At 44.1% G+C, this 121,896-nt stretch overlaps 2 protein-coding genes across 3 annotated transcripts; one reads left to right on the top strand and one right to left on the bottom strand.

Moving 5' to 3' along the window:
* Positions 1–4,231: 4,231 nt before the first annotated feature.
* LOC118507141 lies at positions 4,232–59,892 on the bottom strand. Of its 2 annotated transcripts, none has more exons than XM_036045176.1 (10): positions 59,714–59,892; positions 47,720–48,053; positions 16,319–18,001; positions 15,227–15,453; positions 14,765–14,918; positions 14,384–14,653; positions 13,153–13,428; positions 12,866–13,066; positions 7,745–7,923; positions 4,232–7,521 (listed from the first exon to the last, which is right to left on the bottom strand). In XM_036045176.1, the coding sequence occupies exons 2-10, from the start codon at positions 47,778–47,780 to the stop codon at positions 7,024–7,026; spliced, it is 3,549 nt and encodes a 1,182-aa protein (XP_035901069.1). In that variant the 5' UTR covers positions 47,781–48,053; positions 59,714–59,892; the 3' UTR covers positions 4,232–7,023. The 2 variants fall into 2 exon arrangements, with proteins under 2 accessions (XP_035901069.1, XP_035901068.1); XM_036045175.1 differs by having other exon boundaries at positions 47,720–48,027.
* Positions 59,893–91,924: 32,032 nt separating this feature from the next.
* LOC118507918 (CCAAT/enhancer-binding protein-like) lies at positions 91,925–97,244 on the top strand. Its single transcript, XM_036047219.1, has one exon. It carries the CDS (start codon positions 93,308–93,310, stop codon positions 94,679–94,681), a length of 1,374 nt encoding a protein of 457 aa, XP_035903112.1. The 5' UTR covers positions 91,925–93,307; the 3' UTR covers positions 94,682–97,244.
* Positions 97,245–121,896: the final 24,652 nt, after the last annotated feature.

Raw genomic sequence — 121,896 nt, 5'->3', positions numbered from 1 at the left:
GGGACGTTGTAATTTTGCAATATCGCAAGGTCCTCCGCTTACAGATTTTCGTCGTACGTAAGGCGTGTCAGCCCACCGAAAAAACTACATGGTCCGTGGTCCTGTACCTATTCAGGCTACATTGTTGATGAGAAGAAGGAGCAGAAGATCCGGGAAACGGGCGCCTACTTTGTATGCGATGCATTGGCGCGACAAAATTAGGAAACATAGAATACGAAATTATGATATCCAGCAGCACTGGCAGCAGCCGCAGCAGCAGCAGCTCAGCAGCCAAACGATCACGCGTCGTGGCGTTGTTTTGCTTTTGGTCCTTCCGTTTTTGTGTTCCAAGAAAATGCTCCTACTGCTGGACGTTGACGTTACACTAACCGTCCGTTCTGGAGGAGCATGCCATGGCCTCGAGGCATGAAACAAATTGAGCTTGTTGTGTGTGTGTGTGTGTGTATGTGTATGGGTCTTTTTTCTCTTCTTCCTTGCCTTTGCTGACAAGGTTTAAAATACTGCTCTGCTACGAGCTGTAACTTAGCTTTATCTGTTGTAATTTTGAGGGTTTTTTTATTGTTGGGAAGAAGCGTTACAGCGATGGATTAGCTGGTGCTAGATAGAGTTTTCGCTTGAAGAGTGTACCGAAATTTTGATTGGATAATTTTAAGGATTAGGGATTGTATTGGAAAAAGGGCGTTGAGCTATTCAGTTGCCATCCAAATCTTTCCTAATTAAAGATAAGATATTCATAGAGAGCAATATTTTAACAATACGGTTTGCTATACGTCCCGCGTGGAATAAATAAATCGTCCCTTAATTCGGTTTTCCTGGTTTGGGCTTGGTTGGCAAGTTAAAGAACGCCTGTAGCCTACAACCGGCCAACCAACTTTCAACTGCAAGCGTAATAAAATAATTTTGCCAGAACCTTCTCCTTCCTGTGCGCTCTCGCTGGTCAAATCCGCCATCCGCCCAGCCGGTGTTACATTGAATGCGTAGCGCAAAGAAATTGACAGGCAGAACTTGGAAAAGTCGTCAAAGTTACACCACTCACTGGCTGGCTTCTTGCAAGTTTTTCACTCTCCCTCTCTCTCTCTCTCTCTCTCTCGCCCTCTCTGCCGTTCGCTCATATTTATATCAAACAAATCTGTCCGCCTTCCAGAGGACGAAGTGTGCCGACCGACCGGTTTTGTGGTCAGCCGTCGAGGAGGTTTGGTGTTTGTTTCCGGTGGGTGAAAGTTTTTCGCTTTTACGACCCACAAACACACAATGTGGTGTATTATATTACGCAAATGGTGGAGCGTTTCGGTTTGACATTCGGCACGCGTACAAATGCAAAAGTTGGGGTTTTGGTATAAAATTAAAAAAGAGAGATTTGTGTACAACAATACAGGATATTAAATTCTCATGCGAAACTGAATTTAAATTTGTCATTTTTATTAATTCTTGTAGCTGAGCAATCCAGAAAGAAAACAGATTGCTTCAGACGAGTTGAGAGATCGTCCATTTTTTTATCGCCATTGCGAATCCTCTTTCATCCCTCGACCTTCCAGTTACAAGTCTGATCAATTCAAGGCAGTCAGTATTGGCAGATCAAGATATCTGAAAGTTGACTTTGGAAACAAAAGAAATCACAGAGATAACATTTGAGGACCAGGACCTTTATACTTACTCCTCTGCCTTTTGGCTGTATGCTGTCAGAGCTGTCACTTTTTGCTCGATAGTGGGATGAAGTAATTTAGTATTTCATAACAGCCCGAGGCCTCAATTAAGAACTAGTATTTGTAAAAAGGAATTTCCACGCCAGTAGTTGTGAAAAGTGTCTACAGTTGCTGGCATAGAAATCCCAACGCTTGGCCAGCTGTCAAAATTTTGCTGAATATTGATCTTACTCACAGCAGATAGTATTGGCACGAATGATGCTGTCAGATTATATCAGTATTTGCTGCAGTTTTTGTGTAAATTTATTATTTAGCCAAGAAATCCATCTGGTTCAATATACTGAAGGATGGTTCAACTTCACGAGTCCACGAGATAAAATAAGATCTTAGGATAGCCGGAAGATTCAAGCGCTAGGCTTAGAATGACAGCTAACCAAATCTATTCTTGCATACCTTCAGGCGCATGCATACTAGGACAAAAGTCCATCTTTATACATAGCATGATCATTTAAAATAAGGTCTCAGGATAGTGTGAAGAATTTGACTGACGGTCGCTAACAATTGCAATTGCATACCTTTAGGCGCATGCAAACAACGATAAATATCTGTCCATTGACATAAATCAACTAAACGCGATATTATGCACCAGTTTTTTTGCATATTAAGCACGGAAAGTGTTTACATTCAATTAGGATTAGTAAAATTCAGCCTCAGCTTCACTATAATAATTATTCAATTTGCTATCTCTACCTCTTTTAAACCCCTTTTACCAATGCTTTCCAACCACAGATGCGCCTCTGCTCTGATGGGTGAAAACAATCGGGTGAGCCGCAATAAGTGTTTTCATAATTGATCATTTTCAATAGTTATCACGTAATTACACAATAAATCCATTACGCACAATGCACAGCATCTGTTTACCTTTCATTACCCGCGTGTGCGCGTGTTCCCAGTTGCGATTGATTGGTCATGGCGTTCAGCACCGGTAAGGAATGCTGTGCCGAGCAGACAACAGACCCGAGACGCCGAGTTTGTACAATTTCCCTGTCCTGGGCGACAGTCAAACACACACACACAAGCACACGCCCGGCACATTGCTCGAGTGACATCGGCAAAAAGGCGAGCGGACATTCCAGCGACTTGGACAAACAATATGCCGACCCCGGGACCTGGACCGGGGCAGGATAATTAATGCAACCGTCGGTCTTTGCATTTGCATAATTAAAGGTGTCCGTGTCCCGGGATTTCGTGTCTTATGATCAAAGAAAATGGCGCAAAGCTATTTGTGAATGTTGGCGCTGAAGCGGGGATGTTTGCATTCGTCGGTACGTGTCGGGTTGGAGAGCGAGCGGGAAAACGCGACGCAATTCCATCTCGAGGAAACTATTTCCACGTGGCGAAGTGTACAGGTGGAGCTGGAACACAAATACTGCAATCCGAGCGATAATACAACTATCGGTCGGTATGCTAGCGAGCAGAACTTCGGTTCGGTTGGACTGGGCTGTTCGATTCCACAACTAATGCAGTATAATTATGCGAGACTGTGAGCGTGTGTGTGTGTGGTTGGTTGGACTAGACAACGGACCCACTTTGATGAAGCACCTTTAGAGTTCTGTGAAAACGAAACGCTTCGTCTGCAGCCGGCCCGATTCACAAATCTTGATGTAATCTTCCGTTTGCCGGTAAATGGGATTACGCCATCGATACCCATTCATTCCAGAGTACGAGACCCGCCGGGCTCCCAGTTGGCACGGGTTGACAAGATGTCGTCGGAAAAATTGCGTCCAATTCCAAACCACTCACCGTAATCGCCGGGATGCTTCTTCCAAATCCTTTCGAAACAAATGGCACACGTTCTGGCTGTCGAGCTGTCGAGGATCTTGGAGAACAGTGGACCCCGGAGGGTACCCCACCATGCCATGGCACATGCCTCTATGATTCACGAGAAACTATGTAAGACGAGCGTAAGAAAGGTGTGCTTCCGGTTTTTTTTTCCCAAATCTCGTAGAAATCCCGTCCATTCGTTCGTGTCCTAGATCGAGGCCCCTAGCGCAGTACACCGGGACCGGGAAGGACGGCCGGGAGCCCGGCAAAGGGAATGTGTAAATTATGTGTTTTATGCCGTCGTTTATTCGTTTCCGGCAATAAAACCACATAAAATTATACTTTTTATCTGTTGGTTTGCTCTGGTCGCTCGGTCTGTCTGTCTACCTGACAACTCTCGCTCTCGGCCTTCGGATTCCTCATCATCGCAGCGGATGATGATGATGAGTTGGGCGAATGGGAGGATTGTTGGGAGTGGCCTCGGGGGGTTGTGCTAGAAAATTATTGTACGCCAACCGAAACCGGCCAGGCGCTGGGTTAAACCTTGATGCCAGATGGTGAGACGGATGAGATCCCAGGCCTTCCCACCCACCCAGGAAAATGGGCGAGTGTTCAGGTAAATGAAGTATCGTTATTTCAACTCGAACGTTTATTATCTCTGAAACGTGTTTGAGATTTAAATTTATTCGGTTAACTTATTTTGAATGTTTTTATTAAAGTTTTAAGATGTATTCACTTTTTTCAAAAAGAATTGAAAACACAAATTTTCAATAATAGTTTTCATTTTATTTTTCATGTTTTTTTGTACAAAATGACAATTATGTTGTTCGTGTTTTATTAAGTTTATTCTATTTTATTCTTTTGTTGCTGTTTTTTTATCGCTTCGCTTTGGCTGCCCCGTTGCTTTCTGTTGCTTGCCGAACTCATCATACGGAACATATTTCTGTTTTTATTTAGTTTAAATTGTAAAATAACTATTTCTTCTTTAAGTTGGGAAACGAATTTGGCTGATGTAAGGTTTACTTTAATTCTTCTTTAACTAATTAGTTGAGTTCACTTAGCAATACCGCTTTGCTGAAACCGGCATTTAATTGTTTTATGTTTGTTTCCCTATTCTTCTGCTTCTCTTTTTAACTGTTTTGTTTAGTTATTTCTTTCTTCCTCTCTTTCTGTTCTCTGTTTTGCATTGATTTTAATTTCTTTTATGTATCTTATTTGAAAACAAACTGTTGTAAGTTGGCTTTGGAACTTATGCAAGTGCAATCAACCATTCCAACGAAGCAACAACGCATTGATACGGTTCGTGATAGAACTTAAAGTTCTTAAGGACACTGCCCTTTGAGGACAGTGTTTCAAGAAACAAGCTACCGGCTGTTGGCAAACGTTTGCTTTCCCCACACTTCTGTTATCTACTTCGGTTCCCACCAGTTCGTTTCGGTTCGGTTTTTAGTATTTAGTTTGGCTTTCTTGTTTTCTTCTCTTCTTTTATCTTTTTTTTTCTCTTCTACCTCCTAAACTGCGTGTCGCTTGCGTTTTCCCCGTTTTTTTTTGGTTTTCAAATATTTACAAATTTTCTTTCGCTTTTTTTTTTGACTGCAGGGTTTTCGGTGTGAAATATTTTAACAATTGTTTCACTCCCCACCACCCGGAGCTCACGTGTGTTAACTTGTTCATGGACACTGGACTCTAAGGAGGGGGAGGGTTTTCAAAGTTGGAAAAGTGGAGTGTTTGGCTTCCGTTTTTCCCTCACTTTTTTTTAAGATTTCGATAGATAGGATAGGTAGGATGAGAAGATGATGGTGTGTACTTAGCAGTGTAAGAAAGCGTTTAATATACGATAGAACGGAAAAAAAACTCTCAACGACACAATGGCTTACCGCTAGATGGTTGAAATTGGACAGAGACCTTTACACTACGGCATGGAAACGATAGTAGGTTAAAAAAAACCAACAGTGACATGACATTAACGCCTGGCGGGTACATTGTACACAGTGTACTAGTGACTTACCTCATACGACTAGCAGTAGTTAGGTGGTGCCCGGGGCAGAGCACATTACGTTAGGATAGGAAAGATACCGTGTCGATCATTCGAGAAGGAATAGTTTACAGTTTGTAGTAAGCATTTAAAATTGGCCGGTATGTTGGCGGTACGGTGAGAGTGAGTTCGAGCGTTGACAACGGTGTGGTTGTGTGGTCGAAGCTTTGTTAGTAAAAGAGAGTCCATTGCACCATTCGTGTACATTTGTTCTAGCATGTTGTCTCCATTTTTTCCTTGTCCCTCACCGTGGGGAAACATGCAAATGCTTCGTTCGCGTTCAAGGGTGTCAAGGGTTATGGTGAAGGGTGTATCACTATGTTAACAAAACAGGTCTTTCTCCCTCATTTGCTCTCGTTTTATGTCCTCTCGTTCGCTTCTTCCATCAATCATCATTGTTATTATGGTATAGTATTTTCTTTTACCCTAGTACCTAATTCCCTAAATGGCTTTTGTTGGTTGTTTTGATGTTTTGATCTTACATGCGAAACTAGAGTGTTTGTTTTTTTACACAACAACGACGACACGTGAACAGAACAGACCACTTCTACTTCGTAAGAAGAAATAAAGAACCTTTGGAATAAAAACACGCACTTGCACATGGATTTAGCTGCGAGTGTTCTTTGCGTACTTGTTTGGCTAGTATGTACAATGGGGGGGCAATTAAGTTGTTTTCCTTTCCTTTTCGGGTGGATATTGGTATGTTGAAATAGCAACATATATCCAGCAAAAACGAAAAAAAAATCCTCAATCAACTTATTCAAAAAAATTAGACAAACAAGACAAGAATCCTTGTAATATCAGCACCATGATATCTTGCTCAATTTAGTTTGCATCTGCTTGTGCCACTCTCTTATCATCTTTTTCGCGATTTTTTTTTGTTGTTCTCTCGTAAAAGTTTCCCCAACTGTTTTCCGTTTCCCTTCGGGTAAATATATATTTTGCTCAAAAAATTGCTCCTTTAGGTCCATTTCCAGCTCGTCAGGTTTCGTGTACGTTAGTGTTGTGTGTGTTGCAAATATTGTTCCGTTACCTGTCCTTTTTTCCGCTACCCTGCCATACAACAACAACGTGCTTTTGGTTCGGATGTTTGGATTATTATAGCTCGATCGTTTCCGTTTGTTGCATTTGTTTTGATGTGTGTGTGCGTGTAATTTACACTTGTGAAGACAAGGCGCTTGAGAGATCGATGAAAGGTTTTGGATCGAAGCGAGAGTTTGGAAACTGTGAAAATTGGAGCAAGCGATCTGACAGACGAGAACCTATTCGAGGAGCATTGAAACTTTACAGTCGACAGTGAGAGCGATCAGGTTTAGATGAAGAGTTCTAGAACACCTCCGAATTTCAATCAGTTCCGTGAGAGAGATTGACAAACAGTCTTCACAGTGCTTGTCCCAGTTAAATGAAGAAGAGCCTCAAGAGTGAACAAAACCGAAATTTTAACTTCAGAAACTGAGGAAAGAAATTACAGGTTTTCTAAGAACGCGTTTCCCAAAACGTTTTCCCATTCTAATGGGCTTACTATAGACAATAATAAGGACCGGTGATGAGCACGCTCGCCATCCCAACGCACAATAGGCTGCTCACGACGGCGAGCAGTGCAACCGGAAGCGCTTGCCGACCGTGTGCCGCTCGCCCCGTTCCAAAGATCGGAAAGTGAATCTCTTCCGGTTCCATCAGCTCCTCGTCGTCGTCCAGCCCATTGCCGGGCACGGTGTTGATGGTGTTGGTGTTGATCTTGTACCCCGAGCTGCCCCCATTAACGGTGGTCCCCGAACCGGACGACGAGGAGGACGAGGACAGCGAGAACGGGCTACCGAACGACCCGGAACCGGCCCCGGAAGCGGATGCACCCGAGGAGGATCCCATTTGCTTGTGTTTCAGCGTGTAGTTGACTTTGAACACGGCTTCGGCGACACCGCCCGGCGAGGACACGATGAAGTAGAACGTCCGCGGTACCTTCTCGTGCATGTGCACGTAGGTCAGACGTGCCTCCTTGCAGAACGGCGTTGGCAGGTCCTGGCGAGGAAAGGGGGAAGTCTTTGTCAGAGAGTTGCATTCGGACAGTTCGTTGAGGTTCATTGCTGATGCGGTCACGTTCGTTCGTCAGTTTGTGATTTGGAAAGTTTTAAGATTGTTTAATCCAAAAAAAACAGAAGCACAGGATCGTGTGCTGCTGGACTGCTCCTTCCATTTGGGATGATTAAAATAAATATTTAGAGCTTAAGGGGTGTCTACTCACTATGAAACCATAGGCAAGAACATCAGTTCCATACTGATTTCCGGGCGTGTAGACCCGATCGCCGTGAAGCCATCGAGCTGCGTACGCCGGAGGGTTGGCACAGAATTCCACCGACAGGTGGAGCGGTGATCCGGGATAGGCCACGGGGGTCGTATTTCTGGCATTCACACTGGGAGCTCCTGCAATAAGAAAAGGCAACATAAATAAATTTAAAGTCTAGCGCAGTAAAATGCTTATCAGAAAATTGTCGTTAAATTAAAATATCCCAAGCTGCTCGTCCCAACGCAACCCAGCTATCTTCAAAACACAGCACGGTGCCATTCTAATACACCCAGCGAAAAATAATGACCTCCACCTCCGGGCGCGACGACTCTCCCGGGACATATTAAAAAGTGGTCAAACACCCTTCAAAAATGCTTGAAGGAAACAGTATTCAAAGCACTCAAAACTAACCTTCGTTATCTTGCAGAAAACAGAGAGAGATCAGGTCCGGCCAGCGAGATATTTAAATGCACAGCACAGGGACCTTCCATGAATCATTCGACACAAATGAAAATGTCAACCGTCAACTTCGTTAAGGGGTTTGACCGGACGGACGACTAAGTGCTGTGTTTTGCGAATTGCATACATTTAGGGGTCACGCTACTAAACGCAGAGCAAGATGCTAGATACCGAAACGGGGCGATTTATTATAGCATTGCGATTTATCTAACCTATCTTTTTTATGATAAATATTGATGAAAAAAAGCTACCTCTCGCACCAAAAACCACAAACTCGAATCATTAGTGAGGTTAATGGTTGGTTTTGTAAAATATCCTCCACTGCAATGTGCGATGAGTTTGGAGTGCGGATCGATTTTACATGTACGTCGGAGCGTATAGGGCGCAAACAAAAAAAAAAACCACTCGTCGGTCAACCAAAGCTGTCAAATTCATTTATTCAACAACGACTCATAAATATTCAATTCACGTTCGGTTTGACACGGTGGTAAACCGCGGTATTTGCTGGAATGTTGAACGGTACAAAAACGAGGTCCTTTTTTTTTGAAAGACAGACTCACGCAAAACAACCGGCACCGAACGAAAGGTTTTTCCGTGCTGCTGCATATGTGCTGTGCTGCAAATTTAATGATTGTATTGAGTAGTATTGTACACGGGCTAAAAGTCACCGGAAGGCACTCGGTGTGGCGAGCTCGAAAGGGCATGCAATTCTTATGTGACACGATTGTGGATCTCGGCGAGTTGTTTAGCGGGTTTGAAAGATTAATTCAAACTCATAAAGCTTCTAGAAACATTTTGTTATTGAAGTCACAAAAAAAATGTCGCCGTCTCACCTTGGAGAGTGAGAATTGATTGTAAATAGATCATGTGTCAATTGATAGACGAGTGACGACAGGTCCACTCAAGAATACTTCCCTCATCCAAAAAAAAAGCTGCGTTAAAGCAAATACTTCGCAACAACGATTCGATTTGTCAAATTTGCTCAAATAGTCTGTTTACTTTCCCAGAGCAGAATTGAATGAACGCTCACCCACACACTGAAGCACATGAATCGTGTTGGCGGATTCACCTCCTTTGCTTCGACATCTAAAACTGCGTTGACCGATGTTGGGTTCAACCATTAGGGTGGGAGAGAAGAAAAAAATAGAGCACGAAAACCATCGGGAAAAATGGTGAAAAACTCCCCCCACACACACACGGCCATTAGCTCAGTGAAATGAAATTGTCTGCTTTTAGCGGTACCACAATACGGTCAAACAATAGTTTCGGGCCGGTTTCGAGTGTCAAACAACATTTGGCCGTTGGTGCGTGTATATTTGCGCTCCCTGTGACCGTGCCGTTGATTTATGTCCGACAATCTTTCCGTTGTTGATGTGGGTTTTTTTATTAGCTATTTCATTTTATTTTTCCCAGCCGTTTTCATGATGTGTTGATTCAATTTGCTCGTCCACTGTTGATTTTACTGTGCCGGAATGGAAATTGAATTTGTGCAACAAAGGGACACTACGCACTATTCCGCGAAGCTAGCTCTAAAACAAAAGCCACATATTGAGGCGGCGTGTGCGTGTGTGAGATATTTATTTTAATCTTTATTTTATTTGTCAATGCTACGTACGTTAATGCGTTGAAAGGTATAATAGATTTGGCATTTATTTGGTTTCGAATCCATATTGTTTTGCTGTGCCCGTCTCTATTTCTGTGTTAACATTTTTGCCCCGACAAACACACAAACCGTGACAGGTTCGTTCCTTGTGTTTGAGCTGTATAGGTATGTGATGGTTCATTTGTGAATATTGTGGCTGTCTTAACACAGGCTTAAATATAATGTTAAACTGGGTAAGTAGAATAAAATAAATATAAAAAAAAACTGAAGCACGTGTTAATACTTAAACATAAAAAAATTAGACGTAGTTTGAAAGTAAAGACAATCTGATAAAGATAACTGAAGATAACTGACAAATCCTGCATTTATAGATGTTATAAACAATTTTATAGCAATACGGCCAGGCCGTTCTTTATGAATAAAAAAAAAAAAAAAAAAAAAAAATAAACAATTTTATAAAACAGAAGAGCATAAAACAGGAAATAAAAGTGTTCAAAATACGAGCAAAAGAATGTAGATAAATCATTATAAATTGAATAAGTACATATGGCAATAAGGCAAGCCGGTCGTTTATGAATAAAAAATAAAGTCTTTTTGTACAACTTCATAAATGTTTAAAGAGATAGATACAGGATTAATCAGTTGATAAGACAATAGCTTTCATCTTTACAGGGGTTTTCAGTTGATAAGGCAATATCATCCATTTTTATGGCAGGGTTCTTAAATGGAATGGCAAACAAAGCTAGTTGATATGGAAACAGCTTCAAGTGACAGGGAAACCAAATACCTTTTATTGTGATATCCTCAGCTGACATTATCATAGTAGCCGTTGATATTGCACGCACTTACCCGAGCACTGAAAGAATGTGTACAATATCAACGGCTACTATGACAATATCATCTGATGACATTTCATCTTGTGTTTCATTTCATCTTTCATGTTGTGTTTGCCATTTCATCTAAGAAACCTTCCATAAATATGGATGCTATTGCCTTATCAACTGAAAACCCCTGTAATTACAAAAATACAAATCAAAGGAAAATAAAAAAATACTGTCAAAGGAATAAAACATTTGGAAAGAAAAAATGAAAACAATTCAACGAAATTAAAAAGTAAAAAAGTAATAGTAACAAAGTATTTTAACATATAAAATGAAGGAAACAACGATACCGCCACGTGTCTCTTTATCCCTTTATCCCGCTAATCGCACACGCGGCCCAACCAACGCGCACGTATGTACGCTCCGAAAAGCAAACGGTTGACATAGTTGAATGCAGTTTGTGATTTGTAACCACAAAACTAATTTACCACGAAGCGTGTTGTTGCCCGTAAGGTTGCGCGCGTTTCTCGCGCACTGGGCAGTAAATAAATGCGAACCGTGGTTCTCGTTCTCGCGCGCTCCGTGTTTGTAAACGCACTCCATCGGAACCGACGGACGGAAAATCACGGACACTTTGCACTACGCCGCATGTGATGTGCAGCGAGCCGCACATCCTGTTGAACATTTGCCCGCAGCATTTGCCCCGTGTGGTTGGTGTGCATGTGTGCGTCACCCCGAAAAGGTGACGGCTGGTGAAACATTCACTCGGATGTCAGCACCAGGCGATGGAACCCGTTTTGCACCCGCAACTACCGCGCACCTACACCAGCGCATCGGATATCCGGGTGCGAAGGAATGCTGGACGCGCAGCGCATCCCGAACGCCATCGGTTGCAGCGGAAAAGGAATTGCCACAACGTAAACAACGCGGTTTTGGATAGCAAGATCTCGGTCGTCGCCGACAAAGCGCTCTCGAGCGCGAAATTCAGCAGCTTGGCAGTGGTGTGCAGCCGTTAACGGCTAACCGGAGCAGCCGTTCGTTATGCTGGAAGTTGTAAAGCAGAGTTTCAATTATCGTAATGGCGTGAGATTGAAAGCGATTGAAACGGGACAGTTTACCGCGACACATTTGGGCGACTGTTTTGTTTTGGGGCGGAGTTTGCTTTATTTTTGGAGCAGTTCCACCACGCCGTGGAAGTATGTTCGCAAACAGTCGTATCTTAATGGGATGAAGGCAAAAGTTTAAATGGCTCGCTAAGACTATGACTACGAGTTGCGGGTGGATTGTTTTATTGGGCTTTTATGGCAACGCAATTTGCTATAAATTTTCATTCGCCCCTGCTGTTCGCTAAAGTTTAAAAGATTTCAATTATCGATTGTGTGAAATATACTCCACAAAGGAATCAATAGTTTGAATTCAAATTGAAGCGCATGAGGAACTTTTTTTGCCATAGAACATCGTAGAACTTCCGCTTGGCGTTCGTAGAAGGAAGAATTCTTAAATCAAAGTCAATTATTCACCAGAACTCACCATGAAATGAGTTTGAAGAAGCAATAACGCCCGTCAGAAATATGTTCCATTGATTGCAAATTATTGTCGTTTTTCATAAATTATCATCCAACCATTCAGCATTTGACATTTTGCCGGAGGCACGTGCCCTGCGTGTTCGGCTCCCGGCGCAAAAGCTTGAGACGCTTTGTGTGTTTTTTTTTTTTACGATCCATCAAATTACGACCCGTCCAAGCGTTCGATGCCGATCCGCCGTTTATGGCAGCCGGATGGATGGATTGAAGTAATTTGGAGCTGAATAATTGAAGCATTAATTTTTGAACGAAGACGCTGCCACTGCCAAGTCAAGAAGCTAGCGACGTTTGCTGTGTGTGTGTACTGTAGACATATTGGCATAGGCAGGCTCATTGATTAGTAGGAAACTTCCCAATCAATTGCCTATAAACGCCCGTATTAATCAAGCAGATAGGACAAATTGTATTAATATTGCAGCAAATTGCTCGCGATTGATGGAATGCTGGTTCCGAGTCAGCCAACCAGCCAGACAAGAATGCTAGGAACTGTCGTGCATAAAACATTAGCCAGAAATCTGTACACGCCGGTTTGAAATTGCTTCTGACTCGTGGTTAAATAATCGGTCCCATTACAAACTGTACAGCGTACGCCTATTATCCCGAAAAACCCTACCTTTAACCGCGATCGAAACGGTCTGCAGCACTTCAAGCTTTTTGCGATTGTTGGCATTCTGGCCGACGCATTTGTACGTGCCCGCGTCCTGGTAGACGACATCCTTGAGCGAAAACTGTCCGGTAGGTGTGTAGATGCCGGCTCCCAGTCCTTTCAGTCGAGCTGTGAGTGGATCTAAGTGCGACCAGCAACCAAGTGAACCTGGAGGAAGGGAGAATGAATTAAGGTTAGTATGAAAGTCATTTAAGGGGACGACACTGTGGACGCTTGATTGGGTGAGTACAAACCTTGGGGACACTGCAGCGTAACTGAGCCACCGAGCTCAACTTCCATTTGACCTCCTTTGAAGGAGTTGGAAGCGGACTGGTCCGTTCCCGGGACGCCGGAAGAAGCGCCTCCGTTGGATCCAGAACTGCCCGGTAGAGTGCCACTGGCCGACGCCAATGACACGGAGGACGACGAGGAGGAGGAGGAGGAGGAGGAAGACGACGATGACGATGAGGAAGACGGTGACATGGGAAGATCCTGCTCGACCGGTTCCGATGTGACGTCGACAGGTTCATCTAGGAGGTGGAAGTGTAGAATATTCGAAATTTTAAGAAATTATAGCAATTTTTATGGTTATTTGTTTATGGCATGTACTATAAGTAATTGATAAGTCATAAGTAATATTATAGAGACACTAACGACAGCATGTCTCCATTTGTCAGACAAGTCCTTTTGCTTATGCAAAGGAGAGTTTATAGCACCAAGTATAATTTTGAAATAGTATTTATAGCAAAATATTAAATCTCCCGTAAAATACTACTCAGATGGTATCGTCTACATGAGTCAACCGTTACCTCAAGTAAGGAAGCTTCTTGTGCGACGAACCGGTGCTAAGTGTGTGGAGAATCTGGACGACAAATTGCTGCTTAATAGCAAGCGGTTTAATTTATTGGCGAGAGAATGATTTGTTGTGTTTGCAAATGCATTCACACTCCATTACACACACACACACACAGATCGATTTGTCCATGGCCGTTCGATTTGCACCCGGATGGAAAATCGAACGGAGAGGCTCCATTAGAGTTGGAAAGGCTATTAGTTTTAGCGTCGTGGGAAATAAGAATTAGTTTGAAGATTGATTTTTAATTGAGTTGTTTGATGGAAGGTGCAATGGACTTCGCAAGGAGCAGATATAGAGTCTCCAGAGCTATTTGAAGTTTTAATGACGTTAAAGGGGAAGAAATTGCGCTCTTTAAAGTTGAAAGGCTGCGTTGAAAGAGTGTTTTCTTCGAATGATACCGAACTGTGCTATAAAGTCTTTGGAGTGGGAAATTATAGAGCTACTCAGAAAGCGAATAAAACTACAGAAAATGGGTATTATTTTCAGCACACCAGTCTTTCCTGATCGAAACTCGCAACAGATCAGACAATTGTGCATGCAAATTGAAAATACGGAACCCATGAAAATGTGTCCCAAATGTGGAGAGACGATAGAAAATGGATCAGCTACCACTGCTTCCCGCTACTCACATCGCACGCTGAGATAATATCCGATGCTCGAGTACTGAAAATTGAGATGCCTCGAGGTACACTTGTACCAGCCCGAATGTTCGCGCCGGATCGAGCTGAAGTTAAGGAATCCATCGCCCGTCTGCGGTACCGGCGGATCCCCGTCGTCCTTCTGCCACAGCGGCGTGCTGGGCGGGTTCGAGTCGACATCACACTTGAGCGAAACTTCGATGCCCTCCCGAAGCGGATACCCGAAGCCGGGTGTTCGCGTGATGGCAAACGACGGAGTGTCTGCAGGAGAGAGGGAGAGAGCGAGGGAGAAAAGAAAAGTTAAAATTGCATGTTGCAGCTTCCAGCGTCGGGCCGGCATCAAACGGATGGCTAATGAAAAATTCCACTCACACTGCACATCGAGCAGAATCGATGCGTTTTGGCGCACTTTCAGCGTCGGATGCTCCATGATGCAGAGGATGCGAGCGTTGTGATGCACCCGGAAGACGGCCGGCAGCTTCACCTCCGATATCGCACCGGCATTGATCTTGTACGGTTCCTTATCCTGCGAAGCCGGAGCGCATGAAACACACACAAATACACAAAAACAGAATGAATGACACACACCCATACAGCACTATACACGCCTTGCTGGTCGTTTGTTTCTTCTAAGGCGGAGACACCGTTGTCGAACAAGTGAGATTGAAAATATTTTCCTCGATGCGAGCAGGTAGCGAATGCGGCTAATTTCCATTTCATCCATCATGCACGATACGACTTAATTCTCGACGACCACGACGAACGGCGTCTCGTTTTAAGCCTACGGTTCAGAGGCAACGAGACGCCCCACCCACCCATGTCCAGGACGCTTACCTTATCCTTCTTGATCTCCTGCAGCTCCAGCACTTCGCTGGATATTTTCTGTGCATGCCGGTCGATGCCGGGGCTGAGCAGCACCTCCCAGGTGAGCGTCGGTTTGGGGTTGCCACCCTCGCTGACGCAGGCAAGCGCCAGCTCGGAGTTTTCCTTCACCGGGATGAACATGTTGCCTGCATCGAGCCGCCGGGAATCGATCAGAAGGTACGGCTCCTTGGGTGGATCTGCAACAATGATAGTAGCAGCACAGGGTAGTAAGTACGTCAGCGTCTGTGATTGAAGTGTCCCCAGTGGGAAAGAGTGGAGAACTGGGCGAGTCGATGGATGGGACGCACCGAACGAGGAATGCTAAATTTATGTTTCCCACTCGGCGACTTTTCGAACATCGGGTGGGACACTGTGTCACGCGCCGGGGAAGGGATTGTGACAGGCAAAGTTTGCCTGTCTCTGATTGATAGCAAAGATAGATTGTTTGTACGGTATTTGCTCCTCGAGTTTGGGACCAATATCTGCTACATCAAATGGATAGTTGCGTCAGGGCAAACAGTTTTTCCAGCCTTTTCTTGCTACGATCGACCGGGCGACCGTGCTCTGACGGTTTTTGTAGCGAATAGGAATGGAAACATTTTTTCTTTCTTCTTCAAGGAAATTGAATACTTTTGTCACTGTACTAAAGGGAAATGTTAATAATGCGTCAGCAATTGGAAATCGTTGAAAGTGATAGTTATTCCTTGAAGATGAATTATTGAAGTTAAAGCAAACTGACATGCTATAGAGCATTAGGTTCGTAGGTAGGTATGTAAGAGTTTAACTTGGACGAACTGAATTTGATGAACTGAAATTCATAAATCCATCTTCACATGCTTATATGTTCGTTGGTTGAGATGCGAACTATGGACAGAATTCTGAATACTGAGTAAAATTTTTCAATCAGAACTAATGTTCCGTGACGTTCCTTGGTGCGCCGTACGATTTTTCCAAGTTCAACATTATTTAATTGGTTAGAGCCCGCTAAAGCCTCAAGCTTGTATTGAAAACTGTACCCAACCGAAAGGAACTCCTCATCAATTAACCTCGCCATAAACTTACCGAGCACAATCAACTTTATCGGCCGGCCGTTGAAGAAGAATCCGCGCGCATTCTCCGCCTCACACTGCCACACACCGTCGTCCTCGAGCATCACATTCGAGATCGTCAGCGCACCGAGCGGTTCCCGCACGAACCGGATGTCGGCGGTGCGTGACTTTTTGTCCATCACGTGCACTATCTGACCGTCCTTGAGCCAAACGCTCGAGGTGACATCGGCATCAACCTCACAGTTCAGCCGGACCGTCTCGTGCTGGTCGGCGTACACCACCACCACATTGTCCTCCACCACATGATCATCGGAAGGGCCGCGAATAATCGGCCTCAGTGGCAGTGCTTGAGGTTCATCTGCCACGAACCCGTCCACCAGCTCCAGCCCTCCAGCAGCTACCTCCCGTGCAACTTCACGAGCCACCTTCCCTGCCAGCTGTCTCCGTTCGGCATCATCTCCGGCAAAGTCTTGCTGCTGCTGCTGCTGCTGCTGCTGCTGTTCAGCACTTGTCTCCAGCAGATCCGGTCCATTGAGAAAGATAATTTGCTCGTCGAAGTTTTCGCGGCCGAAAATGTTCCCGTTCGCGTCAAGCGTCAGATCCGTCCCGAGCGAAGGCAACCGTTGCGATGCGCCACTGTCATTGCGATGACCGTGGGCAGGCGTGATGTACACGCTGTCGTCTAGCAAATTGAAACTGTCGATAGCGATGGCGGCCGGATGCCGCTGGTGGCCACCGGGTGGCGAAGCGGGTGGCGAAGATGGTGGCGGCGCAATTGCTCGCTCAGTCGTACCGGTTACGGTTGAAAGGTGTTCGACTTTCTTCGTCGCATCTTGGGCGATGGATCGTTCGCTCCCCGTAGGTGGCGTATCGGCCACCTCTCTAAAGCTATGGCTACTGTTACTATGGATGGGGTATCGGTCCAACGTCTCAACGTTGCTGGGTGAGTTGGCCGCAGTGGATCCGGTGTTTTGGGGCAGGCTCGAATGTACATGCGAATTAGCATCCGCGGCGTGGTTTGGCTGTGGTTTCGCGGGAACCGTTTCGGAGTTGGGGTTCGTGCTCGAACCATCTCCACCGGTGGATGTTGACTTTGGGTCGCCCTCCTTGTCGGATTCCTTCAGCCGGATCGATCGACGTCTTAGCAACGATCGGCGATGCCGTCGGTAGGCTGGAAAGTGATTCTCCGCGTAGCTATTCACCCGATGACGCTCCTCGTGCAGCTCTGCGTCACGCAAAACGCTCGCAAGTCCTTCACGCTCAAACATTGCCTTCTGCTCCTGCACATCATCGAACGCCACCGAACTGTCCGCCGAGCGATATGGATGCCCACGGTCCTGAACGGTGAGCTCATCGAAGCCACTCATTACATTATCTAAGCTAGCGGGAGCTCTATAAGGCTCCAGATTAATCTTACGATTATTGTTTATTCGCGTCTGCGTCGGCGTTGAGTCCTGCCATCGTGGTGGCTCACTCTCACGTCGCACGTAGGGTCCTGCCGGTTGCCGGTCGCGTGACTCGCTGTGCCGATTGAAGCGGACTTTTGCATGGGAGCTAAATTCGTTGTCATCTAGAATTCGGTGGTACAGATCTTCCATATTGCTTCCTGTGCTGGGTGGCTGTTGGGCGGTGTGTTCTGCGTCGGTTGGGCTCGCGAGCACCACCCCCGGGATGGGTAGGATGTGTGTTAACGAACCTGCAAGAAACAAGCGAGAAATTTGTATTTTAATTCTAGGAACGTTAACAGAAATATGCGTGTCTGATTGTCTTGTCTTTTTCATAAATCTCTCGTAGGAGAACGCTCATTTACTCCCTCGCTTGGGAGACTTACACACACATAGAACAGGGGGAAAAAACCCTGGAAACATGCTACTAAAATCCGAGAATAACATGTCGAGAAAATGTGTTCGCTTGTACAGCTACATCGAGCAAAGAAACGGAACTCCGATCAGCGCCAAGCAGGCGCTACGCCACACCACCTCGCTACGTAATCTATCAAAAAGAATCTACGAAATGAACAAAGAAAAGGCGTGGCCCAAGTCCAATAAATTCTGCTCCATCTCCGACCATGCCCGCACGGTACGGCAGAATTATATCCATATCCATCTAACTAAAACCCAACCATTTGATAAAACTTTTTCCACACTCGCTGGCAGCTAGAGCTAGAGCAGAGCTTCTTCTTCTTCGTCTGTTCTTCCTTTCGCTGGGATCCATCCTTCAGGACACGAGTCACCAGCAAAACCAGGATAGGCAAACTGTACGCTACGAAGGGGGAGAGTACGCAGCAGGAAAAAAAACGTAGAAATCCGCTCAAACTCCCCCTCAGAAGGCCCCCTGCTTCCGAACTTCACCACTATAAAAGCACTTATGGTTCTAAATGTTGTGCGTCTCCACCAAACAATGATGATGCTTGCTTAGGCGGGCAGGGACGAGCTCTCCGGGAACGGAATGTAATGGCGAACAACATTTATGCACGTGTTATGTTCTCATCGCAACACACACACACGGGCGCGAGAACGATGGCCGAGTTGCGAGTGATGGAGGTCTAGACGAACGATTCTTTATTATCGTAGAATGTGAAAACGTTACGTAAAATGTGCTGTTGATTGAGAACTCTCTTTTTTTTAACTTTCCCCACACACAGCCAAGCTTGAAGCTGTGCTTGGTGAGCTTTTTTGTGTCGGCGAAGAAGTTCCCTTAAATTCATATAAAACTCTAGGAAAGAGCATAGTAAACGCCGCCGCCTGGCCATTACGCCAGAGAACACGAGAAAAGTCACGTCAAAATCGTTTTCCGTCGTGCACGACGCCATTCGTCCACACGACAACACTAATTGTTTCGCCCATTTTGCAATAATTTGTATCCTGCTATTAGTCACATATCGTCCTTTTAGGGAAAAAGAGAGCCTTGGAAAAAGAAAACTGCCAACGACAGCAAGATCTTACCGAAGAAGCTGCCATCGGCTAGAAAATCCCCACCCAAACTCCACGGCTGCTAGAAGGATCTTTGGAAACGATCAACTTTGAAATACATGGACACATACAGGAGCCTTAAAAGTTTTGCGTCCGAGACGGAGCGCACACGGCAGCGAAACAAGCAGCAAACAGCGATACGAACCGAAATCGTTCCAAGCAGAACAATTTGCTTCCGGTGAACTTTCTGAGCTTCTTCCAAAAAGGGGAAAAAAGAGCGTCGACCAGGAAAATTGAAGTAGCCGTTACCCATTGCCAGAAGGACATATCGCCCCAATCCCGTTGACCCCCCCCCCCCCCCCCTCTCTTACGGGTGCCGGTTCCGGCCGAGGGGTAAGTTCAAGATTTGTTCTAAGAATGACTTTGCCGTTTTCCTTCAGCCGTTTGGGCAGAAGTTTCAATAGAATGGACGACCCGCAAGCATCCTGCGCGCTCCACTTTGTTCGAAAAATGTTACCCCACTCACCCTCCCACACCCCGGTTACAAACATGTCCATCGCCAGTTGGAATTGGACACCTCTTTTCTTTATCAGCATCTGCTAGGTTTTTGGTCGGAACGCCCGGGGTTGAGTCGGCTTGGGGTGTTTTTATAGCGACTCTCGAAGACAACGATATCATCACCCGAACGTATTCCGTACAGGGAAAACCTTTTTTCCACATCTGCGAGCCGTGCGTGCGTGTGTGTGTGTGTGTGTGTTGTCAGTTTTGCCTTTCTTATCTTTCGTGCTCCAAAGTTGGTCATCCTTGAAAAAGCATAAACCCCCCCTCGAGAAGGTGAAGAGAGCAGGCTAGCAGAAGTAAAAAGGGAATGTGTATGTGTATCGAAACCGAGCCCTCCGAACGGGGTCTTCTTGAATGGGGGGGGAGGTCGTAAAAATCGAATCATTTTATTAGAGAGCAGAAGTCAAAAACACTCGTTAATGGTCCTTTTTTTCCTCGCTTTCCTCGGTTGGTTTGGTCGGGCAGCATGAGTCAGCGTGAATTGCCGGGACTCACACACTGGCACTGCGAGAAGGAAGCGGAGAAGCGTGCAAGAAGGCCTCAAGAGTACTTGAAACCACGCGGTCCATGACTTCGGGTCTACCCTTCGGGAAAATGTTGGGAAACACACGACTGTGTGTGTGTGTGTGTTTGTGGGCCAACTGTGGCGGGTTTTCTTTTTTGTTCCGATAAGCACAAGATGTGAATTGAAGATGATGAAGGCAATGATGATGATGATGCTGATGGTAGCGGGTAGATTATTTTGGAAGTGGATGTCAAGTGGATGGGAGGGGGGACCGTATTGGGCGTGGGCTGGTATTAACCGATCTTAAAGTATTAGGAAAGGATTAGCCAATCCGCAAGAGACCGATTCAGTGACCCAATTATTTATTTGTGTTATTTACAAATTTGATGCAGCCCGGTGCGCTTCCCAGGACGGACACAGTCAATTGACTTTCGCCTGCTTCAAAGGTACGGCCATATGGTTGTACTTGTTGTGGTGGGAGTATTAAAGACGACTTCTTCAACCATGTCTGTTATCGATTTTATCGATGAAAAATATCCTCAGAATTGAATACTTTTCTAAAATGTTTAAGGATATCGATCAATCAATACTCAATGAAAACTTTTTTGAAATAAATTGCTTTAAACCTAGACAAGACCTCTACCCCATTTGATGAGCAGGAAAACTTCCAAAAATTTAAAAAAAATTCATTAAAGGCTTAATATAACTAAAGAAAAGAAAAGGACTAAACTAGGACTTTTCCCTGTGGCCATCTTATGAGCTTGATGATAAGATTTCCACAGCTTGATAACTTTCTCGTGCTTTCCACCGTCAGTAACAGAGAGAAGATCTTCTCTGAGAAGGCTTTCTGTGACTTGACTATACCCTTTACTCCATTTCTGCGTCCAGGCGAGGCGGTCTAAATGGGATTTGAACCTCGGTCCTGCCGTTTGAAGACCGGTGTCGCCATCGCCTCGGCCACCGAACCGCTCCGGACAGAGGACATTTGATCCTATAACACAAAGGACAAGCCATTACATAGAAAGAGATTGAAGAGTGTTCTCCTCTGTATTTGAAGTAATATCACATATCCAAGAAGAAGCCAAGAATCATTTCAAAGTAATGGAATTCTTGTACATATGGGAAAAAATAGTTAGATTGAAAGAAAAAAACTTTCATAAAATACATAGGGTTAAGAAAATAATAACTTTCTCTATTTGCACTGCATGCATAGAGGTCTTCTTCTGCTTTCTTGGCCTAACGACCTCTTAGGTCATGCCTGCCATTTCCGGCTTACTAGACTTAATGATACCGTATAGTTGGATAGTCTGTCCACACTCATGACCGGCGCCGCTGTCGCATCTACCACCGGACCGCCCCTCTAGATACCCCCTGCATAGAGGTATCAAGCCTAAATAGGCCTTAATCTAGCAGAAGTCTAGGTGATATCTAAGATAAGTCTTCTGAAGAGGTTTCGAGCTGCTATTTGAGAATTCCTTGACTTTATTTTACTTGTAGTTGAGTATTCCGTACGCGAAAACACGTTTAAGGCGCCTAAATGTATGCAATCTGTATGGCATCAGGTTTACTCAGCTTAGAAATGGTAGTTAAGTATTGGTACTTAGTAACCACTATTCGTGGAATTATTTTCTCTAAATCCTCAGGTTAAGACATATAATATGAGGTGTATAACCCCACGCAACGGACACTGAGTCAAACACCGCAAATCTCCCGCTTTACTGTTATTGAGCATATTTAACTGCCTGCAAGTGCCTATCCTATCTTTTCCCCCCCACCGGAAACCAGGGATACCATTCACCACATCCAGATAAACCACTAGCAACCAAACAAAACAAAAAAAAAAACGGCTTCAGCTTCCTCGCACAAATGGGTAGAAAAATCGCTCCATTTGCTCATTTGTGCGCATAAAACTCGACCGGCCCCGAAGAACAATGTAATCTCGGAGGGCTCCAAAACAGCGACTGCACATTTTGCACAATGCAAAATGACGTTCCGAATGAAAATCATCTACCACAGCAGCAGCAGCAGTCGAGCAGTCCGGAGTGGGGGAAAATAAAAAAAGGGAAATCTGCCCCACTGTGTGGTTGATCCACATCACAGATAAGCTCTCGGGCTCAGGCACCTCCAAACTGGTGAAGAGATAGTGAGCGTGTGCACGGCGTCGGCCGTTTTTTGTTTGTTTTTATTTTTGTTTTTTTTTTATTTTTTTAAAGGGAAGGATTTGGGAGGGGGGGCTTTTCGTTTTCGTTTTGTTTTGTGAGGTTTTCGGGAGATAGTTGTTGCAAGCGCACATCACATGCCAAACTGGTCGAAAAGCCCACAAAAGGATCAACGTTCGGGGAACAGTTTTACCTCCACCGTGCTGCTACTATGCAAAACTCGGTGCTCGGAGTTGGTGACCGTTGGTCCCTCGGACGACGGGAGCTTGACAATGATTTTTCCACGGAAATCTACCCCTCAAACTCTCTCTTTGGAGGCCCTGTGCCCTGTGTGAGTGTCTTTATTGTGCTTTATCTGCTCACTGCTGGAAAGCATTTGAATAGGTTGGTTCGCGTTTTTCGTTCACATGCTCGTTAGCTTCGTTGCTCGCGTTTAAAGCGAAGCATTAAATAAGAGTGTAAATGGCAAATGTGCATCCGGCACAGTGCACCAGCCAGTGCACCGTAATCTGGCCGGCTCTGATCGTTGTAAAAATGGTTCGTTTCGATGTAACGCTACTCCATGACGTTACCGAGCGCGGTCATGCGTTGTTTCATCTGGATCTAGTGGCCGGGGGAAAAAAGAAAGAATAAACAGCAAGTAACCCATTTCCCCGGTGGTAGATAATTGTAGCCACAGATACAGCACGGTACGATTACAGAAAACGATAACCTCGTGAATTGGTAGGAAATTGCACTGGATGGTTTTCGTTTTTTACCCGCTGTTGTTACTTTTAATGCTCGAATTCTTGCCGAAAATGATAATGAAATGAAAATGCAATAAACGTGGAGAGAGGCGAAGAGAAGGGTCGCCTTTTTTCCACTGGCAACCGATACAAAAGATGTTATTTCTGTTCCATTTGGTTCAGCCGGTAGAGATAAAATCGTCTTTCCAGTCAGACATTTGCTTGCTATCTTTCGCCGAACAATGGTAACTTATGTGACTGCTGCTTTGGGGACAGTTTCCCGTGGGTGGAACTATAATTGTGTGCATTTTCTCCACCTTAGCTCTGTTCAGGAAGGGCACATTAGGATGGGTTCTGTTTTTGTTATGTGATTTAAATAAATGCTTAAAATTTGTGAGTTAGTTTTTGGTGAAAATAAAAGTTTGAAAATAAAGACTCAAGACTCTTCTAAGCTAAGAAGAGAGTTCTGAGTTGTCAATAGAGAAGGTGCCCAATCTACAAGCGTAATAGAATACCATTGCCGGATGGCCCGGTGGTAGATGTGACAGCAGTGCTGGTCTTCTCATGGCAAGACCGGGATTCAAGACTCATCTGGGCCGTTCCCTCCATAGTGGTGAGGACTATTCAACTAAGCAGTAACATAAGTCTAGTAAGACAAAAACGGCAGACATGACCTAAGAGGTAGTGAGGCCAAGAAAGAAAAATTAATAGAACACCATAGCAGATCCTCGTCCAAGAAGCTTTCGTTCATAACACCTCGTCCAAGGATCCTTTGCTAAAGGACCTAGTTCAGAAAACCTTATTAAAAGGATCTCCAAGTAACCTGATCCGAGAGGATGTTTGTAGCAGTTCTCGCACAACGAATCTCGTTCGAATGACCTTCTTTTGAAAGGATAGTATTAGAGGTATCTGTTCTTGGGAAACGAGGCCAAGAAAGAAAACTAGACCCAAGAAACTTAATCCAAGAGGCTTCATTCATGGGTCTTCGTCCAAGAACCCTCATCCTTCTACAGATCTCATACAAGGAGTCTCGTTTAAGAAATCTGATCCAAGGGTCCTCGTACAAAGGGCCGTATTAAAGGAAGCTCGCCCAAAGCTCCTTCTGAGGGACCTTCTGGGGTGCCTAGGCGAAAGGGTCTCGCCCAAAATCCCAGGGTTCGTCTAAGAAAGGAATGGATACAAGGAGTCTCGTCTCAGGAGTCTCACCCAACGGAGCTCGTTCAAAGGACCGTATTAATCGTCGAACCTAAGCGAAACAGCCACTCCCAAGAAACTTCTTCCAAGAGGGTTCATTTAAGGGTCTTTGTCCAAGACACCTCATCTCAGAAGAGTCTCGTCCAAGGACCCGCTCAATGAACTCTGTTGAGGGAGCTCGTCATAGAAGTCTCGTCCAATAGACGTTGTTGTCTGCAGATCTACAGGGCTACAAAACACGTAGCTCTGCAACATGTAATATAGGGTTAAATTTTCCGTTTTTACGCCCAACTAAACCATCGAACCATATTGGTACATTCGCCGTCCGTTTGTCTTTTGCTTCGTATGCCTCTAGTAAAAATTGTTCGCACCAATCAAACTGGAAGTGATGAAGTAAAGTTCTTCGGTCTGAAGTTAATTATAAAAGTTCATTTCGGTACCCTTGTTCATTTGATTACCGGTGTTTCAATCTTATTAATCTTTTTTTTTTATCAAACGGTGTACGGCGGCTACGGTGTAATGGGCTCACGGGCACATGCGACCTCTCTGCGTGCATGCTGATCGACCAGCACCGGAAGATAAATGTTTGATAAGATCCTGTCGGAATCTAATTTACGCCCGCTATGGAAAGCTCCGGTTTTTTTTGCTGGGCTGGTGGGCCTTTTTTGCTGCGTCCCGGTAAAGTTCGGAGTGAAGCGAAGCAAACGAGCGAGGAAAACTCGGCGTCGGCCCAGTCACCCCTCGGGGAGCTAAACGGGGTACACACTCCCACGCAGCAAGAAAAAAGGGTCTGAAAGGAGTATCGTTTTTCCGGCAACTTTGCCCGGGTTGGGCTTCCAACGCAAGAAGCTCGCACGGCAAGTTTTCGCATGTACATGCGTGTAGTCAAAGGTAGGAGGATGCCGTTGTTCCCCCCTGTTTACCCCATCCACCAGGTCCTTTCAGTCGCCGGGTGGAAACTAATTCTACCCGCGAAACAAGTAAGAAGGAAGTAAGTTTGCTCGATTTCACGGCACGATAGAAGAAAGGTTCACGTTTGAATGGAGGCCGCACCGTGCGGGATGGCAATGATGAAGCAAACAATAAAAACTATTACATCAAGCGAACAAAAAACCGGTAAAACTAGTCGAAAAGACGTGCCGGAATGGGTGGAGCGAAAGTGAGAAACGCGCTTTCACCACAAATGTTTAGCAATTTCGGGTGTGTGGGCTTTGCTCGCTCATTGACACTGAATGGGGAATGTTCATTAGACGATAAAACAATAATAAATTACTCGATGGAGCAAGTAACGAGACCGGCTGGTGAATGGTCGTAGTAAGTAAGCGTTTGGTAGTTGCTTCATCGTGGTGGGTTAATGTGCTCGTCAGTAACTGTATGGCTCGGTGTTGGGTTTAGAAGCTCTCGAAAGTGAGCAGAAAATGCGTGCTTTTTGCAAGATTGTGAGCTGGTTCATGAGCTTCAGCTCTTATATTGTGAGGCAGCCTACGATTATATTGCATTTCAAGTCTACCTGCAACACAAGAAGACAAGAACTCGACCTAAACATTGCTTCAGGAGATAGAAATAAACTCAGCACTCTTCTAAAGCCTTGCCTAAGAATAATTGTCTAGATTGGAGATCAAGCTTAGGCCAATAATACCTGTTTCTTGGCTGGTTGATCACACGGGAGAGAATTTTTTTATTAAGTGAGTCTTGCTCATTCATTAGGAAATTTAACTGTCTTCACGCTTTTCAAGTATCAAGATTCAAATCCAAAAGACCAGTTGCAAGGATATTGACGACTTGAAAGTCCTAAATTGCTCAGTCAGTTGCATGTGCCGTAGAATTTCTTGTAGACAGCAATTAAGCCAATACCCCTTAAAAGTATCTGTCCAAATAATTCTCAGCATTCTATACTTTCTCATAAAGGTTCTTCTTTGTAGTAGAAGCTGTCCAAAGGACCCATGCACAAACACATGATCGCACCTCTGAAGTCGATTGAATCTTTACCACTAGGCTGAGAAAAAATTTCCAATTAAAACAGTTTTCAGGATGATTTAAACTGGGGATGGATAGTACAGTCATGGTACCTGGACTCTCATACGTCCCTGAGACAAGGACTCTGTACAAAACTGAGAACTTTCTCAAAGCCGCGTTCATCAAGAAGATGTTCTCTCTAGGATCTCTAGCTCTAGTGTGTGTGGAGGGACAAGCAAGGTGCCGCTCCATGAGCGATCTAAAGGTCGTGTCATGTCATGACGATGAGACCGGACGACGCATACTGTAAAGTCCTTTCAAGCCCACCACGGCCAGCAGTCATCAATATTTTTCTTTTAAGTAGAAGATCTATGGCTCTAATGATTTCAATGTAGCAAAACAATCGAGTATGTGCCCGAGATGACCTTCTAATAGACAGCCCCAGTATCCCGCCAGTCGTCGCCAGTGCCGTGACACATTACTTCCAGCACACTGCCCACGCATGTGACAAATGTAAATGTTTCTTACGGCGAGTCCCTCATTAAACAAGCCTCCACTAAATCAAACAATGGGCCTAGGTCGAGGAGTAGCCCGGCATCAGGTACCGGGGAAACCCACCCGCAGCTAGCAACAACCGTACCGTGCCCACTGTTGTTGATGATGATGTCGATGGTAATAATGTTATTGATTGCACTCGGGACTGTTCGGGACCATTGTTTGCACTTTCTGCCAACACGACAACTAACCAATGGCGGCATCTTACGCAACCACCACCACTAATGACCGGCAATGACAGACGTCAAGAAAAAGCGTCATCCGCGGGGAGCGGGAAACCGTGAGGACAGGTTGGGAAGGAGGGCGGAGCCGGCACTCTACACAGCTCGGTGAAGAAATAACAAAAGTGTGTGCGACTGACAGTTCCTTGGGCGAAAGTAATTGATGATCCAGCTCGGGACACCTTCGGCCGGGCAGGGCGAACGAAGAGCAGCAAATAATCATTCCGACCCGGTCGGAAGCGGTCGGAAAAGCAGTGCAGCGTGTGCCGCGTGCGCTAAGAAACGTCCACGGCTTCATAATGATGACGACTGTGGTGGTGGGCTGCTGGGCGTGGAACATTGACAGGGCGCATTACTATCCGAGGACATCCCGTGTGTATCTCCTTCCCGGGTTTGCTGTTGTGTCCTGGGTGGGTAAATCTTGGGTTCAGGGGACACCAACCCAGAGGAAGCAGGAAACCGGAGGCAACAGATATCATTCACAGTTGGACTACCGTTCATTGACAGCGATGGGTCGTCCTCGACGCTGTGCTGAAGCGACAATTTCAAACGGTCCCTTCGTTGACGTCAGTCGAAGGATAATTCAGTACGCGTTCCGTCACTCGCGGAAGGTCAAACTCGGATGAGGAGAACGTCACCAGGATCGCAAAAAAAATCCACACCCATTTTTCGTCTGCTTGCTATCGGGGGGAAAACATTAAGGAGATAGATAGCGACCGTGAGGGCAGCTGAGCCTGAATGGTTTGAATGGTGGGGAAGAGTGATTTATGGAAGCGGAAGCGAACCAAATCCGAAATCCAAACGTGAGCGCGACACTTTGCCGATATGAATCATTAAAATTAATGACTTTTCACCGATACATCGCGTGTGATTAGTGGTGGTGGGCTGCAGCGAATGGGGTGTTTGGGATTTCGCTGTGACTTAATTCGATTTTGTTTAAGCATTCGGCGGAAGAATACAGCTAAGGCTTTTAATATAACAAAATGAATATCTATCCGCCATTATTCCACATCTTCCCACACGTACGCAGCAACAAAGCGAAGGAAGCTGCAGAACATGGACATAAAGTAAACAACGGGTGTAGATGTGTGATGGCAATGCGAATGGCAACAAATGGCGCTGGCACAGCCTCCTTCCCACCGCACGGTCATGTATCGAACCGTATAAAAACCATAAAAAGCATGTTGTTGATGTACGTATTTATTGAAAGTTATGCACATAAAATAAACACACATTTTCCTTTCCTTGCGCCTGCTCGTTTGTTGTGTGTGTGTCTGGTTGGTAGACATTTACCCACCCACCGTACTCGCATGTATGTGTGTGTATTTCTGTGTTCTCGATCCCTCATTTTTATAAATATACATATTTGAGTGGCATATCGAGACAAGGAATGTGAGGGACTTTTTTTCTCTCCTAACGGGCGCATCATCGTATCGTCCAGACGCAGACGCACTATGGGGTTGCGTAGGACATATCGCAGACGAAAGTTTCTTGGTTTTGTTATTTTTTTGTTTTCTTTACCTTTGAGAAAAAATTGGTCAATAAACTGAATATTGACTATGAGAGAACATTAAAAATTTACCAACAAATAAAGGTCTCTCAACAGTAAATCGGCCAGGCGGTTCTTATCGAATTCGAAAAAGAAAGTTTCAATAAGAATAGCAATTTATTACGAAACAAGATTTTAAAACAAAGGTAAAAATCTAGCTTGATAAGGCAAGCCTCCAAACGAACAAAAATATACCAAATTTATATCAGTATAAAAAATCAGACCTTGTGTATTTGGAACTCGCTTCCGCCGAGAGGTCTGTCCTCAAAGTGTTTTTTGGATGGCTTGGGCAGGCAGATTAAAAATAAAAAAAGCATCAAAAAATATTTTGAATATTTTAATATATTAATTTCTTTTATACAAAACAAAAATGAAGACTAAAGTTAGATCACTTTGAATTTGAAACGAGAACTATACGAAATTTGAGAACATGAGTTGTTTTTCAATTAATTTTATCCTACAGAATTTAGCTGGGGTGGTCCAGTGGCCGAAGACGAAGAATTCAGCTATTTTCCTTATTGGTTTAAACAGTTTGTTTTCCTTATTAGTTTTGTAGAAGTCCCCTAAAAAAATATTTAAGCTGACTTCTTCGGTAATTTATGAGGAAGTAATTCGTGTTTGCTGCCTTAATTCGGAATAATTTTTATTCCAATCATCTTATCATCTAATCGAGCATGCCCGGGATAGTGCAAATAACTAGGAGGAAATGCCTAGTTAATTTTCTTTCATTGTTTGTTTTCGTGAATCTAATTCACAACAACTCTCGCCAAAGTTGAAGATGCTACCGCGTGTGGTGGTGACAATACGGCATCAGTCCGTAATAATTAATAAATAAATAAAAATAAAACATCTTATCATCTGATGATTGTTTTTTTTTTCATTATTCCACTGACCGGTGATTAAAATTATCAGTAGTTGATTTATTAAATTTCTGACCGCCTTCGTCCTTTAGTGCAACGTAGCGCCTAGCATGTATGCAACGTTTTTCCTCCACATCGCGAACGCGCATCACGGACGCGTTGATGATGCGCGCGTATGGCCATCCGTGTCGTTTGCCATAAGAAAACTCTCGCCAAAGTTGAAGATGCTACCATCGTTGTCGTTCCCTCCTCCACCTAGCCAGCTGGCACCCGTACCATTCGGCGGGAGACAAATTTTGACAGATGCTTCAAACGGTTTCTTCCACGAAAGCGGTAACGGGCGAAAAAGGGATATTCAAGATATATTACCCATTGGAAGACGGATCCGTTTAACTTCCACTTCGATCGGATCGGATGTGCCAAAAACGTCGAAACGGAACGCATTTGCAATAAGCGATAGCGACCCATGCCATCGCACCCATTTACCCTTGGGGGCATCCATTGACTCATCTAGCTGGCAACGTTGGCTTACGCTGTTTTACGCTGTAGCTTGCGTACGGGAATGAAACTTTCCTCACTCAGAACCCCGTCCGATGTGCGCAAAGATGATGGAAAAGGAAGAAAAATAGACTGCTTTGAAATGCAAATTGCAGCATTGCCCCGAAATAGATTGTATTTTGTGTGTTGCGGTGATGATGGTTGGTGATGGCGTTTTTCGTTGGGAGGGACACAGGCAGGACACATTTTCCGTCCGTGGATAACCAGCATCAAGTAATTGCTAACGTACATCGCCATCGCCACAGGAGCAACGCTGCTTCCTTTGGGCGGTACGGTGTATGTATGGGCACAAAACTTTGACGACATCCGATCCGTATGTCGACTGACAGGGCTTTAAATAATGCTCCACGCCCTAACCCTGATCAGCACCAGCTGTCGAAGCTGTTTGAAGTTCTGGAAAACTAATTTGCTTCCATCCTGCTCACACAAGCGGCGTTGCAAGCAGGAAAAAAGGCAACGTTCACGCGAATTGTTCGATGTCAGCAGAACAAAAAAATCTGAAGCAAGGACCCGACACGACTCGCTCGCTCCTTTGGCGACGGATGACTATTTACTTATCGTTCCAGATTTTCTTGCACGGCGATGACAATCGACGCACCACCGAACAACAAACGGACCGCCATTCGTGTTTATTCCTCCAATCAATTCACCGTTTGATTGCGAAAAGGAAATAAACAGAGCAAACATCGTTCGTCGGTAGCATCTGTGGCTGACGATGGATGTTTTCCTCCTCTGTTTTGGCCTCTGGTCTGGCTGGGTGTATGTGGCTGCTTGGTGCTCTTTGTTGGTGTCCGTTTGTTTGTTTGCTGGTGCGTCCTTTCTGCTGGCTGTCACTTTTATTCCACTTTGCGCTGCTCGGAGAAGTTGATTCCCAAGGGTACTACTACACCCGATACCCCCGAACCCCGCCACGATCCACGATGATTGCTGCTGACGAAACACTTTGATTCGAGAGCGGTACACGAACGCGGGGCCGCTCGTTAATGTCGCAACGGAACTAACGAACCGTCTTACTTACTAGCTTTGCCAATCCGCACTACGCCGGGGTAGACACTAACAATGAGCACAATGAGCGACCGGCACCACCACGTTTCGAGGTTTTTGTTTGTCTAGATGTATGTGGGGCGTCAGATGTTTAGAGCTGCGATAGAGTGTTCATTTTATTTTTTCTGCTCCAACATCGTGATGGTTGGAGATGAACGATGGTTGATGCGGTGGACAGGTATTGTAAGAAACAGCGTGTCCTGATCGACTTGATTGTCACCGGGTAAGTTTTACGCTGATGTCTTTTGTGTTCCAGAAAGGTGGTCGAGAAAGCATTCTTTTGGGCGAGAAGGTGCGAGAAGATCGTTAAATTGATTAGAATGGTTTGATTTTCCAATTCCGAGGTTATTAACTGTACTGGTAAGTTGTTTTGATTTAATAGAAATGGTTCATGGGAGTAGGGCAATCAGTGAAGCTAGAATTTATCTTAATCATTTTAATCATCACAATATTCGAATTTCCTTCTAACTGCTAATGAAGATTTCTAGGAGATTGAATGAACGTGAGTGGAGAGAAATCAACCGGGCGTTCTAAACGCCCACTTACAGCAGAGTTTAGTGAGACAGCACAGTATGCTGTCAGTGCTGTCAGTGGTATTGCGTCGAGAACAGATGGTAGCACAGCAGTCCTGGAGCTTACGAACTTAGGTGAGATCAGGTACTCTTATATTTGTCTTGCATTTATTTCAAAATAAGCCACTCCTGTTTAACGAAACGGGTCTATCAAACATGACTCAAAGTTTTAAGTAGGTAGAAAATCAACCAATAATCAATGCATAATTGTCTTTCGAATAATTTGAACTCATTGCAAGGATAATGAGAAAGGATAGAAATACTTCGTAGAAGTTAATTTAAGCTTCAATTAACAGGATTTGTTCTCGATCGTGTAGTATAAGAAATTAAATACGACTTGTCCTTTCAAAGCTCTAGTATTTGTCCTACAATAACACCAAGTTATTCTATTCTACGCCTTATTTTGCTGAACACAACATTCTTTGTTTTACAAAACATACGAACAGGTTGCCGAAGCTAATCTTACAATCCGATAAGATGCCCTATGGCAGTGACGGCAACCGACCGACGGGACAGCCTGTTTCCGATTAACTAATCCTCCATCGATTCGTCACGGCTGACGGACCCTTCCGTCAAATTGGTTCCGAATTAAATCATGCTACTTCAGAAAATCCTTCCCGATGATGGCCTGTGGCAAAAATGGGTCCCGTTTTCCATTTCGTTTCCACGCTCGCATCGGAAGATTCGTCGGATTGGGGTACCGAGAACCACTCGCCATCGTTGTCGGTTGGTTGAGATTGTGGAAGCCGGCCAACCATGCCACCGAAGCGAGAACTGTAACAACTGTCAAGTGGTAAACCAACAAAAACCGTCCCCTAGCGTGTACCGGCAATCGAACGACGACGACGACGACGGCGGGCCTGTGCCGAGAACAATCATTTGACACTCATTAACCCACCGAGATAGAATCCGGTGTACGGAAACGCTACCCAAGCCAGGACCCGGGGCCGCTTCTGAAGCACTCATATACATTCTAAATCAAACCACATGAGCTCATTTGCTGCCGACGCTACCACCGTCGCCGCCGGCACTGTGGATTGAAATTCAATCCATTTTCGAGTGCCGAGAGAGTCGAGGAATTAGGCAGCCGAAGCCTTCTGTAGCAGGCTGGAGAAGCTGAAATCGATTCCCGATGGAATTGAATGCCGACCGGACTCCATCGGGGCGATGGTATGAGCCCGATGGAGTTGAATGTCGCATTTAAGCTTCCGGGGGCTTTCCGGATTGTTGATCCGACATCAGGTGCAGCTCAGGTGGAGGTATGAAACAAGCGTGAGCGGATTGCTCGTAGGAAACAATCACAGGAACTTATAAATTAATTCTGATGTATGAACTCTCGATGGTGAAATTTCAGTGGAATTACGGAAACATTAGCATACTGTACAGGGTGTGTTGAGCGTGATGGGTATGTTTACCACTGATCTAAAGCGCCATTAAACATCCCCCTTACTTTTCCATCTTTAGTGTATTGCGACTTAACGGACAATTTAAGGCTTCCTACGCAAGAAATCCCTTTCCGTCTCGTGCACTAATCTCGCCCGTAAAATCAATCATCCAAATGTGCTAATCCACGTTTGCGTATAAGCTCAATAACGCTCCATCCCAGACGGCTCGAAAGAAAAACAGAAACTTTGCTCACCGATCCCTATCCCCGTACTGTCCCAACTGACCTGAATTCTAGCGTTCGAACCGTTCCCTGCGGAGCCCGAGTCTTCGGAGATTTCACCGTCGATGGGGGACGGACATCCGCCTGTCCCAGTGGGCGTGCCGAGGACGCGTGCTGGTGGGATTTCGATTTAGTCATCAAATATCCTCCAGGTATTTGTTTAAATCCTTTTTCCCTTCCCGGGCTAGGCAAGCATCCGGACCGGCCAGGACCTTGGGCAACTTGCGTTTAGACAATGGGATCCCAGACGCTGTGTGTGGGCCGTCCATTTGTATCGTCCTCGGTATCTGTGCCGCTTATCGGGGGAAGTCTTTAGCCGGAGGTTTTTGCGAAGATTGAATCCCCGTGCTCCGTACCGTATCGCATCTTTCCGTTGTGTGGAGATGTTTAAACACTTCGGAACATTGGATTGGATGTAGACAGAGAGAGGTGCTTAGTGCGGGGTCATATTTTTCATAAATACTAAATGCGAACGAACATCACGCTGCCTAGCTGCAGGTACGTTGCCCAAGCATTATCAGCCAATTCTAAACCGGACCGGACGCAATCGCTCGCCAAGCTCAATGATCACCGTGCGGTAGGGACTGTAATTATTCCATCTCAAAACATGGGCCCCAGGGCGGTGGATTCTTCTATCTATAGCGCTGTTCCGGCCATGGCGATGGAATGGGGAATGGGAAGAGATGGAGAGAGACCGACCGACCGACCGACACGTAATCAGAATCGAAGGCTTTGAAGACGGAAGCCGTCGGATTGCCCTCGGGGCAACCGAAGTTCATTCATCTGGGCGCACGGGAGGCGGAGGGATCTCGTCTCGTCTTCGGAAGCTTATTTGAGTGGGCTATATTTTGGAGCCGGAAGAGATAGGAGACTTCAGCGCGTTTTCAGGATAACAGTGGCTCATGATGATGATAATGATCTATCCGATTTCCTGGGAATAGAGATTTCAGTTGTTTCTAATTTATTCTTCAATATTCAGGAAAAAAAAGGTCGAGAAAGCATTGAAGGTGACAAAAATTGGTCCTTCCTTCTTGCTTGGTCTAAAACACATGTCCTCACAATGGTAACACTCCAGCATTCTTTCAACACGAATAAAACGTGTCGGATGCTGTAGCCGACACAAACGTGCTGTGGAAATGTTTCGCGGATTATGGGGGCCTGTTGATAAACGCTTTCCACGCATTGTTTATCTATAGCTTCCGCCCACTTTGATCTGGTGCTTTTTTTTCAAAATGGGGATCGCTTGTTTTGCCAGACGCTTTTGCCACGCCAGCTGATACAGAGCAGCGTGTTTTTGCCAGTTATGAGCGTGGAATCCTAGAATCATCGATTAGGCTTGCCTCGCTGTGGTTCCCCTAGCTGAAGATGTGGACTCTATCTGTGTTTGTTTCACAAGAAGATGCGAAAATATGACAAGCGATACATTAAACGCTGGTGGACTTAGTTGCCTGGCAAAAGTCTGAGGGTGTTTTTATCGCAGTGCCGTATACTTCGAGGCACATTTTGTTTGGTGGAGAAGGCATTAAGGACGATCGGAAAATGACTCACAGGTTTTTGTCTTCTGCTCTGCACTAAACACGAAAGAAACGGAACAAACGATAGCAGATACGATTCTCTCTGATGCAGTATCGTTACTGCTCTGGTCTGGTTTTATTTCTCCAAGCAGAAGAAAAGTAGCGAGTCCTTGCCTAACGATATCTGTTCCGTCCCGGGGCGCAATGAATTTCTTTTGCGCTTGTCTTTTGACAGACCCTCGCGTGGAAGCCCCGCACAGTTCGGAAATGTTTTAGGCCGCTTTTTCATTCTATTATCCTTGCCGACACTTTGCCTCGGTCGATGCCGCAGACTGCCTTGGGCTGGGCTTGCAACTCCAATAAACACGGAGCGTTGTTTAGTAGAATGTCACCAGCCCGTGGTGTCTTCTTCTTGTGCACGAGGCATTCATTCCCATTTGGAGTTGGCCCGCCCCAGCAAAGCACCCCGGCAATGTGGCCCCAAGCATAATAAAAGCAGACCAAGTGCGTACGACGAGGACGCTGTTTTTTGGATAAATGAAGCGATTTGAATTTATTCATTTTTAGATTATGCTTCCCCCACGCGCTTGATGTCGCTGGCTGGGGCGATGGGTCTCCACACACAGTGAGAGGGAGAGAGCGTCTTATCGATCGCCATCATGATACGGAACGGAAGGACGTACGGTGCCTGCAAGTGCCTGATGGAATGTTATTGCTTCCTTTGTTTCCATTCTTTGTCCCGGTGACTTTGTTTTCCATGGGGGTGGCGCGTCGGAGATGAAAATTTATTTCACTCCACGTAGACTTCGGCTTCCTCCACCGGAGCATACATGCTGCTGGATACTGCTTTCGGATAGATGATTGCAATCGATAGCGTAAGAAGGCCAAGGCATCGTTGGGTTTCCTTTTCGGCTCGATTTTGCCCTTTAAATCGGAAGGCACGCAGACACACACACACACACACTCAAAGTGCACAGCTTTCAACGCCTTAAATGGGTGCGGGTTGGGCGTTTTTTTTTTTTGTTTATTAGATTATTCCGGAATGAAATATGAAAATGCTTTCGAAAATGAAAACGTTCAATGCAAAAGGTTTTTTCTTACTCCATTTGGTGCAATAAATTGAGCTTACTGGTGGCTTATTTGATTTTCACCCTCGAAAAGGTATGGGAAAGTGTCATTACTTTGGAGCAGGGGTAGTCCTACAGTTAAGGATTGATAAGTCTTTGGAGCTATTTAGTTGAAAAAATATTAAAAAATTGTTCAGAGAGTTGCCCATACCACCATCACCTTATACCAATATGGCAGCACCGTCTCTTGCATTTTTCAGGAAGACCACCAAGAGGACCTGTGAAGAGATCCCGAGATATCAAGGACAAACGCGTATAAGTTGGTGTTGAATCACTATGAAATCTTGTAGATAAATTATTTCATCTAAAATGGCTGTATGGTCTGGATACTTCAAACCAACTGGAAATATGTCTCAAAAAGTCGTCTTGGTGATGATTTATGGCCGAAGCTTCTGCTGGGAATTGTTTGTAGCAAGAATTCCAAAGCAATTCAAACCATCCTCAAAGGAATTAAAATGAAGAAGACCATATTGAATCTTGACACATGGCTTATTAGAATGATGTCAAATGTCTTTTCGCTAATGAAATAAGAATTCTCCCTTAAAATTCTCAGGGAAGGCTCATGCTATTATTAAACTAAGCAAATGTCGGATCTGGTGAGTATCGGCAGAGACGAATCTTCCTGAAAGCGGACATAACAATCTTGGCTGGTTCGGGAATAGATCCTTCGATCAACACGACTTGAGCAGGCCTGTCTGTCATAATAATTCTGATAATTTCCAGTACAGGGCTTCGACGAATAGAATATTGAAATAAGAGAGACGTTATATGGACGTCTATCTGCCTCGCATCGGTGTAGAATCTACATTAAGCAATGATCTAATTTAATCACATGTAAACATATTGCCCAAGAACAAACATATCCGACAGTTCCTCAATTACTAATATCAAGAGAAGCATCAGTGAAAGGCATCAGTAGTGCTAATATTGTCTTACATTTGCGTATCAACTAGCTCGCGAAGCTTCCACGTTAGTCAGCGGTGCTTCCACGTCAATTACGTTCGTTACGTACCATAATCGTTCCTCAAACACGCTGATACGCCCCATCGTCAATCGGTTTCCAGTACCGGGTCTTCGTTACCCATTTGGCCTTGGCCGTCAAGAAGCTAGCGTGCAGGTTGCATCTAGTGCTACACGCCAACTAACGAGTCTACACGACCCAAACGGGAAACGATGGGCGCAATATCTTTGAGTCGAGTGATGAAGGAATTTTTAAATTTTCCCTCCACTGAAGGAACGCTGTGCAAGGACACCACTGGGTGGGTGGGGAACGGCCGACAAGTACGAACGATGGAACCACTTTCTTCGGCCATCTACAGGATGGTCGTAAAAGAAAGAAAAAAAAACGAAGCGGAAGAAATGGGTCGAAACGCGATAGCGCAAACATTAAGCCACTAGTGCGAGTGGCTCCCGAGCGAGTGTAGTACACCCTGTCAGGGCGCAAACGAGCACGCTCACATTCATACTAATGACGCCATAAATCAACCTGCGTCTGGTTGAGGATGTAATTTAGATAACTCCCGGGCTTGTCCTTTTTTTCGTGCTGCTCCCTTCCTTGCTGTGTGTCTGCGTGAGTTTGTCATACACTTACTCAAAGGTTTCTGGTCACGGGGGTACTACTGCTCCAGTTAGTAGGTTTTTGGAGGAGGGAAATAAGAAGGAAAAAGGGCCATGCTTAAGGTATTTTGTTTGTGCAAGTGTTTGTTTGTGTGGTTTTCGGTTGCAAATCAGGAGCAGTATTCGCACGGAAAAAACGTAAAGCCAAGTGGGAGGGAAAAACACGTGAAGCAAATATTCGTGAGCAGAAGGATCTGTCATAGAATGAAAAATTTGCCAGATAACCGCTTAGGTTCATTGTATGGGCGTCGTTTTTACTGCTCTTTCAAAGCATGCCAGAGTTTGAGAATTTTTAATGTGCGCCCAATTATTGGATGTTTGAGGTTGCTTGTTGTGTGAAGAAAATTCCCTAAGAAATATTAAACTAAGGGACATTGAAGGTGTCACTGAGTTGAATTGTGCTAAATTCATTCCACGATCATATTAGTAACAGAAGTTAAACATAGAAACTCATCCGTAGTTTATTACCTTGTCAATCTGATTTAAGTTTTAGATTGTGTCTGCTATAATCCTTTTTTTAATTTTTATATTTAATTTATGCTTTTCTGGAATTTCGTTAAAAGCTTCTATTATTTTTTGTTCTTATCTAATGTTAATACCTATAAAATATTAGTACCAAATTCGTCTCCTTCATCTCTTATCACACATGTTCATTTGATGAGTTCATTTTTAGTTCATTATCTTGCTCTTCAGCCATTAAGGTTCAGAAGATTATGCTCTTTTATAATAAATTGCCTTGCTTAGAATATTTAAAAACAAAATTCTTATTTAATTAGTGTAATAAATCCTTCGTGAGCATAAAATCGTGTTTATTGGAAACAATCATAAATCAAGTGTTAATATTTCGCTTTTACTTGTAATATATTAAGCGAACCCCTTTTCTATAAAACTCTCTCCATTTAGACCATTTTGCCTTGTACTTAATTATTTTATTGTTTGATTTTATGTTTCCTGAACAGCATAAATCATTTCCCTTCTTTATCATGAATAGATTAGAGCGCATTCAAATGAATCATGCTCAGAAAAAAGACGAATTATATTTACATCGTCACCAAACAATCGTAATCGATAACGAGATCGTTCGCGCTGCACCGTTAAAAGGGTGGCTAACCGGTTGCAGAATTTAAACTATGACATTATCAAATTATTGTACTCCAAGTACTCTTCACGTCCGATGCCATAAATAACGCAACCCCATGCTGAGCTCGCAAGAGAGCAGTAGCAAGGGTTTTGATGGGCGAACCGTAATCCCTGAGCACAAATCCTGTACCGCTTTAATTTGAAATTGAACGAACACGCATTAACAAATGCTTTTGCGTAAAGTGAGCCGAAAACGGGGATTTACATGATCCGGAAGACCCCTGTTCCCGTTCATCCCCTAGCGTTGATGCTTGTGTTCAGGGCCCGGCAGGACCAGGATTAGCGGAGGGTCTTTCGAGCAAGTTTCGAGCGTTAAATGGGTGTCAGGCTGAACTACATTTTGATCCTTCTTTTTAACGTTTGTTTAATACGAGTTCTGGGAAAGGTGGCATTTTTTTGTGTTTAATGCTTTCCAGTAGATTTAATTGATAGCGAGCACGATAAATGTGCCTAAGCAAACGGCAAGCTATAATCGTTCATCTTGCAGGCTTAGTGGTTTTTCTCCCCTTTCGAACCAATGACATCTAGATGGGACGACGACTTTCACAATCGTTTCCGTGAAGAACGCGTTTTTCTATTCTTTTCCTTTTGCGATGCATTTTGTGATGCACCACGGGGACACTTTCGGTGGAACAAAAAAAAAAACCCGAGAAAAGCGAAGGGTGACACGCACAATTGAACAGCCGGGTATTCGCTTGCAACCCCGGGTCGGTACAATGTCCTGCGGCTTAATTGTATTCACCCTACTTCACTGTGTCACAAGAAATTTCGACATTCGGCGAGTAGCATGGGCAGAGCCGGATGAGAACGAATCGGGGGAACGCAACGAAACGCATTATTATTGCCAAACGTCATCACCACCGTCATCATCATTGTCAGGCGCCCGAGCAACGGGCCCTGCATACCACTGCCGAATTGTAACATGTTTGACAACAATGGGTAAATATGTGTCAAAACATTAGGCACCATCAGCATACCTTTATGTATGCAGTCGGGCGTTTTCAGTCGGGGGTTTGAAGAAACGGTGTGCTGTGCCAGGGGTGGAAAAGTTCGGGAACGGAAGTCACGCGGTTTTAGACCATCGATTGACGCTACCTGCTGATTTGTGATGGCGATTCCAATTCGCATGAATGGTGTCTAAATTTGTGTGAAATATTAAGGGTAGAGATTTTGCTGATCAAAGCTTAATTTTGCGTTTAAAATAAATCAATTTAAATCATTTTCTCAAATATTTATTAAAGCTTATAGTTCGAGTAATATTTATTCTTATCGATATTCTACCAAAAAAAATTTAATTTGTATACCCCGAACCGTTCTCTTCTATCTATTTGTTCTGTTCCTTGACCTATCGTTCTCTTGATGTTGGATGAATTTTTAATTTATTTATCAGCTTTTATAGAATAGCTCTAAAGAATTTTATTTTTATTTCGTCTGATGTTTGAAATCTTATATTAAATTTGTTTATGTACTAGTTCTAGTAGTTTCTTTCAGTTGTAATTTTAATCTGAAAATAAATTGCTCCATAATTAATCTTTTTGAGCCACTTGCACCCTTTCACAATAATTGACAGTCACCGGAATCACAGTCCAATATAAATCCTCGTTATCGCCATCGCCATGGCAGATCATTTCATGCCGCCGTCACAGTCGCGTGCCATGTTTGTTTGCGTTAGGGATAATCATAAATCAGCGTATCATTAAACAACACCGACACGAAGATCGAGGATAAAGTGATCTCTGCTTACCTTCACACCACCAACACTTGTGCTACTTTTCTCACACGATTTGCTGATGCTGCCGCCGGGCCCTGTTGTACTTGACGGAAGTGAGACCACCAATGTCAATACTTTTTAGCCATCATCAAGCGCCGTTTGACGTTTTGCTCGACGAACGTCGAAGCCGTATGAAGGATTATCCCAGCGCCCGTAAAGGGTCGCCCACCACCATCGCCCGCTTCGGTGGTCTATTCAAATTATTCCGAGGCAAAACCGGGAAGATTTGGGCGCAAAAAAACCCTGCTGGCAGAAAGGACGACGACGCGAACGATGCTCCGAAGACGGACGGACGGCCCGAAGTAAAACATACCGTGACTAACCCTCGTCACATTTCATTAAGTACCGACACGTGTTGGTTGGTCGGTTTTGGTTGGAAGGTTGGCGTGGCGCCGGGAAAACTAATCGTGTCCTGAATATTTATTGCCCGTTTTTCTTCTCCCGAGGTTGAGCGAAGCGGGCGGAGTTCCACCCGTAAGGAACCTTCGCCAAACGCGCGTCCAAAAATTAAGCTCCCGTAGCGTCGCACGGCCCCGAGGGGTTTTTCGCCGTTCGCCGATTGTTATGATGCGTTTGAACGCTGTTGAAGTTTATTAAACAGAGACTGGAAGAGTGTGTGAGAGAGAGAGAGAGGGAGAGAAAAAGTTGGTGAATCCTTCGTGCACGGTCCTCACCGAAAACCGCACAAATTTATCCCGTTAACCGTTTGCCATCCCCATCACGAACGTTCGACGGATGGCGAAAGACACATTTTTCATCATGTGGGAAAAATGCCGGGAAAATGTCGGCTCGCACAAACCGAACGGATGGAAAACCAATTTCGGTCCGTGTGGCAAGAGATCAGTGTGTGCGTGTGTGTGTCCCGGGTGTTTCCCTTCGGTCGGGCGTAAGGCCAAATGTCGGTTGCACCAGTTGTGGTGGCTGACACCCGTGTGTGTAAGCCCGTATCGAATTGTAAGTAGTTTATTGGTGCTTTGGTGCTGGCCGTGTTTCGTGCAAGCATTAAACAACTGTCGACATTTTCAAGTGGGAATTTTTGACATCCGGACGAGTGTCGTGTGATTTTTTATTTAGCTGGAACGGGTGTCATTGCAACTTTATCTTTTTGAGAAGAGTTTTCCCTGTTTGCGCCGTTTGTTAGGCAATCCGCATTACATCTGCCTGAGGGTGAACGTTAGTACCATTGTAATGGTGAAACGAGACAATTTAACGAGACAAAACAATATCGTTATTGTTTAATCCCTAATTAGAAATTTCTAATAATAAAAGGAAGAAAAAATAGAAATAGAAAGTAAATGAATTTGAATGCTTCACTACTGAAACGTAATATTTAAAAAAACATGTACCGCGGATTGCCTAGCTTTCGGCGCAAATCTCATCCCTCACAACGGAAACGCCGCTACAAACACGTTTTCTTCTACCATCCACCGGAAGCTTGTGTTTTGTATCTAGCCCACACAAAAACAGAGCGAATTATTAAGCGTTCGCTTCCGGTGCCTTTAATGTGGTTCTAGATCGCGCTCGCGTTTGTGTGCCGGTGTATCTTGATACGGAATCCCATTCATGAAAGCGCACACGTGACCCACACGAAACAATACTTTCTTTACTGGCGGCAGGCACAACCCAGCGAAAAAAAACGGGCTGTAATTTATCGTGCATAACAAAAAGGAACACGTGGGCCAGAAAATGCAAGAGAAAAACAAAAACGAAACGCTGGACTAAAATGGGAAAAAATGAGCGCATAACGGAGATTTATGTTGGAGTCTTTGCGGACTGTTGGTTTGTAGCTCTTTGTTTTCTCTGATCTCTATCGTTCTCTCTCTCTCTCTCTCACTCTCGCTCTCGCTCCCCCCAGCACACACACACACATCCCTGTGAGCCCTTTTCTTCCCGGTGGTCCTCCTTCGGAAGGTTTTTATTGTTTGGCGCTTCTTTCTTCCCCCCCTCGGGCGGGTTTGATTTCCGGCAAAATAAACCGTGAAGCGCATTGCTGCTACCGCTCGCTCCGGTAGCGTTCCATCATCATCAGGGATAATCTATTCGCCGACTCGTCCCGTAATTCGTCATTTTCGTCGTTGGCCCCGGAGGCACGTTGGTTGGTTGGTTAGTTCGGGCCGAGAAGGGGGGAGAAATCTTTGCCGTCGCTTTTATCGACGCAATAAAACGGGACCGTCCGAGACCTGGCGGGCACGGAAAATGATACACCGTGGCTACGTTATGCAGTTGAGTACTTCAAACAGAGATTCGTTGTTTTTCGTGTGACTTTTTTGCCTGCTTCTTTTAGCCCTAAGTAGATATTATTCATGGTTAGTAATAGCATGCTCTCACGCTCGCATTAATAATAATAATTTTGATACAGATTTATGTAACTTTATATTGCATTCACACTTCCTTTAAGCACTTGTGCGCTTCCGGCTGAGACAAAACTTTCCCAAAATAGAATCAACAAATTTTTAATAAGCTCAGAAGTATCTTCTTTTCAAACACCAGGCCGCTAAAGTTAATGATGCTTGAGACTTGGGCCGGCTTTTTTTTTCTTCTTTTTCCCACCAATTGTCACCACATCCTCCAGCAGCATCATCACACCCACGGGTTAATTAATATGAATTTCTTCGCCTAACGCTACGTACTCGTCGTCGTCAGCTGGGTAATGGGTTTAAGAGCTTTTCCGAGCCCTGTTTCTGACCTCACGTGTTTTCCGAGCACTCGCCCCTCTACGTGGGCGAAAGAGGCCTCATTTTCTTGCCGAGCCACTTGTTACAAAGTACATTACAACATCGTAACGAGTGTGTGAGTGAATAAATCTAACGCCAAACCAGGCGTCACAGGACGAACGTCGTGTGTGTGAGTGAACGTGTCTACCGTCTGAATCCACCTGTGTACAATGTATCTGCTACGGTGAACTTTACTTCAAGTTGAGGTTTTCGGAATGAAAACCACAATCGTCAAACGGAGGGTGCTCAGAAGGTGCTTGAACCACAAAGCAGCGCGACGAAAAAAAAAAAATAGCCCGGGAATTGAAGTGTTAGACAAAGGGAGCTTAAACTGGGTAGGTGAATTTCTACTGATGTTAGAATACGATATTTTAGACTTATTTTGATGTATATTAAATATAAAAAGTGAAGGAAAAATGGCACTACAACCTCGAAAGGTCTCTGCCTACCACGAAAAGTCTGTGATCCGGATGGGACGTAACTCTCGGTACTGCCGTGCTGACAGACTGATGACTCTCAAAAACTTAGTGTAAAGAAATAAAGTCCTCAATCCATCCTTGAAATAAAAATACATGATCTCTTCAGTCAATGGAACTAAAGCATTGTCCAGAAGACCTCCAAAGTTCTCTTAGTTCAACCGATAAGACCTCGATGCCACGTGAAAATGTATCCTTCTACGAATAAAACCTGCACCAACCAATCTGAAGTTGATGTTGGTTATACTTATATCCTATCTTTAATTTAAATCAAGCTAACTACCATCAAATCGCACAGATAGCATTTCGAATTATTATAAGGAGAATAGAAATGCTTCTGGCTCTTCGAGGGATTCGTTTGATAATAAACTGAACTATCTTGATTTGGCGAATAATCTGGCGTACGAGGAGAATTATAAATTCCAACACATCAAAGTTATAACCGTTTCTCATGAGAAAAAAAGGTCTGGCAATTTTCGAACTTTACCAGAAAATACCTTTCACTCGGGATGGGATTACCCTACGTAACAGGATCTACAAATTGTATCACATAAACGACTTGGTTTACCAGGAATTTGTATGTTCCTTACTATTTTTAGTTAAATTGCCCCTTTAGCAGTCATTTAGGAGTTTCTCGTCTTATTAGCAGTTTCTGAATCACTTCTTTGCCTATTTGCTGTAGTTTAGTTATTGCTCTTTATGGTCGAAGATACTAATTAAATGGCCGACAGAAATTTCCACCGCTTGATACAACACTGTTTATTATTCTGTGCACTTAATCCCTCGTATTTATAACGAAGTTGTCAGAGTGAAATTTTGGTAAATTCGTGTATTGAAATCACTATATTCAGAATTCGCTAAATTGTGCCTGCAATGTGTTCAAAGAGGGACAGACATTGGATACCCACAAGAAACAAAAAGCGTCCTACTTACTGCTCCATTCTTCCAAATATAATCCTCCGAGCACAGAGGAACAAACTAATTTGTAATCTGTCTCGTGTTCGTTGGTAATCTCTAGCTAGCAGAATGCAAAACAAAAAATACAAACCCCAAACCCCTGCCACCCCTTGTTTCTCCAAATCCTAACCACAACATGACCGGAACATGCAACTAACATTATCAGTTCAATTAATCAGGCCTAATGAAAAGAGTTTCCCCGTTCCCCATGAGGTTTGTGGGCAAAAGCACGAGGAGGCCGGACTTCCATTGGAAAAAACGGAACCACTGTCTCTCTCAGCTGCTGTTTTTTTCTTTCGGTTTGCTGTTTCAAAATCCAATGATCTGTGTCGTGCAGTAGTTTGGCCGGGCACACCGGACCAGCTCTTTCCGGTGCATGTTCCCTGTTGCAAACATCAATTACGCGTGTAAAGCACGTGATCGACCAGTCTCCTGAAGCGCTCGAACCGTCTGGTGTGTCTGGTGCTGGTCGGCAATCGAAAAAAGAGATTGAACGGGGGCTGTTGTACGATTCTGCTGGAGGAACGCTTTAGTGACGCGTAACGAATGCAGCATACATACGCTGTGTTCGATGGGCACATTCCAACATGCCACCGCGCACACCTCGTGCTTCGGCCACACGGGTTTTGCGTCACAAGCAGGAGATACATGCGAACTACACACTATCAGGAATCGGTCGTTCGCTATTCCCCGCATGGTAAACATCAGAAGGATCTCTCGTGGGATGAATGTGGACTACTGGCGCAGGAGGATAAAATTATTTCCAATAACAGTCTCGCTTTCGAAATGGAGCTTCAATGTATCGTTTTAAAGGAATGAAACAGATAGGTGGTAGGAATTCGTTGAACACTTTTTCATGTTATTGTACTTCTTAATTGGATGGTCTTTAAAAACGAACTCCGAGAAATTGAAGGAAAATCATCCTACAACTCTTGCTGTCCCTGACCTTTCAACTTCAATTTCCTTTATGAATCACGAAGATATAGAAGGGTTTTTTCCCCTCTATATTTCAACCTTTAAATCTCAAAGCTCCCACCGGCAATTCGCCCGATAACAAATCGATAACACCTTACGATACTCGGAACGATCGTCCGTATGCCTACATTCCCCAGCAGTAACAACACCTCAAACACCGAGCCCAAGATGTGCGATAGGAATTCGAAACACCGAAACAATCTAGCACCCGGCCTCGGCCCGGTGGGAGTTCTGGTACACCGAGAATGTATGCACATCATCATTATTTTCATCGTACGCCCCATCCAACCCTTTCGTGGTACATTCCCCGGAAAGCATCCCTATCGCTTTCCCGAGTGCTTGCATCGAAAACCGGTCGGATCGTATAGTCAAATTGTTGGTGCTCTACTCTCCGTCTGTCTGTCTAGCAGGCTGGTGGAGCACACAGCTCGAGTGTCTGTGTAAACGGTAGCCGTTCGCTTTCGCTCGGTGTTTTTCCCAACGTCTCCCTGTCCCCGGAGACTAGGCTTGGGGGGGGGGGGGGGGGGGGGAGGAAAGTTGCTTGTTGCGCTCCGTGCACTTGCCGTGCAAGGTACAAAAAAAAGGGAGCGAAACGCATCATACACGCCTGAATGATCGAATCAATTTGTGTTGTGCAAATTGTACGGCAATCTGATGCGAAAGTGCATTTGGTGGTTGGGTGGGTGCGGGGGAAACTCGGAAAAATGGAACACATCATTTTCTAAAGAGACGTTACAAAGGGGTGGAAGCTTCGACGGGGTAGTGTAATGCCACTATAATTACAGTCGTGGAACTGATTTATGAACGTTTTGGTGGCTAAATTTAACCTACAGGCAGTTTCTTGTGGCTTCTTTAATAAATGGCGTGTAGGTTTAGCATTTGAACGTAATTGTATTAATCTACTCCCATTTTTAAGTATCCTTGATCTGCCTTCGATGCCAATTCTGATGAATTGTTCTCAAGAAGAATTCTGCCAATTCTTGGAGAAAATCGATCATCCAGGTCAATCCCGATATAACCGAAATGAGACTTGACTGTCGAAGACCAGATCGGCTTTTAATACTTCAGTAATGATCTGACTTACGCTCAGAACATGCAAGTCAAGAGTCTGAACAGAGGCTCTGATATACCCTGACCAGTATTTGGCAGTCTATAAGGTGAGTGTTGGTCCCCAACGCTATCCATGCTTTAAAGTCCCACATAATTAACTAGACTAGTTAGATGGAGATCCCTTAAAACTATGAAGAAAATAAGGTCCTGATGACAGATAAATATGCTGGCAACTGTTGTCTCGTAGTTCGGATATAAGAAGTCTCTCTTCTTCATCAGAGCGAGCTCCTGATATTGATCCCTTGACAGCTCTTTACATTGAAAGTAAATGTACTTCACGCATTAAATAATTATTCAATTGCTCAACTAGCAACTTTATAAAGTAGAACAAATTGAAGTGAATATTTGAAGCCCCGGAGCTTCCAGATACAACAGCTACTAAAACATTCAAACCGTTTCCTTAAAACTCGCCTGATTTCATGTGATTATGAGGCGGACAGTAGCGCATTTGTTGTGCAAACATTCCATCTACTGCCAGCGCTGAGATGACCTACTTTAGGGGCGATGTTTTCTCCGAGAAAAACCCTTACCATCACTAGGTTGTTTCCCATTTCCAACGAGCAAACATTAATGGAAGAAGAAACGAGCGCGAAATGGATCGTGCTGATGGAATTAATTCATTATCAAAAGTGTGCTTTGGCTGTAAGTAGCAACGGGGGCATAAAGGCAAATGTTTGACCAAAGCTAACCTTTCGACCCGGTCGATGGTGAGCTAGGGAATTTGCTGGTAGAGTTCGTTCGGTGTTCATTATTACAACGAAATCTTAAACACACAATGCTGATATACTGGAAGACAGTGGCTGGAAGGCTTGAAAATTTTTATATTTGTCAATAATGAAATAGTAATAGTGATTCACGAAACACTCTTCCGAAAGAAAAAGTTGTAAGAAACCTTCGCTATAATGTAAATCATTGTGAAAAATATTTAAAATATGTAAAATGCAGCTTTAATCAAAGTAGAATGCCCAGTACTTACATTTTAAAAGAAGATACCAAAGAAACATAATCCAAACGCGTCGGTCGATCGTTGCTATCATGACGTCATGCTCTGCTTTATCCCGTGTGCTGGTATTCCATCGGGCACGAGTGTTTTCTTTTGCTGGCGTTTTTTCTTTCACTTTAACATTTTACATCCTTTTACACTGTAGCAAATTTGTTTTATAACTAACAAACAAGTATTCCTTTTCTTTTATACACTTTTTCCGATGCTTTTTTCCGAGTACGAGCACTCACACTTTTACAGACAAATAAACCTTTCACGCTGCAATGATTCACTTGAGTGTACTACAGAAAGCGAATGAAAAATGAAACTAAAATTTATAGAAATAAGTTATCAACAGGATAAAATTACACACAACTTTGAAAAACCAGCTTGAAAAGTTCTTGAAGAGAAAATTCCTCAAATTTAAAACAAAGATTAAGAACGGAGGAACACCGTCTAATGGCCATCGACAGCAATATCATTCCGGATTCTGTGAAAGATACCATAAGAGAGAGGAAAGAGATGTTAGATTGAATTAATTATAATTTTGTAGAAGAATTTAAGTAAGAAAAAACAGCGAAAAAGGGTTCGTATTTAAACATTTGAAATGTATTCCTCCTGCGAGTAACATTTTCCAAATCCACCCTTGAAAGCTCTCTTCCCCCAATTTTTTTCCCCCTAATGCAAGGAACAACTCCTTCCATTCCAACGTCATGAAGTGACTGTGAGTCATCTTCCTGTTCTGGTGAATTTTCGCCCCAAACACCCCAAACCACATCCACAACTCATCAGAAATGCAAATTTTCTGTTTCATCCATCGTAAAAAAAAAACCCGGCAAAATCGCTATTATTCAACGAACACAGGGCAACAACACAACAACAAAACGAACGCTCGACACTTACTGTGAATCCGGAGGCCCGAGAGCGCGTTTGCCGAAATTTCGGGCGCCTCCATAATTTAATGTATTCGGTAATTATGCCTTAAAGAACGAGCGAAACATAAATACAAGCGCTCGGCGGAAAAGCCCCAAACTTCGGCCCGACACGGCATTCAATCCCCGTCCAACCGGGTCTCGGGAGATGCGACCGATTTCAGGAAGCCAGCCACCACCCAACGGGAGCTGTGTGTGTGTGTGTGTGTAAACCGAAACAAAACCCCCGCTCAAACCGCCACAGGGAAAAGAGGAAAGCACTCGACCCAAATCTTAAAGCCTCATTATAATTTTCCGTTTTCGGTGTGCCGACAACACTCCGGCCCCGGCACCCGGTGCACCCGGTGAAAACTAATGGAAATAATTTAATTTTCTACATCATAGCCGGCGCGTGAACCGTCAACGGTACGACGGAGGGGCCTTTTGCTTTCAGCGCCGCGCCGACCAGGTTTTTGCCGGCCGGGAATGTTAATGGAAAACAGAGCTTGGAACAGGGGAAAAATAAAAAAAAATAAACCGAGACGAATGGTTGAATGAGGACACGATGCATGAACATCGACTGCCTGATCGAAAGCCATCAATGCTTGGGGTAGCTTTCATGGGGGTTTGCTTTATGAATTTTCAACCTTAAGGATCTTTAATCGAGTCAGGTCGATACGGTGGTGTCGTTGGCTTGAATCAGAAGCTATAAATAAACCCTCTTTGAATCAGCATCGTTATGGAAAATAATAGTCAAATAATTAAAGTTTTCCCAAATTTTTCCTCCAAATAAGTAGATATCATCTCTCGCTCTCGACAATAACTCCATCGTCGTCAAACTCACGCTGATTAACCATAATCACCGAATTGCTAAACTTTCAGCGCTCAAGCTCCGTTTCAACACAATGGTGACAGGAAACGAAGCATCAGGATAACGAGCATCGGCATGCGGGGACTATTTTCCACGCTCGAACGCCCAGCATGACGCTTGTAATCTTCAGCCCCTTTTTCCTCCCAGCCCCATCCCCCCACAGGACCACCGTTTCTGCTCAACCGAACGCGGAAGTGAAGCGAAAAGTGTGCCACGGAATCCATCAATTAGTCATTCCCAGTTCATTTGCTTCCTCTTGGTGCTTCCGGTGTTGGTGCTGCTGCTGACTGTGGAAATGCGCATAGTTGCCAGTAAACTATCGGCAGCCCGTTGTAATAGTTTTTGCCCCATCGCTGAATGGAAGGTGCGCAAGCGAACGGAAAAAAATAACCCCGGGTGCGGAGGCAAAAGTCACACCCAACTAACGGAAACTCATTTTTCATCAAGCGGAATGCGTGAAAATGGGGAAACATAGACTGCTCATTAGGGCAGGTACTGAGGTGAGGAAACCGTTTAACGAGCGCAGGACTTTTCTCTTTGTAAACTTTAATAGCACGTTAGCATGAAAGTTGTCGTAATCTTGTAAATTACCTTATCATCAAATATTCCCAGCGCGTGGGAAGGTTCTTGAGGAAAATATCAAAAACCTTCTCCATTTTATTGCGATTAATTAATGTTTGCGATAAGTGATGACTTCGTCCACTTATTTACATTTGAGCTTGTCAAACAAGGGGTCCACGGTTTAGAGAAATAAAATGTGGGCAGTAATGGTCATCGACCGTTTTGAAAGGACCAAGGTTGAACAGTTTAGACGAACGTGGTTCGTCAAAGGGCATTTTCGTGTTCATTATTAATTGCTGTGTGTTAAGCATGAGTAAGCCAGAAAACAATTAATACCTGAGGATGAATGCTTTATTTAATTTTACTTATCTTTAAAGGAAAATAATGATTTTCTGTTTGTTTGTTATGTTGTTAATTCTACTTTTATCTCCACGTATATTTCTTTCTCAACTTCTATGATTTCTTTTACTTTTTCTCTTTTTACTTTTGCTTCAAATTATATCTCAACGTTTGTTACTGCTTCTGCTTCCATTGGTATGTTTTTTTTCCATTTCTACTTTTTATTTTATTTTCTCCGTTCTAATCAATTCTGCTTTTATACGAACTTTTACTTGAATGGCTTTTTCTGATTTTACTTGTACCTTTAGAACTACTTTCTTTTACTTCTGTGTTTGCCTTTCCTCCTTCTCTGTAATTTTTTTACTTCTTTTTGTTGTGGTTTTAGTTCTTTTGCTGAAGCTTCTGCTAAGTTGGCGTAAAGTTCTATTTTAATATCTCCTTGTTATTCTATATCTAATTCTGCTTCTACTCTTAATTATATTTATACTTCTACTCTTACTTCTACTTCTACTCCTACTTCTACTTCTACATCTACATCAACTTCTACTTCTACTTCTACTACTACTTCTACTTCTACTTCTACTTCTACTTCTACTTTTACTTTTACTTCTACTTCTACTTCTATTTCTACTTCAACTTCTACTTCTACTTCTACTTCTACTACTACTTGGTTTTCTACTTTTACTACTGCTTCTACTTCTACTTCTACTTTTACTTCTACTTCTACTTCTACTTCTACTTCTTCTTCTACTTCTACTTCTACTTCTACTTCTACTTCTACTCCTACTTCTACTTCTACTTCTACTTCTATTAATTCTTCTTCTAGTTCTAATTCTACTTCTACTTCTTATTTTTAATTATATTTCTACTTCGTTTTCTGCTTATTCCTTATTTATTCTCTTGTAAAATTTTATCAGTCCGGTGGCCGAGGCGATAACGGCGCCGGTTTTCACACGGCAGGACCGGGGTTCAAATCCCATCCAGACCGCCTCCCCGTACGCTGACTACTTTGCTACGGATAAAACCAAGTCACTGAATGCACGAAATGGTAGGCCGAGATCTTTCGAGGTTGTAGTGCCAAGGAAGAAGAAGAAGAAAATTTCCTCTCTTGCCCTCCTATCCACTTCCTTTTTTTACTTTTCAAAGCCGGTCAAGCATTAAAAAAATCTTTCCATGTTTGGGTTTCTTTGAGTGTTTTCTTTAACTTTAGCGACTTTTTATTGACTTTTTGATAGAGCTTGTTTTTGTAAATTGCCTTTTTCCTTTGTTTGATTTCAGTTTCCTTATATGAAATAAAGCGTCCTGAGGAAAACAGACCATCATTTGCTTCACAAAGCAACACTAAACGAAAGCCAACAGCGCAAGACTTCTAGAAGAAAAACATAAACATCTTTAGCATAATTACTCCCAAAAAAACACACACAAACGCACATTTCTATCTCATCGCATCCAGCAAGCAGCCTGCAATCCCATTTCGCTTCCGGGCGCTTTCGAGAAAATGTTTCCTAGACTTTGCCAGGCTCCCAGGCACGCCCGGCCCGTCATTTGACGGTCTATTTCCAGCGGACAATAGTTGGCACCATTCGCCATGGTGATATTTGTGTGTAGCAGCACGATGCTGCTGATGATGATGACTGGACCACTTTGACGCCGGAGCTTTGGTGTTTGTCGATGCGAAAGGCACCAGCCAGCGTTATGGAAGCGAAATGCTTCTTATCGATCGTTGAAAATTGGGTTAAATCCAACAGTCATCTTGGCACAGATGATTATTGATCGTTCGAGCCAGCCAGCTAGCCAGCCAGCCGGGATGGGAGATACAGAAAAAAACAACAAGATGGGAAAAAGACAACACACACAGACACTCATTGCGTCTGTGTGAGCTCGTTTTGGTGAGGCTTCCAACTGCCAAGAGTTCAAACACTCGGGCAACATTCGATCATAAATGTCAACCGGAGGTGCCGTGAGCAGTGGGCCCGTGCTGTGGATTGTTTCAATGGAATTGTTGTTCTTGGGTCAATATAGGAAGCTTTATTTGAGGAAAGCATGTCGTTACGGTGCAGCAAGGACAGCTTAAGCCCGCATAAGTCTCATCTGACTCAGGTAGCAATAAAAATGTGTTCAGGCTTATGGCTGCGAATCGTTTACAAATCATGGGCTATAATTCTGGTTAGTTTTATTACGCGTTTTCCCGAATACGCATTTCCAAATCCGAGCACACAAATCGATGCACAAACGTACGCCATCACGAACGATTCACCGAATCATATAAGCCTTTGATCGGTTATGAGCTTTGCAGGCGACTGCTTCAACGCGTTCCTCATCGTTCGTAACACTCGCCAAGCTGCAGCAACTAAACGCAATCCGGAGGCGCTCGGTGTCCTTGTGTGCTGGTATAATGTGTGAGTAATTTGATGGGAATCCAGGCATCCCGCAGCAAGTAGCAGCGAAGCGTGTATTTACACGCGGTTATAACGCATGAACCCAGCGGAGCTTGCATAATCCCCCGGCCATCATCAAAGAAGGTAGGCGCCCTCGTGGTGAATGAATCTCGTCCTCGCGCGCAAAGAAAAAAAAGGGAAAAACTGCCCGAAAAACCAAATGCGTAATCGGTGAAGGCACGACGACGACCTCCGCGCGACACGTGCCCGACAGACAGCGGCCAGGTGCGGGAATGGGAATTACCCGAGGGCACCCAACCCATCCCAAGCTACTTAGCGTGTTGATGTAACCACACACAGCTGGTCACACACAAACACACAAACGCGCCTACTGCCAAGCCGGAATCTCCACCGAGCGTGATGGCGTGACGAGCCGGAATCAAAATCCTCTTAGAAGCCTTTACTGCGCCCGGTGTGGCTCGGTGCGTATACGCGCGCGCGTGTGTGTGAATTTCCGCGTGCGTTCTAAAAACCGCACGCGAACATTTAATTACCATATCGAACCTCGATAGTACACAGTATCCAACAGCTCATTTTCACACCCCATGTTCTGTGTTTTACGAGTCTGTTGGGAGGGAGCATCCTTACTGCTGGGAAAATTCTGGCCATTTTTTCCCCCCCCCCCCACTTACCACGCCATGTAAAACTGGGCTCCAAACAATGGCATAGGGGGGCAATAGTCACGAAATTTTTATGAACCAAAATAGAGCATAATTTTGGACGAAAATGTGGAACAAATATGCTCCACTCCCAGCTCCGAAACGTCCCGAAACGTCCTGAATGAGGGAAGTGTTGAGTTTCCGCTTGCCGGGTGGGGGTTTTCGGTCCGCGACACGGCACACCGTTAACCGACACGAGGTAAAACTTTTTAAGCCTTCGTGGTTGTGAGTTTTTGCGGCCCCGAAGCTGGGTGTTGGACTTTGTTGTTTGGTGAAGGGAAGGAAAACAAAATGCAAAGCACGCCATTTAAATGGTGAGGAAAGCGAATAACTTTCCGGGGGACGGCTTTACTGACATTTCGATGGCGGGGGGCGAGCTTTGTTTGGAAGTGTCAAGGCGTTCAGGGTTGCGATATAAGATGTGGGTGTTCACGGGAATTAGACATTTGTCAGATAATTAATCTAAATTAAGTGTCGGTTTTAGTGTAGGTGCTGTGACTTGAAAAATATTGGGGAGGAAATTTTTGGTTTTTACCTGTGTGAAATATATTAAAAGCTTACAGAGAATGCTAGTGCTTTAGGAAGAATTTAGCTTTCGAGATGGAATGGGTGGAAGATGTCAGAGAAAGAGAGACTTTTAATTATGGTATTAGAGTAGGAATGAATAGTTTTGAGTTCAAGCAAGCAGTAAGGCTAAGATTCAAGCAGGCAATGTAGCCATCATAAAGTCCAGTAACACACAACGACAAAGCCTCACAAATTCGTAGCTCAAGTAGCTCATTCGTGGTCAAAATTGAGAGGAAATTACTAGCGCTTAGCTAAGTTCTAGACAAACCTCAAAGTCTGGAGTTCGATCTTATTAACTTTAAGGACTCCTGAAGGGGGAGCTCTTGGATTGCTTCAGAAGTCATTTAAGTCATTCTGTGTCAACCGTTATCGTGTACCAATTGCTTATCCTGAATTTTCTAACAGACGTAAAGGAATTTATGAGGTAGATATAGCTTTCGATAAAAATATTTTAAAAGTCTTCTGACCATATAGATAACCCCTTTAAGTTTGGGACACGGATCGTTCGGTGATACTCGCATGACATGACCATCCAACCGAAGCTTGGCTAGGCGTATTCACCGCGCAATACTTGGTACAACTCAGGGATCTAGCTCTAAAATGGTTGGAATGGTGAACGTTATGATACGCTTTGAGAGACTTTGAGGCAACACAAATGAAGTACATCAATTTTGCAATACAAGTACAACCTTAGAATAGAAGTGTCAATACAAAGTTCACAAGACTGATTACTTGCTGGGCCTTGAAGTTTGTAATCCAGATTAAGAGTCAGTTCGACCATTCGACCGTCTCTATGTGTAGTATGTGAATTGAGGTCCAAAAAATTAATAGTTTGCATGGAGTTTAAGTCTGATAAAATAAAGCTAGCATGTAAGGCAAAAATATAGGTGAGCATGTGTAAATGACAGTCATAGAACTGAAATACAGTCCTTGGGTTTAAAAAACAGCTCTCCGAATTACTTCTCAAAGAAATGAAAATAGAATTTTACCAAAAAATCCATCCTAGTCTCAGCCTACCCTAGAGTTTTGATCATATTAAAATACAACCTAAACACTCTCCATATTACATCAGCTGCCCCTAGTTGTTTGTGCACCGCTTTTAGCGAGACAGATGATTGCTAGTGTTTGTGTTCTCGGCTCGCAAATCCTCGAACCGGCGCTGCATCTACTCGCCGTTGCACGGTCCGGTGTAATATCGCACCAGCAATTAAGTCCATACGTGGCCATTGTTTGTGGTTTATGGTCACTACATTTTCCGTGCACAGACAACTACTACTCCCGCGTGAGGAAAATCACATCACAACACGCTGCAGATTGCTCGGTTTTGTGGCTGTACACTGCAACCGCTTGAGCCGAATTGTCCTTCTCCCAAAAATACCGGGGCTCGTGGGTTTTAGGCAAAATGTGTCAAATTCCATGCTCCATCTTCTATGGAACGTATTTAAAACGATCGGTGCCGGTACAAACCCGGCCGATGGCATTATATTGCTTCTGGCTCGCCACCCCCTTTTTGGATCGGTTAATCAGATTTCGGACAGGACACATGAATGTACCGAACAAATGGGGCCAAACGTCCGCTGGTACGGTACCGAGTGCATCACGTTGTTTTCGGACAGGTGTTTGATTGGTTTAGGATCGAGGTCGGACGAGAACTGCACCAGACAATGGACGGCATTTCGTCAACCATTTTATTGACAGCATTGTTGTACTTAAATCATCAGCTGCTACGTTCTGATTTCACACCATATAAAGCAAAAAATTTAACGTTAAAATAAAACAAAAGAGGTGCAAAAAATTAAAAATAAAATATGAATCCTCACCATTTACTTCGTAAGACTTTACATCATCCAAACGTATGGCGTACGATCATGGGATTCATCCCTAGCATGGTTGAGTCCCACCGGGGCAACAAATTCATAATGAGCACTATAAACGAGATTATACATTGTAAATCTCTCTAATGAAGCGCAGTGAATTGAATTCTCCTCATCAACCCCGTCTCTTGACGATGAAGGCCAAACCCTCTGTCAATATGGCGGTATTGTGGCTGCTTGGTACCATCATCAGAGACGGATAACAAGATAATCAAGCCATCCGTTCGTTAATGCTGCAGCTTTTGACAAATGTGTCGGGAGCGGGATCGTTCACAGTGGTGGAGCGATGTAGGTCATGGATGTTGGGGACACAAAACCAACCGGAGTACTGAGCACTGGGAGGATCATAAACCTTGGTGGAGTTCGAGTGTCAAATGATTCCTATTTTTTGTTGGACATTTTTGCATTCTGTTCCTTTTAAAGATAGAAGGAAACTAATTATTAATGAGGAAAAATCCTCATTCGCCTATTCTTATTAAAGTAACCCAAATTAAGCCTCACACACACTCACTCTAACACATCACAACTTCCACGGTGCAGAGATTGAAGGCTTAAATATTTCAAATATCATCCCAAAATTGTTGTGGTTTTCAACTGTTTCGCAGCGCATCGAATCCACACCGGCGTTCCACCAGGGGAACATCAGAAGTTTTTCCCCATTGGGGGCGTTTTTTTCTTTTTTTGGGTGTTGCGTTTCTTCTCCCCCTTTTCACAAATACCGCAGCAATAACATCAGACCATTGCGCCAAAGGACGAATTTTCTGCACCCACCACACCGGTCGGAGTTTCGACGAGCAAATTTCGCTTCAAATGGGAAAAAGGAGTAAAAGAAAAAAAAACTGGCAGTGTGGCTGTATCTGTGAGCACATGATGTTTCATCGCTGTGATATGTGCAGGTGTTTCTGTACCGGGTTTCCTCGGAACGGCCAGAAGAGTGTTGCTGCTGGCTCGCTTTTTTTTTGGTTGCTGTGTTCTTCCTTTATCGAGTCGTTTGTCTAACTTTTAACTCCACGGGGCCTGCAAACAAAACCCTGCCCAAAGTCTGCCATTGAATGGTTGATATTTTTCGCCCACCAAGCGGGAAAATCGCGAAGGGAAAGGGAAAATAGATAGACGGCATGCATGGTTCATTCGCTGCCAGTGTTTTGTTTTTTTTTCGGGGGGGGGGCTGGTGAATTAGGAGCGTGGAAAAAGTTTGCATTTTTCCCAACACACCCGTGAAAAAGCCAGGCGAGTATGGATGATTCCCGGAATTGTTCTCATAACACTGTTTCCCCCACGATGTTCGAGTTTATCGTGTCCCTTGTTTTTACCGTGCTGTGTGCCCGTGTTCTAATGGGATGATAGAACAGTTGATAAACCTTAGCCCTGGAAAAAAGCAACAGCGCAATAATCCCAAGTCTGATCCTCGGGGTTTTTTGTTGTTGGTTTGGGGGCTTCCCGAATCCTTCCAGACATGTTCATGCTCTCCCTGTTTCACGCTGCTTTGCTGTGTTTGCTGGTGTGATTGTGCAATGTAAAACAAGCAAATGATTGTTTATGAACAACTTTTCACCAACCCTCGTTCTGTGTGTGTTTGATCCTTCCACTGTGGTGGTTTGTTGTGCTACCAGGGTTTTTCCTTCAAAACCATTCAAGATCGATGAAAAACTATGCGTCGGGTTTTTAACCAGCCTGATGTGCTCAGAGATAATTCAACTTCATTTGGTTTTTGATGTTTGGATCAGCCGCCGAGGGTTCAAACTTTCCAGCAAAACCATCATCATCGGCAGCCAACTTTAGCCAGCTGGGCACCCCGAGATAAAAAAAAGCCCAATTCCTGGAAGCTGACCGAACAAGCCACCAGATTCCTCCTTCAGCTTTAGGGGCTCGATCACGGTGAGCCGGGTGTAAGGGAGCAAGAAGCCAAGTGGATAGGTGGGGAGAGAATTTAACCATTAATTCTGGGGCAGCTTTCCGCATTAATTAGGGAGTTTGTGAAATTGTTTTCCCAAGCTGTGATGTGTTTTTTGCTTCGAGTACAGAACTTTCCGGCGAACCGATTATGGGTAAGCTTATTAAATGGGTCCAAATTTTTGGTGAGGATTGAACCGGCAAAAGCGTTCGTTATTAGATCGAGCAGTATGAGGCCGTCCAGTAGGAGCAACATCAACAAAACACCTTAAAAAGCGGTGTGCTTAGCTTATTGCTTGATTGATGGGAAACGGCGATTGTAGGCGAGTTTTTATAGCAAAAGTGCTATAAAATCATGTTCCATTTATGGGTGTTATCCTTTTCGGAACGAGATTGGCCTGATTTTGGTCTTCCTTCTTCTTATACCAACCCAAACACACGCACACTCACAGCTGTTTGCCGTTTTTCCTGTCAAACCTCTTTTAATTTAATCTGTTTGCTCCATTTCCTGCAAACAGTAGTTTATTCCACTTTTTTACGGCACTAGTTTGTACCGGTTTTGGGGAGGGAAAAGATTCGACTTTCACCCGGTTCTTTTTTGAAAGAAAATTCGGTTGAAGCTGATTTCCTCTCCCGTTTCACACTCATCTCGCTTCTGTTCGCCTCATTCCAAACTTCCCACAGCCAGAGTTTCGTTCGTGTGGATCAGATGCTTCTGACTTTGCTGGCACTGCTTTGGCTACGTTAAACCTTCCGCCCCAGCATTGATTTCCCGGGAAGGGTGCCACTACCACCCAGCAGTCCTCCAGCCGGAGTCTTTTGTCCAGCCGAAAAGGAAGTCCCCCCCCCCCTCGCCGTATTTCCCTTTCCCTATCTCCCCGAGCTAAAGTCCGCGTGGAGAAAGTTCTTCATCGAAGGCGCACACCACGCGCTGCTGGCATTTTCATCGGTATGCGCGTAATGAGAAGAAAAGTTCGGCTCATGCTTCGGCCACGTTTTCCACTTTTGGACTGTCAGGAGCTGTAGAAGCAAAAGGAAAAAGGAGCAAGCCTTCACAACCCTGTGCGGCCGTTTGCTGATGGTATGCGGCAGGAAGTGAAAGAAAGAAAGCGAAACTTTCCTCGTGTTTTTTTTGCCTTCAGTTCCAATGGAAGGAAAATGCTTCCACTCATACTCTCACAAAATAGCGTTGTAGACACACGCATATAAGGGCAACCTAGCTGCCTCAACGAAGAAGAAAAAAACAGTAAAGCCCCTGGACCTAATGGGATAAGGATGAGTTGGGGAAAAATAGATTCAATATAAGCGTATGTATCGGTCGCGCCCGGCGACGACTACTTACGGGCAGTTAAATGGACGAAAAACGCACTTACGAAGAACGAGGATTGGCGGAAATCGTGCGAATCATCCTTACAATAGATTAGCCTTCGGTGTCCGTGGCCAACGCCAGGTTCGATTATGATTTTGCCTGCTGTCAGTGAGTTACACAATTCGATCCATTGCCGTTGTTTTCCGTTGAAGTTGAATCCGTTCCGCTTAACCTTCCCGAAAAAACAGCATTACGCACACATTATGTCACCGATGGATTGAGGCACTTTGGCAAAACAATCGAATGTTACGGCCACATTTCTGCACATGCTTTTGCTTTCGCTTCAACACCACATTACACAACAAACGGGGACAATCTTTCCTAACCCTAAACACAATGCTGCTGAGCTTGCTATCAATTCACATTTCTGCTGTTTCCCCTAACTTCACAGCACAGCCACAGCCACAGCACCCGAAACGTAACACACTGCACCGAACTGGCTTCCCGAGGTTTATTGCGAGACTGTTGCCCAATGGCGCATTTTTTTTTTACTAAATAACACTTACTTTCTTTTTCCCTTCCGTGCTCGGCGTGCAACCGTGTCCAGAAGAATGCTTTCAGTGAAAATGATGAGAATGATGTTGATGATAATAATGATGACAGTGCGAGATAGAGATAGAGAGGAAAGAACGCGCGCGCGTAAGGTCCATCCCCTGCGAAGGATACTCCGAAACTGAGGAGTATCCTTGCTGGCGGTCGGCACTGCTCGTACGGATGTTCCACACGTTCCGGAGCGAAAAGATTCTGCGTGATTTTTCGGCCGTATCTCACGAGAAGAAAGAAGATCCTGCCGCGAGAGAGAGGATAACGGTGAGCGCCGTCGTCCCTTTTGCTGAGTTACAGCTTCACGCCGAATGAGTGACTCGCGATTAACAAATAGGGGGCAAATGAACCCTCGTTCATGCCGGATGAAAGCGTGCCTGAGTTCATCTGTCGCAAATAAATAAAACGACCATCGGGGAAGGAATAGAATGCTCATTGTCTACGGATTTTTAGGGGGTTTGAAACTAGTGAAAAAGGCCGGAATGGATGGATGGATGGAAAAGCGTGAAGAATGATGTCGTTTCTTGAAAACGAGGTCAATGGATCCTAATGACCTTTTTATTTTTATTTGCACTGCTTTCCTATGGCGGAGGCAGAACTAGGGAAAAGAGCACAATAGATGTATTGGCCGGAAGAGCTGACGGTGGGAAACAAAAAAGGGGACTAAGCGCGTGTAATTGTTTGGTAAATGTTTCGATCGTCTTCTGATAATAGAATCGTTTCATCTAGCTGCATACAGGCTTTGCAGACCACAGTGAGATTAGTCGTAAAGTTTTAATTTAACCTGTAATCTGTTTCAAGTAGGGGTTTTCTTTTTTTGGTGGGTATTCTTTATCATAAATTACGTACTAAGTTTCTTTTAACTTCGGAAACATCCTCCCGGGCTTCGATTTCTAGGCTTATCTCATTGCCGGCATTCATTTCACTGCCAATAAATCTTAAAGCTGCCGGAAAGCTCGGACGAAGATGAGTGATTTATGCATTGCGTGTCCGAAAATCGTACCAAAGCCTCACACTGGATTCTCAGGTTTCCGGCCAGCCGTTCGTTTCGCACCGCAATCGAAAGCGGATGTATCGTGGAGCAACTTAGGACGATGAAGATGCGTTGGGCTCAGCAACGAGTATCGCCGCTGATGAGCATTGGGTGAGCATTTGATGGGACGTGGTTTGATACACCAATAATTCGGTCAGGAAAATTTGGACACCTTGAGCGATTGATGGGAATCGAATAGAGAACGAACTGAGAAGGAGAGAGTATGCTGAGCGAATGAACGATGCGCAAGCGCACCACAGACGCTCACATGCGGATGAAAAGTCAAAACAAAAACACGTTCTTGCGAGGAACGGCTGCCTACTGTTTTCCCTCGCGTAGCGACAGACACGGCAACTCTCAATGGACTGTGTCGGTTGCCAAGGAAACCGGCAGTGAGGAATTTTCCCTAGCTGGTCGTTATTACCCGGTAAAGCTTCTGTAGTGAGCGGGAAGTAGATGAGTGAAGTGAATCGTTCTCACTATGAGAAGAGTTCATCAGCAAAATGAATCAAGTTAATGAGGATGAATGCGCTTCCAGTGAACGGGAATGATTTACGGGTTGTTTTTTAATGCCTTCAAACAATAAAATTTGAATAAAATTTTTTTTTTCAAACATTTAACTCTTAAAATGTTTTATTAATTCTCAAGTTCTATCTACTGACCTCAAAAACCTTGGGACGAGAGAGTCTTTTCTTGACCGATTTCTTCCCATCGAATCGCGCCTCTCGTAATCAGCGCACCCTCTGCCTGGCGGCTGCCAAATTCGAAGTCATCCTTTGCATCAACCTCAACAATGTGGAAATCATTAGTGACGTATTGTCCGCGAAAGAAATGAAGCACGATCGGATCCCTCGGATCTCGGGCAAGCAAATTGTCAATGGAATATGGAATGTCTTTCATTTTTATTATTATTAACATTTCCGTTCGACTTGACTCCCCCGCCCCCCCCCCCCCCCCTTTCTGCTTCACGAATTGACGGTCCAAAGTACACCCTCTTCCCTGCGAATCGTGCCGGTACAGGATGAACCCTCGAACGAGCGCAGAGAAATCGGATAAAGCACGATAAGAAACAAGAACCGGAAAATCTGAGGTTCTTTCGGGGTAGCTTCTTATTTTTTTGTCAATGCAAATTATTCCATCGGTGACAAGGGTGAGTCTGTCTTCGAGTTCCTTCGCGCCTTGAAGAGGTTATTCCCTCGAGTGCTCTGGGTGGGCGAGCCACCCGCATATTGGTTGACGCTTATTTGAATATGTTTTCGGGTTGACGCTCAATCGGATGGAAGTAATTGTGGTGGGATTTTGTGTGAACGGAAATTTAATGAAAATGGTCAACATTTCGGAATCGGGAGTGCGGTGCGAAAAAGGCATATCCGGTTTGTGGTTAGCTGAAGAAGAAGAAGAAGAAGAAAATATCAACCGGAAGGATTCGCCCGTGCTGGGGGAGATTCTTCGGGAAAACGTTACTAGAATTTCCAATCGTCTATTGATTCTTCGAGCCCAGCGGTACTCGGAAGCTAGATTTGATTTGGTGATTCGGAGGAGATGCTTTCCTTTTTTCGGTGGCAAAAAAAGAAGTTGTTGATTTGCTGGATGGCAGGACACATACTAATGACTTTCACTTTTGTTGAGAAGGTTTTTTTAGCATTTTTAATTTTTTTGCTGAAATAAAATATAAGTATTTTTATAGCTTTTCCTATCAAATCAATCAAATCTAAGAAAACCAAACACAATCAAAGTATTAAAAACCACTAGGAAAAAAAACTTTTCCACCCTCAAAACTATTATGGCACATAAGTTTTTCCTCGGACTTGACGGACGAACCACCACAGCCGCTTGACACAAGCGCAAAAGCGATAAAAGAACAATCAACCAAATGAAAGCATCGGTGGAACATTTGATTCCGAACTCGATCGAAGAGATACACAGTTTTCCATCCCAGAAGTTTTCTTTCCAGCCCCCCTCAGCAAAATCAAATTAAAAATAAGTTCGCAAACGCGGAAAAATAGTTATCGATAAGAGTTGTTCTTTCGTTTCGAACCGACCTGACTGATTGATCGGGGACTTGGCTGGAAAATGGCAATTTTGCTATGGAAATGATTCGAAAGTAAATAATTCAATTTAAACACGGACAAATCGGGGACGCTAGCCATCCATTCACCTGCCATAAAGACGGCGGGTGGAAGGCAGAAAAAATACTTAAAAAGTTCGTTCGACATTTGAATTTCATCATTTTGTGTCGGCTTCTTTTTTGGTAGGAGTTTTCCCCTTTTCTTTTCGATCTTTGTGATCTGGTCAATTTCCACCAATTTCTATTCGGACGAACACCAGCTCGAGTGGAGGAGTTTTCCGCGAGTAGCACTCCCGTTCATTTCCGACTTTATCCTTTCCCTGTTCCCCCCGGGTTAGGAGATCCAGCCGTGGCTGAGCTGAAAAGCTAATTTCACGGGCAATTAGGTGAAGAAGTAATTAGACAACATCTATAATAACAATTATTGTGCAGGAGAGCGCGAGTCGCGTAACGTAACGTTTTGATGTATCTTTGCCTTTTTTTTGCCTGGCCAGCTCCCTTTCCTAGCCGTCCGATAGCGTCGGAAAGGATGGAAAGGTGTTCACTCTTCTCACAGTACAATGCAGGATAAATGCTTGGCCCCGTTCCACCGGGCACTGATAATCGGTACAACTTTTTCGACGAATCAAACCGATGATGATGTTGTGGAGAAGTTAGCAGACGTAATTGTTAAACTTTGGTTGGAGCACAACTTCCCCAGCTCAAGAGAAAGCGACCGAGGTGCGGATGGAGCTCTCTGTTTAGGATAATTAGGAAATGATTTAAGCGCGTGGAAAAATTGGAAAAATGCTTATTGAAATATTTCTACCGATAATTGAAAACATCCCGAAAAGGGAAGCAGGGAACTCCTTCGCGCCGTTCGCTAGCAATTATCGCGTCCACGGGGTGTTTTTCTGTTTCGGCAAAGTTTGATTGGATGAAACTTTAAACGCATTCTTTTCGCGACGCTAGCTGGTGTGTGTTGAAGCAGAAAACTTTAATTGAAAAATGTAAAATGATTGTGAAAGTATTTCTTAATCGCTTTCGGTGGATAGATTCAGTGCTCACTATCTTGTACCGCGTGCTGAAGGCTCGCTTGCGCGGAATTTCTTGAGCGTTTCGCAAGCTACGATGACTTCAAGGCGACTTACAGCGAGTGGTTTTTAAATTAGATTTTTATCAATTCTTCCAACACAGCGACAGCCGATTGGTATCCGCTGATAATAAAATATCCCCCGGGCGCAGGCCAACCAACCGGGTTGGCTATTTTGTATGGAAATTCGGCTGCTCTACCAAGGAAACCCTCTCGGGGTAGGTTACCTAGGGTCTCTTGGGTGGCGGTGAATGTTCCCCGCTTGTGAAAAGATATAAAATTTCCTCTATTTAAGATATCATCACAGCCACTTCGACTCGTTTCGCATTAAACTTTTTCCCTCTCGTATGTGTCGTCACAGCTATTCGTTATCTTATGGCGTTATGGGTTCGTATGGACGCTCCGGAGGAAAATCTGCTCCGGCACAAATGTTTTTTTGAACGCGAGCCAATACTGCCTCTACTAGCTGTAAGGGCTGGCTAGTTAACCAACAAGGCACAAAACCGTCCTTTAGGGACCAGTCCGTTCCAACCGTTTTTCCAAATACGCCTCATATCATTCTCACGAGCCATTTCGGCATGGGAAATGGTCGCCGGTGGAGATTGGGCTTTTTGGGGACAGTATTTTAAATAAAAAAGAACCCAATCACTTCCGTCAGGAAATGAAGAAGGGCGTAAAGTACCGAGATGCTCGTTTAGTGGATAATTATTGAAATGTTTCAATGAAATATTTCAAACTCTTAGTAGAGATTGAAATATTAAAAAAATCGTTCGCTGTTATTCGAAGAAGCTAGTTTAAATAAAATTTTAATATTCTAATTTTATTTCAAAAGTCCACCTTACAAACAATGACCCACATTCTGAACATTGCAGCCCACTAACAAGAGAACCCCACCGGATTGTTTGAAAAGTTCGGCCAACATGAACAAATATTTTGCTGCTAATACTCTCGCTCACTCTCTCTGGTGATTCGAAACAAAACAAAAAATTAGCCCCCATAAGCTAACAATATGGCGGACTGGCACTAGTATCCCGGGTCATGATAGTAATAAAAATAAATGTTATAATAAAAGTTTGTAATCCGTGCCTTTAACAACAAAAAACCGTAAGCCTGTACTAGTACACCCCAAAAAACTGACAGCATTTGGGAGTTGGCCCAGGGAAACCTGACGGCGAAGAAGCAGTGTGCTTATTGTCTCAGTGCCAAAGTTCATGCATTTATCCAAACAGCTCACTTTTTGGTGGGGGGGGAGGGCGCACAGAAGGATAATGTTGATAGTTTTCACACCTCTCAATATCCCCGGGTTTGGCTGAGCTGGTTTCGAGGATATTCGAACGTAACAAAAAGAAGGAACAAACTGTACGCTCAAGAAACACATTCCACCTCGAACAAAACTTTTGCCTGCACATGTATCTTGTTGGAGAAAGGGATTTGTGAAATACTTCTGCTACGAGCGCTCTCAGCCCCCTGCCCAGCAAGACCCCAAGTGCTGATGAGGATCAAACCCATCGCACGTACCTTCCAGCGCGCACACTTTCGGGAAGGACTCTCGTTAGAAAAGCGCATAAAAATTAACTCTAACCACCAGTTCGTAAACTTAAAGCTGCTGGTCGGTTGAATTCCTTTTGCTTTTTTTTTGCGTTTGCATTCTTCAGCTTGGAGATGCGCTGTGCTTCCTTGGGTTGGGATGGGCGAGAAGAACCTCGGGCGCAGTTCGATGCAACCGATTCAACGAGAAGGATTTGGTGTTCTAATCTTTGCTCTCAGGAGGTGAAGTTCTGCCGGTGACAAAGTTTTGTGCTGTTTGTGGAGGATGCATGTGAAAGGACACACACAACTCACGTATGCTGGTGGCATTAAGAGGGGAAAAGCAATGGCGGGATTAGTGTTGGAGGACAGCCAGGTACGATACCGGGTGTGGATTGCGTCTTAATGAGGTGACCTCGTTGCCTGGGGGGTTTGAGATTTCAACTTTCGAGTACCTAACAACGACGCCAGACGACTAAAGTGTCTGGGCAAGTGTGCGGTTTGATCAAAGCTTCCGTCAAAAGGGGGGAAAATCTTTATCAGTTCTCTCACTCTATCTTACTCTCCAGCGTCAAGAAATGCGTGAAGGTTTCTTATTCGAAATTAATTGTCATGTTCTTGCGGTTTGTCCCAGAACTCGCAGGCTCCTTTCATCGCTGAACGATGACAAAACTGGAACAGTGCTGAAATCAATTTCAACGCCCATGTATGTTTAATGAGACCTTCTCGCTCTCGCTCTCTCTCTCTCTCTCTCTCTCTCTCTCTCTCTCCCTCGCTCTCTCTCTCTCTCTCTCAGTCTACTCGCATGTAAAGGCCGAGTTGTGTTAATATTAAATTTCAATCAAACCAACCAACGCAACTCCACACCCTACTCCTCCAACATCGTCGATTAAACCGGGACGAGATTTAATTGATTGTGCTGGCACATGTTGTGCGATGGGAGGCGCTTGACATCGTGCACTACTTCCCCGGCCTTTGAGTAGCGACAAAGCGTCACAAAACTAATTTCAAACAAGTCGCCTTCTTGAAGGATAAAAGAAAATCTATCAATTGAGTGAATTCTGGAGGACTGTGACGCTTTAAGTATTTGCTCGCAAGACAACACCAACCCGTGCCGTGCTTCGGGGTCGGAGTGCTGAACAATCGGTATTTACATACCGAATCTTCGAAAGTCATCAAGAATTGTGCTTCGTTGCTTCGGGTTCGGGCATTCCCCCTTCTTGCACGATCGATTGGTAAAGGATTGAATTTTCCGAATGACGATACGGGTTGCTGGAAACCTTAATCGATTTTCCTAGTGTTCCACACCACCACCACTGGGGAAAGATTGACCGAAAAATCAATCAATTTGGTCAACTACACACTTGGACTCATCAATCTATTTGTGGGCCCAGCGTTCGGTACGCAAATTTTTCTGCCCAAATGTAGTTTTACGCATCGAGGCGTGTGGATTGAAAATTGGACGACCGGTCAATATTTTTATCTGACTTTAATTAAATTACTTTAAGAATTACATGAGATTTGCCTGCGGCTGTCATCGATACCGCTCGGTATGCCCAGAATTTAAGGTTGCAAAACTAACGGCCCCAAGTTTCGGTTCAATTTACGGCGATCGGAATCGGAATGCATGATGAAGAAGACGAAAAAAAAGACGTCAGATTGTCAGAACCAGAACCGTGCTTCGTTTGATGAAAGTTCTGACAGATTCTCCACGAAACACGGGGTTCTCTGCAATCGATACGGGTCTCGATAGAGCACATCTCAAGTGAGAGAGACGGAGTCGACCAAATAACCTTAGACACGGTTGGGAAGGTGAGATTCTAGCTATCTGGATCTGGCCGAGGGGGTTGTCAAGCGTGTGTCCAGTCCAGAAGCCATGTTACCATGTTCGGGTTGTCTTCTGGATATTGTCTTCTTCGATTTGTGCTTGAGCTATACGAGTGGTTGGAGGTGGAAAATTTCGAGAGAGGTGTCCACTTGAAAAATTCTGTCATCATCAAGCAGTATGTTAAACTTTCTGACCCAATTCCGTACCGGTTCGTTCGGTTGAAAAGACACCATGGACAACTTGTCGGTAAATAATCAAAGTTTCGATCAGCTTAAGTAGTTCCAACAGCTGCTTGTGGATGAGAACGCCTTTCCACCTTAGCTCTATCTGTTTCTGATTATTTTGTGCTCCTTTAACTTCAATCGCTAGAATTTTATTCGCTTGTAACGAGCTTCAAATTTTACACTTTATTGCTCTGCCTTGTTTTAACACTTTCCTGATTGGATTGCTTTAAAAACAAAATGAACTTCCTTACTTCAATGCTCAGCGCATTCCGAAAGAAATGCTGCGAAAGTGATAACAATGCAAGCCTGATTTGAATTCTGATTTGCTTAAGCAAAACAGGAGCCGGGTTTTCCTGCAAGTGTTGCCCGGGTGGCAACACTTTGCCCAATCCTTCCCATGAATAGCTGATGCTGTGTTAAAAACAAACAGTGTTCGAAATCGAACTTGCAAAACAAACGAAACGAACAGCACCGAACGGTTGGCGGAAGAGGAAAGGAAAAGGGGCGGCATTGGGCGGACTACACAAAACTCTCTTCAAGACACTTTGGCTTCGGCGAGCGTTTTTGAAATGCAATTTCTTCGTTTGTAAATGCAGCTGCTGCAAATACAATGCTACAAAAACAAAAGATCTGCATCCTGAAGCGAGACGCGTTCCTGACCTTTTTTCCAAGCTAGTAGTAAGGCTCTGCTGACGATGATGCTGATGATGGTGATGAGATTGAAGAAGAAAACAAAACACACCCGCTCTGCAAAACAATGATTTTCCGTTCGTTCCCCCTGAGAAGTACTTCCACAGTCGCCCGGAAAAATGGCTAACAGATGTAAAATAAATAAGGCAAAAGGAGGACAAGAAAGAATGAGCAACACACAGCGCAGTGCTCTCGGGAAGACGTTCGTTCTGGCCAGTAGGAGTCAGATTGAAATACATGTTTGGGACCGTTTGTCTGCAAGTTAACTAACATTTATTTCGTGTCTGCTGTTTTGGCTCTGCCACTGCCCACCCCGACCTGGCGCCTTTTCTTGGCAAACCATGGTAGGGCCGAGGACCAGGGCAAGACCAGCACCGAGAACCGATTATGATGTACTAAGAACGTTGGCAACGAAGGTAACATTTGTTGGCCAGAAGAATGGGACGACCGGGTCCTTTCTCTCAGAATCAATCGGAGAAGTTGTCTAGCACCCTATCTTGTTGCAGCAGCAGCAACACACTCAAAACTAGTTTATGGTCCAGATGTGGCCAAGACTCACACAAAAAAAAGGCCACCAAGGCTGCGGCGCTTGGTAGAAAGTACAGTTTTGAGCGATTGCAGCTTGATAAATACAATATTCATGAACTGCAATCAGGACCGGAGCGGTTTGTTTTGTGTCGGTTGTAGCAAAATGGCTTCAAACACAGCCGCTGCACAGCTTGGATAACTTGCGGATGTGTGTTTGGTCCAAAAAGGAGACGGAAAGCAAATCTCGCTTTTATGTTTAATAAAGTAGAACAGTTCCAGGGGAAAACGGAGAAAAACTGTAAATAACATAAATTATTGCTGTTGCTCAGGTGCTCTTATTGGGATATTTGATTTTTTTCTTTGAAGATCAATCGAGACGCCTGAAGGTATGCAATTTTATAATCTTCAACACAACATAGGTCAATACTATCGACGGTGCTGGTGGTTTGACAACAAGTTGACCTTTTAGACGCATTCAAGCTTGATTGCACTGATTCCATGATGAAGATGACTTACAGACAAAGGACATTAAGAGCTTGCTGTCCTGCCCGTATCAGGAACATTAGCAATTGTTGATACTTAGAATGATGGTGTGATTAATAAGAAGCACATTCTGCCTTTTCTTGCACGAGCTTCCATGTACCAAAGATATGATCTAAAATCCTGTCTTTTAGCATCTAACTGATTCTCATAATTGCTCAAAGCTTTTTAATATCTTCAAATTGCATTAGAACACGTCATTTGACTCAATTTGTTTAGGATCGGATTAAAATTAATCTCATCGCTTTATCATCTTCAATTACCAGGAGGGAAAAAGCATCGCAAGGGATGTATCTTAAATTCTGCTTATACTGGTAGGATTGTTCTGGGCTACTTATTTTATCATCTTCCCGAACTTCAGTTCGCATAGTAAAAACATACAGTTGCTTCTTAGTAATCAATTATTATTTTGATTGCCCCCGATATGTTTCAAAGATCCGATACGAATTTTTATAACTTTAAGAAGTATCCGTGGTAATTCTCTTAAGTTCTCTAATTTACAAACGAATTTTAAACAACTTTAATTCCCAAAATTTGTTTAATTTTCAAGACTGATTGATGTAAGACAGTTAATTTTTTTAAGGACGATTTCTTAATCAAACACATAATTATTTTATATTTTGTCAGGAGTCCTGGACAGTCCTGTTCTGCCCTTAAAACAACAGACATAAATTCCAAAAGAATTGTACCATAAATTAGCAAAATAAAAATGAGTCATATTGTATACATTCAGGCTCAATAAAATATAGCATACTTTCAGGTTCAACCTACTAGACAGGCGGTTCGAGTAGAATAATCATTCAGATTCATTTTTAAATCGATAATAATGGTTTAAACGTGCCATTTAGAAACTCAAACTAATCTTAAACATCTTATTAAGATAAATAAGACATAAAAATATAAAAATTGAAGTAAAGTTATCCCTTTTCGGCCATTTGCCAATGTATCACCGCATCGATCATAATTACGATGAGTACGTGTAAACCCGGCAAGAAAAGTAATCCTAATTACTTTGACAATTTATCAAATTCCGCAAAACCAATATAAAAACTCACTCCTACGACAAACCACTCAACGAGCGAGTCAAACTCCGCCATCACTCATTAGCGAAGGGGGTGGGTTGTTATTTTACCCAGTCATCAGTTGCATCATGCTTCTTACGATCGAATTGCTGCACCCGCCACAATAACTATTCATTTTGCTCCCACACACTAAAATCCACACAATAAACACAGTTGCACAGCACTTCATTCTCCCTGGTACAGCGGTCTCCCGGTGCACCCGGGGAGGGTGAAGCCCGGACGAGATTTATTGAAAAGTGCATCGATGCTGACGTCGCTCGCGTCTGAAAAATGACTTTCCAGATCCTGTTCCGCTCCAGTTTCGGCCCTAGCCCCACGAAACGATGCACGTTGTTTCGCGAGCGCTTGTGAGCTTAATTTAATTTCAAGCTAATTATGTTTTGTGTTTCATAATGCTGTTCCCCGTCGTCCGTGTGCGCCCGCCAGCCGGATGTCAGCATCGAACTGTCAGCCAACGTCATCCTCGTCACGAAAGCCGTTTTTGTTTTTGGTCGGGAAGATGGAAAAGGGTTCTCCACGCTCGTTGTGAAAGTTTGTGGGTATTTTGTGGCACTTGCTTCACGTATCGTGTGAGAAGCCTGAGAATGGAAAAAGGGATACGGTCGCCCGGTTTAATCCCACCGACTTGACGGATTTGCTGCCCGATGCGATAGATCGTTGGTAAGAATTGTTTTCGGCCAGGGCTTGAGTGTCTTGATCACACTTCTTATATCATCGAGGAGGGTGCTTATGGGCTTAGACAGGGAGTTTCCGTGCCGAACGTCCAACGATCTCTCGAGAATACTTTTATAATAGAATCACACACAGCCGCTAGCCCTCTTTGCTAGGGTTGGACGCTCGGCTGCTACCTACCGGAAAGGACCGGAAAGCAAGTAAATGGGAAAATGGTAAGATAATTCATTTTGCTCTCGGTCTTTCTCTCCACAGCAGACAAGCAACCCGGATGGAAACGGATGCAGAAAAGGTAAATAAAATCGGATGTTACGGTGGAGAAAGGCGCCCATCGCGAACGACAACGCGAATAAGCAAACTACTATCTCAAAAGACAACCCATCCCATTCGTTGCCGAAGCGCGTGAGGAAGGCTCTAGCTAGTGCTTTATAATTCAAAAACTGTATCGTGAAATGGTTTTTCTTTTTTTTTCATTCGCAAGAGAAAGTAAACACGCCAAAGCGTGCTGCGAAAAAGTTTTAAACTAAATGGAAGCACACACAAATGGGCAAACGAAAAATCGTTAGTTTGTTTTGACGAAGCAGTAAGAGCGGAGATAAAGGAATCGCGATAGGGAAAACAAAACAAACACCCAACAACTCGCCACTCGGTTCACGCTTTTCGTGAGATAAAAAGGAATACAGCAACGAAATTTCCTGTTCAAGAGCCCAAGCGTCATCCAGGCCAACGGCAGCCAACTACTGCAACCACTATTTGCAGCAAAATGGACCAGAATACAACGCGGTGCAAACTTAATTAAATTGAAATTTAATTTCACTATTGTAGCCATTTTTCACTCCGACGCTGGACTTGGGCTTCGGGCACGCACATTGGACCCCCGGGCGGTGGGTGAGCTGATGGCTACCATTTAATTTGCTCCCTGGCGAAAGAAACAAATGCATTACACAAAAACGGGTTCCGGATCCATCTTGCCGTTCGGGCAGACACTTTAAGCGAATGAGGGCTGAAGGAGCGAATAGTCGTAAATAAAATGTTGCACTAACATAATGGAAGGATGAGGAGATAAAACAAGAAAAACACAACAACAAAACAATAACTAAATCATGGAAAAAGGACACAAATACAAGGAGCAGGTCTATTTTTTTTAAATCGAGAAGATACTTTTGCTATGAATTTTTGAGCTTGTAGTGAAATGTTGTACCCACTAAACAATTGATACCGCAATAATAAATATTATACTTATTTGTCTTCACTGTCCCTTTGTGCCATTTTTTATGCTTGGTTTATTTCACTTGTGTTAGTTCAGACTGCATATTCTATAAAAGTCTAGTTATATACTCGATCCAATCACTAATTTTAAATCGTGTTCCGCTGATTGCCTACCGTTAGGCGCAAACAACCTTTTTCTGTGTTGGTTCACCTGCGTTTCACTTCAATTACTTCATTTTTCAATTTTATGGCTTATTATTTCTTTCATGCATTATGCAAATTATGCTTCATGCAATGTTGTCTCTGGAGTATTGTTTTCCTTTGATGCTTATTATGTCTTGTTGTTTAATATTCTTGTTACCACCTATCTGGGGTCTGAAGTCAGCACCGACAACAACATTGATGTTGAGCTACGCGCAAGGGTGCTGGCTGCCAACCGGTCATACTACAGCCTGAGGAAACTTCTCCACTCCAAATACCTGTACTCACATACGCCTCTGAGACATGGACTCTGTCAAAAACTGACGAAGCCCTTTTAGCCGCGTTCGAGAGGAAGATGCTCAGAAGGATTTATGGCCCCGTATATGTGTGGAAAGACAATGGAGGAGCCGCTACAATGGCAAGCTCTACGAGCTTTACGATGATCTTACCATCGTGCAGCGAATTAGACTCGCCAAGCTCCGATGGGCTGGTCACGTCATGAGAATGACACCGGACGACCCAGCCCGTAAAGTCCTTTTAGGTCGTCCACACGAACAGAGGAGGCGTGGTAGGCCCAAATTGAGATGGAGTGATGATGGCGTTGATGCGTCCGCCAGAACGGCCGGGATAACGGTTTGGCAGACGACGGCGCTAAACCGTGAGCGGTATCGAGGATTGTTGCAGCAGGCCAAGACCGCAAAGCGGTTTTAGCGCCTGATAAGAAAAAAGTATATTCTTGTTACATTATTTTATTATTTTATTCTTTTAATTTTGTTTAATGTCTGTTTTTAATACCTATTGTATTGTATGTTTTCATTTGATTTTATACATTAGTTCTCGTTTTTCATAATCAACTTCTGCTTCGACTATTTTGAATTGTTTATATTTATATTTTATCTTTATATTACTTAGCTTAGTGTTTGTATTTTTTTCAATACCACTATTAATTTTGTATTGTATTCCTTTACATTGCTTTTTGCATTTTATATACGAATGATTCGAAAATGCATTTATTTATTTTTCATTTATTTGCAAGTTCCTCCATTTAATTCCCCCTGCTTTATTTGCTCAATTGCAATTGTTTTCTTTATCCCACGCAATCAGCTGTTCATAACGAGCAATTTATCCCCGCGTACGCTGACGCTGACGCTGAGCGGGGGAGGGGGGAGGGAGTGTTTCCACCTCAGTTCCACTGTTATTTTCCACATAAGTTATTTATAAAAAGTAATTAAAAGCGGTTCCGCTTATTGTATGACGTTTGGCACGTAAATGTGTCACACAATCGAGCAAATGCACAGAGAGAGAGAGAGAGAGAGAGAGAGAGAGAGAGCAGAACGTAAATGGATGCTGACCATTCATGAAATGTTTCGCGCTAGTTATCCTTTCGTTCTGTTTTTTTTTTGGTTGTCTCCTGCCATTTCCATTTGCTTTTCCCTGTATTTTTTTCTCAACTGGGAGTTTTTTCCTCCTCCCGTTCGTATTGTAACAATGGTACGATGGTGAAATTTCCACAATCCTGTTTTTCATATTTAAATTGTCAAACATGAAATATTGCCATTAAAATTGTTTCCAACCGACGCTTCGATTTCGATTGTCTCTGGTGCGCGACCGAATGGGCAACGACGTGTCATCTCACGGCAGTGGTTAAGTAAGAATGAGCGCACGCAGTCACGAACCAGGAACGAAATTATTTCCGGATTGATCATCACTCGCGGTGCATCGCGCGGTGTGCAAACAGGCAAAATGGTGCTTAATTTGCATCGGGGAAAACCAGAAAGCAATTACTGGTCCGCCGGTGACAATCCCGAGAAGCGCACATTTCTTTCAATTATTCAACTCGGCCACCGCTTAATGGTGGCCGATTTAATGGTTAAACGGTCAACAAACATACCATGGACGGATTTTAATTAACAAACAAGTGAATCATTGTGGGCCGGCGCCAACCAGTGGAAACACTGCCGACGCGACTAAGAATGTGTGCAAATCAAATCAAACACAGTGGGCGGATTATGAACAATATCGAGCGAGAAAACGAAACATGGAAAGCTTTCCGGATTTTCTTCGTGCTGTCTCGTACGAACTGTCACAATATACGACAAGCAATATTAGCATGCCACAGTGTCTGCTATTATCGGGCGATTTTTTTTCTTATCTTCCTGTCCTCAAAATGGCTTCCACCTTCTTCGATTCCGCCAAAGCCAGCTGAACCGTAAACGGAAGAAAGACACCATCCACCAAAGCACCATTTAAGATGTCGTCAGTCGGTGGCGCCTGGTACGCGCGGTCTGCGGATTTAGTCGTTCGATGGTAACTGGAAGCGTTCTATTCCTAATCGTCGGTGACAAACGATTCGCAAACAATCGTTCATCTGGAAGCTGCTATTCGTTTGGGCAGATCGGCCTGATTTTGGCCGTAGGCGCGAGGAAGGCAGGAATAACGTAGATATTGTGCCTCAGTGTAAGGAAAATATTAAAGTATCATTCGGTAAAGATATGTGCGTCTTGGGCTGGAAACGATAAACATCACGAACAGGGATTCCGATCGGTGGAGTGGATGTGTGTGCATTGAATTATTTGTTTATTTCACTGCTACGGCGCCCAAATGTGGCGTGAGAATATGGGTGGTAAAGTTTTCCAAGAATCATGGAGCCTTGCTTGTTTGCTTTTTTACGCCAATTGAATCGATTTGGTAGGGGAGGAAATAAAGTGTATTGAAGAATACATTTACTAATGGTAAATCAAATATTAGGTTTATAACTACAAATCTGACTTTCAAGATAGATATTGCAGATGTAACAAGTACCAACTATCAACAGAAAAGAATAAGTTAGAAAAGATACAAAGAAAGGGATGAAGATTTCGTGAGTGGGTAGTTTTATGAAGAGCCACTAAACAACAAGACTTCTTACACAATGAGGTCGTCCATAAGCCAAATTCCTTCCGACGACATCTCCAGGTAGACAATCCGCATAAGGTAGCGTAGCCTCTTGGTAGATAAGGCCTTTTTGACTAATATGTCTCGTGTACTGTTGTTGTCCTAGGAGGAGATCTTCATAAAGACTCATGGTACACTCCAGGATTTTAGCCTCCTTAAACCTTCGCCAACAATTCTCAGATTATCTATGGCACTTCAACCTCGAAAGGTCTTGGCTTTCTGTGACTGGTTTTACCCGTAGCAAAGTAGTCAGCCCTACGTACGGGGAGGCGGTTGGAATGGGATTTGAACCCTGGTCCTGCCGTATGAAGACTGGCGCCGCTGTCGCCTCTTTTATGTCGTTTGAAGTGATTGGGATAGACAAATTTTGCCCTATACAATATGTCAAGGCGTTGCGATGAGACTTGTTAAGGGTTTTGATCACCGAAGAGCTAATGTGACTCTTCTCGCGACAGCTTGTTCTTTCGGAGAAAACATAATCATCAGTACAATATATAGCCAAGATCTCCGTTAATGGCATGGTTCTCCTGGCTGACCATCTTATGGCCTTTAGATGATAATGTCTTTTTAGGTGACAGAGGCTCGTGGTGAACGGGATCACTTGGACGAGGATCGAAGATCACGCCGAGGATCCATGCTAAAGGAGGGCTGTTCGACTACGAGCTCTCTTAGTAGTACTGGTTCTTGGTACAGCTAGACCGGTTAGACCATGAGATCTCTTGGTAGGCGAGGTCCAATAGCTTCTTCAACTAGGAGACTTGTTGCTAGTGGAGGCTCTTCAATCCCTTGATAGACAAAGTCCCTGAGACTGCAAGTTCCCATATGCCGATAGAAGATTTTTTTTTTACGGAAAGGCCTTCATTAGCTGCGAGACCTCACACAACAAGGGCAGCCTCCTAACCAATTTTTGGATCTGGATTTTCGAATGATTTTTTTTCTTTAAATTTTGTTTAAGCCTCAAATAATACCACGTAGTTGGATAGTCAGACTACGGAGAAAACGGTCCGGATGGGATCTGAACCACGCCCGAATGAACACCGGCGCCATGGTCGCCTCCATCGCCCCAAGTTCGTAAAAAATCATTCTTTATTAATTTTGACTTTGAGAAGAGAACTCCTTTGATAGGAAAATACCATAAAAAAGTTCATTTATTCATGAAGAAAACAATGCAGCTGTATTTGTACAATTGAAAAAGCCAACTAATAATTCAATTGCTAATGAAAACAATCATTAAAAAACACAGAGACACAGAATAACGATCACCCGGTCAGCGGCATGTAATGAGCGTGATTACGATGTCTGAATATTTAATGGCGTCAATCACTGCGCTTGCTGTGATTGTCCACCATTATACTGGATGTGTGTGTGTGTGTGTGTGTGTGTGTGTGTGTGTGTGTGTGTGAGCACTATTTGTACAATGTATTATTAATGCAGCATTAACAGGCACAGGAAGTCGAGGCGCATTGTCCACACCGTCATTAATTGCATAATGTTCAATTGCATACTTTTAGGCGTTTGATTGCAGTGTAGTTAAATAAACACTTTAAAGTGGAGTTCTTTTGCTAGCAGGTGTTGCTGAACCCGTGTGGCGGTGCTGTACGAATGCCATCTTGACGATGCAACTGTAATGCAAACCACACTCACACTTTACTTCTTCGCATTCAGCATCCACCAACACACCAACGAGCAACCGAAACGATGGAGACAGCACAGCGCTCGGCCCAAAAGCACCGAGCGGAATCGGAAAAGGAATCTCGGCTGGCTCGTCGTCTTCGAGCACATTTTCAACTCATCATGGCAAATATTTGCCAAAATAACCATAGAATTTCAAATGGACTTGGGATTTTGCGCCCCGGCCCGGGTGCTTCGTGAATGGGCTACAGGCAAGATGGAAAGATCGCTTCCCGTTCTCATTTGGCAAAGTGGGTGGTGGATGGGAAATCGCATCCCGCATGCCATCCGTTTTTCCCGCCACGCCGGGGGAGTTGTTGAGGTTGTTCCGGCATTACTCTTTTTTGTGGTTTTCACGCTTCGGCTTACGGCCGGGTAAACTTCTCAACAAGCACACACACACACACACAGAGGGAAAGGAACACACATCAATAGAACCAGCCGAGACAGTCAAGAGTCAAGCGAACAGCGGACAGATTCGGCAGATTGGGACCGACCGAATTTTGGTCGAGCAAATCTGACTGTGAAGGTGTTTGGAGGTGGCGACAGTGAACGATAGCTTGCGGCACTGGAGTTTTTGGGAGGTTGCCTCACAGAAATGGAGAAGAAAAACATAAACACACACAAACACAAACAAACTCACGCGAAAAAACTTAGCCAAGACAGTGCGGAAAAGCGACGACGATGCAAAAATTGGCGGCCAAATAAAGAAAAAAAAAACAACTCCACTCGCACCACGCCGAAATCTTCGCCGATGAACAAATAAATAATTCACTTTTATGCTAAAAATTGGAAAACATTTCTATTTACTTATGGTGAAAACCAATTCCACGTGCCTTAAGATTTTTTTCCAAATTGAGCGTGTGCTAGCGAAAGTAAATTGTGTAAAGGAAAAAGAATTACATGCTGGAGGGTTTTGCTTGAGCTGCTGTACGGTTCCAGCAAATGGTGTGAAGGATGATGTGAGGCATATTCTTTGATGGGCTTATAGAGTAGAGTTATCGCGGGAAAGAGATACAACTTCTTATCTTACTGAGCGCGGTACGGGACGGATATTTGCTTGGAGGGTAGTATTTTGTGGTTCGAATATATCGTGCAAATATTGGTCACGCATGGCACAGCTTGGAGAGCTTTCGAGAGGGATCGTAATAATTGCTGTAATGCACCATAGAGTATAAACTAATATGTAAATGTAAATGCAATTATTTCCAATGTAATTTACAGATTTATCATGGATTTTCTTTTCTAGAATCACTTCGCAGTCTTGGGCTGCCTTAACAGTCCTCGATACCGCTCACGATCGATCGAAGGGCCGTCGTTTGCTAATCCTCTATCCAAGCCATACTGATGGACGCTTCAACACCATGTTCATGTTGGCAGCCTCAAAGGACTTTCCCACATCGTCCAGTGCCTTTCCCTTCACATGACTAGCCCATTGTACAGGTTGTTAGGTGTCGTCTAGAACAATATACTAGTTTTTAACAGAGTCCTCAGATGGAACTACAACTGTTCTATACAGTCCTAGCTTTGTCACGATAGGTTCATTTGAGTGGAGAAGTTTCCTCAGGCTAAAGGTTGGCTGCCATCATCCTTGAGCGTACCTCAACATCTATGTTGCTGTCAGTGCTGACTTTTGACCCAACATAGGAGTAGATTTTGGACGGTTTCAAATTTTAGCTCTCCAATGGGTATATCCTCCCTGTAGCAGTTAATTATAACGTATTTCTTCCTCTCTCTTCTTTCTAAATGGCAGGCAGGGACCTCTCGAGGCTTTTGTGCCAAGGAAGAAGAAGAAGAAGAAAGGCAATAAAGTGACTTACGAAGCATACTTATTTGGATCCGGATTTATCAGCAAAATATCAGTCAAAGCTACGGTGGAATGGAACAGTTGGGTGTTGGTACCGATCCTGTCGTGCCAAAGATTATCCTGACTATTGACTGATTGACTGATTAATTCTGATTCTCTGACTGATTGATGCTCAATATATTCAAATTGATGTTCAACAACGCATCTCAAACTTTGAAGGACTATAAGGAGATGGTTCAGAAATTGAATAAGAGTTTCTGACGTCCACAAGTAATAAGTCCACTACAGTCAAAAGATATTAATTTGAGATTACTGTAGTCAGTGACGGGATTACATCTTAAGTTTCGGTTATAGCACACTAAATATCCTCCTCAATTCGAGTCCTAAAGCACCTCAAACTCGTTTCGCTTAATATTTGACGCTCACCATTATTTCCACCACACAATATTTCGTTATTGCAAATGCTCAAATCCCTATTCAATCAAACTTCTAACGACTCGTTCGACAACTTCGTGCCACTAGAAAGGGTCACAAGTACGAGGCATCCCAACTTTCCGCAGAAGGAAAGAAGTTGACGCGCCTCCCAGAACAACTGTGAAGTGCAACTGAATCGCATTCATTACCACGCGACTTTTGGTGCATTTTACCCGCCAGACACACACACCGAGATCCGGTGCTGGCACCAGATTTTGCACGGATTGTGTCGCAATTGGTAAACGGGGCGGAAAACTTGCGGTACCATCACCGGCCACCCTGGCGTGACAAACCGCACCCGCAACCCCGATACCGTGTGGTTGTGTTCCGCTCGGTGCGGTCGATTGCACCGTTTCTTGTCACTTTCGAATCGAAACTGCAAACTGCAGGGGAGCAACGACTGATACTTTCTGCTGCCGCTTCTGCTAGTCTGCTTCTCTCGCCACAACATTTGAATGAGCAGCTTATCGAACGCTTCTCCCAGTCCTTGCGAGCGCTGCTGGCAGCTGGTGGAGCTGAAAAGCGCCTTCAGCTCGAGATGTTTTTTCCCACCAGGCAACGCGTTGTCGTCGAATGGGGGGTAACAGGAGACTGGGCCCCAAAAAAAAAACCTCCCTTCCCGTTTGGGAAACTGTGCCGGTGGTGGCAAAAAGGATTCATCATGGGAAGCAGAGACACATCCAGAAAGTGGAATGGGGCAGCGCCAAAAAAAAATGGGATGGGGATAGAAAGAAATGGGATGGCTTCTCGGTTAACCGATAGCAAAACAAGCTGATGCTGCTTTCGCTGCTGCTGCCTCGCTTCAAAGCAAACACACTTGAAGTGAGCAGCAAGCTTTTTCCGGTGAAAAACATGTTCATGAAAAGTTATTTATTCAACCATAAAATTGGAATAATTTCACGCTCGTTTCGCTGGTCGGTGGGTAGTGGAACCGGGCGTGGAACTGGGAGTGGGGTGGGGGGGGGGGGTAGGTTGAGACCGCCACCCCCGCTGGGAGTGGTGGAAAGGGAACACGAGCTTGGCAAATGTATGCGCATTAATGCAAATTGCTTCGGTTCGGATTTTCGCAACGACGCACTACTGTCCTCCGCACTACTACGCCCTGGCTAGAACTACTAGTAGCGGGGGAAGTAGCAGCTACTTGGGGACGCCCGCTACATGTATTTACCGAGTTCGTCGTCCGCCCGCGAGGAAATGCGGGGATAAAATAATGATTCTGAAGCGTAAAGCAACTAACTCACTGTTACTGACAAATGTCCCCGTCGGATGTTCCGATCGTGGAGCAATATGATACAGTCTTGTTTTGGGGTTTGTTTGGGACAGTTTTTCTTCCTCGATGGGATAGAAAACATTACTTTGGTGGTTGTTGTTAATTACTGAAAAACATACCTTTTCATTAACTACAAGGTTTTTTGCGCTGAAGAATTGAAACTGTTAGTTAAAAAATAAAATGTTTGATTTATTTACTTACAATTTTTTTTCTGCTTCACTTTACAACTCCTAGCACAACTAACGGCCGCAATCAAGTATGCAAATGAATCGTCGCCACTGAGCGTTCATTATTTTATTCTGTAGATTTTGATTTCCCTTCGGATGTGCGTGATTGATATGCAATGCAGAGTGCAAACTAACCAATTGATCATCCATAAAATCAAGAGAGAGAGAGAGAGATAAATACGAGAATAATTTGCTCTAGGTTTTAAACCTTTACGTTATAGATTTATCAAAAAGAGGGTTCATGGAAAATGTAATGATAAAATTATGTGTAATACTTTTTGTAATAGTTAGTGAAACAACATTAACCAGCATGGATAAATACGTTATTTTAAAATTCATACACCAGCAGCGCTTGTAGCAGGTATAGCGGATTGCATACATTGTGGCGTACAACAGCTCATGCGGATAACACTATTAGTTTTGTCTTTTCATATATAGATGGCGCTATTTATCACAGTTTTACAGTGCAATGCGTAATTTCACAGAGGATAAATATATTTTATTAAAAGCTGAAAAATAAAAAGCAAAACTTAAAAAATGTAACAGGAATGATCTGTAAATTAGTATGATAAATTCTTCTTTTAATTTCTATATGTGTCCTTTCTTATGTATAATAAGAATAATTTAAAAGCAAGGAAAACTCTTATAGTTTGCTCCATATGACAAACATTTTTTTACATATTGATCATTTTTATGTAATTTTCTACACATGCAATGCATCGCTTCTACCCAAAAAATTTTGACATACAATCAAAAGAAATTATATCTCTAGTGACAAAAATTCCTTTTTTTACACCTTCACAAAATGAAAACAGGTCAACATTGCAGCTTTTTCTCCCCTTTTTTGTCAACCATCGTTTCGAGCAAAACTGCACTGCTATTAAACATTGTTGATTAATCCTGTCCGCACGGTATCAGAGTTTGCCATTTGTAGCACCTTCCTGTGGCTGGCATCCATGGAACGGAACAAATGACATTCATTGCTGGGAGTGACTGCGGGTCGCGCATCTCGTCACCCTTGCTTGAGACGAAACATACTGAAGATTGAGACTTTCGACCTGTACTTCGGTTTCGGTTGGCAAATGCAGTTTTGCTGCACATAGGAAAGGAAACCGTTCGGTTAAGCCAATATGCTGACGTACCGTGAACGAAGTGAAATTTATTGCCTGTTTTCTTTCGACTCAGAACGGTGACTGATGGGCGGTGAGTTGGCGCAAGAGTGGGGGTTTTGGATGGAGGAGGTGCAAATGTGATGATGATTTAATGTGTACACATCGTAAAAACGGTTCACCACGATTGCTTTCGAGGTGTATCGTTATGGCTTTTCACTCATGGTAATAGTCCACTGGGCCTGGGAATGCCGTAGTGGACAGGTATTTTCTTAGCTACAGATCAGCAACAAACCTCGAGGTCGTTGATAGAGGTCTGATGACGGATTTTCTTTTACTGTCCCTGAACCACATTCCGAAAAATGCATCTCTACGGAAGAATTTGAGGAAAACATTATTTTTATTGCAATGATACACTTCTCTTGAGACACAACAATTGAACAGGAGAATTTTCAGGGTTTTAGGTTGAGTGATTAAACTTAAAATAAATTCTCATTACAACAAAGCCCAACTTCTTCTCAACACCACCGACCCTTGACCACCTGAGCCGGAACGGACCTCAGTCACCTCAGCCCGCACCACGCGTTAAGTCTGCCTAAAAATGCAGCCGGATTTTTTTTCCGCTCCATACAATTGACAGATCATGCCGACGCCAACGCGTGCTCGAACCCCTTCATTATGTTTTGACCGCTGACGAAGTCCGGCTACGTTGAATCGCGGCACCGCGTGTCGGTGTTCGATGCTATCACTCTCACTTTTCAACCCGCGCCAGACACGGCGGCATTCCAGGACTGTCAACTGCAACAGCAAAACCTGCCTCTAACAATAATGCGATTCGATTGAAGACAACGAAACACAAACAGATGCGATCGAACAGAAAAATTGTGTCACGCACAATCGATCGTGGGTTGCACGAAATGAAGGTACAAAATCGACAGAGGATAATGTGATTAATCGGATTAGGGAGATTAAATAATTAAATAATGTAGAAGCAAAAAGAAGGGATCAAAAAAAAAATATTTAATAAGGCGAATAAAACTAAATCTAAAGGAAGAGGAAAAACCAAAACAATTAATATAAATAAATAAGCCAAAATAAAAAAAAGTCCCCTCCTAAACTCGGTCAATCAAGTCCACAGCACACAACGGACACGTGTGAAATGGAAATTAAAAATACAACAAAAAAGCCAAACAAAACATCACGACATTCAAATTCCACCACCACGCACACCACCAGTTTGTGCCACCTTTTTCGATTGTTAGTAAAAGTGAAATTGAATTTAACGGTACGGCAATGGTTCGGGTCGGCTTTGTAGCCGGCTTTGTGTCATCGGCGGCAACTTGTTCAACGATTATGCTGCCGTGTTTTGATCGCTTCCGTTACCATGGGAAACCACATTGGCTACATCGAAGCGCACACAGTGTCGCACTGAACTTCCGTTACGAACAAGAATTACTTTACATAAGGTGAACAGAGGGACGATTATGTAAAGAATAGAAGAAAATTTTATTTTTTAAGGGACTTTCAATCTGCGTGCATTTTCATATACTTGAGCTTTGTAAAACATTTTATACAATTTATTTTCTAAAATATGGATTTAATATTTTATAAATAATATTATCATCTTTCATTTTTTATTTAATGAGGTTTTATTAATTTTCTTTAGTCTTACTTACTCTAGTCTTACTCTAGACTTACTTTTTGCGTTTCATGTGAAATTTGTCTTATGTCTTATGTTTTTTGCCTCATTTACTATTAAGATTGATAAAAATTTACTTCTTTCAATTTAACGTATTTACTTCTAACAAACTTTTAACTTATTGTTAAAGTTTTTGTATCGTTTTGATTCTGTTTTCGTAAGAGCTATGGAAAGTTATTGTTTGGAAATTATAAATTTAAATTATTTGGCTCTTGCCTATTTTTTCCTTTCCACCACTTCATGTGATATTTCCTTCCATTTTTCTTAAAGTTAATTTTTTCCTTTATTTGTTTTAGTCTAAGCTACTCTTGATTTCCATTTTATTAAAATGTTTGTTTTTATCTATTTTCTCTTTGTTTGCTTTTACTTTTCTTTATTAAATTGCTTTGCTTAGACCTACGAAGATGTTTAACAAATTATATATTATATTTTTTACAAATTTCTCTAATTTTTTTTTTGTTTTGATACGTTGTTCAGACTATTTTTTACGTCCTTTTAAATTTTACTTCATTTTATCTTTTTTTAAATTTCATTTACAAACAAAACATATGAGTCTGTATTTATTTATTAATTGATGATTACGTTCAGACGTCGTATTGTCATCACCGCGTGTGATGACTACGAATCATGAATTCACAAAAAAAAACAATTAAAGAAAATTAACAAGGAATTTCTTCCTTGTTATTAGCCATATCCCGGGCATGCTCGGTTGTGCAGGGAAGATGGGTAGTTGTTGTCCATTTCTATTGTTTGTGTGTGTGTTGTAGGTTTTTTAGTCCGGTTCTTTTGTTGTGGCTATGGCTTCAATGGGGTTTGTTTTATTCCGGTCTATTGTGGATCTGGACTGAAACAAACAAGCACAGTTATTCTGACAGTACAAACATGACATTTCTGCGTGCAATGATCTCCAAGAAGAACAGCAAAGACACAGCCCGTGATCGACCAAGTCAGCATCGAATCCAAAAGCGACCGGCGGAGGTGGGCCTCGCAACAATAGAAGCGACTCCACTGTTAGAGGTACCGTCTGTAACGAATGTTATTTTGGCTGTTACGTGTTTTGATACCTTTAAACAGCTCAACCATTTGTGGGAACCAAATCCTTTTAACATAGCAAAGGGACACATAACTTTCATTTTCTATCCTTAAAACTGTGGACAAATCAATAAACACACACACACGTTTCTCTAAACTCTTTTCCGTACTCTTTCCGTAACCTGTACGATGAAAGTAACCATTAACGACCCTTCAAACCACATCCTTCGCTTACGACACGCACCCAGACACAGTGTATGTTCCTTTCCGCAAACATCGTAAATTCCCTTTTTATCCAAACTTTTACCTGCGCTCGCTTATTTTTGTTTTTGTTTTTCATTTCACGCACCCGACAGAAATGCAGGAAAAACAATCGATGTGCGATAAAATTGAAGATAGTCCATCAAACCATCGATACCGGTTGCGACCATTTGGCAGCACTGGCCATTTAATGAGCAATTTTCCCATGCTTTCTAAAGCCCCGAAATCGAATTGCTTTGCTTGCCGAATTACATCAGGCTCCAACCCGACCGTGTGCCACATGTGTTAAAGGCCTTACCGTGTTGAAGTTAAGTTCATCCCCCTCGGATGGCTCCAACGTTTGGCGGGAAAAGCGTTCGTTATCATGTGTCTCGTGTCTCCCGTGGTGGCGTTTGGATTGGATGGCGCCTGGACTGGACATGGCATTGACTCGAATGCGGCGTTCGGAGGTTTATTTGATAAGCAAAATCATTTCCGCCGATGAACGTGCCGGTGACACGGCGCACCTTATCGCGCCCGCAGGCTGGAGAAGATATCGGCCCCTCTCGATTGGGTGCAGTGTTTAAGTCGTGCTAATCTTTTCACCTTCTTTTGAGCTGGATGCCGCTCGAGAGGGATAGAGTTGATAGAAAAAGGAAGGAATATGCAAATATCTTCAAACATGTTAAAGTGGAGCAAGAAATCCTTAACTCGAAGGTGTTCAAACCATGAACAAGGGCTCGTTCTAATTCGAAAATCACAACTCCGATCTTCAAATTACGTAATCCACGCTATCACGCGATCATCCCCGTACCGACTGGCAGTAAATTCAAGTGATTCGTGAGACTGTGGGAAACAGCCCTGTACACCACGTTCCCTTCGTTCGTGAAGCTAAAAATACGTGGTCATCCCACTTGCACGCCGGCAATGTTTGGGCCCAATCGATATCACACATCTTGGATCACAACAAACCAAATGGTCACCGTCTTACGACCTCTGAAATCGTGATCAACGAAAGTTTGGCCCGTTGAAGCTGCCGGCATGTCCGACACCGAGAGTGGATGTCCGACCGACGAGCTGGGTCGATTGGAAGAAGGGTTTTGGTCGTGATACCGCTAGCATTCCTGGCCCGGCCAATTAAGAGTGAAAGGTGGCTGAGAATTAGATAGACGCAGGTATCACGCGATACGGGTTTGGTGGATGGTGATTTAAATCGAATCGCTTTTTCTGGGAAGAAACTATTGTACAAATCTCGTAGAACCTGTGCTTACAGTACTTGTTTTTGAATAATTAGAGGCGAGCCTCTGGACGCGGGACACATAATCACTTAATTTACTGTGTTAAGCAATACACTAGACAATGGACGGAGAAAAATCATCACTAACTCATTCCTAATATTCAATCAAACCTCATTAAAAAGCGATTTGTGAGCGATACTTCAACTTGCTCCAAGGCTAGAATATGGGACAAAACTGGGCAATCAATGCTCAAGAACTATGCCGAGCAAAGAAAAAAAGGTGCTTTCAACCAGATCGCTGCTAAGAAGAGGTGTTGAATAATTTACTCCTTCTCAACGGCTCCTCGAAAGGCGACAAATTGATACTATCCCCCTTAACCAGCTCGTGTCAGAAATAATTTGCCTAATGTACTCGACACTTCACTTCATCGGCACCCCCACCCCCACGAACCACGGAATTTTTTTCCTCTTTCCCTCACTTTCCAGTTTGATAGCGACATCGAGGGACACCGAGGATTGGAAATTACTTTGAGCCGACACGCGTTACTACTTACCCCGATAGCTAAGAGGCCCTCTCGTGGGTAATCATTATTAAATTGAAATACGTCTTCCACCTTTCGATCGGATTTTCTTGATGGCTGCCCACTTCCCCCCTCTAGTCTACATTGGTTTTTATTTTATTTCTTGTCTACGTTACCCTCACGATGAGAACTACGATGAGAACTACGATGAGAAACTTCGGCGAGGCCCAATCTTGATAGGGGAAGTACTTGAGAATAATTGCTGTTGCTCTCTGTGTATGTGTGTCTTCTGATCATTTATTGTCCATGTAAAAAAAGAAGAAGAATTAGTGCTTTTGCAAGCAAAAAAATATTATAAAACGAGTGACCAATAATTAAGTATGTTTAACACAAGTATTTTCCACTTAAGCAGCTTTTTCTTAAAGGATTTTCGAGTAAATATTTACGGCAAACTAGGCGAAGGGTAGCTTGTACTAATGTTGCGAATAAAAAGGGTTTGGAACATGTTATTGATTCTTCTTATAACGACCTCTTAAAGTAATGCCTGTCATTTCAGGCTTATTAGACTTAAAGATTCCACGTAGTTGGATAGTCAGTCCTGCCTACGGGGGAACGTTCCGGATGGGATTTGAGCTCCGGTCGTGCCGTGTGACCGACACCGTTGCCGCCTTTATCTCCGAGCCGCCGAAGAAATAAATTTTAATCAGTATAAAGTTTAGATACAAAAATACCGAGAACATACCTAGCCCACAGGATCAGGTTTTACAAATGTTTGGGTATTCCCCTGGCTGGCGTCATCCAACTATCTCTGACATTCAAAACTCATCGTATGGTTAAAAGGATGGAAAGGTGTCTTTAGTAAGAGAGAGAGAGAGAGAGAGAGAGAGAGAAAGCCAAGACGAAATATCCCGTTTTTCCCGCCTTCACGATCACATCCGTGACCTGACATACTGACCATGATAGTTTATTTGCCTTCAATCTCTCTTTCTCTCTCTCTGTCTTTCGGATACCTTCTCCTGTAGCTCTTCATTAAACAAAGCAAGAAAGACTCAAAAATAAACAGGACATGAATCACGTAATGTGGCTCACAACTAAAACTTCCAACAACCGCACTCTCGCACACATGCGTCAAAACGATTCGCACTCATGCGATAAAGCGCCATCGCGGGTTGATCGCTTCCCATCTCTCGCTGGCTGGCTGGCTGGCTGGCTGGCCCGACACGGCTTAACTTGGAGGGCAGGCGCGAATCAACAGGTTATAACAATTATATAAAGATTGACCCGGATCTGGCGTGAAAATATGTTGAGGCTCATTTTCATCCCTCCCCGTTTCACCGCATCCTCCGACGCAGTGTCGAGGCGTATCGAACAGGTAAGCCGATGATGCTCATCTCTATGCGTGAGATGCGCTTTACGGTATCGTGTAAGGTCCGCGCTCTCGGGCAGATAATATCTCGTATCACCTTTCTCACCACTCACCGCAAGTGATCGCTATGAAGACGAAAAAAGAAATATAGAGAGAAGAGGGCAGAAAAATGGATGAAAGTGAAAACAAAAATAATACATGAGTAAGCCAGCAAGGTGTGCCACTCGAAGGCGCCACAGCCACAGCAGCATCACTCGTTCGCGGCTCAACCTTGAAAAAGAAATGGCCCCATTTCACTAACCGATTTTCTCGCCTCTCTCTCTCGCCCCCTTTCTCCATTTTGCTTCGTCTGCTTTTCGTTTTCTTTTTCGCACCACTTTCGTTTTCTTTCCCCTGAAAGCTGTAGTAGGTAACGGTAGCCAAACCTGTTTCGCTTGCAAATGCACGTCTCGTCTGATCGTAGCTGGTTGGCTGGATGTGGATCGACAAAAGACGCATACAAACAGGCTTTGGTTGAGCGTGTGTTAATGTGTGTGAAATAGGGGGTGAATTATGCATTAAAATCTGGTAAACTTTAAACAACTCAGAAGTATAAATGAAGAAGCACAGGGATAAATGTTTTTTTTCTTCTTTGAACTCATCTATGAGGCTTTTTTCAGCTTAGTTTTTTTTTAATTAAAAAAATATCCAGGGCTTAAAGTTATCTCCTAAGAATCCTCAACAGCCAACCAAAAGTTTATCTTATTCATATCATATTACAGTGTCATCATTAGAATTCAGAAGAATAATCCCTGACAGAAGAAGTTAGAAACGGTGCGGCACATCCTGATCCCTATTAACAGTTGCGATCTCTCAGTTTAATGGTTAACATCGACTATCTTTGGTGGTGTGTGCGAGCAGGGCGTTTGGAGAAGGAGAATGAACCACGCGCTAGCTGAGCTGTTTGGCGATGCACAAATCCTGACGGTTGCCAAAGCCGGAAGGATACACCGGTTCGGACACGTGATGAGGATGCCGGGCTCATGGAAGCTACCAAAAAGGTGCTCGTCAGAAGGAACACAGTGAGCTCGTTGGCTGGATCAAGTGGAGTCAGAGTTGGGGGTGGAGGAGTCTGTCTTTTAGACGTTCTCCATAAGAAACCCCCTTCATTCAGAAGCTTTCTACGAAAACAAACATAGCTTTTCTTCTTCTGCTGATCAAGACACTGATTAATAGATAAGACCACTCAGCACTCGAAAGAGTGTGAAAACAAAGAGTCAACTCATTATCAGACCGACAGATCCACGTGCTTCCGCGTTATCGTTTTACCCCTTAAAAAACAGCAAACATATGAGTGGTTTAGGTTACGGCGAATTTCACATGAATCTTCACACGTGACGTCAACATTGCCCGTGACGTCCCCGGTCCCCTAGTCCACTTCCTACCCGAGCGCAGCCCTCATTTCCGCTGACCGGATGCACCGGAACACACCGGTAACCCACCGCAGGACCGGAATCGATAAAGAAAGAAAACCCGGCGAACGACTTAAATGATAGAGGACAACATCCGAAGCATCATCACATCGTACCCCCGGCACGATCAATGACGTGTGACCCGGTTCCGGTGATAAGAAAATCGGCATCAGCGAGTCATACGATAACGAGAGCGATAAAGGATTATTACGTATTGTTTTTGGCCGTGAGTCATTTGTTTTTGCACCGGTGAGGTATCGATGACGTGACGCTGCCGAGTGTGGTGCAGGCTGTCGTTTCGGCTAATCAATGAATGATTGAGGTGTGACAAGCCAGAACGGTGTTGTTGCTGTTGGTTTCCCACCTGCTTATGGGGCGAGTTAAATTATCTTGCCACCCGACCACCCAAGCACCAGCTCCGTTGCGCCCCGTATGTTTACATCCCACATTTTACATGCTTCTACTTTATATTTGCACTTTTCGTTCGCAAAATAAACCGATTATCGAGCGAGCTGATAAGAATTTCGTGTACTTTTTCTGTTTTTTGTTTTGTTGACGATAACTGGATCTGGAATTCCATCGACCATGGGCGACCTGTTTCTTGACGTACCTGTCCGCCAATATTTACAAAGCTTCAGGACAGCTTCATTCGCGCAATAGAGAGAGAGAGCGAGAAAGTGAGTAGAACACCGAACAAACGAACCCATTCTTGAAGAAGGGCGAAGGCCTGGTCAGTAGATTTGAACGACGAAGAGATAAGCAATCATAGTGCAAATTTAGGTGCAGCATAAGGGACTCGATGGGAGATATGCTCGGGTAAATAAAAAGTGTGTGTTCTGCTCTCGATTTCAACGCCCTACACCGCCATGACTAAGCGAAGAAGTAGTTAAATTAAGCGAGAACTGGCTTGTGCTTATCTCGGTTGACCACTGTCCACTGGTCGGTGGGAATGTCTGTGAAAATGTAAATATTTTCCCATTTTGTTCGTAATCATTTTTTTTACTGAATCGTGAATAATGTAGGTTAAATAAAGTATTACCTTACGGGGATAAATGTTTGTTTAAGTTCGACCTGAATTCCGAATAACCATGCTCCAATTCATCGAACTCAGTACAAGTAAATAAGTTCAATTGACTCACTCATGAATTGTAATTTTTAGATGTGAAAAATTAAAAAAATGCTAACAGTTAAATGAAAATTCTAAGCTCCACGAGAATCGAAAATGGCGCCAAAACACCTCAAACCACAAATCCAACCGAAGGTAGCAATGCAATAGAAAACCATTGAATTGTTTCGCCCAGTGCTTTGATTATATCATCGTGCTGCGAACGAGGGTTGGAGGTCCTCAGCGCGATCGGTGAGGAGTGTGGCGAGGACTGCTTCCCCCCGTTGATGACGTAGTGAAACTACAGGTGAGTCCGACTTTTGGAACCGAGCGTTAATTTCTAAGTCACAGCGAAAAAAAGAAAACAAAAAAGCGGGGTGGAGGAAACGACCCAAGTGGACGGGGAGCGGGTAAGCCGCGAGAGTTCCGTTGAATGAAACAGAGGAAAGCACGTGAATGAGCATATGAGTAACGTAGACGTGTTGCGGTTGCACCGTTATCTCAGCGACCGGCAAGAGTGAGAGTGACCAGGCGTCCGCTTGTTGCGACGTTTGGACTATGAGCTGTGGGTCGAAAGATGGTCCAAATTATCATTGTTTTATCGTTTTCTGTACCCTGTGTATAAAGTTTAGACAAAGATAATGAAACCAAGCCCAAACCAACCAGTCGAGGAAATTGAGTGTCGTACAAGCTATATCTCTAAGCGTAGAAGGACGAGATAGCAAGATTTAGTAGTGGTAGTGGTGGCTAAGACTTTCACCATCTTTCCACTTCTAGAGAGAGGAGAAATGATTCGATAGAGGACAGATTCTGGTTGCAGCAGAAAATCAAACCCTTTATCAACTGGTAGCTTCAAAAATCCAGGGGTTAGAGACTTCCTGTTGAATTCTTCTTCTTCCTCAGCACTACAACCTCCAAAGGTCTCGGCCTTTTCTAGCTTTCTGTGGGTTGCTTTAAAACGTAGTAAGATAGTCAACCCCTTCGTACGGGGAGGCGGTCTTGATGGGATTTGAACCTCCGATCCTGCTGTGTAAAGACCGGCGCCATTATCGCCTCCAACACTGATCCCGTTAACCTGTTATATGTAAAAAAGTATTCTATGAGAGTTTTTAATTCAAATATTAATATCAATCTTTGATTTTGTCCATCTTTCTCCATCAACTGTGCGGAGGACGCTGGACCGTAGTTCACTTTCCCACCAGTACGCTACGGCTCACGATGAGATTAGCCCGTCCGCCCTTTATAAAAAGGGTGAGCGAGAGAGAGAGAGAGCGCACGAGAGCTCCCAGCTTGTGAGCGATGGTATGCGTCGTCCACCAGTGCTCCGTTTTGGGGGAGTGTTTTTTGGGGGAGGTCGGAGTGCGTGCGGATCGCCATCGCGGATCGGTGGTGGTAGTGGCGTATGCGTCCAACCCGGAGCGGCAGTGATAGTCGTGTTGCTACACCGCTGTTGGCTCACTCTCGTTCAAACAGCGCAACCGATCGCACACGTCTGCTGCTGCTGCTGCTGCGCGCGCACACACAGGCTCCCCAATCTGGGAAGTTAGGTACGGCAAACCGATCGGTCGGGTCGCAATCGTTGACGACTGATCCCCCCGGTATTCATTTGTTCAATCGGTGCGAGCGTGAGAAGCCCACGCGCGCCAACAACAAAAATAAGTGAGCCCCGAAGTGAGAGTGAGAGCTGAGTCGGTGCAAACAAAAAAAAAAAAGCCGAAAGTAGGGACGGTGAGACAGTGGAAAAGTCGGTGGAATCGGGCCATTTGGAATCACCCCCAGCGAAGTGACCCCCTACCCTACTACTACCACTACTAGCACCATTACTACTACCACCACCTTCGTGGCTACTAAGCGGGAAAGTCACACACAGAGAGTGAGAGTGAGAGAAAGAGCGCCGGAGTGAGCGAGTGAGCGTCCACCGGGTGAGTGAGTGTGCGAGAAAGCGAGCGCACACGCAAGCGAAAGAAGCAGTTTGTTAATATATAACAAGTTGCATCATAGTCTTAAGACTTCAGTCTTAAGAAAGTGTACCGTCCACCAACATCTTTCGCAAAAAAAGCACCACGTACGCGGAAAACAAAACAAGCCGCGCGACGCGTTCTACAGCTGTTTACTACGCGCTAGAATTGTTCGCGCTTTTTCGAGTGTTTTTAATTTGCGTGTGTTTTTTGCTTTCGAAAATTTTCGAACATCGAAGTGTAAACAATTCGGGCTAAATGCTTCCTTGATGTTCGCTGTCAGGAGCGGTGTAATTGGTGTCGGCTGTGGACTGTACCGCAAGATGGAGAACGTTACAACCGGTTGAATCATGGATTATTTCTACTTCTGGATCTACAACAAATGAGGACCGTTGTGATGACAAAGTTGTGGTGCTAGTGAATGCTTTTTGAAATTGATTCCGGCAGTGCTGTGTAAGCGTTGAGCAAACTTGACACAGTTGTTCTTGTGGTGTCTGAATATCTCAGAAAACGGACTGCGTGTGCTGGACCAGTGCAATACGGGAAGAAATTTGTTTGCGCTGTGATAGGTGTGCAATCGTAGTGTGAGATTTTTTTCCCCACCGAGAAGAATAGTATCAGTGCAATATTTCGTGGCTGCCCTGCGGGAAGAAACAAACGCCTTTATCGTCCTTATCCTAGCCCACGACAAGCTTCCCTAGTGAGTGTATGTGAGCGATAGTGAGTGTGCGCTTTCCCTTCATGTGTTAACCCTCTGGCAGCCAAGCAAGTGTCGCAAAAATATGGAATCGCCTCAAATGTACGATACGAATCAAATCCAAGTGCGCAGTGATATCAAGAAGCTAACGATGGCCGCGAACAATAATGTGAACGGTACGAACGGCACGGCCAACGGGGCCTCGCCGACCAACAACAACTCCCCGACGGCGATTAATCAGAACACGCTGGCGCTGAAGCAGCAGCAACAGCAGCAGCAACATCAGCAGTCCCAGCAACAGGTTCAGCAGCAGGTTCAGCAGCAAGTCCAGCAGCAGCAGGTTCAGCAGCAGACCCAACAGCAGCAACAGGTCCAGCTTGGGCAGCTTCCAAGCAATGGAGCGTCTGGCCTGCTTTCCAACGGGAACCTGCTGTCGAAGCAGATGCTGCAGCAGATCCAGTACTCCCAGTCCGAGCTGGACGAGCTAACGTCACAAGAGATCTCGCTCGACCTGCAGCACCTGATCGACGATCAGTTCCGTGACCCGGAAGCGTTAGGCATCTTCACCGAGATGGTCACGGTCGGCAGTACGAACGGGACGATGGCGAACCCGTTGGTGCAGACGGCCGCCGCCAAGGCTCTCCAGCTTCAGCAGGCTCGGCTCTCCCAACACACGAACGGTGGCAATAGCTACCAGCGATCGTTGGCGTACATGCCTCAGCCTGTACATACCGGAGCGGCCTACGGAAGCACCTCCAGTGATGAGAACAGTTCCGTTGGATCCTCGGCCGACTCGGCGAACATCAAAGAAGAGCCCGTAGATCCTAACGAGTACCGTCGGCAACTGCTCGCCAATGGAGGCTCCGGTGGAGCTCAGTTCATGGGCACCATCAACGGTTACCAGGGACTACCAGGGTCGGGCGGAGGCACAGCTGGCGGCGGCGGTGGTGGTGGTGGTGCGACACCAAACGGAGTGTCCGGCCCCTTGGGATCGGCCGGCGGTACCACCCCCAACTACGTCACCAACGGGAACGGGAACAGCTTCTCCAGCCTAACACCAGCCACCGTCCTACACCATCAGGCCCTGCCCCACCTATCCGGAGCCGCCCACCTGGCGAACCTTACCAAACACAGCAAAATGCTACCGCACGTCGGTCGCAAAACGCAGCAGAAAATCGTCGACAAGGGCACGGACGAGTATCGGAGGCGACGGGAACGCAACAACATTGCCGTCCGGAAGTCGCGCGAGAAGGCGAAGGTGCGGTCGCGCGAGGTGGAGGAAAAGGTGAAAACGCTGCTCAAGGAGAAGGACGTGCTGATCCGCAAGATCGAGGAGAAGAACAACGAGATCGCACTGTACAAGCAGCTGTACATGCACCTGATGAACCACAGCAATCCGGAGATCAACCAGATCTGTCGCAGTGCGCTGAACCTGTCCAACATGGGCGACCACATGTGATCGGTAGACTCCCGTGCCGCGATCCCTCCGCTGTAAATATGTGCGTGCGTGTGTGTGTGTGACCAAGAAAACTCTACACCACCGTCGTCCGATCGGGCTCGATCGTCTGCCGCCAGGTTTTATCTCACTTTTTCCCAAATAGCCTTACGCAGTCGATCGGCGATCGGGTCGTCGGGATTGGGATCGTTTTTGCCTTCCCCCGATATAGCGAGTTCCGTCTCCCGAAGATTCCGCGTGGCGTTTTGTACCACGAACCAAAGACAACAGAGACTCTGCATTCTTCCTGAGGAAATTTTACTGGAAAGAATCGAGCCAACCTAGACACGCAGACAACGCGAAACGCGGAAGTACGGGGAGAAACTGAGGAATGCTTTAGGGGAGTGAAAACGAGTTTCGGTCGAACCTGGGCAGCTCGGAGTTACCACCGCCACACACGGACGCTGTGTGTGACAAGCAAATTTGTGCGTGTTGGAAGGAACTTAAATACCTGTACATAGTGTTTAAGAGATATTCGTGTTTATTTTCTATGTTATTAATGTTATTGTAATTGTATGCGCAGTGTGCAAAAGGCATTGCCGACAGTGAGGACAAGGACAAGGGCAACACAACCAGGGGGGGGGGGGGCTGGGGAGACGCTGTAGAATAATACGTAGAAGACGAAGAAGTAAGCACGTTCGACTCTTACCTACTTAAGAACTGCACAAAGATTTATATACACCGTGGGACAGCTGTTGATAAGACTTGATTAGTTTTGTTTGGTTTACTTCTTTTTTGTTTCTATTTTGTTCCTTTTTATTATTTACTTTTGTATTCTGGTGCATTTGTTACTTTTCTTTTCCTTTTTTCTCTAACCATTTCCTAAATGTGAAAAGATTTATATAAAAGGACCTCTCTTCAGTACTTTATTTTCCTCTTCTTTTTCTATTTGGCTATGGAGCTATTCACACTATAGTTAATCCTTGTAAGACTGACGTTCCTATGGCTCATCTTTCAAACTTCATTCTCTTCTGTTTCTTCTGCTCTTTTTTTTCCTTTTGTTCCTTGTTTTTCTTTATTCTCTTTTTTCTTTTCTCTTGTATCACCTTCACCATCTCGTTTTTCTTTTATTTTTGGTTCTTTCACTTTCCTGTTTTTTTTTCTATTTTTCTCATCTATTATTTTATTTGGCTCCTAAAACCTTCATTTAATCCTTTTCTTTATTTTTAATTTTCATACTTCTTATTCTATGATTTTACACGATGCCCACTTTTCGGTTTCCTAGTTCTGATTTTTCTTTTCAATGAAAATGCTCTCTTTCATCACTTTTATGCATTATTGTTCTTGTTTTCTTCAGAGTTTTTTCTTCTTTTTCCTTCATATTAATCCATTAATTTCCATTCTTTTATACTTTTGTTTTCTCTTCTACCTGTTTCCTTCCATCCATCTGTCACTTCTACGTTCTCTTATTTAACAAAAGACATCATTTGCAATCTTTTTTTCTTCTTTTGTTCCCCTCCCTTGTTTAACTAACTCTAATCAGGGCAGTAGAAAAGTTTAGTACCAGTAATGTAAATACAAGCAAACAGCACCGTACTCCAAAAACGTAACCTGCTTATTGGAAGGAGAAAAAAAAGCGTATAATATCGTTACCAGCGTGTGTACGCACTCCGCAACACTCTGCAGCAGCAGCAGTATCGGTCTCTGACATCATTCTGTAAGTCGATTAGAATATTAGGTGAAACGCACATCATCCACCACGGCGGCTCTAGCCAACGAACCGGGTAACCGGGTTCGAGAAACATGAAACATGAAGCAATGGAACCGAGCGATAAGTAAGCCGTTGGGGGTTGAATATTTAACAAAAAAAACTGGAGTGCGAGTTTGCTCCTGATGTGAAATGAAAGTGAAAGAGGAAGTCGCTGGTCATTGCGAAGGTTTGCACAGTGACAACGAGCGAACGCAGCGAAACGCAATCGAGGGATCGAGATACCGAAATGAAACCGAAGATAAATTATGAAAATGGATGAAACCGTGTTGCTAGTGATGATTGATGCGTCCTACGAATCGAAACTTTAAGTTACCAGAATGTAGAAAATAATATGCGAACATTGGAAGCTCCTGCACCGAAATATGTTAGACAAAATCACGTTCACTAGATTCCCTCGTCACTTTCCTATGATCGTTCTGTTTATTTTTTGTGTCTAATGCGTTCATTTTCCTTTATTTTCTCGTGTTTGTGAAACATTATTGGACAGTTATTCCATCACAGTGACCAATTTTGTGTAAAGAAAATAAAAATGTTCAACCAGTAAAACTTTGCATAAAGAAAATCGCATACATAGGAGTACAGTGTAAGTAAAACAGGAAAGGCAGCAGTGCAAAATGCGTCAAACGGTCTCTGATAATAAATGATAGTTAAATTGTATACACCCTGTACACCCTGTAAAACACCACCACCTTTCTTCTCAGCTTGTGATGGCATACAAACTCCCCTTTGTAGTTAGCTGACTAGTAATCGATCGAAAATCTACATACACACGGGCTGAATAAGTGTAATAAACTCATTTAAAATATGAAAAAAAAATCTCGATGTGTTTTATCTCGTCCTCTTTTCATTGCAGAATGGCAGCTTTATATCACATTTGCTTGAAGTTTTTTTATTTTATAGCTTAACTTAAGGTGATTTATCTTGTCCGCATCAAACACTTCCTTAATTTTTTCTACTTTTTTCAAAAACAAAACACACTCACCTTCAACCCTTCATTCTCAGAAAAAACGTACAGCAAAATAGCAGTACCGCATGACCGTTTTATGTCTAACCGGTTGAACAAATGATCCGACACATGGCGGCGGAGAGCAAGTGCGCCACAGTTAATCGCGCCAAGTGGAAAGAAACACAATACCTGCCGGACACTTAGAATGACAATGGACCAAACGGGGATGAGCATTTTGGACCGGTGCCAGCCGAATGCCGGGTGCCAGATATAGAAAATTGGTTGGGTCAAAAATGATTGTTTTCCCCCACGTTCTCTGGTGTGAAATTTATCTTTATTTTCATAGTTTAATGTAAATTAAAGCGGGCCAGACGGAAGAGTGATTGAGGCAAGCGGGGAACCGAAACACGTCACCAACATATCAGAGCTTCCCTTTACCCAGTGAGCCATCGTTCTGGCACGCTCTCGTGTTGCATTTGTTGGCGTTGTCCTGTTTTTCCTTCGGAAGGGAAATTAATTTGGTCCGCGACCGTTTAGAAGGCTGGGCTGCCTTCTAGTTGGCACTGGTACACCAACCCGTAGCACAGTGATATGCGCGCTTGACAGTGGATTGTAAATTGCCCGTACCCGGGGGTCGAGAGACTCTCCCGGACCACCCGGACCACATTTTCACCACATCAAAGCAGAACAAGATCGCTGAGCGATGGAGGTCGCACCTGCAAAAAAACTGGTGGGTTCATAGTTGATGTGCGAGTGCTAACTATTGCCGGTTGCGAAATCCACTATAAAAACGAGTCAGGCGAAGAAATGTTACCCTCCGCAAGTTGGTCCCCTCCCGAATCACGCCTCGGACTGGGTGAAAGTAGTGGGCCTGAACTTGAGCTACTTACTTCGGCGACGGGAGAAAAGACATTGGGAAGGCAGCTCTGTGAACGAGCTTTGGGTAGGGAAGGTGTTCGGATGGGGTGTAAATCTGCTTTCTGTTGGATTGTTATGCGATGATGGTTTTAGTTATTGTTTGAAAATATTGGAAAGTAATGAAATTTTTATTCAATAATTTATTTTTCGTTCCTCTACTATTTTCTCCTTCCTCATCTTCTTGGTCATCTCGTTGCTCTTCTAATTCATCATCTTGTTAGGCACCTAAATCTACACCTGTGTTGGCTGAAGAGATGATTGGCTTCCTTGATTAATTTTTTCCTGTAATCAGCCAAATCGAGACTCAGTTAGTATTGGATTTGATACCGTGGCCTCCGTGTTAGCGGCTGACATTCTTCACACTGTAGAACCGGAGCTCAAATCTCATCTAGATCGCCTCCACATACGCAGCACAGACTATGCAGCTAAGGGTAGAATCAAGTCATCAAATCTCAGAATTGGCATTTACATTACTTTTGTTTTACTTCAATATCAATTTTAAAAATACGGATTTTGATTTTTTCCACTGTTTTAATTTCTAAATTAAATTAAAGTAAATACAATTCAATGACAAAAACATATGTCTACAGTACAAATAGTAAAATTTTAACAGAGACTTTTGAAAAGCATTTTGTAGAAAAATATTAGTATTTTGATCATTATTTTACCTTCTTAATCGTTAGTTTGATTTTAAATCGATTAAATATTTCTTTGAAAATTTTTCAATGAATTTCAAATAGCTTTAATGTCGCATAATGTCGCATGCCTTTTAACAATTTTTCTTAAACACAACTAATGCCAGAAGTTTAAAAATTCTTTAACAAGCTGTTTCCGTTCCTTACTTTAATGTGAAGAATTTATTTAGCAAGCTTATCATAAAACGAAACTTTAAAACCAAATTATTATTCGCAATATTATAATACAGATAAATTAGAACCATAAAAGTACAATAAAATTCCTCGTTGTAATGTAAGTAAATTTATTCGATCAGCTTCTTTTGATACTTATGTGAGTATCAATCATTCGTTTCTAACACATGTTTGTATTTATTTTTTATTATTTATTTAGTTTGATAATAAAACTCAAAAACTAAAACTATCTCGGAATGATTTAAAATAAATGAAGAAATTAAACGTTAAACTTATGATAAGTCAAAGGTTTATACCCAAACCACTGGAAAGATGCCATCAATGATCAACTCCGATTTGAAAAAAAAGTACAAATAACTGCTAAAGAACATAAAACCAAACACCGCAACGCGAAAACACCTATAAACACAGGAAGAAAAGATCGTTAAAACCGAACCTCGCAAGCTCACATTAAACATGTCGTTCACACGATCGTAACCAAACAAAAACGTAGTAACTCGATCGGGTTGTCAACGTGACAGTTAACCCGTCTGCCCGTCAAAACCGTACCAAACACACACACACACACACGCACATCGCAGCAACACTTCATGTATGTTTGAATTTACCTCTTTCTGTGCGGTTTTTTGGTTAAGCATCCAGATTGCCCCGCCTGGTGCCAGAAAACTTTCACTCTCGACGCCTGACCGTGGCGGGAAGTTTGACAATGGCAGGGCCACACAATAGGTTTTTGGAAGGTTTTGGAGTATAGGGAGAAAAAAATAAAAACCCACCCCGAGAAAACAAATAAAGGCGAAATAGTTAGTGCCGCCTGTACGGCAGGCGTAACTTCCGCCTTATTGATAGTTTTGACTCTAGTTTTCTCTCCTTCTCTCTTGTTCTCTCTCCCTCTCTCGCTTTGAATGAAGAAGAGTTTTGCATTAAATGTACCGGTCAATCAAAAACCTCACACACCACAGCTGCATGATGCGTTCGAAATACGCACACGAGCGTGCTGCACATCGGACGGACGGAATTATTTATAAAATGACCTTCCGCAGCCCTTCAGGAACCTTTTTTTCGGGTTTCCGCACCCGACCACTGCAAGGTGTGTGTGTGTGTGTGTCATGCGTCTTGGGAAGTACCGCACGACCAGGTCCACTTCCTGTTCATAGAGCAATGATAAATAGAAAGTGTAATATCTTTGCCAGGAACACACACAACTCCAAAACTCCGGCCCAACTCCGTTTTCTTTTCACGCTCCTAATCATATCTTCACGGTAGCACACACTACTGACCTACTGCCGGATGCAGCCGGATGCATTTTTTATGTTTCGTTCTGGCCAACCTTCCCCTCCCGGCACTGGCGGTCCGGCCGGTCGGGACCGGATTCGGGACCTAAATTCTATTCTTAGCCCACCCGGTTCGGTTCTGCCCGGTTCGGGTGTGCTAGGTGGAGCATGGCCAACCGAACGCTACCAGGGGACACCGTACATTACCGCGATCCAACGTTCCGTTTCCTTTCAAACCGATTTTTTTTCTTTTGCCGTACGATTTTGGGGTGCTGCGCGTACTAAATTCAACACCTTATGATCTCGTTCTCCAGCGTTTAGTAGGGCACATATGATTTTCCTGGGGTGGGAGGCTTGTTTGTTGTACCAGGAACCACCGATCTGTGGTACTTCCTGTTGTAGTTTCAAACCCCGTACAGCTGTACCGAAACTTTGAATCGAATTGTTTCCGGTCCGGGGAGACAAAAATTTGTCCCAATAATTAATAATTTTTCTTTGCAAGCGTGGTACGCGAGCAAATGCTGTGGGTTGAAAGGAGGGGAACTATGGACAGAAAGGAAAGGTGTAAAAATATGATGTGTGGAAAATTGGAGACGGAAGCGTGTCGTAGCTGTGGGAATGGTTCATTTGTTAGAATTTTCCCCAGCATTGGATTGGAGGTTGGGAAAATTTATTATGGAAATCTGTTTGGGAGATGAATTTTATTTAAAAAAAAATGGATGATCAATCTTTCTACCTACCTATGGAGAACGAAAGGTATAAAAAGTTTAGAATTTCTCAAGCTCTTGCGATGTTTTACATCAGTTGATACAAATGGACACTTAAAAACCTCATTTATCCTCTTATTACTAATGCTATCAAACATTTTCAATATAAAAAGTGCGTTGAGTTACTCATTGTGTATCTCTATCGTATCAGAAGAATGCAATATTAAACTCACACTGGTAGCACTCAGTGGCAGTCCAGTGGCCGAGGCGACAGCGGCGCCGGTCTTCACACGGCAGGGCCGGGGTTCAAATCCCATCCAGACCGCCTCCCCGTACGAAAGGCTGACTACTTTTCTACGGGTAAAATTAAGTCACAGAAAGCCAGAAATGGCAGGCCGAGACCTCTCGAGGTTGTAGTGCCACAGAAGAAGAAGAAGAAGGTAGCACTCAGATTCTGTTCCCATATGATCTGTTCACGCATCTTGACGAAAGTTTGCTCACAGGCACAAGGCTCTATATGAGGTATTGAAGCAGCACAGATAATCAGCATACAGGTAGAGCTGCCAAAGTCCATGAACAGGTTGTGAGGCAAAAGAAAAAGAAAGTACTCCCGTCATAACCTCACCAGTCAAATATCACTTTTATTTTACTCTGTTTTTGTACAATATTTGAATTAAAAACCATGACCCAGGGGATACCAGTTTCTGTTATTCTATCATTTCTTTAGCTTTCCACCAGTCAGAAAAAAATAATCCCGTCCATTTCCAACCACACGTTTCTTTTTTTCCCGTTTTTCTACCACGTCGCATGATGATACGGTGCATAAATGCATAACAATAATCGCCTACTCCGAGACTCATCGCCCCGAGTTGTTTATTGCGTTCAGTTTAAATGTAAATACTTCGCTTTATCACTTCATTTCATTCTTTCTCGTTTTTCCTCACACGTCTTGTTGATACTTCGGGTACATTTAAAAGTGATGCTTTCACGTTGTTTGATGATCCGGTCCGAACCGATGGGCTGAAACCAATTAGCAAAACTGCAGTGATGCAGTTTGCAGTGCCCTAATCTTGCCCATGGTAACATACTCCGCTGCTCCGTTCTCACCTTTGCTCCGTTCCGCGGCGTTCGAATGCGGATGTCCGACCGCTGATAGCGGTAACCTTGAACTGCTAAACATTTTGGGCGAAGGTGCCAACGACCGGACGGTTTTGCTAATAATTTATGTTCTCTTGGACAGGCCCGCGCAAGTGTGATGCGAAGCATGGAGATCTGTTTTGTTAATCATTTTAATATAAATAGAATTTTCTAACTATTTTCGAAGATGCTGTATATTGTATGCGATCATTTTTCATTATTCGAGTCTTTCTGCCCCAATGCAATATTTCTTCATTTTGATAAGCTCTTCGTAGTACCTTCCTTTAAATTTATACTAAACAAGTCAAATTTTGCCTTAATCTCTCCAATATTCTTCAACCTAAATTCTTTACTCTACACCCCGAAAAGCGAAGAAAAAATGCACCACCGCACAATAACTAACCGCTGCATTCTTCTCCGCTTCACAAACATCTGCAGCATGCGTTGATGGCGACCACCGAAAAAAAAAAAGACGCTGGTTCGGCACCAACCATAAGCATAACAAAACCACGCATCTGAAGAAAACAAAAATAGGTCAAAACTATTTAAAACGAACCTACTTCAAAACCATGCCCTATGGAGGTGTAATGAAGACGACCGGAGAGAAAGAGAGAGCGAGGAATAGAGACAAGGATAGGCAAATCGTGTTGGTGTTTGTGTTGGGTTGGGGAGGTGGAACTCCAACCAGAGGGGGAAAAAATCCCACCCGAGATAAGAGTGATCGTCTCACGGATAGGAAGGAAGAGGAAGGAGGAAAAAGAAATAGAGAAGGCAGCCCTTCGACCATGGCGACCCTCCGTCAACGTGGCCAAAACCCCAAACGTTTGCCTTCCCTTGGCGGATGCGCCGACCGAAAAGATTCGATCCGAACCTAAATGGCAACAAATCGGTCGCCATGGGCGGAACAGAGAGGATGCGATATCAAATCAAAGACAAAGCAGTGGCCTACGCAAAGGGCTTCCAACCTCCCCGGCACCCGACAGCACCGAAAAAAAAACGAGGGGTGGTGATGCGCCGAATGGCCTAATATTGCTCCTAGACGCAACACAACGAAAGCGAAAGTGATCGAGCCCTTCACCCATACACGCACACCCGAGTAAAATGTGAAGACGCACAGCACAGCGGGTTCTGGCAGCTTCTTGGGGCTGGTTTTTGGAAGGTTTTTCGGGGATGAAGTGAAGCAGTGAAAAAAAAAACACAACTACGAAACTAGAACACGTTCCTCGATCATAGTATTGGAATTACTACTCTTTTCTATCTCCCTCTCTCTCTCTCTGTCTCACTCTCATCTCCTCGAAACAGGCCACAGTGACTGCTTCTTCTGGGGGTCGGGTGTGGCACGGGAGGAATTTATGTTTGCGCTCGTCGATTTGTCTTCGTGTTTGTAAGTGTCAGTCTCCGCTGGTGGAGCAAAAATTTTAAGGGACGGAACATCAACGAGGAGAAAAAAACCGCCCGAAATGAATTATGCACTTGACCAGTGCGTTATGCTTTGAGTGTTCGGGGTTGCTTGTTTTTTTTTTTGGGCTGGTGCTGCTTCTATTCCGATGGCCGGGGTGCACAGTGGGCTTTCAGATCTGGAGAAGAGTTAAAAAAAATAAGCTACTCAACTACAAATTCCTTTGAAAATTTGCTGTGTATTCAAGGTTCTCAAGCTATTTTGGAGTTAAGAATTTCAACAAATATTGATCCCGGTCATGGCATCAACATGATCGTGATCGGCAAACAAAGCTTACTAGATATTGAAGTTGAATATTGAAGAAGAATAGAACAGATATTATGATAATTTACTGTAAAGATCGACCAAAAAATCATTCCACAAGCAAATTATACCATCAACCATTAGACGATAGATCCATCCCAACATTTCTTCAGAAATGCCCACTGTGCTGTCTCAAGAATTCGTAGGGTCTGGACAACTACTCTTCATGTCTTGCGGCATGATAAGACGTAGAACGTACCGAAAGGGAAAGGGTGCCAGAGACAGAGGCCTCGTTTGCTGGTAGTAGATAGTGCGCGTGAGAGGAGGCGATCTCGTTGTTAACCTCTTAAAATGCGAAAGGTTCTGGTTTCGGGGCAGGGCCTCAGCCAACGTTCTGAAGTGGAAGCCCTCCCCAAAAAAACACCCAGTGCACCCAGCGTAGAACGGAAAGTAGGTCACGCTTACTTCCCAACTGCATACAACTCTTTGCGCTGGTTCCGCTTGGATATCGATGTTGGCGATGTGATGATGTTGGGGTGAAGAAAAATATAGGCCACTCTATTGCAGTAAAGTGCGTGTGTTTTTTTTGAGTGTGCATAAAATCGATCCCACTCCTGAATTTGGAAGATCGTACTGTAAATCGGTGACTTATGTAAGAAGATCTGGCAACTACGCGAGCCTAACTATCGTCCAACAGGATGGAAATTTCCCATGACTTAACCAAACTCTCAACGGAATCTATTTACTTTAACCCATCCCGCGATATCTCCGGGCCATTTTCGTTATCTCGTACCCCCAACTGAAACCGCTTTTTAGCATCTTTTCTTTGTCGTTCCTCTTAACTCCAACTCCGTATCGACGATCATCGGAAGCGGCGCAAAACGAGACATACAGTCCGAGGCTGACCATTACAGGAACTCGCTAAAAATATTACTTCCACACCGTTTGACAATGGCTGGAAAGGGAAAGTGATTTTCTATTTCTACCCCATTACATGTGACGCTACCGCTGAGATGTGTGTAGTACCGAGACTCCCAAGGTCGGTTGGTGGCTTCGGTTTGTTTTTGTCACGTTTGTCACCCTTATGCAAATCGCTACACTTCACCGCATCGCATCCGATCGGTTGGAGCCTTCTCGCTGGGTAGGCTCTCCGGTAATGGGACCTGCGAGATCTGCTGAAGAAGACCTGCGAAACCCCCGCCCGTCGGTTGGACAGGCCTGCCGAGGAGTTCCCGCCACGGTACCATCTTTTATGTCATGTTTTATTCAATCACACGCAAAATCAACCAGTCTAGCTCCGGGTGCGTAGTGTCTGCGTATTACTACGCACCACCACTGCTACGGCTCTACGGTAGACGAGCGCGGACGTGCGTTGATTTTTAATGGCCGCTACCCTTTCCCGCCGACCATACGGACCATCCGAGCCGGTGGAAAACGTATTGTGGGTTATATTTTAAAATGCACAAGTTTATCGGGCTGGCTGAGCCCGAACGTTGGAGAATAGTTTGGACCGTGGCCGATTGTCTGGCCGCCAGCGGTAGTATCGACGAGAGTGGGCCATAAAGGCAAACCCGAGGAAGAAGATTCGCTTGCGTTCGTTGTCGCTTCTTCAACGTTGTCGAGAAAACGAACTCCGAAAAACTGCATCGAATGCGTCAGTAGGGGTGGCCACCCTGGCCATAGTTAAGTTGGACACCGAAAAGCGACTTCACACATTAAGTGAGGGAAGAAGAGAGAGAGAGACAAACTTTCGAAATTGCATTACATAATGCAACCGGGGGTTGCCAGTTTGTTTGCTTTGGGTGGTACCGATCGCCACCATCCGCAAGACAGACACCACCTCGCACAATGGATGAATCTTCAGCGCACGACTCCCCGGGGCCGAGAGTCCCGCAGAAGGATCTGGGTAATGTTTGACACCTCGATGATGAGCTTGTGTACATTTGTCTTCTCCTGTTACGCACGCACGCAATCATCCGAGCCGGGTTGAGAGCCGACAAGAAGATGTAATGCGAATCCTCAGCTAATGGATCATGGACCAGCGCCGTAAGAGATACTTTATCTTGTCGAAGGAAAACGGTACCTTATTAGGGACTGGACCGAAATTTGTCAAGTGATCTTTTTTGCGTTCCATTCTTCAAGCTGCTTCCGTAGTTCCGAAACGGGTTGGCTGGGTTGAATACGGAATTATTGAAAGTGGTCCGCCGGTGGTACTCGTACACGCATATACGCACTGCGTCCCACAATCACTGGGCAGTAGTAGCTCAGGGTTACTGAGCGGGGGATGGGAAGATCGAGACAGGCCAGGGGGGGGATTAAAATTTAAATCGATTCAACCAGTCGGGGCATCGGGGCTCGACCCGAGCGGAATCACTTAAAAAGCCATATCTCGGATGTTCTGGTGGGTCCCGCTGGTTAAACTAGGCCATCCGCGACATCACACGAACACGGTAGGATGCCTGTAGCTGTCACCATTTTTCCACTGTCTCCTCTGCTACCCGTTAAGCTGCAGCTGTTTACGTTTTTACGCGCTGCCCCGATGAAGCTTCTCTGTGGGAAGATATGAGTGGGTGGGTCGGGCCCTCTCATGTCCCGGTGCGAGTGGAGATGATCGCGAATGAATGAACGGATGTGCATATCCCGGCGAAACGAGTAGAAGAGCCTTTTATGGGAATGGTGCATTGTGCAGATTGTGTCTTCATGGCTAGCTGCAAAGCGATGGTGGGCTGCAACTATTTCCGGACCGAAGGTATTTGATTTATTAAAAACGGAATCCATAGAAATTATTCACCGAATGTTCATTTCCCACTTGAAGGCTTCAATAAACATATCATCTTCATTTTGAAAGCGGCCTTTTACGACCTCAATAAACATTGCATAAGCGGCCAATAGGATCCTATCCTATCAATCACTTAACGCTTGATAGCCTATTTCGGTACGCATTTCGGTGAGTCCTAAATCTTCCTCGCTGTCGTCCAGCTGTAGCTTTGTTAAAGGTCAAGACGCATCGTTGCGGCTCGATCATCACGATCTTTTCTTTTAATTTTGAAATCGATAGCGATGAGATCGGATAGATCGATAGGTTGATTTGATATAAAGCTGACGTTGAGTTTAGATGTTGTGATAAATCAGCCGATTTGATGAACATCAAGTACTGTTATGCTGACGGGATGAGTAGATGGGCTAGTGGTTGTTAAGGGTGTCAGTCATTCACTAGGAGACCTGGGACGTCTGATCGCAATCCGTCCCTAGCTGGGATATAAATGATTTTTAAAGAGCTGATGTAGTGAATTCGAAGGACTTCTTCAATGAGTGCACCTTGCAAGCATCTGATCCCATGTAAACCTCATCGCAGTTGTCCCTAATCGTTCTAACTCAATCGACCATTCCACCAACAATTTGGTTCTATAATTAATTTATGGACTGTGGTTCAAGTCCCATCTGAACCCAGTCCCCGAGAGTGGGATATAGTGGGGCTTTAAATGATTTGGCTCTCTAATACTTTTCGTAATTTAAAGTCGGTGTCGTTTTTTTTTAGAAAATGAATTAATCAATAATATGGAATAATAACCTCATCTCAGGTTGTGCTTAGGTCTATAAGAATATCATCTGCTTATCTCTTTGTGTATCGATTAACCGGCATCTGGAGCTCTGGCACGAATCCACCCTTCTGCATCCGATGCAAATGATTCGCACACAGAGAGCAGCCTGCTGCTGCAGCATTCCTGGGGGCTCTGCTAATGTCTATATTTGAATTGACACTGTCAATGGGTTTAATTTGCATAGCCAAACAACACATGCCGTATGTTCTATCGGTGCGGACGATGTTTGTATTGATCAACTTTTCCGAGCAACAAAGTATACCTCACATTTTCAAGTTCATGGGCCCTTTGGGTATATTCTAGGAACACAATATATATCGACCCTAATTATTTGTCATTCTGATTTCTCGAACATACGGACTCTTCTTGACTGTATCTTCATATTTCTCGAGAACTCTCCATTCAATCCTAGACTCTAAATCTACAAGTTCTCCATTAAATCTTCAAGAATCAAAGCCTTTGTCCCTTTCCCTCAGAAAAATGGTGCCCATCAACCAGTTCCCAACAAAAAAAAAAAATCGATCAATTTGTTACTCAGGTGGCTAGTGAGGTAAGCTGCAGGCCTTTCCGGTGCTGTTTGAACTATTCTACCAGCACCGAACAAACAAGCGTCGCGCACCGTTTGCGCAGCAGCAGCACGATGGTAGAGTTAAGTATCACGCACGCGTACTGTTTGCGCTCTTCCTCTATCAAAACCCTCATGTGTCTGCGGCCGTGTGATGGTACTGTGATGATAGGGACGTGCTGGGATACAACTCACTTGACTTCCCGCCCAGGTACCGCCGAGGCACCCTTATCGCGCGATATGCTGCTTCGGTGAATTTGATTACGACCTGGACGACGGAGCGCCCAACCACGACAAGGAACACCCTTTTTGTAAACCGGAGCAGCCCTAACCGTCAACCTCGGGTACTGCAAGTGTGCAGCATAAAAGCCCCGGGTAAGCTGGTGGCCGGTTGCATGTGCAGACAATGCAAACATATTGTCCCCGTCTTCGGGGAGCAGCATGCAAACAGGCTGACTATTGGCTGAAGTAGGCCAATTGATCCACTTGACTCGAACGCTCCCAGTTCCGCTGGAGCTCGAGTCCCTCGGGTTCGCGCACCAAATCAAGAGGCCCTACACCGGCCGGGACTCAAAGTCTCCGCCGCACACATTGTAAGTAGGCCAATGTTAGTTTCGCTGATAATTTTTTGTTCCTCCCAACCGTTTCATGCCCAAAAGGGAGCGACAGGGCTTTTAGTGTGATAAGAAGACCGGAGACTCGAGGCAACGTCTAGGGCTGCTCTGGACTGGCTTAGAAAACTATCGTAGAGTCGATTACGATAAGGAAGCGTCTCTTGGGTGTGAAAGCAACAACAAAAAAGGGATTATATAATGTTTGATGATCGGCACAGCACAGGGAATCTGTGGCCAGTCGGTTGGTCAGCGGGCCGAAGTGTGTTTGCAACCTTGGCACAGCTCAAGAGGGACTTTGAGCCTTTGATGCTTTGCTTTGTGATTGCCGATTGCAGCTGGGTTGTTTAAGCCCGATCTTTAGGCCTAATGGCTTCGATGCGACTAATTTAACTTCGAACGCGTTTATAGCGATGACTCATAAGAGGTAGACATTGAGCCAGCCATAAATAATAGCATCTTCGCAGTAGTAAATCAGCTTCGTGTGGTTCCAGACATTGCATTTGCCAAGCTACAGCAGGAGACTTGTTAATTATGAACGATCCACGCATAGTTTCATTTGCAATTATACAACTGTGTCCGTGTAGCCATCCGTCATCCGGGTTCCAGTTTCGCGCTGTGTCTACAAATCTTCCCTCCCAAATCCTTTCTGCCGTTGTTCTGGTGGCCATTCGAGCGGTGGGCGAAAAATGACACTTTCGCCTTCGATGGCACCAAGGTGTGCCTTTGCATCCGAGTGCATTCTAGCGCTGTCAGTCTCCTGCCGTGCATCTCCGGGAACCACGGCAGAACATCTATCGGGGTATTACAATCTGGTGGAAACACCTACGTCATGGAGCGATGCAGTTTAGATGCTGGTTTTTGGTTTTGGGAGCCTGCATTAGAAGCGCTTCCACTCGATTGGTCCACGCACGATTGGTGCACGGGTCTGCGGGCTCATATATGGGCCGATGCAGCTTCATCGGCCCACAACAGCCGTACGCGTCCACGCGTTGCCCACAATCCATGTAGGCCCGATGCATCATAATTGGAGAGGCTTGTACGAACAGACGTGCCCTTCCTAAATGACGCATTTTAGCAGCTATCATAGACGAGCTGTCGCGCGGAGTTTGCCGTCCCGGGCGAAACATGTGGGTGTCACTCAATATCTAGCATCTAATTGTCACCTCGTGCACTGCGAGCGGTGGAAGTTCGGAACTGCGATCGGATGAATCATAGAAAGTGAAACGTGTCGGGAGTCTTCCGTGGGTCTCATGGAGTACGGGCGTGCGTGCGTGGTAGTGGAATATATTTATGAATGAGCTGGTTATGGAAAGCTGAAGCCCTTTTTGATGTTATTATAGGATTTATAGGACAATTATAAATGTGATGTAATGAAGATTAATTTATTAGAGCGTGGATCTTTTCGTCCAAAGAACTTAGAGCCATAATCATCGTTGAAATTTTGAATTTGAACTATTTTAGCTGCCGTTTATTAGGTATTCTTTATTAAATTCAATTATTCAATTTTTTCTTTAAACTTTCGCACGATTAATATATTTTATGGAAACTGTTTTCAAGGACAAAAATCAAGCAATTGCATGGTTAAAACAAAACACAGTTAGAAGTAAGAGTAAATCAACAATCTAAGCAACCGACGACTAGTTCTTGTAGTCAAGCATCTCGCTCAATGCTTTTAACAAGTGTAAAGGGTTGTTTATCATTTTTGAACTCGTTTTGATTTTCCTTTTCTATATTTTATTTCGAATTTTCTCTTTATTATTTCTTTTTTATTATTTATCCTATTTTATTACATTTTCTTTATTTTTTCTGTTCTCTTCTTCATGCACGAATACATCAATTTGTTTGCTCGACCTTTTTTTATAAAATTGTCGGAGAATTTCTTTAAGAATCAGCCTTTCGCAAAGTAAAACTCTCAAAAACTAGCTCAAAAAACTCATATCCCACCGAAACACCGAAAAGCCCATAAGCTGCCCAATAAATTAGTCTTAACATTTCCCCGCGCAGATCCAACCCAATGCCAGCTGTGAGCACAGGCACAGCACGAACGCTTCTCACGAAACGTAACGATCAATTTGAAAATGTCCTATCTATCATCGGGCCCCCCCAGTCACCAGGAAGTTCTGTCCCGTAACCTTGCATAGCCTGCCGGGCATCGGGAGAAGAATCAATGATCAATGCTGTTGTAAAAGCTGGCTCCCACCCAACAACCACCCACCGACCCACTAATGCAGAAATCACGAACTACGTCAATCTTCACCGTGCGCCCAGAACGTTTTCACTTTTTTTTCCTGCCGTCCGCAAATCACGTTGGCGTTCGGAGATGTAACGCCTGTGATGCTGTATGCTCCCCCCCCTGTGTCGGTCTGCACCCGCCAAACGGAGGGAATCTTAGAAAAGAAGGAAGAAAATAGAAGAAAACAAGTTTCACCCCCATCCTGTTCGCATCCCCTTCCTGAGCCACCCGCCCAAGAGCTGCATAGCGCGGCATTTGGTTGGAGTGTGTGGTGCGATGTAAAAATCGTTACCCCGAAAACCAATTCCCCCTTTACCCCGATACACTCGCTTCAGGAGTCCTCCCTCCCATTACAACGTCCACACAGCGACAGCAACAACACCAACACGCGCGATCGTGCTGCCCGTGGTAGTGGTAGTGTCGCGATGTAATGGAAATGAATTGACCCACTTTTTTTCGTTCCGAACCGACCTATCTCGTTTCTCGTTCACTCCCAGTGGCTAGTGTTGCCTGTGTGTGTGTGTGTGCTGTTGTGTCGCCTTTTTTTAGGTAGGTTTGTTTGCCAGTGGTCTTTGGGGTTTCTCACCCCCCCCTTTTCACCGCCGACCAACACCAACGAGAAGGAAATGCAAGATCGGGGAAGTGTCAATGGGGATGCTCATGGGGGAAGGTGTAACAAATGGATGGGGATTGTGTTTTTTATGAGTGTGCTTTTGTTGTGGTGGATGTTGTAGCTGCTGCTGTTGCTGCTGTTGCTTCTCGCGGCTTTACATCCCGTACCACACGAACAGCAGCATCACGTACGCATTATAACACTTTTAGTTTCATTTTTAACTCGGTTTTGGGTTCGTGTATTGTTCTTGCATTTCTTGGATTGGATTAAAACCAATCGTTGAATTCGATAGTGAACGCATTTCCTGATGATCTTCAACGTTCAGGATCGGTTTTTGATCAGAAGATAGAGAGATGAGATGAGTTAAAATGAGAATGGCTACCAGTTCAGCTTTTATAGCACTTTTATAGCAAAGTTAAAGTTCAAGTTTCTTATCCAACCATGCACTAATCTGTGGCGACCAAACAATGATCTATGTTCTCGAAGCTAGGAAGATACATATTATTTTTAGTATAAATAACACTCTAAGTATCTACAACACTCTCTAAACTAACTATGCAGCTTATTATTTAATAATCGTTTTTAAATCAGTATCCACAATTCTTCAAGTTTTCAAGCCAGCTTTACTGTACTGGGCCGTTCCGAAAAAACACACCATAGCCCCAACATTCAGCCCAACAGGTTACAAAACTTGATCTCCGAAAACCCCCTTTCAACTCGTTTATCACGCATCCGTTAACTGACCTGGTACACTACATCTGATCGATGCAATCACTTCCTCTTTGTCTTGTGATTGCAGCAACCGGCCACAGACGACTTCATTCACCTTTCGCCCTATTCTTGACCACCATCGTCAGCCTTCTCTCCTGCCAGAACCACCAGAAGCTTCCCGGCCGACGCTGGATGGATGACGCCGAGTGACGGTGAAGCCCGAAAGGGAAAACCTCCCATTGCAAGCGATTTCCTTCACAGCATTCCTTCCTCCTTCGCTGACCTCAATTTCGGACGGGCTTTACGATGCTGCACGCTCTGGCTATGTGTGTGCCTGGCTGGTGCGCTTTTCCCTTTCCATCATTCTTGGCACCGCTCATCTACGCCTCCGCACGATTCTCTGCGTGTTGTTTTCCTCCCGCCCGTGTTTCAGTGGGGGGTGATCGAGCAAGAAAAAACAGGCGCTACAAACCTGTCTATCATATGATCGTTATGTTGGTGTTGGTACTGGTGGTAGCAACTGTACGATCGATGCGAGTACGGTTCCAGCAGGTCGTATGAAGGACTGTCAACGATCATAAACAACAGCATAAAAACGAGTAGAGCGCGTAGCAGAGTAGCAAATTGCTGATAGATTTGTTGTGATCGTGAAAAGTAAGTCTATCTACTAAGGAAAGGGAAAGTAGATGGAGAGTAATTTTTAATTACCGTTCTAAATGTTTTTCATAATACTAAAACCGCAAGAATAAGTGGGAAAGTACTCAGAAGAGGGAAAATATGAGCAGAAGCTATTTTTCTACCATTGTAAATATTCCGGACAAGAATTGTTCACATAAATAGAGGATTTTGTAAAAGTTTTAATTATAAAATAAATAAATATTCATTACCGTACAAATCTCATACATATTTTCTACTTCTTCTTCTTCTTCTTCTTCTTTGGCCTAACGACCTCATAGGTCATTCCCGCCCTTTTCTGGCTTACTAGACATAATGATACCACGTAGTTGGATAGTCAGTTCTCACTACGGAGGAACGGTCCCGATAGGATTTGAACCCCGGTCCTGCCGTGTGAGGACTTCAGAGAGAGAGAGAGAGAGAGAGAGAGAGAGAGGGAGAGAGAGAGAGAGAGAGAGAGAGAGAGCCCACATGTATGTTACTATATAAGTATATAGGGCGGTCCGGTGGCCGAAGCGATAACGGCGCTGGTCTACACACGGCAGGAACGGGGTTCAAATCTCATCCGGATCGGCTCCCCGTACGCAGACCGGACTACTTTGCTACAGGTAAAATCAGATCATACAAAGCTAGAAATGGCAGACCGAGACCTCTCGAGGTTGTAGTGCCAAGGAAGAAGATATAAGTATAAAATGTTTACCAAACTTTAGTGAGGCTAAGCTATGTTAAACAATACCACTTCGATCGGGTGCTTTGGTAGCTGGCTGTAGTTTTATGAAAATGTATGCCATGTTGTCAAAACTAAGCATGGCCTTTCTGTGTCAATTGTACTTAAAAGCTGTTATAAACACGTCAAAAATTTGAAGAATAGGTATCACACTGTCAGCGCAAGCAACATTTGTTTTTTTTTTTTTTCTACATTTGATCAGCAAGGTGGTATCCCAAGTATAGGAGGGATATCGATCAGGCCGAACAAGATCGAATCGATTTGATGAATATGTTTTTTGAAGTTTTTTGCGAAGCTGTCTGGCCGAGTACTTCCATATAACTCTATGGGGTTGTGCGTGCTCGATGTCTTGCTCGATTCTTGATGGAGCATAGTCTGACGAAGAACGAAGCTAAAAGTTTTATATTTATTTATAATTTCTGTCGCAAAAAAAAATCTAAATCGCTCCCGCTTGGTGTTCAGCGCCCAAATACCAACATTATTTGATAGACTTCATTTCATTCTGTCAAGCGATAATCCCACCGGTTAACATTGTAGCACCAAAATCCCCGAATGAAGCAACAGATCTTACGCAAAAATCTTGGCCGCACACAGGACCGCAGTCCATTTGACGCAATGGAGGGAACCAAAATGTTAGAGCATCTGCTTGCAAATGCTCTGATTATCTGCACCGCACCGCATCAGCCAGTAGCATAAAAGCTCCCGACTTGTTACGCAACCGAGCCAAACCGTCTTCATCTCCAGACATCGCTTCAGATTTCCATCCATTGTCCAACACCCAACCACCCACACGTTCCACGGGTTTCCCTTTCGCATGGCTCGCTCGCAGCAGAAGTCGGCTGCTAGGCATCTCAGGCCGCCGCATACAATGCCCGCTTACGATGCCCGATAGAATTGGAACGAAATCCGAAACTGGGCTACATCGGGGGTTTGGAAGATTGTGGTTTTCCCTTTTTTTTAACCTGCCTCATTCCCATCGTCTACCCAAAACAAAATTATCTAGTAGAAAAAGCGAGCGAGCGAGTGAGCGAAAAAAAAAGCCTCAAAACAATTCTCCCCGGTCCGCGGATCGTCTATCGAATCGCAAAACATATCCCAAACCGGCGGCGGCACGATTCGCGAAGAAACAATGGCCCAGTCAGTCAGACATCCAGGCCGGCAAAATGTGCAGCGCACTCAAGTCTGATGGTAAACATAGCGGACCAATGAAGCCACACACTCAACAAAAAAAAGTGGTGATCCACATCGAACCAACAGCCAATGTGTGGAATGCAATTTTTATATTTGTTTGCTGCTCGGTTTGCTTCTGTGCGGCGCCTTCGATTCATTCAAAATGCTTCGATGTGAAGTGTAAACAGCAGCAAATTGTCCCGTCCAGTTCGCTGTACTCATGTTCCCGTTTTGCGGTGGTCTAGTTGGTTGGTTCGAAGACCATTTTCGCATCGTACACACAAAACTCGTGGCGAAAAGCTAAGCTCCAGAACGGATTTCCCAGGGCTCGCCAGCGATAGAACGAGCGTGGGACATGCTTTCCTGGAAAGCGAGAGAAAGGTCTTTCCCTGCACCACCTTCAGAGGTGTGAACCACCCCGACGGGTTCATTGGCACTAGCGGTTTTTCCTGTTCGCCGAGCGTCTAGAAGGAAGTAAACATTCTCGTCCAGAGCAACGGTTCTTTGGCCGAATTTTGCTGCACTCAGACACCCCAGGTGCACCGATACCTGGAAGCAAATAGAACAAGCCAAATGCACACAAAAATGCGACAGAAGTGCATAAGAAAATTGACACCTTCGTGTGCTAGCTAGAAAAGTGAAAAAGACAGCCATGCACTGGCACGTATGCACATGCTGATGATGCAATTCTCTGCACCGCGCACCAGCACGTTAACGACGGCTCTTCACCGTCGTGTGCATCATAAAAATGTTCACCTGATGTAGGGAAACGCCATAAACATGTGACAATAAAAAACAACCACCCCGTTGAACAGGAGCGAAACAGGAGAGCGAGAGTGAAAGAAGCAACGAAAAAGCATGCCGCTCGAAAGCTCCAATTACGATAATCGGGGTTTAAATTTGAGAATGATTCCAGTAGCATAATCACCGTTAGTGACGGTTGTGCGAGGGTTGGCAGCAAAACCCGACCGGGGCCACAGCTCGGTGGGGGTATCGTGCTGAGCTGCACGCTTTATCGCACTCAGAGGGCTTGTTGGGGCTGTGCAATTTTGTCGTTTTTTTCCTAGTACATGAACGACGACGAATGCATTTGGCTCTACGGGCCGGCATAAGTGGAACACGGGAGCCGTGGTCAGTGACAGGGAAATGGTAACTTTTAAGATAAGTGATGTTGACCGGGCTACTGCTAGAGGCGATTTGGGAAAAGGAAACTGTAGGGATTTTATGATAGATAAAAATGGTCGGTAAAGGGAGATCTGACGATCAAAATATCTATTAAAACAGCCAACTATTTAATTGAAATCAACATTCGCAACTCGGGTCATAAACAGAACATAAAAATATTATATTTTTAATGTGTTAATACTTTTACAAAAGAAATCGATCCTCGAAACCACGTAATGCTGATATCGGACCTCGACGATCAAGTGATCCTTCTTTTAACGTTTCAAAAACGATGAAGCTTCAAGCTTCTAGAACTCTGTAAAAGTAGGTGATCATTACTACTTCATTATTCTCCAGTAGAATTAAGAGGTGCGGACCGGTGAGAAGGCCGACAACGCTACCGGTTTTCATTCGACAGGACCAGGGTTCAAATCTCATCCGGACCGTTCCCTCGTTGTGAGGATTGTATCATTAAGTATAGGAAGCCAGAAATGGCAGGCATGACCAAATAGGTCCTCCATTAATATCATGGAATAATGTACTGAGCCCAGGATTTTTCTTTGAGAGACTGTTAAGAGAGACAGCTCAAATCCCATCTAGACCGCCGTATGCATGACTGACTAACGGTAGGCCAAGATCTCTCGAGGTTGTAGAACCATATAAGAAGAGGAGATCACTTCTCAGTAATTTAATTTTGAGTGATCCTCCATGAAAACCACCAGGTCATCTGGACAAGTGTCATAAGAGCGTCCTAATGAGCGGTTGTATAGTGCCTCACTTAAACAAGGGCTTAGAGTTTGAATATTTATCCTGACCCTTGGGCACAAGATTTTAAGTAATGGTGTCTTCATAGCTTGCGTTTTCCCTGAGATGAGACCCAATTAAACGAATTTTCTCAAGAAAGGAGTTCTGGAGAGTTAAACCCGTAGTGGAGATGACCAGGAAAAGAGATCCTCAATAAAGCTAAAATCTCCAGGTTTAGGTTCTTGGTTAGGTAATTAGAGCTCAGCAAATTTCCTCACTAAAATGGGCCTTTTTGTGTCCGTAACTTTGCTCTATTTTCCGGAAGTCTTCTTCAACAATCTTTGAGCATCAGTCATCAGTGAAATGTGCCAAAAGAAATATTTAAACGACTTGATTTCTCACAATAAATCACACCCTTCCCAAGCTAGCAAGCGAGTCCTTGATTTAATTCGCTTTCTTGACGACCATTTATCACATCCATATCATCCCATATTTATTACTCCCCGAAAAAACATTATCTTACACGTGTTTATTGGTGCAGCAGGAAGAAAAAAACATTCTTACCCCTTAGCATACGACCTTTTCCCATGATCTCTCAAGTGACATTTCCCTGTAGCATAAAAATGTAAAACCACACACGCACCACCACCAAACAAACGAACGGTTAATCCTGTAATCCTGAGCGGGCCAAACAAACGATTCCAACCATTTTTTTGACTTACGATGAACGGATAAGATTAAAATATTATTTACGAGCTCATCGCACACACACACACACGGTGGAGCTCCGATGGGACGACGACCTGGAAACCGGTCCTGCGAGGGTCGGGATCATCGCAGCATGTCAATCTGTGGTCGCGCGAAAGGTGACGTTTGCAACGTTTGCTTTCGGGGCGGCCTATTACTGTCGCGAAGGGAAACGACCAACGCCAGCATTCGCATTCGCACGCACCATCCCGGTGAGGCCCTGGCGCGCTGATGCCAAAGGTTAATCATAAACCAAACGAAACGCAGCGGTAAAATAAAAGCGGCATAAAACAGGCTCGACAACAACATGGGTCATCTTCTCGGCCCAGCATGTTCCTCAGGTGGGCCGGGTTTTAAAGCCATCGGTTTAATGATGCCCAGGAACACGCATTTCTGGTTATGCTGTACGGCTCTGCTCATTACCTTTCTAGAAGGCCTTTTATTTTTCGGGTGGAAGGTGATTTACTGACTGGTGTAATAAAAAAACATGGTAAGTAAACACGTTTTAAGTACCGCATCGGTATTAAGCTGAAGCATCTCATCCAAATAATTCTTCCAAACATAATTTTGCTCGTGTATCTACAGCGAGCTATTTTCATTTAATTTCCGGGGAGATAGAAGAACTCGTGATTTACATTCACTTACCACAGCGCTTATTCAGCTCAATTCTTCACCCACAAGCGAACGTGCTAGAAGGAAAATGGTCGTGCCCCTTCGGTTTTGAGCTGAATTCAATCGACAAACAAATTCCAAATTCAATTGAGCTCACTTTTCCTCCAGCAAATCTTCCTGCCGAGCGCACAGGCCAGGATAAACAATCAACTGACTTGTGCACGAGAATAAACGACGAACCTCGGTCGGGCTGCCAGCCGCTACCACGCTACAACTCTACGAGGTTCAGTGAAAAGGAGACACGAGCGGAGGCACTTTTCCTAGTCAGGTAGACCGAGCTGTGCTGTGCTGGTGACTGTGGTGGAATGGAGAGAAAAATTGGGTTAATCGGTTGGATGTTAGATAACCGAACGAAATGATGCGAAGCTGGCGTTACCTTCTTGTCCTAGCAGCGAGCCTAGCAGCAGCGACGACGGCAACGGCGACTGTGACTACGGCCTTTGGCGTGCCGAGTCATCGTCGTCGTTTCGGTTTTCGGTCGGTAGGGGATAGGCAGCTCGAAAGACATTTACAACCAACGCGAGTGCCATAAAGCCGTGGCTGCTAGACTCGATGCGACTTTGGGGCTTGGGTTTGGTTGCATCCACTAGCATAGGATCAAGCTGGAGAATAGAAGATAAAGATAGGAATCGAACGGAGCTTTGAGTAAAAAAGAGAGTAAAAGTAAGGGAAGATTTATTGAAAAAATTATTTGAGGTTCATCTTTTGTTGATGTAGATTAGCAGCAACAAAATTTGAAAAAAAGTTTTGAAGTATATTCTTAATACTAAAATTAAATACTAAAAACACTAGTAGAGCAAAAACATATTAAAATTTAAAAAAAGTCTAAAAAAAGTTTGTAATGTCAAAAAAAAACATGTCTGAATAATCCAACCAAAACAAATATAAAATTTTTTTGGTAAAAACAGAATATATTATAAAGTTAATAAACTATATTATATAAATATATATAAAATTTTGAACTAAACATATTTTAAAACTAAATCATCAAAAGGCAATTTGGCTTCAAGCCATCATTCTCAAATATAAACAAATAAATATATAAATACATCATCAAAAATATAAAAAGCAAACTCAGCAGAAAGATTAATAAAATGTTGTGACGTTTAATTTTAAACAAAGAAGTATCTAAAATTCTATCTTTTAAATCCCTGAATAAAATATTATAAAAAACGAATTTAGTTAAAAAAATTGAAATATACAAACAGCTAAAACCTCCTCCCATATGTATTGCCTGTGCTGCAACATCTTATCAACCTGGTTAGCGTGAGGTCTTTGTCTTACTTCTTCTGCCTTTTCAAAGCAACCCCTTGGTAGCTCGTGCCCTCTCTCCCTCCCCTTTCCTTCTTCGCTTCAGTTCACCTACTGATCGTGGTTTTCATTTTCATTTGGCACAGTAACCGAGAAAACTCACCCCGTAACCAGCCCGGACCGGTACAGCCAGCGATGGCGATGCAAGCAACCTGTGGAGCTTCTTCACTCTCACGAAGCGGCGGCAGCGTAAGGGAGAAACAGAGAGATAATGATTGGGACGCTGATGATGATGATCATCATCCTCCACCAGTTGGAACAGCGTGCGGTCCCACCAGCCATGTGAATGGCAGTGAAAGTTATATAACCGATAAATAATCGATAAATCAACGAGGATCGTCTTCACTTCTTCTTTGTCGCTGGAGTTTGGAGCTGGGCTACTTCTTCGCTGTGCACGGGATGGGATCGTCTCCCTCGCTCTCTCTCTTTCTCTCCCTCGCGCGCTGTTTATCGCTACTATCGCACGGGAACCATATGCGTGGCTATTGGGGGTGCGTTGATCGTACGATGCTTGGGATGGGACACACGGGTGACTCGAGGGTAAACGGTCTACGATAACCTACAGCCATACAGGTCACGCCGAAGGATGCAGATGGGACCAAAATTTGCATAGTGAAGTGGTTCAATTTATTTCTCCAATTTAGACTCCTAACGCTAGACTGCACGCGTGCTGTGGCTAGCCAGTCGGGGGAAAAACCACCTAACACGACTGCTAAAGGAGGTCGCTGTGGATAAAAAAAGGTTTAATATGTTGATCATTAGAGTATCGAAGGTGGAACCGGTGACTATCCCATCCACCGATGAAAGATTTATTGCACCTTTTGGATGTTTATTAAGATGCATCGGACTATAATAGAGGTCCAGTTTTATATTTGTTTGCTAGAAGCAGCTTCCATTTTTAAGTGTGGTTTTTAATATGTAAAAAACGATTTTAGTTACAAAAAATCGACGAATAATTAATTCCTAAAAATTAACACCCATGCGCAACCGATTAGCAGCCAGCCTCTTTTTAATCACCGCACCGAAAAATTATAACCTCAATTTCCCAAAATTAGCTTTCCACTCCCCATTGCGTAATGTGGGTCCATTTTCCCGCGTAAAATTGACCACCACCGACACGCGGCACACTGTTGGCAGGTTCAATCAGGCTTTTTCAATAGCAAATATCGCATAACAACCAGTGAGTGAGTGAGAGAGACAGAGAGCGGGCTGCCTAATGAATGGACTTCATTAATGTGTGGAGACCATTCGACACACACGCGTACACACAGATTTTCCCTCCTGCCCTTTTTACTTCGTGTCACGTTAAATTTTCGCTTTCATTCGGTGCTAATTTTCCTGCGATCCATCCCACCCGTAGCTTCTCGCATTCATTCACCACCACCGAACCGTCCCTTTCGAGAGCTCGGTCGAGCTTGGATAGTGCTGAACGACAGAAAAAAAGCGACCCAACCAACCGAACTCGTACCCATAAAATGCCAACAACCACTGACCATAGCTGGTTGGGCACCGTGGCACAGTGGCCGCAATTTTCCATTCCATTTTCCACGCGGTACGTCGCAGTCGCAATTTCTGCTAGTTTTTCTCGCGATCGTTCGCTCTCGTCCGTCTGTCTGTCCAGCCGGCTTGTATTAAATAACACGATCATGGCACCTCGTTTTTTTTTCTCTCTACTATCTTCCCTTTACGCTCTCTTTGCCTCCTCTTCTGCATGTTCGTCAGCCGTCCATTAAATAATCGCCGCCACAGCGAACGCACATAATGGGTGTGTGAGAGGACGGGTGCTCGTCGTTTTGTTGCCGGTACGTTGTAATCGCGTTTTTACTCCATTTTCGCATTTTCTCCTCACAGTGGGCCACCGGAGTTTTTTTTTGTTTGTCTGTGGCTTACTAACTCACTCACAGCTTCTCACTCACTTGTGCGTGAAAGTGAATGAAGAATGAAAGTGAGAGTCGCTCACTCAGCTCACTCACCGCAGATCGTCTCACCAGACGTCGTTTTTCATTCGCTCGTCAGTGGAATGGAGCCCACACTGGGCACCGCACTCACACACACTCGCCCCTTTCCCGCCCGCGCGCGCGTTACACTGATGCGTAACTTGCGCGAAACTAATTCACGGCGTATTTAGAGCATAGCCGGTGAAAATGATTGTTACCTTCTTCTTCTTCTTCGGCGTCTTTCTTGAAGCTTGAACCCACCTCCCATCGGTCGTATTGGCGAGTGGCCGCGAATAAGTTACATGAGCCAGGCCACTACTCCCTCCACCCTAATGGGCTGGGATTGGGGCTTCACCAACGAGGGGGGGCAGGGTAAAGGAAAACGCCGAGATACACAACCCTTCGGTCGGTTCTTGGGTTCGAGCCGTCTCGG

This window comes from Anopheles stephensi, chromosome 2, assembly GCF_013141755.1.
Source record: "Anopheles stephensi strain Indian chromosome 2, UCI_ANSTEP_V1.0, whole genome shotgun sequence".
NCBI lineage: Eukaryota > Metazoa > Arthropoda > Insecta > Diptera > Culicidae > Anopheles > Anopheles stephensi.
The sequence above is the reverse complement of the archived record's forward strand: the minus strand, read 5'-3'. Positions and strand labels throughout refer to the sequence as shown.

Excerpts from the sequence above, each read along its gene's own strand:
- LOC118507141 (XM_036045176.1), bottom strand. The coding sequence starts at position 47,780 with ATGATAGCAACGATCGACCGACGCGTTTGGATTATGTTTCTTTGGTAT. Across the intron at positions 18,002-47,719 it reads TTGGTATCTTCTTTTAAAAT|GTTCGTTAACACACATCCTA; the intron begins GTAAGTACTGGG and ends TGTTTCTTGCAG. Across the intron at positions 14,654-14,764 it reads GATTCTGCTCGATGTGCAGT|ACACTCCGTCGTTTGCCATC; the intron begins GTGAGTGGAATT and ends TCTCTCCTGCAG.
- LOC118507918 (XM_036047219.1), top strand. The coding sequence starts at position 93,308 with ATGGAATCGCCTCAAATGTACGATACGAATCAAATCCAAGTGCGCAGT.